At 35.8% G+C, this 144,179-nt stretch overlaps 1 pseudogene; it reads right to left on the reverse strand.

The window, feature by feature from the left end:
• Window positions 1-40,335: 40,335 nt before the first annotated feature.
• LOC143389495 (thrombospondin type-1 domain-containing protein 7B-like) lies at window positions 40,336-100,477 on the reverse strand (annotated as a pseudogene).
• Window positions 100,478-144,179: the final 43,702 nt, after the last annotated feature.

Consider the following 144,179-nt stretch of genomic DNA (forward strand, 5'->3'; position numbering starts at 1 on the left):
GTTAAGAGTAATGGAAAACCATTGAAAAGTTTTAGGCAAGCAAATTACACCCTTTGATTTCTATACTTACAGGTCATTTGGGATGCAGAACAAAAAATGGGTTGAAATGCTAGTTTAGACTGTAGTGATGGTGGTGGTGGAATGAAGACAGAAGGCAGATGTGTTAGAACCTGATGCTGGCTGGCAACAGGTTCTAAAACATCTGGTTAGAGATCCAGGATGACTCCAGACCTCTGAACATGCATTAATTTACCTCTCCACTTGCAGAAGCTACTTCCTCTACCAGACTTACCCTTGCACAATTTCTCTGGACAAGTTATGATGAATTGAAGCATGCATCTTAGTTCTTGGAGGCATACAATTAGATGTCACATAACCACCTAATCCATTGCATTGTTTACTGAAACTTTCCATACTAAGAGGATTTGTGAAGACCTGGTGCTGAGAAATAAAACCAATCAGGCATCAGAGACAGAATCCCACTTGCTGGTGTTCATTTTCAAAGGAAGAAATATGGCTACTATGCTTTCTGCTGCTGTGTTTCCTGGATTCATGGCTTAGGTTGAGAATAGAGAATTTTGTCTTTTTGATTTGTCTCCATAAAATAAGGAGATAATTAGTAGTATCCTATTTAACATGTAAATGTTTCAAAATAAATTTTGAAAGCACTCTCCATGAAATTCAATACAAATAAGCCTCGGAGTAAGGCTGTTGCTACTAGAAACTGGTGAGCATATTTGTTCACAAAGGTCTTTAATTTTGAGTAGGGAAGCTCTTATGAGGTAAAAGACATTCAGTGACAAAACAAGCAACTTTTCAGGTCGATTTTTAAAAATATGTTGCCTTTATCTAATAGATTGTACCAAGCATGTTTATCTAAGAGGAAGATGTCAACTTTCATGGAACCATGTTCCCCTTGCAAAAAAGGCAGCAGTGAAAAGGCCAATGACTTGTAAGAACCTGATTAGGAAGCAAAAATCCCCATATCAACAAGGGAGACACATGGCACGAGCTTTGTAATTCATTGTCTACATGGTGTCTTGAAAATTCATCCAGCTGAGAAAAAAAATGTTAACTTTGATTAACTGTTTTTAGAAATATCAGCATGCCTTTCACCAAAAAGATCCTGAAGAATAATCTGGAAACTCTAAAGGCCACATCTGTAGATTTTGACAGTTTTTATTTAAAATAATTAATTAACTGTATAGCTGTTGTGCTGAAAAGAAATACAGATGTGCAATGAGAAATTATAATTAAAGTCATTTTCTAACAGTTCTGATGCTGTTGCTTGAAAACATCTTTTTACTCATCTAGACTTACAGGCTGCAAAGTCAGAGCTACCTTAAAACTATGTTCTATAAATAATTGTCTCTGTTTTATTGATTTATATATGATAAGCTTGCAATAAATATTTAATGGTGGAGAAAGGAACAAAAATGTGGGGCGTAAAGGGAGTAAGCATGTTTTCATCACTGTGACCAAAAGACTTGACAGGAACAATTTTCGAGGCGGAAGGGTTTATTTGGTGCTTATGGTTTTAGAGACTTCATTCTGTAAGTGGCAAACTCCATCGATCTGGGGGCAAGGTGAGACAGAACACCATGGAACAAGGGTAGCGAGGAAGAAAGCAGCTCAGGACATGGCAATTGGGAACCAGAGAGAGAGGTCAATTCACCAGGAAAAAAATACAAACCCTAAAGGATTACCCAGTAACCCAGTGCCTCCAGTCACACCCTGCCTGCCTACAGTTACTTCCCAGGTAATCCATGTCACTGATTAGGTTAAGGGTCTCATAACTTAATCATTTCATCTTTAATCTCTCTTGCATTGTCTCACACATGAGTTTTTTGGGGGACACCTCACATCTAAACCATAACAAAGGAAGTATGAGAAAAGGGTGGAAGGCAGGGAGATGCAGAGGAGATGGGATAGAAAAAGAGAACAAAGAGGAAAGAGAAAGGAATGAATGAAAGGAAGGGAAAAAAGATATTATTAGAAAGTATACATCAGTGATTGGTTTTTAATTGAACTATATTAGAAGTAAAAATCACTGTTAGGAAGCAATTTTAGTACAAACACTTAACAAATCAAAGCTAAGCAATAATCTTGAATGAATTGGAGAATTGATATGGGCCAATGCAATTGGGCAAGATCAATAAGGTCTACAATTTTAGGCAGATCACTGAATATCCTGGCCTTGGCAGGGGCCTCACCTGGCCTGATTGCCCAACACTGTCTAACACAGGCTTGCTCTTTAAATCAGGGACTTCACCAGAAAATATGCAAATACTGCAGAAAGTACATTCAGCTTTCATATAGAGATGACAAATAACTACTCACCACTAAAGGAAGGAAGGATGACTCAGTCAAATAAAAATAAAACCATTAAATATGTGGATACATGTGTTTTCCAGGAAAGAATCAACAAGCTTAAGTGTTCCAGCATTGACCCACAAACAGATGTTAATCATTTACTATTTTTACACTTAAATATTTATCACAAAACACATTTAGGCCTGCCTGTGTGCCAGAAACTGCTTTCTTTTTTTTTTAAAGAGAGAGTGAGAGAGGAGAGAGAGAGAGAGAGAGAGAGAGAGAGAGAGAGAGAGAGAATTTTTAATATTTATTTTTTAGTTATCAGCAGATACAACATCCTTGTTTGTATGTGGTGCTGAGGATCGAACCCGGGTCACACGCATGCCAGGCGAGCGCGCTACCACTTGAGCCACATCCCCAGCCCCAACTGCTTTCTATTTTATATTTACAAAGCCTTGTGTTTACAAAGAAATAGGACACATAGAGACACACAAGCTAACAGAGTGACAAACTTCTTTTTAAACTACTGTTTTTTAACTCCATTTATCAAGGGAGGTGGTGCATTTTCCTGACATTCTTATATTGATTTGTGCTGGTATACTTGCTATTTTGTAAGGACTCAAGTCATTTTCACTTGTGTACATCCAATTTTGTCATTTCAGTGTCTTTCATTTCAGTGTCTTCTATTTATTTTGATATCTCCAAATGACTCTGCATTTGATAGGCCCCAAATCAATGCCTTGGACTAACTGATAGTTTTTCTTACTAAGAAGGACAATATGGAGGAACTGGCAGGTATAGATACAGGTAGATCTCATGATTTAAAACAACCACAAAAAAAAAAATGAGACAGTTATTTGGCTTTCTGCTTTAAGGAAATGGAATGGTCTTGTAGAGCTGCTATGAAGCTGTGTTTAGGTCAAATTTCTATTAGTTGCATGCTTATAACTTTAGAAGAATGAGACAAAGCCAAAAGGAGAAAACAATGGATGGTCAAGAAATTAATCTGCATTATGTATCAGTTACATGTCAAGCAATAGTCATATATAAGCATGTTCATATAGGTTTAATGTTATTCATTTTTCATGCATTGTTTATTTATTCTTCCCCTCCTGAAAGGAACCTAGGTTTTCCTTTGGGTATCTAGCCCTCTCTGCTACTATCATGTGCCTTAAGAGGTGCTAAGCCCCTGTTCAGTGTAAGAGAAGGCTTCACAGGTATGAGGGTGATCCCCCTTCTAATATCCATTGGGTCAAGAACTCAAGCTAATCAATTCGTTACCTGCAGTGGGATTGTGACCCAATCCAACTCAACAATAAATGAGGGAAGATTTCTGGGGGCTTCAAGGAAAACTGCTCCCTCACACTGTAGAGAGGGCACTGGTACAATGTCTCCTCTTTGGATGTTATGATAACACACGGAAGTGAATTCTGGAAGAGTGAAGGAAGACTATATGGGACAGAGTCAAGAGGATCAGAGAAAAAGTAAAGCAGAGGCTCAGTCTTGAATTCTGTGCAGTAGAACAACTTGAGGAGAGTTTTAAATTATTTTCAAATTCCCTCCAAATATATTTGATATCTCATTTTTATCCTACAAAATATGAGAAGTAGATAGTGTTGCCATTTTATAGGCATTAACTTAGCTGGCGTGTCAAGCCTCAGGCACTGAGCTAAACATTGTGTGTTGTGGTGTGTGTGTGAGAGAGACAGAGAGAGAGAGAGAGAGAGAGAGAGAGAGAGAGAGAGAGAGAGAGATCTCATTTACCTCACAGAACAACTCTCTGGGGTTATGTCATTATTCTCATCATTTTACCGAATATGAAGCTGATGGAGGATATAATCATATTCCCATGATAAGGCAAACTAATGCATGAAAGTACAAGTCTGGTGAAACACCTCTGCCTCATCTCTACTTTCTCCTCTTTTTTTTTGTTTTAATCTAGAAGGAAAACATTTTTTAAAAAGTAAAACTTTAAAAGGCAATTTTTAAAAGTCGTATCTGAAAGCAAGCCAGAATAGAGGTTAAATGGTTGCTTTCCCTTCTTGCTGCCCAGATGTGGAATTTTGGCCTATAACTGGATTTTTTAAAAAAAAGACAAAATGAGGAAGGGGGAAGAGAACTGGAATTCAGAGAGATGATTTCTTATTAACCTGAAGCCACCTGTCCAGCGGCTTCTTTCTATAGTAACAACATCTTGACAATCATACCCCTTCATGCCAATACCTATGGTAAATCCACAGGCCACATTAGAAACAAAACCATTGAATCTGAGGAAATCTGTCTTACCATATCATGAAAACTGAACAACCGGTTGGATGCAGTTAAGTATGAAATGGAGTTTGCTGACCTCTACTCAGAGAGAAGAGGCACACATTGATCAAGCTGACTCAAGGTCTGGGCTTGCTTCCTCCCAAGAGAAAGCTCCCTGGAAAAGGGTCAGTTACATGGAGTTTTTATTTTGTTCTGCCTGCTAATTTTAATTTGCAGCCTTGGTCCTTTCTTTTAACAGTTTCCCTCTTGTTTTTGTAACCTTGATTTGATTAGTATTTTCCTTGGTTTATATAAAAATAATTTTTATACCTTTTATTTCTCTATAGGCATACACTTTTCCCCCTTCATGTATCCACAGTTACCAAAGGGAGAAAAACTTTGCTGTAAGAATCAATAGGAGACAGTGGCAATCACTCTAAATGGTATGTCTGATAGTCACCATATCATTTATATCTCTGTTAACTACAGTCATTGTGAGGGTAGGAACTGTAGAGGCTTTTTGTTATCTCACAAGGGGCCCTGTAAAATTAAAAGCAATGAATAAATATATTTTAAAATGGTAGCTGTCATTAAATGAAATAAACATAATTATTTGTTGACTGAATTTTTTGTCAAGAATTCAATCAGTGTAGATATAAGCATGGCTGTATAACCCATTAGGAAAGAGATATAATATCATTTAATTTTTTTATCCATTCATCGAATACACATTCATTGAGTACCAACTGTGTGCCCACATTACACTAGTCTCCAGGGATGAATGTGATAAAAGGCTTAGTGTCTCACAATCCTAAATCTCTCTCATATCCTAAACATTAGGATACAGAGAAGTATCCTAATATGTAATATCCTAATATTACAGAGAAGTAAGCAAATATTACAAAACTGTGTGATAAGTAAAAGGAAAATTGCACTGTGCATTAACCTCATCATTAAATTTGTCACTTTCACCTCTGAAATTGTTAAATCTCCAAGAGTTTTGATAACAGGAGAAAAGGTGATCTAAGTCTATAGTGACAAAATCTCTTTCTTGGACACTCATTGCTACGAACCTCAGAGAGTGATGTATTTCCCTATTTAAAATTTACTTTCAAAATGATTATGACTTAGGGAAAACATGGAAATAAATGAAAGGTATTACTATTGACAATAATGTGGCATTTTGCTTTGCTAGAGCTGGAACATTTATTTTTGTCAAACAGAATCTCATTTATCTTCCTAAATTTTCTCATATAAAGTGATGAATATTCGTCTGTGAAATTTATGGAATTAATATCTTTCAAAATTACCAATTCGCCACAGTTTGCTGCCAGTTCGGCTTGGAGACAAATTTGTCATCAGGTTTCCAGTCAAATTCATTCACATAAGCAAGCAACTAAACGCTCACCTAGTCATTACTACTTAATCAAAATAGTCTCCCCTACTTCCTCAATAGCTAATAAATGTCAAAGAAGAGATCCAAGCCCAGAGCTGGATACAGCCAAAATTCTCTGCTTAATGCCACACTACGCCGCCACATAGCCAGTGAAGAGTAGATGTTTTAATTCATTCTTTTCATTGAAAAGAAAATTATTTATGATATCTCAATAGAGTAGGGGATAACTATAAGTCCCCCCACAACTTGGGCAATAAATGAGGAGGATTACATAGGAGTACATGAGCAGGCTTTGTACACCACTTTTGCAGAAAAGATGGGAACTAGGGTCCATGGAAGCCAGAAGGTCAGGCTCTTGGTTCCCTGGCTCCTGGATCCCTATCATGCTATCTCTATCATGCCACCTCTGCCTCTGCCTTCTTATCTGTTCGTGTCTACTCTTTCTGTCAATTATGCTGATTTTTCATTCTTCTAATTTTGTAGGTATTATTTATCCTATGGTTTCTGCTCACTTACCACAGCTCTTCTTCAACATTTCAGAAAGAACTTGATCCTTTATGACCTTTTTGACCTGCTCACACCACTTTTCTTAAGTTTCTATTATGTCATTGATCTAACCATGCACTGACTGGCGTGAGACAGTGAGATTACTGCGAAGTTGGAAATGTGCAGCCCAATAGCAAGAGAGGTAGTCTGTTGCTTCCAAGGACTTCCATTCACAAATCTGGTGGGATTGATGAAAAAGATGACAAAATACTCTCCTCCACAACTTCCCACATTAATACATACCAGGCTTCTGTGATAGAAAGGATCCAAGCTTGGAAACAAGAATGGATGAGAGCATTTTTTGAGGGCATCAATATATCCTTCCTAAATTGATCACAACCATAATTATGGCTCTAGTTGACCAATGTCTGATCAAATCTCATCCAGATTTAAATCTTCCTCATGTCAGTTTAGTCCAAGATTTTCCAACTACCATTTATGAAGTGAAGAAGAAAACAGTTAACAACACCAAGTTTGGACTCTGACTGGGCTTGAATCCTAGTTTATCCATAAGGGAAGACTTGGCTGAAGTCAATTTCTCTGACATTTGATTTGCTAATACATAAATGGGTATAATAACAATATCCACCTTATAGAATTTCGTGAGGACTAAATGCAACGATCGATATAAAGGGTTAAAACAAAGCCTAAAAAGTAACTGCCACTAGCTATTACCATTGCTATATGTCAGGTTTTCTGCTATGTGCTCTACTCCTATAATTTCATTTTAATCATCATAACATCTCTACTGGGAAACTGTTATTACCTGTCTTTGACAGAGAAGGTGGTTGATCTGGGACTGGAATTAAATTTTCACAGGAACTTCCAGTCCAATGATTTGCAACTTTATAAAAGCTTCCACTCAAATTTGAGATTAGAGCTTAAATTATGATCCTACACTGGGGAAGAAAAGGGAGTTGAGTTTTGGAATGAGCAAATGACTTTTTAAGGTTTCAAAATTATATTCCCACAGTGGTATTAACACTTGACAACCTTAATGCTCTACAACCTTAAAACCCTGCTTAATTCAACATATGAGGAGTAATGGCAGTGCAGAGGCAGCCACAATGCAGAGTCTTAGAGTGCATAAAAAGCATCTGCTTCCCCATAATGTCTCAATGAATCATTATGACAAACAAAAATAAAGCCAATGCATCTCACTGTATAGCTGATGCTGCTTTTCTGCTCACAAGGCACAGAAGTTAATTATTATGAATTATCCATGAAATCCAGCATGGACTGAAACAACACAATATGGTTGGTATATTTTTTTTTTGTGTGTGGTTGTTGAAAAGAGCACACTGCTCACTCTCCCAGAGTGTTCCCAGGAAGGCTCCTTAGGGCCCGATTTTCTACTGCCAACCACTTCACATTACATCTCAGTCCAGAAGAATCCGTTTAACACGCTGAGATGGCCACATTGTCTCATTCCTATAGTATCTGTGATTCATTGGCTCAGTTACTGATACGCCAGACAGGAAGATGGGCACATAGGTAGCTTCCTCATTTAGGGGAAATCTTCAATATCATGGTAAGGAATTCCCATCTCTTCTGGAGTAGGTGTCCAGATAAGAATATGAAAATTCATTAACCCAAACACAGCCATTCCATAACAGCTCAGAATACACGTGCATGATTCTCATATACAAAGCATATAAGGCAAGGGAAAATCATTATTAATTTATTCAATTCAGAAGACACATAATTTAGGATCATCCAGTTTAATAAATTAATTATTCACTATTCAGGTCCTGGGCATTCAAAGGCGAGTGAGAATTTCTTTATACACTGTCGAAAACTTATAAGATAAACAATGCTAAATCATATAGCATATGTTAGGTGTTAAAACAGAAATCGTGGGGCTGGGGATGTGGCTCAAGCGGTAGCGCGCTCGCCTGGCATGCGTGCGGCCCAGGTTCGATCCTCAGCACCACATACAAACAAAGATGTTGTGTCCAATGAAAACTAAAAAAATAAATAAATAAACTTTAAAATTCTCTCTCTCTGTCTCTCTCTTTAAAAAAACAAAACAAAACAGAAATCGTACTTTTTAAAAGGCTAATGAAGATAATGATGATGAAAAATTCTGTATTTCGAGGGTTAAATATTGGCCAACTTCTTTGTGCAGACCTTATACCACTAACCTCTTTTATTTTACAGATACTTCATGGCATATTATCATTACTGTTCTTACTTTTAAAGGTGAGAAACTTGAGTCTTAAAAAAAGTAAGGAAACCTGTCTAGAGAGCCCTCGTGTGATTTCAAATGCATTTTCTGATTATTCCTGGAAGCTAGAGAATGGAAAGGATAATTCTTCTGTCTTTGAATTGGGGAAGCCTTCACAGAGAAGGGCCATCTGATTAGAATGTCTAGGATGAGGGATTTTTATCAGGGAAAGAAGAAGAGAAGGGCATTCAGTGTAAAGGAATAGTTGGCCCAGAGCCAGGGGCAAAGAAAAATTAATACATTTGCTAGATTTCCTTTTAGTCTCTCATTGTACACACTTTTAGACAGATGGTGAGTTCATAGTATGGCCTGTCAACAAGAAATAGAATCAAACTTCTTCCATTTAAACGTGAAAAGTATGATCTTGGGCTTTGGGCCTTACTTTACATATTATTTTTATTTTGCACATGGCCTATATAAATGGAAATTTACTTGAAATTAATAAGGTTTTATGATAAAATATGCATCTAATATTACTTTCTTAATCAAAGTCTGATGAATCTCATTTCAAATGTGTGATTTCAAAATAGTTCTACTTTTCCAATAAACTTACATTATTCTTTTTAGAGAAAAAGGGAATTTTTTCAATATAAGTAAGACATAGTAGGCAAAAACGGTTATTGATGCCATGCTAATAAAATGTACCAATATTTGAAGTATACTTATTTAAATGTATCAACTGTGCTTTGGAGTCATGATTATGACATCATTATCCATGCGTGTAATCATTTACTTAAATGTGGGTTCTCTGACAAGAAAAATAAAAAGATAATATATATATATATATATATATATATATATATATATATATATATATATATATGTTAGGAATTATATCAGCTTCTAATAATAGAAGCCTGAGTACAGTGGCTTAAACATACTTTCTTCCAATTTTATTTCTCTTGTAAAACAAATGGTCCAAGGCTGATAGAGCATCTGTCCAGGTTCTATCATCCTGTTCTGTAATCTTTAGTGTGTGCCCATCTTCTAGGCCATAAAATGGCAGATGGGACTTTGACAGATTCATCTATGAGCCAGGCAAGAGCAAAAGGACAGCAAGCTGAGTCAGCCCCATTTAAAAACAATTTCCAGAAGCTCTACCCAATGATTCTGTGTATAACTCACCACCTCTAGCTTCAAGGAAATGTCAGAAGAAACAATTTTTTTTTAATTGGGAAGCATTTAAAAAGTCAAGTTTCTGTTATTAGGCAATAAGAAGAAAATTAAAATTGTGAAGGTTAAATAGAAAAATCCAAATTGATAAATAAATTGAGTGGATCTTATGAGAAAATAGCAGCAAGAACCATGATAGCGTCTTTGTGGTGCTTGGTACTTGATAAAGTGCTTTGGTAGTTCATGTAATATTGAACACCGAGCCAATGAAACAGCAATGGGGCTTAGAGTAAAGGGGCTTGGGTATGAATATTGTGTGACACAGAAACACCAACCCTGCACGTTTACTGAGGGATTCCTAAGAAGTAACTCTTTCCTTAAAGAGCATTTTAAACTGCTTCACTGTGGCCACAGCAGACAAAGTGGAAAAGGAACAGAGTTACATCTTTCTCCTTTAAGGGTGACAGCTGTGGGTGGCATCACAGAGCCGTGGTCATTATTATATGAAGAAAAAAGCCAGCATCCTGCAAACACACTGAAGTCAAGACTTTCCACTGAAACCTATGGCATACACCCATTCCATAAGCTTTAAATGGATTAATTGTTAGATTTAGGCTTTGCCAATGAACTTTGACTAGTTCAAGGATATGACCTTTAATCAAGGCACTAAGTCTCAGTTCCTCCACTTTTGCTGAAAACCCTTGAAAAGGAAAAGTTCTCATTATTCTATGGTTATTAAGCATGGACCAGGAAGTACTTCTTTATGCATGGACAGCCTGAGAATGTAGTCAATATTAGGTAAGCCAGGAAGAAACCTAGTCCCTGATGACATCTTCTGAGCCCCTAGAAGTCATACTTGATGCAAAATCTAGATTCTATAATTTAAATTATGTAAATATGTAAGGTACTTTTTTTGTAATTAGCCTAATTCAAGTTATATTTTCTGATTTTGTAATGAAAAATTCAGCTAATAAAGTTACATTAAGGAAGATAAAATATGATGCAACTATATGATGTAATTAATACTGACTTATTGGGAACTCAGTCAGGAATAGCTATATCTACCTCAGCACTTTTCATAGCCCATTTGTTATGAGTCCATAAAACTGCTATACTCTGGGAAGACTTGGAAATTTTTTCTGCTGGAGATAAGTGTGAATAAACATTGATCAGAATGTTCTGAGGTTCTTATGGTTTATTTGTTTTACCTTAACATTACTTGGTCCTTTAAAACAGGAGTCCAGTTACTGCATTTCAGAAGGTGCCTGTTATGTGTTAGGTAACTGCAGAAAATAGAGTTACACATACCATTCTTGAAGTTTATGAGAAATAAATTCATTATACAATATCAATAACCACCATTTGATCATCTAGCACTCATAAAGAGTACCTTATTTTAGTATCTGAAAAGATTTTATTGCTCATATAAGTCTTGGGAAAATAAAAACAGATTGAAAAACTACTATGTAGGAGATTCTAGTTTCATTACTGATAAAAATAATACTTAATCAATAGTCTACAAAGTAGAAGATAAAAAAAAATCAAGATACTAAAAAAAATTTACTTAAACATTTGGGAAAAAAATGGTCAGTTGCATTCATTTTAATACTGTGAATAAGAAAGATTTTTACTAATATTTCAATGTACGCTCTAAATGCTCAAGTTTTGCACTGGGGATTTTTCTTTTACTCTTGAAATATTCATTGTGTCAGAACCTGCCAAGGCAAAGAATTAAAAAGCCCTAAGTATCCACTGAGATTAATAAATGAATGCAATGTTAACAGCAGCCAATGATTACAAACCCTGTTTCTATTACCGACTCATTTTCCTCTTCCCATCCTCTGCCTACCCAAGTCATCAAATCACAGGATCCTCATCACTGGTACTCCAAAGAAGTTAGTCCTCATTTATATGATTAAATTGTATGAACCTAGAACTTCTTTTTTCAGTACTTTGAGAAATATACTCAAAAAAATGGGAAGTAGAATATTAACCCATCAGGGAAACTTTTGGTACAAATTTTTTTTTTGTATCAGGCATTGAACTCAGGGGCACTCAACTACTGATCCACATCCACAACCCTATTTTTTTTGTATTTTATTTAGAGACAGGGTCTCACTGAGCTTCTTAGTGCCTCACCTTTGCTGAGGCTGGCTTTGAACTCATGATCTTCCTGCCTCAGCCTGCTGGTATTACAGGTGTGCACCACCACAAATGGCCTGGGGCAAATTCTTAAATAATCTTTTTTTTTCTTTTTTGCTAAATTCAGAGGTTATTTTTATCACAAAAATCAAGTTTGTGGTATTCTTTTAAAATAAATAACTAGCCTTCACTATATCTTACAGCTTCTCAGTTTTAAGGGTTCATTTGAAGCTACCATTCATGTTCATTTTGTTTCCATTCATGCAGTAGTAAGCAAAGACTATAACTTCAAATATGTATGTGTGATAATATATACCTCTTGGCTAAAATTGTCAATATATTTCCACAAGATTTATCCTGCCATAGTAATATTTTTATGAAAGCAGACATTCTGAGATATTATGAAAAGACAATGAAATGCATGATACCCAGACTAAAAAGTTAAAATAAAAACTTAATAAATAAATTCACATTGAAGTAGAAATATATAATATTCTAAAAAATAAGTGTTCAATATGAAAATGTTGGCTCACTAAATGTTAAAATGTATTATAAAATTAGTGATGGTATAACAGGGGAATTATACTCATTTATAAATAGATTAAAAAAATAATAAGGTCCAGAAAGAGATTCTAACATGAAAAATTATGACAGCTTTTCAAATCATAGAGCAGTTGGGAATAACTAGCTATTTACTTGGAAAACAAAACACATTATCTGTACATCATTATTTTCCCTAACTATATTCAGAGGAAGAAAATATAGTAAGATATTTTTTATAATCCTGAGATAGAAAAGCTTTTCTAGTTTAATACCAAATCTAGAAACAATATAGTAAAAATTGATAGATATACTACGAGAAAGTGATTAAAATTCGTTCATTTCAAGCCCTGTTTTGTTTCCATTTTTTTTAAAGCACACAAAAATAAGTCCACAAATAAGTTTAAAACATAAATTTCAAACTGGGGTTATAGCTGAAAAACTAAAAGGTTTAATATCCAGAATATATAAAAATATCTTTCAAATTTTAAGAAAAAAGCCAGACAAATAGCTAGTTTAAAAATAGACACAATTTTAATTAGTACACTTCGATAAAGAATATGACAAAGAAATATTAACAATAAAAGAAACACAAGTACAAACACAGTTATACATACATTTTTGATTGACAAGTATTAAAAGTATTGGCTAGACCTAATAAGAGATAAAGAAGTGAATGACACTGTGTCGTTATTAATAAAGTGATACAATATTTATAGAAGTCAATTTCCTAAAACTTTTAAAGATACATACTGTCCCGCCAGCAATTGCACTAGTAGAAGTAGGTCCTAGAGTGGATATTTTCTAGTTCTGTGCCATTCCTAGTGGAGACACCACATCACACCATCCAGTGGTAAATTGGCTACTGCAATAAGGAACATCTATATGATCAGAAGCTTTCCACCAAAAATAAAATGACACTTAGAAATGTCTACAAACTATTAGGAAACTATTTACATGTGCATAAAAAGATGTTTGGAAGATTGTTCACTAAAATAAGACCAGGGGTATAACTCAGTGGTAGAATATTTGCCTAGCATGTGCACGGCTCTGGTTCAATTCCTAGCCCCACAACCAATCAATAAAGTAACTCTCTCCTTAGGCTGATGAGATTTTTTTTTAAGAGAGAGAGTGAGAGAGAGAGAGAGAATTTTTAATATTTATTTTTTAGTTTTTGGCGGACACAACATGTTTGTTTGTATGTGGTGCTGAGGATCGAACCCGGGCCGCACGCATGCCAGGCGAGCGCACTACCGCTTGAGCCACATCCCCAGCCCTAGGCTGGTGAGATTTTGGATGATTTTTACTATAATATTTTCTCACAGAATTCTGTGTAACAATGGGATTTTTTAAAAAATACACAATATTTTTATAAGTGTAAATAAATTAAATTGCTTTTAGGAAAAATTATATAAATCTTAAATACAATGTTGCTTACCTGCTACCTGAAACTTGACAACTATATGCTAATGTATGCTAACTGTATGCTACTCCTACTATTCATAATGATTTTGAATGAAGTATAAAATAGGTTTTGTTGATTATCATGTGTTAGATGTAATGGTTCTCCATCATTTATAAAGCTCCCACACAGTTTCAAAGTACAGAATAGTTTCCACCAGATCTTTTATTTATAGATGAAAGAAGTCCAAACAGAAACTAAGCTGGTCGGGATCATGATCAATAAGCTCAGAGCCAGTAAAAATCATCATACGCTCTTTGGAGATTCATGTTCTCTTATTTCTGATTCTTTCCTGCTTGGAACTCAAATAGAGCAGAGCTATTCCATCATTGCTGGGGTCAAGACATGTTTTATGTGTGTACACTGTCCAAGAGAAAGTAGAGGCTTCAGGAAGGGGTTAATTTAACACCTAGAGGAAATAATAATAGGAAACCTCAATTCTTTTTCTTACAGTGCATCATATATATATATGAGAGGGGATTACACAGATAGATTGGTAAAAGAGTCTGGATATTTGTGATGACTATCCTATTTGCATCCCTGTCTCCCAGAGAAATGAATATTCCAGTAAAGTGGTAGCAGCTAATGTGAGTAAATGCTAAGGTGTCTACTGTTGGTCAGAGAGAGTCCCCAAAGAGGGACACCCAGAATCGGCTATTGGAGTTTTCTGAGGACAAAGTAACCAAAGTCAAATAAGATAAACCCTAAATACATGCTAACCCTAGGATTTACTCTGAGAAGAATACAATTTATGCTGTGCAGTATAAATCCAATCTCTGCCTAGCAATGTCCAAACTGCATATAGAATAGAAAATGGTATTAGTGATGCATGATCTTTCCTTCTTCCCTCCTCCCTGCACTCTCCCCTTTCCTCTTTCTCATTCTTTCATTTTTCATTAAAATGTCTGTATGGTTTTTCAGGAGTGGATGCCTGATAGCAATTTTAGGAACCACATTTCACATTTGGTACTTGACAATCCCATTTCCACACTCCAATAAAAAATGCTGCAATTTATCCTAAGCATTCTATAGATTTTCTAATGTGTGTGTGTGTGTCTTCAGAGGGTAAATTAATAGCACCTTTGGATTGGAGATGAAGTGGAAATTGATATTGATCAGAGCTTCATCTTATTTCTGGGGTGTCAAGACATGTCTCTAGAAAGTTTGGTGTTTCTTGTTCTCTTTCTGCTTGTCACCACATCCTGTTCTCTCTCCAAGAGGAAGTCTGGGAGTTATTCTGACTGAAGGTGGTCTGTGATAGGTACTGAAAAGACAGCCTTTCTCAGAGCTGCTAGCAGCACCTACCTCAAAAGTATGAGAAAGTCAAAAGTCAACTTGAATTCCTTATCCATTAACATCAACTAACATAGCTGTTGTTGCTATGTTGAAAGGGCTACTGACCCCAAATAATTCTTCCTTTTTAAGGATCTGCCTATTTCCTAAATTTAATGCAAAGGATCACATTTCAAACAAGTCCTTCAATTGTAAACATCAATGAATAACCAAGATTCTGAGGATGCATTTGGAAAACCAGCAGCTTAATAGAAAATGTCCAGGAACTGAGGTACAAAATAATACAAAAAGAATTGAATGTAATCCTGCTCTTAAAAATTTAAGAGCACATTGCATCAATTTTTTAAAAAGGATGCTATTTGAATATATTATATTCCATCTACCTATTAATGTCTTATTAGTACTAGACTTACTTTGAAAAAGAGATAATTGGAAAATAAGGAAGGATTATGAGAACTAGTACTTACTTACAAAGACTAGTACTTACTTATAAACACTTGTAAAAAAAAGAATAGATATGGCTGTAAACCATATTTGAGATCTGGACAGTAAAAATATTTCCCCTTTTCAAAAGGACAAAAACAAGATAAACAATATGAAAAAGTCAACGTGTAGAGGGAAAAATTGAAGATTATCAGTCTAAAGATATCACAGAAAAAGGAATAGAAACAAAACTATAGCACTAATAAAATATAATTCTTTGACAAAATAACTTTTAAAAGTTTGCCCACTTATAGCAAAAGTTAAAATAAGAAGAAAATATTTTATTTTAATAATAAATGATATAAATGACACTGAGGATGATGGTGATGATAAACACATTGACAAATTCTTGTAAACTTTAAACTCCAGAGTGGCAGGTGAGGGGGACACTTAAAACAAAAAAAAGTCTAGAGAAAAAGGAATAAAAAAGGCACAAAAACAGTTTACCTAAAACTATATGGTGTGATGACTTTGTAATGTGCAGTGTGGCTACTCTAAAACTACATTTCCCCAAGTTCCCTGTGGTTTATATTTCAGGTTGGATTAGGTCACAGGGAGAGCCTTACAGCTTTGAAAAAGAAAGGGAGGCAGCAGCCCTTTTGTAGTTTATACACAATTTTGCTCTGACACTGGTCCCTTCACCTTCTGAATATAGCCCTCATTGCTCTATGGCTTATTTTTTTAAAAATAACATTCTTTTTTTCTCTCTTCTCCCCTTTCCCCTTCCCTAATAAGATTAGGGAGACAGTGTTCACTTTTCTTCCCCTAGTTAACTGCCCTTGAACACACCCATTTCAGGAAGGAGATGCCTGCCCAGGATCTGAGAAGTGAATGTCTCCCAAATTAACAATGAATCCTAACACACATCAGGGCACCCTGGGACCTGCTACCAGAGCACCTGTGTAATGTAACCCTTGAAGAGCTCCTTTTGATGGGCAGAGTCACAACCCTTGGGACAGAAGTCCCCTGTGTTTCTCTGTTGGTAGCAAAGCAATAGGCTTTTTTCTTTTTCTCAAAACTATGTTCTCCTTATTAAATTGGCATTAATTGGCATTGGGGACAAGAATGGAACTTTCAGTTACATTGCTCTCTGTTGAGTTACCAGTGTGGCATAAAGCAAAGTTAAAACTACAATTGCTCTGACTTCCCCTCCATCCTCCTTTAGCTTCTTGAACTCCTGGGCCAAGTTGCTTATATAACTCTTGACAGTCTTCAGCTTCTGGAGGATGCCTTCCTAACCAGTGTCAGAGATAGCAGGAACAAAGGTGAATGTCAATTCTTCCTCAGATGGTTCCAACTAGTGCTTGCGGGTTTTTAGCTTGTTACTGATAGATACAAACTGACTGCCTGAGCTGTAGACTCTAAGCCTTAGCATCAAATACAGAGACAGCAGCCTTACAAAGCCTCATTAATCAGTTTCTACAATTGTATAAGGCACATTCTTGTAATAAATTCATATCTCTTACTGGTTCTGTTTCTAGAGTTGATCCTGACTGATACAGAATGCCTCACTGGTATAAAATTTTGACCTGAACATGGGGTGAATTGTTTTAAAGCCAGAATTCTATACTCAATCAAACCGTCACTTCAGTTTGAGGGGAAAATAAAATCATTTTTGAACACTTAAGACCTCAGAACATACATCACCTCAGGACTTCTGAAAAATAACTTCAAGGAAAATTAAATATAAATCCAAGAAAAAGAAAATAAAACTACACCTAAGTTCAAGTTCTATTTTATAATCATGTAGCAGGTGTGAGAGCCTCATGATGTGTCTTCAAGAAAAGACCATTCAACAATATACAGACAATATCATCAATATCCAGGAAAAAGTTTTATGATACACAGTTGCTAAAAAATGTACCTGTCTAAACCAGGATTTGCATGATCATTGTCACTGTTGACACTGCTTAAAGAAATTGGGAATCATTATAAGTTGTGCTCATGTAGACAAACTCTCCTAAGAATAGAGGTGCTGACTTCAATTAGGCCTACTTATATTAAAAGAAAAAGTATACATCATCATGGGTTAAATAAAAACAAAAAAGGAAACTGGGAAAAGAATAAAGTAATCATTCATAGATGAAACATGCTGATTGCACTATGACATGAAGCAACAAACAGGCTAGAACAGAGTTTTCTATAGAAACAAGAATGTCCATATACCAATGACAAAACTGCAGAGGGATGGAAGACCTGCTGAGAATAGGAAGACAAGTGTGATTTCTATTCAACTTTTAATATGCAGTAAGTGCAATAATTATTCCATGCTGTATAATTTTGTCAGGTATAGAAATTTTGCCTTCAACTCAACCATTCCCTATTATTTACCAATCTAGATTTACATTTGAAAATTTCTTATTTTGAAATAAATGTAAGCATACTAAGGCAAGGGCTTCACCGACAGCAATTATTTTATCTCAAGTTCAGAGGATCATATGTACTACATAAACAGGGTTTAACAATTATTTCTTTAATTAGTTAATGTTTAAAAAAAATCAGTAAGATTTAGTATGGTATTTGGACAATAGGGGTGCATTCTGTTTTTGTTTTGTTTTGTTTTGTTTTTGTGTGTGTGTGTGTGTTTTTAATCAAATATTATTAATGAAAATAAATTGATGACCATTAACAAACACATAAGTAAATTTACAAATAAGAAAATATTTATCTCAACTTTTATTGAAACTTAAACTTTGAGAACAAAATTATTTTGTTTTTAAAAACATAATAAAGTATTTAAAGTTTCACAATTCTATCAGGTGCATTTCAATTTTCTTTTATTCTATTAAATCTATGTAAATAAAATATAGCATCTTAGAACAAAATTGTCAATAGTGGCTTTTGGTAAGCAAATTGAGGAAAAACATATATGTTCTTAATATAATGTATAAGTTTTCTTTATTTTCCAAGTTTTTTAACAGCAAGTATCAATTTCATAAATAGAAATAAATATTAAATGCAAATGAAAACAAAACAAAACACGGTGAGATGGGTGCAGTGGTTATACTTGTAATTCCAGTGGCTTGGGAGGCTGAGGCAGAAGGTTCATGACTTCAAAGTCAGTCTAAACAACATGGTAAAAAACTAAGCAACTAAATGAGACTATGTCTCAAAAAAAAAAAAAAAAAAAAAAGGAAAAAAGAAAAGGGCTGGGGATGTGGCTCATTGGTAAATGCTCCTGAGTCCAATACCTGGTGCCAGAAAAAAGAAAAAGAATGAAAATTTTCCAATTCTTTGGTATAGAAATGTATTTTATTATTGATATTAAATAAAACACAATGAATGAAATATGGTATAGACCTTAATTTTAATAGTGCTTCCTTTGGAGAGAAACACACCAGATTCCTTTCGAGGTAAATGAGTAGTGGTGATTGTGGTTGGGGAATAAAAGGAAAGGGTGAATTTACAATGTACTGTTTTTCTTTTCATTTCTTTCTTTCTTTTTAATGCCCTTAAGTTCGTTTTTAACACAAAATAGTTTCAAAAAATAAAACCTCTTGTCTTTTAGAACCTCCTTTCACCAACTCCTCCTTTTTATCCAACATGAGTTTGCGTCTCCTTGGAATCATTCCTTCTGGTTATTATTATTTTCAATATTAGAACAAAACAGTTCCTTGATTGCATCTCCCCTCTCCCACCACTGCTCTATTTCTCTACTCCCTTCACATCAAAATTGGTCCCAAGGTTGGACGGTCCTTCCTCCCTTTCTCTCTCTCTCTCTCTCTCTCTCTCTCTCTCTCTCTCTCTCTCTCTCTCTCTCTGTCTTTCTTTCTTTCTTTCTTACCAGGGATTGAACTCAGGGGCACTCAACCACTGAGCTACTTCCCCACCCCTATTTTGTAATTTTATTTAGAGACAGGGTCTCACTGAGTTGCTTAGTGCCTTGCCATTGCTGAAGCTGGCTTTGAACTCATGATTCTCCTGCCTCAGCCTCCAGAGCCTCTGGGATTATAGGCATGCACCACTGTGCCTGGCTCCAAGGTCTTTTGTTATTTCTCTCCAATTCTTTTGTGAAGCTCCTGAAATTTTGCTCCTATCAAAGCTGTTCTTATCAAGGTCAACTAGGACTTGCATGTTGTTATACCAGTTCAACAACATTTAGCAGAATTAGTTGTTCCCCTACCCTCCTTTATACATTTCCTTCTCTTGGTATTCAAGACCCCATACTCTCTGAGTTTTCTGAGGACACCACAGGTCTCTTCTTCTCAGTCCCCTTTACCAGTTGTTTCTCAATTCCCTGATCTCTTAGATCTGGTTTAGTCCTTGAACTCTTCCCTAGCTACACGTAATCACTGACAAGTGATCCATATAGTCTCATGGTTTCAATATAAACTATGCTTTGATGTTTCCCCAAATTACATCTTCAGTCATTCCAGGACAACTATTCTCTCATAATATTTGCAAATCCCATCAATCTTATTCAAAGACCATATTCAAAACCTGACCATTTCTTATTCCTATTGGTAGCACTTGGATCCAGGTCACCATCATCATTTCCCTGGATAGTTCTGGTAACCTCCTAATCGGTGTTCTTGCATGGGTCCTTCCTCTCATGGCTGATTGTCTACTCAACACCCATGTGAATCAGATCATAGCAGTCTTCTGAGTAATGCCATACAATGGCTGCCTAATCCACTCACAGCAAAAATTAAAACTCATCCAATGGTTCCATATAATGTTTTTTTCTTGCTCACTTTTCTGGCTTACTCTCTCCCTTTTCTCCTCCTGGCTTTTTGTACTCAAGCTTCACTGTCTTTTGCTATTCACTGCATGTAATAGGCTCTTTACAATTGAGAGCTTTTGTATTGCCAAGACAGTATCATTCACTACCTTCCTTCCTTCACATCTTTGCTTAATGTCACTTTTTTAGCAAGAGTCTTCCTGATCAACACAGTACAAATTGAACTGTTCATTTCACCTCCCTCCTGCCTTCCTCACTCTTCCAATTTCCATTCCTATTTCTCCATAGAACTTCTTATCAGTGATACACACCATTCATTAATTTTGTTGATAATCTCTTTCCTTTCATCATGCTAATAATTATAGGAGGTGATGAGGTTTTAATTTTATTTCTCTATTTTTAGTATCTAGAACCAGTAATAACAATCAGTAAGGGAATCGACAAACAATTGTGCTAGAAAAGAGCCAAAAGCAAGTACTAAGAGCTGACGAGGACCAGAGCCAGACCCTAGGAACCACAAAGAGAAAAGCAAGAGCAGCTGTTCAAAAAGAAGTTGAGGGCAGCTGGGTTAATGTCCATCATAAACATTAATGGACCAGCTGTGATGCAGAGCTGGGTGGCCCATTTTTTTTAAATAGTAAGTGGGACGGAGGTTTTTATATTGCTATATGAATTACAAGAAAGGTTACAGATTCCAATTGTAAAAAGATTTTTATTCTTTTTGACAGTGATTAGAATTGCAACAATGAACTTCAAACTTAACACATGCACATAATCTTTATTCTCCATCTGCACCTCCTACCCAACATAGTTTCTAGAGCTTCAATATACCTCCCACATAAGCCCTGCAGTCTCTGTCATCTTGGACCTACCCTCTCCTCAGCTCTCCTCAGTCACCCCAAGAGCTCTTTCAATCTTTCTTCCCATACATACTTGCTCAGTCACTCTCTTGCTTTTCCTAAATTTTAGTATCAAATCATCTAGTCATCTATTTATGATCACAAGCATAAGTTTATTTTTTTCACAGATGATTTCATTTATTACCCATTGCAGAACATGTCTTCTTTTATAACAATGTTATCCTCTCATGAATTCTTATTAAACTGACCATCTCTAAATTTTTCAGGCAGTATGAAGTACATACTGGGGGAACTTTTTGCTTTTGTTCCATAGACTTGGAAACTTTGAAAATAAAATTTTCCACCTGGATTTGCTATAATGCCCAATATTTGCATAGAAAACACTTGCACTTATCCTATTATTACTGGTTAAATTGTATAATTCAAAGAGAGAGAGGGAGAGAGGGATGGGGAGAGAGAGAGAGAGAGAGAGAGAGAGAGAGAGAGAGAGAGAGAGAGAGAGAGAGCGCTGCTGTGAGAGCCATGCCCTTGTAAAATGAGAGAAATATGAAAGCTCAATGAAAAGTGGTGTGAAATTGTGCAGCTCCACCCTGGGTCCACCTCCATTCTGGCCTCTGATATAGCCCTTCAATAATCAGGAATGCTTCTTAGTTTTGAGATAACCTGTATTCTCCCTTGAATATGCATCTACCTTCCTACATAAACTTCTGTCTATATTTAAAATGAGATGGCATGTTGCAAAATTATCATTCTACAAAACGAAGAAAAGAGGAAAGAGAGGGAAAAATGAATGGAGACTTCTGAGTTATGATAATTTTCTGTAAATTACAAAAAATCTTGCCAGGGTTCAGTTTTTCATTATAACTGATTAAGTGTTATTACTATAATAAGTATGGCTATTTTGCCAGAATAAATTGAATATATTAACTTTTTTCTTTCTTTTAGTTTAGAAACTTGCAGAGGGCAGGGGCAAGTAGGAATAAGAAGCAATTAAAACAGCATTAGGTTTTTAAATGCTAAGTATAATGACATTCCTATTTGATTTCCCTTAGCACATGAAATATGGAGGAATGATTCCATCCATGAAACATATTTTTGTGAAATCGTAATCAACCTTTATCTGCTCTTATTCATTCCATAAAGTAGATAAAATATTTTCATCAGGCATGTAACAGTGAAATAGCAATGCTCCTGTAAGGAAATATTGTTCAATATTTTATTGCCCAATTGAAAGAACTGATGTAAAAGATTGCATATACTATCATGTTTTATGGTTTAAAAGCAATTCCTCAAAAATATAACAAATCCATACAGAGAGAAAGTTTAAAGCTCATATCTATCATTCACTTGTACCAAATCAATGTCCTATACCAAATAGAGAAAAACCATGATACAATAACAACTATTCAATTTGAAATTATGTCTAATATTTAAATTTAACAATTAAGTCTTCATGTTTAGAATTATTTCAAACAGAATAACAGTACATTACTGTTTTTCAATGAAATATGTTTCTCAAAATTTTTCTATATCTCAATAAAAAATTGACAGTTGCATTCAAATTTTGTTATTTTGTATTCAGACCCTCTGAAATATCTTGATCTTAAAATTATGAACACAACACTTCAATAGCTCTAATAGCTCACCATATATTTATTCACTTTTAAATAAAGACTACACCATATTAGTGTTTAGTAAAGTTGTCATAGACAACAACATCTGTGCTATAGAAGAAGCCAGGCACGATGTTTTAGTCCAAGAGTAAAAGAAGAGAGATGATGGACAATACCAACATCAAGGTCACATAGAATCTAAGGCTTTTTACTTGTAATTTTTGGCTTTAAAAAATTTTTAAATCTAACCAAGCTGAACTCAGTATGTTAGCTATAAAATATTTAGAAGGTTGAATAAGGATGACTGGTCAGGGGGTCATTTCACTAGATATGTTCTGAAGTCCCTCCATCCTTCATATCTATTAGTCTTTGCAAAAGACAATAAATCTAAAAAATATGCATAAAACAAGTATTACACAATATATTTTAAAATTTCTCTGGAGACCAAGACAAAAAACTCAAAGCAATCAATGTGGGCCACACACTGGAATTGGTTACATACTAATTATAAGGAATTCATTTTGAAGATGTGGTCCTGGCTGAGAAAAGCTGAATATATTAGAATGTACCAACAAACCAGCAAGGAAGCCACAACACCCAGGGGAAGTTCCCAGCCACTGGAGCTTCCCCCCAGCGATGATCTATAAAAAGCAGACAGGGATCCAGATGGAAAGAGCTTATTCTGTATTCTGCCACTCACACTTCTGGGTCCTTGTTATCTCCAATGACAATGATATGGGAGTTGAGGACGTTCTTCAAAATATCTGTTTTATCTGACTCTACAGAGTATTTGTAGAAACTGCTACATAACATTCAATTATCACATTGGTGATAACTGTTACAAAAAATGAGTTTCATAATATTATTTAAAACCCTCTCTAGCATTATTAGTTTAGAGTTTATGGTAACTACATTGTTCTCAATCCTAGAATCACAAAAAAAAGAGGATATATAATTTCCTAGCTTTGTTAGCCTCATATTGGAGCCTCACTAACTCACATGTTAGCTCTCACACTGCAAAATACCCCTATTTCATATAAAGTTCTATGTCAGTTTAGGAAGTGAATGGCGTCACTGTAACTAAGAAAGCAAGACCAAATGATCTTTAAGAAAAAAATTAAGAAAAAAAATCTTATGTGTAATTGAGTTAAACTGATTAGAAGTAGTAAAAAATTCTAGTTGAACATAATATCAATGACTTAAATTTATAAACAACATATTCAACCAATTATTTTCATAGTCTAGGGCTTACAGGTTGGTAGAGAACATATAAAAGAAACTTGTAATATGGAATATGTGAAGCTAAAATGTCATTTTCAATCCCAATGGATTTTTTCTCCAAAGAATCTCAATCGATTTATAATACAGGGGAAAATAAAAAATTTATTTTTGGCATTCTGAGTTAACCTGTTTAATAATTATTCGATGGTAACCATAAAGCATGTACCAAAATCAAAAATTTGAAGTAACATCAGTCTTCAGTGAGTAGACTAGGTCAGGTCACAAGCATATGAATTTGTAAATACTAATCTATCCTGTCCATCAGAAGGTAAAATACTTTGGGACCTCAGATATTAGTGGAAACAGATTCGTCATCATGAACCTCAACATTTGAAGAAATATAATCAGGGGAATTCTACTAACTAAAGACTTTTAGGATATTTATTTTAAGAGGTTAGTTTACCCTATTTAAAATGAATATGTTGAACACTTTGATGGCTGGGGCATGAGAAGGGTAGCCAAGTTCAAAACTGAAGAAAATTATTCAAATAGAACAGATGCAAAGAAAAAAAAGTAGGTGCTTTTGTATATTGAATATATTTTAGAGGTAGAAACTAAAATCTGTCACTTCAAAACAAGTATAAACTAAGTAAAATAGAAAAATTAATATGCACTCAATAGCCAAGTGTCATTGTTTATTAAGAATATGTCCATAGTATTTGTTTTTGTGATACTGGTTGTGCTACCGTTTTAACTGGAACAGATTCTATTATGGTTCTATTATGATTATAATAAAAGTATGTGAAGAATATGGGGAAACTTTCTTTGCTGAACCCTAAGAAATTACATCTGAGATGTTTGAGCAATTGTTAACCATGATACTGAGGGGGTGGTGGCTAGGAAGAAAAATGAAACCTAAAAATAGTATTCTAAGAATTATTAACCACCAGTTATGGGTTCATATTTGAAAACTTTTTAGAAGTAGAAAATTGTCAACATTAGTTAACATTTTGTGACCACAAGGAAAGCTAAGCATCAACATATTAATTTTCTGGATACTTACTGAATACCTAGAATGAGTCAGACACTATATATAGTGTATACAAAAAAAAAAAAAAAAAAAAACGAATGAAACATACTTTCTGCCCACAGAAATTTTAAAAATCATTAGGATAGAGGACTAAGTTAGCCAATAATTCCAACTAACCACTATACAAGCCTGAAAGGAGGACACCATGGGAAAAGAAAGAAACTCCTACCTTGAAAGCATCATGACAATGTTAGGCAAAGCAGAGAAAACAGACCACCTGGGGAAAATGAAGTGTGAAGCTGAATTAGGCATTAGAGGGCCAGTATCAGGTAAGGTAAAAAAGAAAAATAGGAGGGGCTGGGGCTGGGGCTCAGTGGTAGAGTTCTTGCATAGCACGTGTGAGGCCCTGGGTTCAATCCTCAGCACCACATAAAAATAAATAAAATAAAGTTTTGTCTTTTTTTTTAAAGAAATGAAAATAGGAACCACATCATGAACTGCCCTACATTTTACATTTTAGAAATGTATAGTGATATGTTAAAAACATTAAACAAGTAATGAGAAATAATTACATTTAGTCATTTAAGAAATATCAGGTGTAGATTTGGAGATTCATATCATAGTCCAGTATGATGATATGGCTTATATTAAGTTGGCATCAGTAAGAAAGAAGAGATTTAGGATCTGATGTGTAGGTCTTTTACTTAATAAGATATATTTATTTAAGAACTGGAAAGAGTGCAGAGCAATTCCCCAGTTATTCCATTCTTTTGAATACAGAATATAGTAATAATGTGTTGCATATATTCAAGTTATTAAGAGTATGATATTAAGTGTTTAAAATTGTAATTGAGAGAGCCAATTCTGATTTACTTAGCAAAAAGAGAATGACAGAAAGTAGAGCTAGAGACAGAAGAGATACAGAGGAAAAGAGGAGGAGCGGGGGAGGGGCGAGGAGGAGGAGGAGGGGAGAAGAGAGGGCACAAGTTATTTCACAGAAAAGGAAGGGAAAAACAACAATCTACATGCCAAGAACAAAAACTAGGGCAGTCCTTAATTTGAATAACACAGAGATGTGATTAAATCTACACCTTGGCTCATTCAACTTGATAGTCAAATCTAGGAAACTAGAGCCTACACTGGCTGGAAAATTATGCAGCCTATCCCTTGGCAAGCAGAAGGTGAGAAGAAGGCACACTATTTGATTCATAGTTCCACTGTGTATCCCAGCAGCTTGGGAAGCTGAGGCTGGGGGATAGCAAATTCAAAGCCAGCCTCAGCAACTTAGAGAGGTCCTAAGCAACTCAGCGAGACCTTGTCTCTGAACAAAATATATAAAAGGGCCAAGAGTGTGGCTCAATGATAAAGGCGCCCATTACCACACACACACACACAAAAAAATGTGACTGGGATAATTTTCTATTGGGACTCAGAAAAGGGACAAGAGTCATTAAGTTCAAAAAATACAAATAATCAGCATCAGGGAATAAATGCCTAATATGGAAAATATATTAGTAGATACCAACCACCATGGAGACAAAATTATTTTTCTGGTAACATTAGGAAGAAAAAATACTTATTAAGTACTGACTGTGCTAACCATAGATTGGGTTGTTACAATAATACCAACACAAATCAAACTTAGCAGGTTCTAAAATACAAACACAGAATAAATAGCTCTTTATGTGGAGTGTAATTATATCATACATGTCACTCCAAAACCTTAACTTCCCAGGGAGGCCACTGATAAGATGGCACAGTACTCAAAATTTCATTCTGCACAAGTGTTTCAGAATTTAATTACGAGTTTGCAGCTTTGCAACTGTCACATTACCATTTGCTGTCCAATTGTGAATTCTGAAGTGTCTCGGATCCACACATTGAAACAAATGATTCTTTAAAGAAGTGGTTAGCACTGCTACAGATTAAAATGCATTTGTAATCAATTTACAGCTATACACACTGTTAACCAATTAGCTTGTTATTAACAATAGGCACACATTGTCAGAAATATTATTTGTATGGTAAATTATTTGAGCAATCAAGAAAATACTGACATTTTCAAATTAGATCTGTCTGACTGAGGGAAAGCAAAGCTAATATTCCAATTGGGGTTCTAAAACAGAAATCGTTAACCTCAGCACTATTGATATCCAAGGCCAAGCTAGTATCACCCTCTGCAATCCAGTTATGAACAATAAAAAATGCCTCCAGATGTCACCAAATAGCCCTTGGTGATGGTGGTGGTGAATTCATCACCAAGTGAATACAGTGGTCTAGAGAAAGAGAATCGGCATTTTTCTCCTGCTTTCTCCTATGTAAGGGACAAAGTCCTCCAAATTTCAAGGAGATTTGTGAGACACTTGATAAATTATGTAAGTTCAATTCATGATCCTGGCATTCGAACATCAAGTTGTGTGATACCATCTCAGTTTTCTTTCATTACAAATACACTTTTGAAGCAAATTGTAAAATCTGCCCAATATGGAGTTAGACTGATATAGCCTCTGCTCTCCAGGAGATTCAACTTTATAAGCACATTTCCTGTTTCCATAATTTGATTTAAGTGTTTAAAAAGCTAGTTTATAACAATAAGTTTAATGTGTTATTATTTCTGGTTTTGACTCTACAAAATAAAATCATGCATTCATTACATGTATTTCTGTTCATTATATTTTTACAAAAGTTCTTAACTTCTTCTTGATTCATACTTATTGAGCAAACATCTAATAAGTGACAGTTATTGATGCAATATAGAGGTATTTGGGGAACTGGAGATATAAAGATGAATAAAGCACAACCTAATAGGGAGCCCAGCATGGTGGCACACACCTAAATCCCAGTGAGTTGGAAGCTAAGGCAAGAGGATCACAAGTTAGAGGCCACTCTCAGCAACTTAGGCCCTAGGCAACTTACAGAGATCATGCCTCAAAATTTAAAAATAAATAAATAAATAAAAAGAGCTAGGGATGTAGCTCAATGGTAAAGTACCCTTGGGTTTAATCCCAGTACTAAAAACAAAACAAAACCTAATAAGAGAACATTCAAGTTATAATGTGACTATGATACATAAAGTACACAAAACTAGGGAGTATATGCTCAGAAGTGCTTAACTACAGCTGGAAGAATGGAATCATTTGAAGAAGGGGGTGATATCGGAGATGGAGTGGGGGACATTAGAGATCCCAATAAATAAAGGTAGGTGAAACGGTTTCCTGATATAAAAAGCCCAGAGGTGATGAGTGTTTTGTGGCCTTGGCAATGCCTGGCCAATGGATGGGGTCTTCGAGAAGTAAAACAGCACTGGGCTGAGGCGGCCCTTTGAGGCATATGACAATGGTGGTGAAGACAGAGCCACTGAAATGTCTTAAGCAGGTAACAATCAGATGAGTTCCCCTACATAGGTGATTCTGACTTCAATCTGAGATAGATTTAAAAAAAAAAAAAACATGTCAGGAAATAGGGAGAGCCATCGGGAGGTGCTGTGATACTCAGGTAGATGCAGAGGCCTTAGGAAGATGGGGCTCACAGGATGCTAAGGCTGACTCTCTTGGTTCATGGACAGCTAAAGATGCAACTCCCTGGTATTGGAAACTCAGGAAGAGAAGTCCAGTTTCTGGAGGTAGAAAAAAAGGGTTCATAATTAAAATAACACTTGTAAACCATGGTATACTGCTTGTACAGCAACTGATATTTAAGGGGCAAATCCTAAACCTGGAATTGAGAGAAATGACTTCACTGACATAAAGGCTTAGGATTATCCCTAGAGTTTTAAATCCTGGGAAGAAAGTTGGGGTGACCTGGGGAGACATGGCAGATGGAAAGAGAACTATGAAGACTGATGACATACTAAGGTTTGAGTGGAAAGGAGAAGCCAGGCTCAGAACAGGGACCAGGCTCAGTCCAGGGTAGCATGAGTTCCAGGATAAAACCCCAACACAGGAGTAGAGGTTAAGAGTCTAAGGAAGCAGACCTCTGTGGGCTGAAGAGATTACTGGATGTAAAGAAGATCATGAGTGACAACTGAGAAAGGGGTCTCTGTGAACACTGAACCATTCTTTAAAAGCTTTTATCTTTCTTCCTCAGTTCCCCAGGACCTGTGTTCTACTTCCCCCTGGACTTCAGAGCAAAAGAGAAAGGAGCTCCTTCTTTTTCAGTTCCTGAAGTCACCTCTATAGTGAATCACATCCCGACCCCATCTCCAGCACTGACTCCCTCAAGGATTTCCCCTCCTCCTGACAGTTTCAAGATCCTTCCCCGCCACTTCATTCTACTTTGTCTTTAGATGTGTACAGGGTGGTCTTGTCTTTGCTCTTCAAAACATGAGCTGTCATGCTTCTTTCCTGGTTTTCTTTGACAAATATTCTGTAATGTCATCTACTTAATATCTATTTCTTCTCAACCTTGGTCTCAAAACTATGATTTTTTTTTTAACCTACAATTACTCTGCTGAAATTAAATGCTGGATACTGAGCTATGTCCACCAACTGTCAATTTCATACTTCTGTTTTTATACAATTATTTTAGGTAATATGTTTTTATTAGTAAATTATAATTAATATTGAGATTTACTGTGATATATTCATACTTGTATAGAATTTTCTCTATTTAATTCCTTACTACTTCCCCTTTTCCTCCCTGCTCTCGTGATGCTCATCCTCAACTCTACTGGTCTCCCTTCTGCTTACCTACTTGCCTACCTACTTACCTATTTACCTATCTATTTTTTAACTGGTACAAAAACATTTGAGAATCCTACACTGATTCTTCATAAAAATTTTACCTCTGTGATTTTTATGATACTATATTTATATTTCACAATAACGTAACGATTTTAGTTGGCATTCCTTGAAAAATAGGCTATCTGCAAATGAGCTTGGAAAACTCTGTTACATAAAAAGAAGGTAATAAAAATTTCTTAATTGCAGCAATTCTAGCATATGCTAACTCTACATGGAAAATTTCCCAAAGGAAAGTCATTTGGTCACACATTACATACCCTTCAAATAACTGATGAATTTCTCTACTCATCACTAGTTACTTTTACTCAAAAAAAAATGCTTTGCGATATTTACATTTTCCCTAGCTTCTAATTATCACCATCTTCTAAGGGTTGAAAAAAACAAAGGGAATTAAGGTTTCCTTCATAAACACCATCACTGGCAAAATCACCAAGAAACCAGAATGATTATCCCATTGTAGATAGGACAGCTGAGATCCAGACAGGGTAAGTAGTTGGACCAACCTCACACAAGTACTGAGAGGCCAATCCAGGGCTTGAGTGGAGCTGCCTCTCACTGAAGCATTCACATGAATGCTCCCTGCTTTCATCACAGGAGACCGCCTCTCGGTGTTAGGCTTCTACACTTTTTATGTTCAACTGGAGGAAACAAGTGGCATCAACTACATAGGCAGAGGATATAGACAGAGGATTCCTTTAGGCAGAGGAATGACTACTCTTGAATATTTAAGAATGTCTCTCTCTCTCTCACTGTATGTGTGTATGTGCATTTTTGTATAAGTTCTGTTAGCTTTTTATGTCAATATTATCCCGTTCTCATTGGCCTAAAACCACTGAGTCCTCTCAATTCATCACTATACTTTGCTCTGAATATAAGATAGCTAGTAAGTATTGCTGTTGGCTTTTTTTCTTAAAATGCCTTTTAAAAAAAATAGCTTACATGGAAATAATACCTTTATTTTATGTATGTATGTATGTATTTATTTATTGTGGTGCTGAGGAATTGAACCCAGTGCCTCACACATGCTAGGCAAGCGCTCTACCACTGAACCACAACCCCAGCTCATTAAAATGCCTTTTATGAATATTCTTTCTAATCCTTTCAAAATATTACTATTTCAGCACAGGTTTCTAAATCCCTTCTTGCCATAATTACAAAGCCTCATGAACCCCAACCTTCCTATTTTCAGCTTCTATGATTTATATCCTACTATGAAGCAGATCACCTCATGTACTTATTGAGATTAATTGACTGTAATAGGTTTTCAATTCTTGTTCCCCATATAACCTGGATTAAGAGTGTGATTTTATTTTATTTTTTTTTGCATCTGTTAATCTTTCATAATATGGTTGGCCTAAAAATATACTGTTTAGTAACTTCTGCTTCTGTTTGGATTCACAGTAGCAGTAGAGCTATTTGAGGCTCCTATGTTAGTTTTTATAATCCCTAGTGTAACTGTGGGCTCCACATTCTCTTGCTGCTACCCAGAAGAAGGATTGGTGTTTCTGTTCTGTTTAGAGATGCAAATAAAAAATGCACTCATTTTACCTCCTCCTAATACAATCTTGAGATGGCATGTAGGTTAAACAAAAATGAACACCTTGACCTTGAGGGAAGCCAGGGGATATGCATCTATTTGAAGAGAGAGAATTTCAGTCCTGGACAAGAGACAAGTAATCCTATTACACTTACACAGTTTGCAGTAGACTTTGAAATTCATATTAGCATTCCTGAAGGGAAGATAGTCCTGAGACCCATATGGCTAAAAGAGAAATTTCTTGATCAGAGTTTTACATTCTTCTGTTGAACAATCTTTACTTGTCACCCACCCATCTTCATCCCCAACATCCATTCCATCAGGGAAATAGAGATGAGAATTGGCTAAAGGAGGGAAGAAGGCAACTCTGTACTTTGCATCATAGCTTATTATGCTAGAAATTGAGAGGTTGATGTAATACATTTCTGAATCCACAGTTAGCACAATTTTGTGACTAAAGAATTCTGCTTTTTTAAAATATTGTTTTAGTTGTAGATGGAAACAATATCTCTTTACTTCATCTGATTTTATGCGGTGCTGAGGATCGAACCCAGTACCTCACACATGTGAGGCAAGTGCTCTACCAATGAGTCACAACCCCAGCCCTAAAGCATTCTGCTTTTGATTGCCCATTTTCTAAAGTATTTATTTGAAATTTATCACCAGTTTTTTTAAATGTGCATATTTTACCTGCAGCAACCATGAAAGCCACAAAGATAATCCTACCCGGAAACATGTAAAGGAAATGAAAAATTATTCACTTACATTAAAATGCAATCTCTACTCTGAATCCAACACTTGACTCTCAAAACCCAGTGCCTAGGGTATTATAAAACCCATTCTTTTGTTACACTCTGAGGATATTTTAATTTTGAGAGTTGGCATATGCTGTCGATTTAATTTCTATATTCTAACCTGACCTTCCTTATTTTTACACTTTTAGCAATTATATTTTGCAGAGATCTCATGAAAGTTCCTTAAAATATTTATAATCCATCATTTGGTATCTGAAGCTTTTTGATAAATAATATTATGCCTTCTAATAGTGTATTCTGTTCTGGATGTCAGACTGGAAGTTAGAAGCCTCCCCAAGAGGATTCTTTAATGCAAAGAATATTGGGGTCTGATCACTTTTTCCTATGAGATTATCACATTTATTAAAGGTGATCTCACAATTAAAATGGGGCATGGCAGAACAGATCTAGGCAGGAGCTCTTGACCTCTCCATGACGCAGTGAAGAAGTAGTAAAGAATAGTTGATCAGAGAGTTGGGTGACAGAAGTCTCTAAAATTCAACATTGGACAGCTTGAGACTTGGAGAAAGTTGGAGTTTGGTTGCCAGAGTAGAAAATAAGGACAGAATTCCTTGATATAAAACCCCGATGGGAGTGGAATTTAAGGGATGCGTAGGAGGAGAGAAAAGCCTATCCAGTACTTCCTTAACAATGGCTGGAAAGAAGAGCAGATCAAGTTAAACAGAATAGGAGCAGCATGACAGTAAGGATATCATATAGCTTAGCCATAATTCGGAACTGAAAGCTGTGCTGGGCAGGGCAGTCTTTGTGTAGAGACCACAGCTGGACAGCCTCCCTAGAAGTAATTAAATCAATACCATTTCTCCTGTCCTTAATATAGTAACCAATACAACCAGAGGGAATATCTCTGAAGTGGGTTATCCTAGCAATTCACCTAGAAAGAACTTTTAGAGGAATTGTTGCTGGCTGAGAATTGTGAAGTCCCCTCCCTATCACCAGGGACAAGGGAAGTGGGGTAGAACTGATCTGAGAACTACTCCCAGGGAGTGCTAACCTGCACCCATCAAAGCACCAAGCTCAGCAGGAGCTCAATCAAAGACAGGCCAACTGACATTCTACCAGCAACCTAGTGCTAGGCAAAACTATGTTGAGCTGCACCAGTGACAGCAGAGGCTTCTGTGCCTCAGATGGCCACAAAGAGCCTGCATCCACAGGCCCCACAATTGGAGATAGTCACCAAGCACTTACAGAGCACCAGTATATAGAAGTCCCAGCAGAGGGGACTAAGCACCCAACTTTACAACCACCTACTAACAGTAGTTCAAAGGCAGGGCAACTGATGCTCTATTGCAGACAAAGGGATGGTACCCCAGTGATCTACATCAGCCAACATGGAGGCTTCTACATCACAGACCACCAACAAAAAGCCTACAGTCAAACATCTCACACATTTGACAGCTACCAAGCTCTATAGCACTTTAAAGAAAGTTACATGAAGGGAGCAGGCATATAGCATCCTACAGTAGTCATCAACAGTTCTGAGCCCTATATCTGGTGCTGCCACAACCAACGGAAAGAGTCAGCTAAAAAAGCTCAGTACCCTCCAAGAATGAAGGCTTGAAACCTTGGGCTGTCTTAACAAGAACCACTTGACAAGAAAATCATAGCAACCAGGGAAGTAGCTCCTGTACCCCAGCATCTCTAGGAGGAGCCAAAGCTATGAATCCCAGATTTGCCACTTAATTCAGTTCTCATTCATTCACATGAACCTACTGATTTAATCAGCATTTTCACCACTGTGACTAAAGGAACCAAGCAAAACAACTCTAATGGAGAAAAAGTTTATTTGGAGGCTCACAGTTTCTGAGGTCTCAGTCCACAGACAACTGGCTCCATTCCTCAGGGCTCAAAGTGAGGCAGGACATCATGGAGGAAGAACGTGGAAGAAAGAAGCAGCTCATATGATGCTTAGAAAGTGGAGAGAGAGAGGTCTCCACTTGCCAGATACAAATAGCCAAAGCCATACCCCTAATGCCCCACTTCCTCCAGCCACACCCTACCTGCCTTCAGTTACCATCCAGCTAATCCCATCAGGGATTAATTCACTGGTTGGGTCATCATTTTATAATCCAATCACTTCTCCTGTGAACCTTCTTGGATTGTCTCACACGTGAGCTTTTGGGGGACACCTCAAATCCAAACCATAACACCCACAGAAGGCAAATCCTGAGGATAATCCCAAGCATCCATATTGAACCTTACGCATACACGATGGCAGTGTAGCTCACAACAGGGCTTACAGAGGAGAATCTCACAGACACTAGTCACTGCCCAGTGTGTCCAGATACAAACCCACAGACTTGTGACCACTGCATTCCAGAGAAGGCAGTAGCCTGACAGCCCTCTCCATGGGCCACCCAGTGAAACATCAAACAGAGTGCAATACATCTACCTTACATTCCACACCCTACACACTCCAAAATATACCTAGAGCAGCCCACACTAGATTTGACAGCACTAGATATATGGGGCTTTTCTTCAGGAGGGTACATAAGCTTGCACGTCCTAACAGAAAATAATTGGGCTGCTAAGTCACAGAAAATTAGGAACTGTCTTTTCCTCTGACTCAACAGAAAGCTAGTAGGTACTTAGATATACCAAAGATACAGAGTAGTGTATAAATCCAGATAGAATTTACAAACTTTACAATTAAATTCTTCAATGAGTTAAAAGAAGTTATAATGAAGAAACTTAAAAGGAAGTGAAAGATCTTTCTAATAAAGAGCTAGAGATTTTGAAAAAGAAACAAACAGAAATCCTGGAAATTAAAGACCCAATGCATCAAATTAAAAATTCAGTTGAAAGCATCACTGATAAGTTAAACCACATAGAAGACAGATTATCAGGTCTTAAAGACAAAGTATATAATCTTGAAAATAAAGTCAAGAATAAGGAAAAGATTTTTAAAGACCATGACCAGAAGATTCATGAAATTTGGGATAACATTAAGAGACCAAATGTAGGAATCTTTGTTGCAGATGAAGGCACTGAAATACAAAGGAAAGGAATGTTCAACCATTCCAATAAAATATTATCAGAGAAAACTTGAAACTTATGAATAAGATGAAAACTCAAACACAAGAATCATTTTTAAACCCAAATAGTCAAGATCAAAAAAGTTTCTAAGACCTGGTATAATTAACATGCTTAATATACATAATGAGGATAGAATTTTAAAAGCTGCCAGAGAAAAATGGAAGGTCATTTTTAGAGGTAAGCCAACTAGAATTTCAATGAATTTGTCAGACTGAAATTTTAAAGCAGAAAGGCTTGGAATAATATACACCAAGCCATTAAAGAAAACAGGTGGCAATCAAGATTACTGTGTCTAGTAAAACTATCCTTTGGAAAGGAAGATGGAAAAAAAAAAACCTCCATGATAAATAAAAAGTAAAAGAACTAATAACCACTAAGCCTGCACTACAAAACATACTCAATGAAATATTGCATGCAGAAGAAAAGAAAAATAAATATCTGAGTCAGCATATGAACAAATATCACTCATTCATTATTGGTGGGACTGCAAGTTATAACCACTTTGGAAAGCAATATGGAGATTTCCCAAAGACTAGAAAGGGAACCACCATATGACCCTGTGACTTACTTTTGGTATATTTCTTAAAAATCTAAAATTAGCATCCTATAGTGAGTGATAGAGGTACAGCAGTGCAATTCTCAATATCTAAGTTATGGAATGAAATTAGGTGCCCTATCAACAAATTAATGTATAAATAAAATGTGGTATGTATATACCCAATGGAGTTTGACTCAACCATAAAGAAGAATGAAATGATGGCATTTGCTGGTAAAATGGATGGAACTGGAGAACATCAAGCTAAGTGAAATAAGGTAGACTCAGAAAATCCAGGGTCAAATATTCTCTCTCCTATACAAAAGTTAGAACAAACTGGGTAAAAAAAGGGCAAGGGGATCCCAAGAAAAAATAAAGAACAAAAATGGAGTAAAAAAAAAAGGGATAGAGGGGGAAGGGAAGCTGGACAGGAAAAGTGAGAAGAGCAGAATAAAATTGACCAAATTATGCTATGTACACATATGAGTATACCACAGTAAGTTTCACCATTGTGTATATCTATAAAGTCAACTAAAAAACAGACAATAACATGCCTGTAATCCCAGTGGCTCAGGAGGATCTTGAGTTCAAAGCCAGCCTCAGCAATGGCAAAACACTAAGCAACTCAGTGAGACCCTGTCTCTAAATAAAATACAAAACAGGGCTGGGGATGTGGCTCAGTGGTGGAGTGCCCAAGTTCACTCCCCAGTACCACTGCCCCCCTAAAAAACCCCACACTATAAGTAAATAGAAGAAAGATTAGAAGAGTAGATGAAAGGAAACAGGGAAAGGGAGGAGGAGGAAGGAAAGAGGAAGTGCTGGGAATTAAACTGTGGAGCATTAAAATATTGAAAACTGCCCTCACAAAAGGTACTGATAACAATATATTTGGATAATTATTTGCTTGTCATCTAAATCAGAAATTTCAGTAGGTTGTTCTGGGAAGTGGGGACAAGTTCTCCTTTCATTAAATACACAGGAAAGGTATTGCCAGATGTCTTTGCTCTTTTAAGAAAGTGACATTAGAAGAAGGGTCTATGGGGTAGATAGCAGTTGTTCCCTATTCCCTACTGGAAATTCCCATATCCCACAGCTAATGTAGGTCATTTCTATTATTAGTAATAGTATTAGGCAATGCTGAGGATAGAACTCAGGGCTTTCTGCAGGCTAAGCAAGCATTCTACCACTGAGCTACATCCCCAGTTCTAATGTAGGTCATTTCTGTCCAAGTTCTGAAGAAAATAGATGAAATGACTCCACTTTCCTCCCAAGGAGAAATTTTCCTCTCCCCTCCCATACAAAAAAAAAATGTTTCATTTTCAAATAAAAGTGGTTATGACCATCTCTCTCTGTTATTACCCAGTCACGACAAAAACTGGTATGTGTTTCCCTTTCTGAATCTACTGAAATGCCTTTTTGTTTGTGATTTATATAAATGAACATAACAGAACAAACTTACATATTTATACGTTTTTATTCTACATTTGGAGAATGAATGTCCAATAATCTAAAAGTATCTTCTTTTTCTCCTAAAAAGTACTCCTGGTATCAGATAGGAAAACATGACTAGCTGATTGCCATAGTTTGGGTCTGGAATGTTGTCCAGAGGCCCATTCCCCAGCATGTGTGTGGCACCATGGAAAGTGGGGGTACCTTCAGGATGTGGGGCCTAGGGAAAGCAAGTTAGGTTATTAGAGATGTACCTTTGAAGGGCACTCTGGCCCCTTCCTGTCTCTTTTTTTTTTTTGTTTGTTTTCTGGCTACTTTGAGTGAGCAGCCTCTTCTGCCATGTGCTCCTACTATGAAGATATGCCTCACAAGAGGCCCAGAAGTAATGGGACAACTGTGGACTGAAACCTTTAAGACTGTGAGCCAAAATAAATCTGTCCTTCCTTAAGTTGATTATCTCAGGTATTTTATCATAATTGGTAGAAAATTAGCACATTGAGGGTTTGGATATTTTATGGACAGGTTGTGATGATGAAAGACCCACCGATTCCCTGTCCAAGAAAGACGCACGAGGCACTGGCTGCAAACGCAAGAGGTTTATTCAGACACAGACGCCTGTGGGTGCTCAGCAAAACCTCAGCCGGAGCTTTGGTGAACTGGCACACCGGGCTTTGGGGTACAGGTCTTTTATAGGATAATGGGGCAGGTTTCGCGCGCACGGGAAGTGACAGGTTTCTTATTGGTTATTTTGAACCCAACATATAGATTACCTAAAGGGCAAAGTTGTTTTTCACTTTATGTTCCTGGATAAACCTCATGACAGTTACATATTAACACTCTGGTTTTTCTGTTCCTGCTTATCATTATCAGTTCCTGTTTGTTCAGGCATGCCTTGGGGTCTGCTTTTCTGTTCTTCCTCAACCATCCTGTCCCCTCACAATAGACTACCCTTAACTGATTAACAGAGAGACCTCTCTTTACGTGGGTTAGCAACACGCCCTGATGGTTTCACAATGGGGCCTGGGGTTTCTGGGCTGGGGTCTTTCAATGATACATGGGGCTTTTCAAAGTGTGAGCTTTTTGGTATATTACTTTGTTTTTTAGACAGATTTGGTTAGTAAGCTTTAACTCTCTCTTTCTATGAAGATAACAGCACTTAAAAATGATTTTCAGTCAGAAAATACAGTACTGAGACATACCGTATGAATTGTTTCCTTTGAGTTTTGTTCATATAATGCATTTAATTCTGTTTTTCAAGAATATTCAGTTACATTAAAATCTTAAAAATTACATTCTGAAAAAGATTGAAATAAAAATACCTTACTAAAATGGGAGACATAAACAAATATATATATATATATATATATATATATATATATATATATATATATATATATATATATATATAAAGCCAGATTTAAAATTAGGTAGTCAGTGTAGTTAGGTAAATCGGGTCTAATATCGAGTGAAATCTAAAATGGAGGCCATACTGAGAATGACTCAGGGAAAATGCAGGACAATTCAAGGAATGTTAATGAAGTCCTGAAAAGGCCCTAGGCCAAAGTCCACCTCAAAGAAATGTTAATGGAGCCCAGGAAACAGCCCCCAGCAAACTTGAAGGTGCTAACTCAGAAGTCCTTCCTGCACTTTGACCCACCTGTGTCCCATCCCTCAGGCTTTCCCACCTACATTCCATCACTGAAAGAACTATAAAAAGGGGAGACAACCGCACTTCCACGGATTCCACCTTTTAGGTCCCCTTCTTCCTCCGGGAGAAGTCTTTTCTGCTGTCCTTTAATAAACTTCTAATTTCTACTCTGACCTTGCCTTGCCGTGCTTCTTTGGTGTTATTCTTCAACATTGGGGAAGCAAGAACTCGGTCAACAGCGGTATCATATATATATTTATATGTATTTACATTTTTGGACACAAGATACAAATTGCTATACTATTTAGACTATCCTGTTTTTAAACCTCTTCCTGTATATTACTCCACCCTATTTGAAAGCAAAGGCATCCCAGAACTTATTTTGATACTGAACTATTTTGCTCATTTTTAAAAAAATAAAAAAATACTTTTTTTTTTTTTTTTAAGGAATAGGATTTATTCAAATATGAAACTCTCACAGGGGCAAGAGAGGACCTGAGAGCAGGTTGCCACTTAGGTGTGCTAGTCTAGGGGTTTCTTTCTTTTTTTATTTGTTCTAATTAGTTATACATGACAGTAGAATGCACTTATATACTTTGATGTTTCATGCATAGATGGGATATAATTTTTCACTTTTCTGAGTATACATATTGCAGAATCACATTGGTCATACAGTCACACAAATACATACAGTATTATAGGTTATTAGAGATGTACCTAATTTCATTCTACTATTTTCTAATCCCCACATCCTCTGAGTTCCCCTCCTTTCACTTCCTTCTACCTAAGGTCTACTTTTTTTTTTTGCACTACAATTCTTAATACACATGAATACCACACTTTTTACATTTCTGTTTGTATATAAAATATGTTGACATCCAATTCAAGTCTTCATACATGTACTTTGTATAATGATGACTATCACATTCCACCATGCTTGTTACTTCCCTACCCTCCCCTTTCCCTCCCACCCTTCTTCCCTATCTTGAATTCATGTATTCCTCCCATGCTCTCCCCCCTAATCCCACTTTGAGTCAACCTCCCTATATCAGAGAAAACATTCAATATTTGTTTTTTGGGGATTGGCTGACTTCACTTAGCATTATCTTCTCCAATGCCATCCATTTACCTGCAAATGCCATGGTTTTGTTCTGGAAAATACTTTTATTTAAAAGACATTCTTTGAATGTGAAGAAAACACACAGATTCCCTCAAAATGTTTATGTTAGATGACTTAAGTTTCTCACTGTGACAAAAACTAATTATGGAAGAACAAAAGACGTGACAGTGATTAGAGATCTACCTCATTTGGTCCACATAATATTATTCAATGAAAGTGACCTGAAAAGAATGCAGAAAGTCCAGGCTATTTCAGACAAGACACCTTTAATCTCTAGCACCTACTGTGTCTCCATTCCAGTGCCAAATGTTGAGTCTTTATGCTGATAGAGGATGCTCACAGCTGACAAATGAGATGAAAGTACTCAGAAATCTTATTAAACCAGCTTTAAAGCAGCAACTTTGGATAATTAAAAAAGAATTCATCTACAGATTAATTCACACTTCTAGGAATGCCAGCACCTTCACTTTTTTCTTCTTGTTTTAGTACCAAAATTTGACCCTTGTAAGAGCAATTTCTTTTAAGTATTAGAATATGTATGTTTCTTTTTATACTTTCCTTTTCCATAAATCGGAACAACCAGTATTTCTTTATTCAGATTAAAAGCAAGAAACTGGGCAGAAGGCCTGCCTGGTTCTCCGTAAAGGATTGGGATAACACAACTCAAGATGCCCATCTCCTTGGAGATGACAGAGACTTTTAGCCATGGCTAAAAGTCTGATTTCTTCATTTTCTTCTTCTTTTAAATAGAAGAGTAATTACACAAATGGATTCCTAACTATGCACCAAATTTAAAAGTTAGCCACATAAACAATCCTTCCAAATGAAAAAGATACAAACATTGAATAAAATACACATCTTCTAAATTTATTGCTAGGTTTGTTGGAAAGAAAAGAATCAATAAAGCCCCAAACAAAAATGAAAGGATGAGACCCTGCAAGGTAAGCAAGAAAGACAACTTTTGTTGTGAAGGTTTCTATTAAACCTCAGAGATTGGACTTTAAAATAGGGACTTTTTAAAAGGCCCCACACTAAAAATAGAGATCACAAGGTTAGTCTTCAGAGTTTAAGGGGAAACTAGATAAAAATAAACTTGCCTATCAAAAGGTCCCAATAAATCCATTTGAAATTCTAAAACTTTGCATTGGATAACAAAAGGAAAGAATGTCTCTTGAGAATTTACAACCTTAAGCTGATTTTCTTAAGACTACCTGGTCTGAGTTTATGCACTTCTACAATGGGTCCTCAAAGAGAACATTAACTTTTAGATATTTTTTTCCAGATAGATATGGACTCCATCTGACTGTACAGAAGAAATGCAGACAAACCCTTTCTAGGGGAGCTCAATAATAATCCAAACTTCAAGAAATTCCCATTGATGAGATTCTTTGCAATGATAAAATAAGAACCTCTGTGTCAAGTTAACAACAACAATAACACTGCATTGGTTTTCTATGACAGCCACGAGAACTTCTACATATTGGTAGCTGAAAACAAGAAAATATTCTTTATCACACTCTGGAGACTAAGTGTCCAAAATCAACGTACCAGCAGGACCCCAAAACCTCCAAAGTCTGCATGGGAGAATCCATTCTAGATCTTTCCAGCTTTCAGTGGAACCAGATGGTCCTTGGCTTCTGGCTACATCATTCCAATATCCCTGTCTTCTGTGTCTCACAGAGACACTTGTCATTGGATTTAAAGCGCAGGATAATCTTACCATCAGATTCTTACTTTTATTTATCATAATAGCACATCATAATTATACAAAATAATGTGTTTCACTACGGCATTTTCAGAGATGCTTATATCATTCTTTGATAGTATTAACCCTGCCTACTTTTAATTAAGATCTTTTTTTCAAAGTAAAGCCACATGCAAAGGGTATAGGGGGTGATATATGGATATATATATTTGGGACCCACAATTCAACCAACAAATAAGCGTGCAAAAAGTAGACCTCATCTGTGAGGACAACAAGAAATGAACACAGTGAAAAGCTTGCCTCATTCCTCCTCCAGCGTAATATTTTTTTTCCTGGAGTTAGATTTTCCATCTTTTGTAATGTGTTCACTTACATAACTATTTAGTACATTAAATAAATCACCATTTAAAGTATATTTTTGTCTAAGTAATACATATACATAGCTTTCAAATTTGCATAATGGAGAAAAATAATTACCCAAGTCCCTGTCTTGAGTCAATTATTTTAGACCCTTTTACAGTTTCCTTTGATGTATACTTCCTATTTATGCAAATATGCATATGTTTCCACCTATTAATTCCTCATTGTTAGACATTTTCTATTGATGTCTTCTTAGAGCTCTTCCGAAGCCCTTCCACCAAAGTGTCAATATTGTTGAAACACAATTTTTGCTAGAATACATACTTTGGTGTTTTTCCTCGACAACACCATTGGCATGGGAGCTGAAGACATGTTTTACCTCCACCTACAACTTTTTGTATTTCCTGGAGTTCTTTCACATTTTTTTTTGCATACCTTCTTTGATTCTGTGTGTTTCTGTACTTGCAAAATGTTTCTCATGCAATTTTTCAGGTTAAACATGACAAATGATCTATTCTGTTCATTTACTGAAGATTTCCATTTTGACACTGTGTAGGTCTTTTGTTCCTACCAACATTAGCTGCTTTCTAGGTGTGAATGTGAATGGACTCTCTTCTAGGTAGCAAACCCAATTTTCCTGTTTTGCTCACCTTAGTGAAGCACATCTTTTAGTTGCCCTCTGGAAACAAAATACATTGAGTAAACTTTTGGAGATTTTGCTTTCTGCAAATATTTTCACATTTCCCTGATACTTGAATGATAATCTGAGATGGAGTTACTCATTATAAGAGTAACATGATTTTAATACCATAAAGAGAAAACTATTTTAAACCACATATAAATAGAAAATCTCCTTACCTCTTGTTTGTAACCCCTTTCCGCAGGTTTCGCTGGTGCCCATTATTCCCTGTCTGACAGACTCAGGCACTAGGATACAAGGACTCCATTTCTGTGGTTTCCATCTGTGATTATAAAGAAAAAGTAAACTAGAAATTCTATAATTTTCACCATGACAAACATGCAGTAGAAATACTTGAAATAAATGGATCTGAAATCCAAAATCTGAAAAATAATTCTTCAATAAAAATGGACTTGAAACCAATGTCATAAAACCAAGCCCTGGGGAGCACTAGGGATGACAAATAGTCTCCTATTAATCATGATCCAAATTCATGATTAATGTAATAATTAATATGTTTTGGTTTTGAATGTTTTGCATAAAAACTCATACAGAAACAAACAACTGTATCTCCTATTGAAAAGTGTTTAAAAAAAGCCCTAGAAGCACAGGTCAAATGGGTGCCTTATGAACTTGAGATTGCGTACAAAAGAGAGAAATAGGATTGGGGGAAAGACCCTATGTTCTACTGGAGCATTAATTAGAGAATCTCAGTTTGAACCTCTGAAAACCTGGAGGGAAAACCCTTCAATACTCAGCCTTCTGCTTCACAATTTTTTATGTGATCCTTCCTAGGACTCAGAAGTAAGTCAAACATCTCAACAAGTTATAGAATAAAAGGTAAAGAGGGGCCCTGGGGAGCATCTTAACTGGTAGTTCATCAGAGGAAAGAGGAGGGAAGGCACCTTTGTTGAAATGTCAATATTTCTTTCCCTATGAGGAAATAGTTTTTAAGACAGTCATCTGGCTTTCCACTTTTTCCCCCCTTTCTCAGGCTAATAAAACTCCTACTTTCGTGACTCAGAGGGCAGATTATAACTTGGCTAATTTAATCCTTAAACTTGTTACTGTATAGTGTTTCAGAAAAGCCAAGCCCTAAATCTGGTCATGTATTCTATTATTTAGTGGATCTCATTTTTCAATAAGAGCAACTTTTGTTAAGAGAGCTACTTAAAAAGAAGAAATGCAAACTAAAAATATCATTGACCTTATTCAAATGGCCACCATAAAGGGAATAACTGAGGAGTTATGAGAAAAATCAGGAAACAACTAAACAAAAATATACCCTGCTTCAAGAAGACACCTTTTAATCTTAGTCACACATTTACTTCGGACATGGACAGATTTATTCAGCATAATTTGAAAACATAGACACTATCATGATAAAGGATTTTAGTTCAGCTTTTCTACCAAGATGTGTAGTTTATTCGGGTTCTCTGAGTTTCCATAGGCTTCTTAGATGAATGAAAGACCAGACATTTAATCTAGTTAAATAGTTTGCTGTACAGACTGAAAGGGAAGAAAGACATTTTCAGAACTCCCATGTGAAACTTTCAGGTTTAGGATGATAAACCTGAGGTCAGAGAGGTTAAGTGATAATTTGAGACTGCCTAAGTCAGCATGGGCCAGTTTTCAGTCCTCAGTCTCTGGATACTCAGCTACAGACCCTTGGTTGCAGCCCACTGCCAAGTCTATCTAGGAATAAGGTTCTCATGCTCGTTCCCCTTTTCTTACTAATTTAATGAGTTGAGATATGCTCTAAATTCACAGAACAAATAATTAGGCACTTCTGTTTTGATTTGGTAAGCATATATGATACATTAATAAAGTTAAAAAGAAAGATGAAGATAATGATAAACTTGTATCTTAAGATAATGTCTCTACCTTAACTTGCATCTTAAGATAATACCAATAAGGGGGAAAGTAAAATCTAAAGCGGAACCATATTGCTCAAAACTAACGAATGGCTTTCTAAGGAGAAGAAATTTATGTTAACTTGGATACAGTTTGAACTACACATCAGGAGATACAATAAAATCTCCCAGTCGACACACAGTGGAACTGATTTCGGGCGGAAATGGCAGGAGGTCAATAACAAAAACTAGTTCAAACATAAGTAGTTAAATTGAAGCGCAACCAGATAGTAAAGAGAGTGGACAATAGAATAGCCTGCTAATAGTTTCTATAATTACATCTGATTATAATAGCCCTGGGTTCATACTGATGTCTAATAATATTTGATTTGGCTAATTTTTCACTTGGCTACCTTCCTTGAGAGCTCTTTTGCAGGCCTCAGAAGTTTCAATATTTAGACATGGCAGTAAAGGATGGATATTGACAGTGTTTCCACAATGGTCCTGTGGTTACTGAAGAAAAAAATGGTACCCTGGGCCTGACTCCAGTGTTTTTTTTTTTTAACATCCCCCCCAAATTGGGAACCAGACAAAAAGCCCAGAAGTAAAGCATGATGAAATCGATAGGTATTTGGACTCCTTCAATGACCCTCTTGAACTTTATTTAAAGTGAGGACTTTATCCGAAAAGAACTTGCATTTTCCTGAACAAATTAGCCCTTGAATTTCACAGCTTTAAGATATAATTTCTCAAATAATCAGAAAAACTCTGAACATCTTTGCTAACAGTATTTTTAAGGGTGCTGATAAAACCTTATGATTGTTAAGACCGTGAGCTGTTTACAATCCAACAGTGATTGAATTTAATTCAACAATACTTTAAAGCAATGATGCAGATTAAAACATGTATTAAAAAGAGTAGGAGGTTATGACACAACACAGAAACCTGAAACATTGTTTTAGTGAATAAAAATTAGCAATTTTCCAAGAAAGAAGACAGAGTGAACATAATAGAGTTTAAAAATATATTAATTTCCTCCCCTTTTAAAAAAATGTTTTTTCCTTAGGTTAAACATTTAACTGGTTGTTTCTGAAATTGTGATAAAAATTGACAACCTATTTTTATTAAAATAATTATTAAATGACTACAATTTTTTTCTAATTCTTTATTAAAGATTTTAAGATGGAAACAATAAAGATGTTACCCTTCTCTGTTTGTGTGTGGTGTGTGGTTGGTTTGTGTGTGGGTGGGTGATGATGTGTTTCCCTCTAGTTTAATACCTTCCATCGTGAGTCTATTTGGATCATGATCCTAAATTTGACTGCAGAAGTGACATAAATCTAGTAGCTCACTTGGAGTCAAACATGTCTTGATTTTTGCATTTTAATTAGATGTTAACATCCTTTAGTCCTTTCAAATATATTTCGGGGGAAAAAACACTGAAGCATTTGAAAAATACATTACCTCGTCTTCTTTTTCACTAAGCAACTGTATATTAAATGCAAGAAAACAGTAGGATTTATACTTAGATCTAATGATAATTTGAAAAAGTAACTAATTACCGATATGTGGGGCACAAGGAGACAACTTCACACTCTCTCTCTTCATATAAGGTATCTGGGCATTCTTGGCCTCCATTGGCTGCTTCTTGGATGATAATTCTGTATCGAGACTGTTTTATTGTGGTATTTCCTGAAGTAAAGGAGAAATAAAATTATAGTGCCCTTGTATATTGATGCAGACCAAAATCCAGGTAGTAATTAGAGGGGAGAGAATAAAAGACACAAAGGTAGAGAGACAGAATTGAAGGAAGCATATGTGGAAAGACAGCCAAGGAATAAGAATTAGCAAATACTGGGAGTTAATGCCCAAGTTCGCTTCTGTGACACAGGCACACTATTAGCAACTGTAATTTTAAATATATATTATTCTAATATGTAAATATATCTTCCTACTCTTTTAATGTATTTTCAATTAATTAGAATCTACATTTCAAATGACATAAGATATACAGGGCATGATCTGAGGGGTCTCAGAAACTCTCCTGAATCTCAAACAACAGCTGACTACTCTGTGGTTTTCTTATTAATTTATTCCATCTAATAAGGTGTTTTCCTCTTTAGGCTACTTTATATAATAGAAATTCACCTAACAAATTAATATTTAGTAGCCTATGGTTTATATTACATATTAGTTTATTAGATTTCTTATTGCTCATAACCTTATAACCAATATATACTATATATATATATATATATATATATATATATATATATATACACACACACACACACACACACACACACACAACACACACATACACACACACATACATATACACACACGTGTGTGTGTGTGTGTGTGTGTGTGTATATATATATATATATGCATGTATATAGAATTGGAATTTAGGGAAGAAGTGTTGTTTACTTCAAGGTATTTCTGAGAAGTAGAACTCTTAATAAGCAGCTTACAAAGAAAACTGATTGAGCTGGGGATGTGGCTCAAGTGGAAATGCTCTCACCTGGCATGTGCGGGGCGCGGGATTCAATCCTCAGCACCACATAAAATAAAGATGTTGTGTCCACTGAAAACTAAAAAAATAAATATTAAAAAAATTCTGTCTGTCTGTCTCTCTCTCAAAAAAAAAAAAAGAAAACTGATCAACTTAATGTGTTACTTCATCACTTCACAATCTTTAGATGTTTTCGGAATCAACAACAAAAGTCAATTATCTTAATAGTGTTTAGCAATTACTTCAATTACTAAATGCAAGACAAGTGACATGTACTAGATATGCAAATGCAAATCTCTGACCCACAGAAGAAAGAGGGCAAATGTATACATAACCAGTTATAAGACTCCGCAGAATATGGGATATGGTAAGCAGTGAGATGATGTTATATGGGTACAGAAGATAGAATGATCCTTTATGACTCTGGAAATCAGAAACAGTTCATTGAGGAGTTAGATTTTATCTTGATTCTTGAAAACTGAATAGGAAAAGAAAAAAATTTATATATATAACTGGACATTGGAACCAGTTTGAGAAGAGGCACCAAGACACAGAAGTGCAAGAAATTTGCAGAGAAAGACACATAAGTACATTCAGAGGAAAGGTTTCTGTGGATTTCTTGCCTGTGTGCCAATGAAGGGCTGAGGGAGGGAAAACTCATAGTGAGAGTCATAAAGAATAAGAAAGGGGGAAGTGAAGGAGAACATGGAGTTAATTGGTAGGTTTGGGACAGGCAGTGGACCTAACCATGTTAAAACATTAATTTCTAGAAAGAAGGTAAACTAAAAATGAGCATTTATTGAAGTTATATATACATAAGTTTTTTTAGAAAATGATTAAAACAAGACTCAACAATGAAAAACAACTGACCCACAATCCAAACTCCCTTACTTGGTCTTCCTCCTCAGAGGGAACACTTTTAACTCTTTGTTTCTATATTTAGCTCTGTGGTTATCTCCAAATTTATACCTAATATACCTATGCCATTATTTCTTAATTTATGAACTTTAGAGATTATCTATTGTCTTTCTGCTACAATTGAAGAGAATTTACTTTGTACCTCCTTTCAATTTTTTTTTATAACTGCATACCTATTTTTAATGCCTCTACTGGTTATTTAAAGTCTTTAACCCATATAGTTTTTAGCCTACTCCTTGCTCCTGTCTTCCATCAGGGTGGCCACCATGAGTTTGAAGAGTCCTCCTGAGTGTACAGGCTTTCTCCTCCACTGCCATCACCTTCCTGCTAGGTTAGGTCATGGTTCCAGCTGCCATGTTATCAGTTTCTCTATTCCTCAGTCTTTATCCATCAAAGTCTAGTCTTCCTCAAGTGAGTTTAAATCTCCCATCCAGTGATGGTCCTTTCCTTTTTCTTTAAAAAGGAACTAAGGCTTTAAAATTTCTTTCTTAATAAATAATGTTTAACAAGATTTTCAGAAGAATAGGAGAATGACACACACAGGCACATTTTATGACCTCAAGGTACAAGTAAAGGTGAACAGGATCTCCACATCCCCCCTCTGTGTCCATCTTTAACCTGCTCTCTATCTAGGAAGCTAACCACAGAAGGACTGTGTTGGTGACCACTTGCCTAATGGCTCCTGTTGAGTGTGTCCAATGGGAGGATGGAACACAAAATGGAAGGAAAAAAGAGAAAAAGAGGAGAGAGAGGTCAGAGTGTTTATTCCACTAGATTTACCACCTCTATATCAGAAGCTATAGTTTCTGTGGATTGGCACTTGACTCTAGTTACTTTCTTCTGATGACACTAATTGTACTTTTCTCTATTGACTTCCAGGATCCCATCTGTCACTAGCCCAGGTACAAAAATCATCACCTGCTGTTAACTTATACTGATAATCCCCACTCCAGTGTAAATCATCTCTTCATTAAATTTTCCTCAATTGCCCAATTTGAGGGATATCCCAATATAGACAAAGGAGAGATGCTGCTATAAAAAGTGGGAGTGCTATAATTACCCCCTTTTTAAGATGCAATGAAGTCCCTGTGAGGAGTATAGAAACAGAAGTATAAAAAAAGTAAGTGAAACAATTCTGCATAATAACATAAAAAGCTATCTTCATTTGGGTAGGGAGATCTTTATAAATAATTATGCCTCTAGGAAGAAGTCTCTTCTGCTTTCCCAATTAATTCAAATTACATTGTACTTACTCTGCAAATTAACTTAGAATGTATACAGACTATGGGCTTGTGTATGTTTTTTGTCTAAATATTATTTTAGGAGACTATAAGCAAAGACTGAAGATAGTAGAAAGAATGAAAGGGTTGCCTTCACCTCATATTGGGATAGAAATCCTAAAGGGGACTAGCTGTACAGCATGGATCAATGCTTCTCCCTTTCATATGCACACTGGCACATGCCGCACACTCAACACAGGTCAAATAACAAAAGTTTGCGTAAGAGAGTTACATTGATTTTCATGCCCTACAGTTGTTCAGGTCAAGGTTGAGAAGGATGGATTCCATAGTGAAACAAATACTGACACAGAGGTAGGATTCTTCAGAGGGGAAAATGACTCACTGTAGAGAAATGAAGAAATCATCGTTCATGCCTTTGGATCTCCAGACAGGGAAACACCAAGATGTGTGAGATACCTGTTAAGCAATGTTTTTGTGTATTCCTTTTCCCTTGAACTTTGGAATGTTCATATTCAGAATTCAGTTTTGAAGAATTTTCCCTCTCCACATTTTTACAAATGCTGTAGGTTTCCATAGCAGATGCTGTGGCAATTGCAAGAGCAGGCAATGTGCACATTGGAAATGGGGCATTGGAGGTCTCTCCAGTATACTTCTACTTTGAAGCCACTGTGAGAGTGGCACTGTTGTCAAGGGAGAAGAACAAAGTCCTGGAAATCCAGGAGGTAACAATGAACAAAAGAAGCAGATGCCTAAGGCAGTCCTCAGTAACATGGTTTGAAGCCAGGCAAGAGAAAATGAGCAAATATCGAAGATACTCTCCCAAAGTGATCTTAAACAAAGCCTCACTATTCTACTGATCACATAAGAAAAGTGATTTCTTGCCGCAGTCTCTGGCTGGGCACGAATCACGAGTCTCCACACAGCTTGTAGATTCAAACAGCAATTCTTTATTCCCGTGGTCACACCAGCCGTCTACAAACACGTTCTGGGGGAATCCACGTTCTCTGCCCAAATCCACTTCTGCCCAAATCCACTACTCTGCCCAAAATCCTCTACTCCTGGGCTTCTGTCTCCCAAATATACTGTCTGACCCTAAGAACTCAAGAGGAACTCAGCAGCAGGATACGCCCTATTCTAAAGGGGGAACACCCTAATCTCCTATTATGCTAAACCACCCTATTCTAAAGGGGGAACACCCTAATCTCCTATTATGCTAAACTGCCCTATTCTAAAGGGGGAACACCCTAATCTCCTATTATGCTAAACTGCCCTAGTCCTTGAGCAAGGTCACCTTTCAGAAGTCCTTCCACTAGACAGCATGGGAGTAAGCTGGCAAGGAGATTGTCATACCTACTTGGCTGATGGCTCCCAGCAATTTCTAGAATATAGGCACAGAGAGGTGATAGTGGCTTTTTAAATATAAGAAATTGGTGTTATGTATATGTGAAAAGTCAAATAATCAAAAGCTGCCCTGTTTTATTATAACATCTTATGAGATAGCTATTGTTTTTGTTGTTATTCTCATTTCACAGAAACAAATATGGACAGAGGAAAGAGGTCAATAATTATCCAAAGTCACATTACTAGAATTAAACTGCACTAGGCAGGCATCCAGGCCCATGATCTTTCTACTAAAAAGAGACTTTATAGTCAGAAAGAGAAAAAGGGATGAGGATGTGGGGGAAAAGGTATACTCATACATTGCTGGTGGGACTGCAAATTGGTACAACCACTATGGAAAGTAGTATGGAGATTCCTCAGAAACTTGAAATGGAACCACCAATTGATCCAGCTATCCCACTCCTCAATCTATACGCAAAGGGCTTAAAGTCAGCATAGTATTCTAACGCAGCCACATCAATGTTCACAGCAGCTCAATTCACAATAGCTAAACTGTGGAAGCAACCTTGATGTCCTTCAATAGATGAATGGATAAAGAAATTGTGGTATATATACACAATAGAATATTACTCAGCATTAAAAGAGAATAAAATCATGGCATTTGCAGGTAAGTGGATGGAGTTGGAGAATATCATGCTAAGTGAAGCAAGCCAATCCCAAAAAACCAAAGGCTGAATGTTCTCTCTGATAAGTGGATGCTAATCCAAAATGGGGAGGGGAGAAGCATGGGAAAAATGGAGGAACTCTGTTGGTCAAAGGGGAGTTAGTGTGGGGAGGGTGCAGCAGGGCAGGACAGATGGTGAAATGAGATGAACATCATTACCCCAGGTATATATAAAACTGCAAGTAGGGTGTGGTGCTACATCATGTACAGCCAGAGAAATGAAAAGTTGTGCTGCAATTATGTACAATGAATCAAAATGGATTTTGCTGTCATATATACCTAATTAAAATGCATTTTAAAAAAAAGAAAGTGACATGTTAGGTGGAAGGGTTCACATCAAAACTCCTGTTATTCCAAAGAGATACTGCTTCTTTTCTAAGAAATTCTTTAATAGCACCCTGTTTGCAGAAAGCTTACATATCAATAAAAACAGAGTATTTGTAGGTTTTTGTGAATGTTGCTTCCCACCTCATTATGCTTATTAAAAAATAAATTAAAGTGATTGGTTGCAAACTGAACAACTGCACAAGAATGATTGTGACTAATAAACAACTCATTTAAATTCAGTTTTGATTTATGCATATTCAACTATCACTAAGTCATTAGGTATAATGAAACTTAAGTTATTAAATACAGTCCAAAAGAAGTAACACTGAGAAAAGATTACAATTTAAAGATCAAGAACCATATTTAACATAGAAAATATGAGTGGAGACACAAACATTAAAGGATAGCTACAGATTCTTTATGAAAGTCTATGCCAGTCTTTTCTAGAAAAACAGTGGCAAAAGTGGAAGAAATAAGTATATGAAGAGTCCCTTTGGGTGATCTGCAATGAACACACCACAGTGAATTAAAGCCAGGGTTATTTAATCAATGTTTTGGAGAATTAATTATTGTTTTGGAGACTTGGATGTAAGTGTCCAACTGACTGAATAAGTGAGCATAGGAAAAATGCTAGTACTTGGTAGAGCATCAGTGAACTAGGCACTGGCTGATAAGAGAGGCAGAGTAGGAGATGAACACATGGCAGGAGGCTCTCAGAGGCAAGCAAAGTAGATGGAGGATGCAGATGGCTACGTTTCAGCAATGCATAGCAGTTATTGTCCACCTGCAGAATAATGATCTGTAAATACCTGAATTATAACTCTAGGGCTTTTCCTTGTTTCTCAAATATCCTCATCACTAAAATACCTCAGGGATCCCTTATGCTTCATGACACTGATATTCCTCCAGGCTTATTGTCATTCCAGGTTCACGGTCTGGCTCTCTTCTTTCCTCTTCTGTTCTACATCCAGTTCATCATTCATCATTTTATTAAAAAGATGGCACTAATGATATGCTATGATTTACATTGCATAAATGTTCATGAGTTAAACACCTCTCAGTGTGAAGTTACAACACTACCTGTTGGATTCAGGCAATTCCTTTAACATAGCTAAGTCTCAGCTTCCCTGGCTCTAAAAGAATTTCTGCGTTGCTGTGACCAAAATACCTGACAAGAACAACATAGGGGAGGAAAAGTTTATTGGGAGCTCAGAGTTTCAGGGGTGTCAGTTCATAGTTGGCCAACTCCATTGTTCTGGGCTAGAGGTGAGGTAGCACGTCATGGGTGGAAGTATGTGCAGAAGTAAAGCAGGATGGGCCATGCAATCAGAAAGCAAAGAGAGAGCTCTGCTCACCAGGGACAAAATATATACCCCAAAAGTGCATCCACAGTGACCTAACTCCTCCAGCCACACACTACCTGCCTACAGTTACTGCCCAGTTAATCCCCATCAGAGGATTAATGCACTAAATAGATTAAAGCTCTCCAAACCCAATCACTTCATCTCTAAACTCCTTGCATGGTATCACAGTGTAACTTTTGGGGAACACCACTTATCAAAACATAGACCCACAAAAAGTTTGTAGTTCTTATGATTACTATAAGGATTTCATGAGATACTGAATGAAAAGCATATATACATTGATTGATTTAGGAAATTTTCTTTAGTGTAATTTGAATTTCTGAATGAAGGGAAGAAGAAAGGCAAAAAAAACATAGTAGAAAAAACATTTCAGTAAATGAGTTACCAGTGACTTAAAAAAGAAAAAAATGACAAATTAGCCTTCTATTCACAGCAGGGTCTCACCAGTGTTCTACACATCTCTGTATCTAGGAGATCATGAGAGACTAGAATTTTTTCCATATTCCTGTAAATTAAACTGCTTTTGCAAGGCCATTAGTACCTACATCTACCCTCTCATCTAATCAGGAATAGATAGGGTGATCAAACCGCTGTTTGCTCAGGGAAGTCCTGATTAATGCCTATTATCCCACCTTAAATATTAATAATGGCTTTTCCATTCACTCTTAGAGATGTCTCTGTGTGAAAAAAATCACATGACCACCCTAACAAAAACAATCATGACTCCCATCCCCATGTGAATGTAAGTAAATAGCATGTCTGTTTCTCCTTGAAATGAATAGCATTGCATTTTAAGTGTGGAAAAGGCAGACTGCACTGGTATTTTTTAAATTATTCAATCTGACCACTGGGTCTTCAGATGGCTCGCCAAGGAATTCTGTTTGAGATAGCAAGTCCTGCATTTGGAGATGACTTTGGTAACCCAAAGTAACTCTTGCTCATGAATCATAAAATTAAAACTTAAAGGGAAAGAAAAGTACAGAGCTTATCATAATATAATTGACTATAGTGACTTATATATGTGATGGTGATAGAAACATCACAACTAGAAAGAAGTGGAATTTTGTCAAAGAAGAGCATTAATATGAAGGGAGAATAACAACTTGAACTTGGCTTGTTAAGCAGTCTATTTCTGAGTCAATGCTACAGAGAGACAAAGACTGCAGTATGATGTTAGGCAGTTGAAGTTTCTTTAACATTGAATACTCCAGAAAATACATTCTCTCTACTAATTATGTGCAAGAAAACAATCCTTTTTAAATTTCTTCACAACCACTATTGACAGTCACACCAAGTTAAGTTCCTTTTTTACAAAACCAAGGATTTACCATCATTCCCGCTTAAATCTGGAGAAACAAATACTGTGACTGAATTCTCAGAGGGAAGTGTTTACCGCATACTGTGCTGTCATTATGGATAAATATTTATCAGCTGTCTGCTATATGTAGGAGATTCACCTAGGTGCTGAGTATTAGACTGAAATGTACATACATGCATTATTAAACCTCTGCAGTGCAGCAGAAGTGAAACCTCATGGATGGATAATAATGCCAAACTTCTCCATAGTCTTATAAGGATTCAAAAATGATATTAAAAACTTTGTATTAATTATCCAAAAGCCATCACCCCAGCATTTCATTCTTTGATCAAGGACAAATGAAAGCTTAGTGGTTAAAAAAAATGCAATGCCCTAGAATAACTATAGGCAGGAAGTTTTTATGTCCTTCTTGTGCATCATGGTATTCCATATAAAGAGCAGATACATCGATAGCAGCCTCTTCCCACCACTAAATTCCCTCCCAGCCTAAACCTTGCAGTACTTCAGAATGAACACTGAACTAAAGACCCTGTCTACATATGGATGAAATTAAGCACAAATTGCAATGCTTTTTTACTAAACTTTCCAGCAATGTTGAAAATAGGCTCCAGGATATCCATACACTTCTTTCATTTTGAAGTGGTGCCTGAAAAAATGTATTCTATATGCTTAAATTTTCATAATCATCATTCATTTTGCAACAGAAGCCAAATTCAATGGAATTGGCAACAGACAGGACCTCCAGGGCTCAGATTTCTAATCCCAGCTCATTACCCAATTGCTATATGACCTTGGGAAATGCACTTAACCTTTCAGAGCTTCAATTTTCTTACTTGTCCTATGTGGGTAATATTGCCTAGCCAATTCACAGGACAGCTGTTAGGAATGCCTAATTAAATGGGATTTAAAGCATCTTGTAAAAAAAAAAAGAACTTAAAATTCCTTATATGCAAGCCTTTTAAATAGATTCTGTGCTACAAACATAACATGTTTATATCTACATAAATATCCAGGATGAGAATTACAAACATTTCCTCTCCATGGTAGATGTTGTATGCTTACAAAAGTCTCCACAACAGTTCTAAACTTCCAGGGTTTCTCTCCAATTCTCTCTAATTCCTATCCTAAACCTCTGCTGCCCTCAAACATCTCCCATTTAGAGAATTAATCTTATCCAATGGTGGATAAGATCTTTGAATCTGGGCCCTCCTCTCACTCTCTACACATCACCAGGGAAATCACCCACACCTGATCTGTCTCCTCAACCCATGCGGTTCTCAATCCTGGCAGTATATCAGAATGGCAAGGAACACTTTTGTAAACTCCTAATGTCCCCTAACACAAACCAATTTATTCAGAATTTCTTGTGGATAAGGCCCAAACACTAGTATGTTTTTAAAAATCCTCAGGGCAAGAGATCCACTGATGTAGCATAATTAAAGCAGAGCCTCTTATTCACCCAATACGTAAAACAGGAAAAAGACCATGCAGTATGCTTAACCAAGCCACAGAAAACAAATGAGTACTAGCTGAATTATTACCACTCTCAACACATTTAAATAATGCCACTTGCCCTCCAGCTAAGTACATCATAATGGGCATAATTGGAAATGTGTACTATAAAGAAGGAGGGTCAACACTGCAATTTAGAATGATGAGTTGCACTTGCATTTTCTTCTTGCCAACATGTGCTGATATGACAGGGATGTATTTTGTTCCCTATCCTGACCCCCTTTTATTTCAGCAGATGCTGTGTGTCCTGACTGCCTGTTACAAGGCTTGCTAACGTGTTGTGTTTAATTAGCATTGAGATTGAAACCCCATGTTAGTCCATTTACAGACATGTTTGGGGTGAACAAATGTCAAGATGCAGTCATCATTACTGGCATGAGAACCAACAATATATTCTCTCTCTCTCTCTCTCTCTCTCTCTCTCTCTCTCTCTCTCTCTCTCTCACACACACACACACACACACACACACAAAAAAAAAACCCTCTTCAAAATAATCCATGTTGCCCTACTCCATTAGTACTATAATGGAGGGCATTAAATAATGCTCCTCATACCTAGTATCTTGCAGATAGTTGGAGGACATAGGGCTTCACCTTCCATGTCATAGCAAAATGAAGACACGCTTAAACACAGCTAGCAGCCTTGGGTCATCAGACCCTGTGTTCTCATAGATGAGTGACATGTATAACTTGGCAATCAGCTGTGTCACTTAGAGTCTTCTATGTTCTGTATCTACCACTAATCACTGTGGCTTAACCACATGAATCCTTGTTTGTAAAAATTCCTTTTAGATGCCCCTTCAAAGATGTGTATACATATAAAGGCTGGTTTACCCTAATGTAAGGTATAAAAAATCACACAGAGAGTAGACATTAGTTGTGATATTGATGTTCTTGTTCTGGGGATAATAGTTGGACAGGTTAGGGACAATAAGTCTGAGAAAGAAAACCAAATAAAACTAAGATTTTCATTTTTATCCATAAATTTTAGCACAAGGCAGACAAAGACTCTTACTGATCGTGTTTATGCAAAAAGTACATGTTATTTCCTGTCTTTCTGCCTTCACTGTGTGTGCAGTCTCAATATAAAGCCACTAGATTTTGAAATTCCTTGTCAGGCTCAGAGTTGATGTAATAATATGACTTTTTAGAGTCAGTGAATACAGAATCGTGGATCTGCAAAATTTTGAAAATTAGTTATCTTCTGGTACCTCAAAGGGAAATAATAAGAATACCCCATTCTGAGGTTTTGAAGAATAATAATCAGGTACAAGCTAAGCAATTTTAATATAAAAATCCGCAATCTGAATTGTTCTAAAATCCAAGATCTTTTTGAGGGCTGACATGCCATGGAAATTTTGTGCCATGAATCTTTGTTTCATGTAGAAAATCCTTAAAAAAGTTCATATAAAATTACCTTCAGATCATGTGTATATAAGACATACGTAAGTTACAAATGAATTTCATGGTTAGATTTTTTTGTTCCCATCTCCAAGATATATCATTATGTATATATGTAAATACTCCTCCCAAAAATCACAAATCTGAAGCACTTCTGCTCTTAAGCATTTCAGATACAGCACACTCAGCCTGTAAGAAGTGTGACGAGGTGAGTACAGGGTCTGCCATTAAGAGAGTGTGCAACAATGTTAGTTAGGGGACAGATTTCTGGGGTTTCATCAAGCATATTTCCTCTACCTGTGTCTGAATAACCCCTAAATTCTCCTGGAGACTAAGAAGAAGGTAACCTTCTTCAGTAAGTCCTTCTCAACCCACCTCACAGGCAGCCTCCTTTCCTGACCCCATGCCTCCACCAAGCACCACTGGCGTTCTCTGCCTCACTGAGCCTCTCCAGGTCTTATAGTTCTGACGAGTAGGCACATCAAAGATAATGGGTGAAGAATAATTGAAAATCATGATTGAAGGAACATGGAGCCATCTACAACATATTTTTTTTCTTGAGTGGGGAGATGAAGACATTATTTTCTTATAACATAGTAGACACGTCTCTGACACAGGACAACTAGAATGCTAAAATTTATGTGGAACACAATTTAAAATTTGCATCACTTTTATGTTGGAAATTTTATAGCTTATCACATGAACCTGTGTCCATGTCCCCCAGCTTTAATAATCATTAATACATGGCCATACTTATTTCATCAACAACTCTACCCACTCACTCACACCCAAATTAGTTCAAGAATATTCAGACATCATAGTATTTATAGACAAACATTTCAGAATAGATTTTGAAAGGGTATAGGCTCTTTTTGAACTATATCCACAGTGACACTATGGTGGTGTCAAGTTATATACATATGGAAACCAATTCTCCTAAAATACTAACACCCAAGTGCTATTTACCCTATATGTTCCTTCCCCTTTACTTTTTGTTTCCCTCATTGTTCTCTTTGAAATTTTGTTTAAGTGCATGGTTATAAAAAAATAAAAAAAAAAAACAAGAAAGTAAAAAAGCATTTCAGAGAACTAGTCCTTGGGGAAAATTTTTAGATCACTGATGATAAGAGCATGGGTTTTAATGGATGTGGTAAATCAGGAAACAGGAGGCAAAGCCTGTGACCAGAGCACAAAACAGCACCACACACAGGCAACATACACATAATACTGAAATTCTTTGTATGTAAACTAGAAAAAAATAATATGTCTAGAGAAAGAGAGAGGTTGCGCGTCCATCTTGGCCTCAAATCTAGGAGGAACAGAAGGATACCACCAAAGACTTTCAACCATATGTCTCTACTTGTTGAGTCAGAATTCACACTAGAAGAAAACCTAAGATAAAAACATTGCAGCTTCTCCGGACGGTTCTGGATGGAAAATATGAACTCCTCTAAGAAGACGAAACTGGTCCTAGAAATTGAGAATAGAACAAAAGAAGAAAAGAATTTCTATTCTCAAGGACCTTACATTCTAGGGGAGGGAGAGGAAAAAAACAGAAAATAAAAAAGTTCGAATTTAATGATGTTTCATTTGGGGACTCAATGTTCTGCAAAAAGAAAAACTGTCAGGGAATAATAGGGATTGCAAGCCTGTGCGTGTTGGGGAGGAGGGTGGTAATTTTAAGCCTGAAAAGCTTCAATATAAAGGGAATATTTGAGCCAGAGCCTGAAGGAGGTAGAGAGTCATCTATGTAATATCTAAGAAAGGAGAATTAAAAGCAGAGCCAATGGCAAATTGCAAATACCCAGAGTCTAATTTCAAGCAGAGCAAGAACAGGCAGATCAGTAAGAAGGGTGAGGGGGATGAGAGAAAATGAGGTCAGTTTCTCTACTTAGAAGAAGAGATTGGAGTCTTATCCAATACCTTGTATAGGAATTAATTAAAAACAGATGTAAACATTTCAAAGAAGAAGATAGGATACTACCTTTAGGATAGAAAAAAAAGTATCTTAAAACACAGAAATGAAAATTACTGTAAAAAACTGATAATAAATTTAGCTACTTAAAATTAAGCTTTATTTTTATTAACTAGGGATTGAACCCAGGAATGATTTACCAGTATGCTACATCCCTAGAACTTTTTTAAAAAATACATTTTGAGACAGGGTTTCACTAAAGTTGCTCGGGCTGGCCTAGAACTTATGATCCTCCTGCCTCAGCCTTACAAGTTGCTGGGATTTCAGGCATGCAACACAAGTTTTAAAAATTAAGCATTCCTGTCCACCAACTTCAGTCTGAAATGATAACTGTGTTACATGTAACCAAAAATATTTACTATGGAAATAATAACCTTCAATAAAACAATTCAAGCACTTCATATACTAGCAAGTGCTTTACATGTATCAACTTGATCCTTATAACAATCATAAAACAGTTTTTTTTTTTCTTGTCAATCCCATTTTGCAGATAAGAAAATGGAAGCATGGAGAGGTTCTATACCTTGTGCAAGGTTCCAGTAAGTGGTTCAGAGCATTTGAAACCCAAGAAGTCTGGGTCTAGAATGTGTGCTGTGATCTACTCTGCTTTGCTGCCTGTCTCAAAATTATACCTCTTGAAGTCCTATTTCCTCCAGCGCTTGGATGTTGTCAGCTGAGCACAAAAAGTGCAAGCCATTAAAAATACCTGGGTAAGGGGTCAGTCACTCGTGTGACAACTCTTTCTAGGAATCAAAATTTAAACCTCATAATGATCTCAGCTGCTAAAAAGCCAATAAGAATTGGGGCCAGCATCTTGGGTACATGACCTATGCGGATTCTTGGATGGTTTCATGCTCTGTGACAGACTTTTGAAATTTTCAACAATATTTGAACAAGGGACTCCCCATTTTCATTATGCATGACACCCTAAAAATTATTACTTTTCCTGATAAGAACAGATGGGATGTGAAAAATACTGAGATCCTATAGGTATTTGAGTCCATTTTACTTCTTGGAAGCACATACTGAGGAGAAGTAGCTAAGAAAAGTTTGCTTCTTGGGAGTTCTGACTGCTGCTTTTTCTTGTTCCTCTCTTACCATTTAAATTTCTTGATCAGGAAAGTGTCCATGTAATCACCAGTTATGTGAACTCCCCAGAATGGGTGAAAAACTCATTGTGCTCCAGATCATTAAGACACACTATTAAACAATGTTGAATTGTGGCCATTTATATGCCTACAGATGATTCACTTTTCTATTCAAGAAAATACACTTCTATTTCTTGCTTGGGTAATTGAATGGTCATCTAATTCTCCTGCTACTTTCCAATGCTGTCTCACCTCATTAATTTCTGTACTATGTTTAAAAAAACACAGATGTGACTTTATCACACCTATGTTCAATTTTAAACGGTTCCATCAAAATTTCAGATGATGTCCAAACTCCTCAGAATGAATTGAAACTTTTCATGAGCTGGCTCCCACATATCTTTCAAACCCTGTTTCCCATTACTCCCCCATATGGATCATGCATCCCAAGCATCCTGAGCTGTCTGTAATCCATTCATTTACTCTGTAGTTTCCAAACACTCACCTACTGCACACACATCCCCTTTGCTAATTTCTACCTCAACATTTCTACCCCATGTTTGCCTGGTGATTCCTGATCTGCCAGATCTCAACTTCTCTGTTATATCTTCCCATCACTTTGCTAGAGCAAGGTCTGATCATTCTGCCTCCAGAATTCCCTGTGTTCCTCCCAGTTACAGAAAACACGTATTTACATTCCTAAAGCATTTATTTTAAAAACTCTTGATTAAAGTAACCTCATTTCAGCCTTATTAATATAATTAGTAACTGGCATAAAACTTGATATACAGTAAGTTCTGAAAAAGGGCTTGCTTGATGAATTAATGATATATTCATATGTTAATATTCATTGAATAAAGATTTAGATATTGACTGTGGCAGCCACAATTCAAAATGTCTCAAGAATAATAAGAAACAGGCAGGAAAGGGAAAGTACTGGTAAATGAGATTGATCAAATCATGTGCATGTATGAATACGGTATAATCAATCCCACTATTATGTATAATTATAATGCACCAATAAAAAAGAATATAATACAGAACTTACATTCTACACATAATAATGGCAAGTGCCATGAAGAAAAGAATTCAGATGCTCTTCAATTTATGGTGGGATTATATCCTGATAAACCTATATTAAATTGAAGATATCTAAGTCAATTTGTATTTGACGCCCTTAACCTATGGAAAGGCATAGTTAGCAACATGATACACTGTACCATGTCAGTTGTTTACCCTCAGGACCATGTGGCTGATGGGGAGATGGGGCTCACCATCTTTGCCCAGTGTTGTGAGAGATTATCAAACTATATGTCACTATCCCAGGAAAAGATCAAAATTCAAAATGGCACGAAGTGCCACTTCTACTGAATGACTATCACTTTTACACCATTATAAAGTAAAAAAAAAGTCAAATTGAATGATTTTAAGTCAGGGACCATTTGTATAAAGTAATGATGAAGAAAAGAGATCACAGGGGAAAGAGACCTTTTAAATAAGGTAGTCAGGAAAAGGCTCTTTGAGGTGGTGGTATTTGAACTGAAACAAAGTCTAGATCAAAGACACCTATGCATAGTACTGGGAGAAGAGTTTTCCAGGGGAGGGAGTACAAGAAGAAGCATGAACCAGATGGAACAACTTGATCAGAAAGAAGATCAACACAGCTAGAGGGAAGAGCAGGCAGGGGCAGAGGGCAGGGTGTGGGTTCACAGATTCACAGCACCAGACAGTGAGGGTGGAGCCCTCCTGTCCCTGGATTCTTTCCACCTCTCTCACCTATGGTTCTTTTGGGAAGGCCGAGTGGCACCTGAATCATGATTTTGGAAGAAATAAATGGACCTATGGACTTGGATTTCTCTCTCCTCTTTCTTTGCTCAGAAGACGCAGGTATTCTGCTCTGTTCACAATTGTGCTTGTTCAAGGAGACTTTCGCTGTCCAGTATATGGTATGACCAGGTAGGAAAGTCTAATTCTAGGGTTGAGAATCAGCTAAAATTGTGATGTTCTTCTGTTCTCTCAGTTGTTGTGGATTCAAGCAGAAAGAAAGATTGTGGGTGAAAGACAGGACTCTTCAAAGTCAAAGATCATGTATGACCTTGTTGATCACATATCAAGTTATTTCCTATACCATGGCAAGGGAATTCAAGATACATTACTAAACTCCTAATATTATTCTGCTATAAAATGTGTTTTTCTCTCCTTACGTACAGAGGTATACACTCACATGTGCTGATGAAATTCATAATGTTTGTGATTTGAACTTTAATACTCATAAAACCTATAACTTTTTTAGGAGACATAAAATACATCATGGAAGACAAGGAGGGAATTATCATACTGATAAACTATTGCTAAAGTAGCCTCTTCACAGGGCATAAGAAAATCCTACTAAGAAGTTGGATTACAGAAATTACATTTTATATCTGTTACAAATAAGCCTACTAAATCTTGGGGAGGGTAATTAAATTCAAAACACAGCTGAGAAGTAGCCACACCAGGAGTCCACCACAAATCTGTTAGATCTAAAAGGTCACAGTCAACTTCTTCCTACTACATGAAAGCAAATTAGAAAGATGCTCAAGACAGAATATAATTAAGTGCTAAACTGAACACAGTCAATGTCAATTCAGTAGTCACTGGTCATTCAGCAATGGGAGAGGATATCATTGACTCAAGTTAGAAACATACTTCCAATAGGACTTGTCACCATGTTCACATCATCTTCATTTCCACTTTGGTTTCTATCCATAGGTGTCAAAGTAATTTGTGATAAGCACATTTTAGGAATCAGCAAATTAAATTTAAACTTGGAATATCTCAAGTGATAAGATAGTCTATCATTCCTAACATATTCAGTTTTGAATATTTTATTCCTTATCATTGAAAACATATCATCAGATATTCTATATGAACCATCTGTATGTAGCAACTGAATTAAAAAAAAAAACACTTTAAGATATTGGTAGAACAACCAGGAATAATCTACTTCATTTTGAGAATAAATTTAATATCTTCTTGATTTGAGACCATCTATAAATTGTTCATTGTTCTTATAAAATCTGGAGTTTCAAATTGACAAATCAAGATCCCAATGTATACCTCTAACTCTAATCTTTGATACTGTACTACAAATTAAGCAATTTATAAATCTGCCATTGTATAGTGACTCCACCGAGTCAAAATTCTCCAGAAATTACACTCTAATTTAGAATCATGTAAAAATGACCATAGCTGAGGAAATAAAAACAATTTATTAATTTTAATTGTACAAGATTATTTCATAAACTTAAGGTAACACCCCAGCTAAGTCAAACTCATTTATTACATGTTTTTATGGGATCTAGATTGAAAGTCTAACAATAATCTTCTAATTAAAATAGGTACCTTGGTTTCTAAAAAGCAACTAATATACCTCTATAGACACATAGGATCATATTGCAGTGTACACACAAAGAAAATTCTAGAGATGTAAAAATGAAACCAGCCTGAAATAAAAGCAGTTTGAAAAAAAAATTGGATCTAAAGGAACACAAATTTTTGCCACAGTGCTAACAATAAATCATTTTGAATATCCATGTGTGCCACAGGATTTATTTATGGTAATGCAGCTTGGCTGTTGAGTAAAGAAAATTAATAGTGCTTTAAAAACAACTATTAGATGCAAACTAAGGAGGCATAACACTGGAATTCAAGTATAAGAACAAAACTCCATGTAACAAATTTGCATTTATTTATTTTGTTTGCTTTATTTATTTGCTTTGTTCAGTATGTTGGTTTATGTTATAATACAACACTGCTCATGATAAAGCATTGATAATAATCATATTTGAAGCATTTTGTTAAGAATTAAAGTACACTCAGACTGCACATTTTGTTTGTTTGTAGTAAAATACCTGACCCAGATCATGCTAACAGTGAGGGCTTTCTCCTCCCACTTTCCAGTCCACATGAAGGTATTATTTTTACTGCATTTATAGCCTCTGGAGGTACATTTTCCTCTTCTATATTTCTACCAAATTACAATATCTCTTTTCCCAAATTAAAACTGTGAAATACAAAGAGGGTGACTTTTGCATTAGAAGCAAATGGCTCTTTAGCCTATTGAGAACAGTGCCCAGAAGAACTGGTGGGGCACAAGGAAGAGGATGGATTTCCTCCAATAAGCTGAGCTTGAATTTTTTTTAAGGCCTATAAACATTTATTAGGAACAGATGAATAATCATGACCCTCTCTGCTAGCCCATTCCTGTAGAAATGTCTATACAACTAGGAGGGAGCTCAGGATCTATTTCTCAACCAAAAATCCTCTCTCTCTGTCTCTCCCTCCCTCTCCCTCTCTCCTTTTCTCCCTCTGACCCTCTGTCTTTCTCATTTCATTTTATACTAGGGATTAAATCCAGGGTGCTTTACCAATGACCTACACCTCCAGTCGTTTCTTTTGAGACAGTGTCTTGCTAAGTTGCCTGGGATAGAGATCCTGCTGCCTCCCTGTAGTCACTGGGACAACAAATAGGTATGACTGTGCCTGGCTCCCAAAAGTGTTCTTTCTTTCTTTTTTTGTTCTAATTAGTTATACATGACAGTAAGATGCATTTTGGCACATCATATATAAATGGAGTATAACATTTTATGCCAGCCTGCATCCCTGACCACCTAAGGCCCTCACTTGGGGAATGCTCCAGCATTGGCATCTGTTGGCTTTGGGCCCCACTGTCTCCTTTCCCTTTCAGATAAGTCTCTACCTGAGGGGCCTCTCTAGCAGGCTGATAGCCATTAAAGGACCTAGCACAAAAATATGAACAAGAACACCAGATTTTCTTTCTTGGTAAATAAAGTCTGAAGGGAAGGTTCTGCTGATATTGAGTGCTTGAGTTAAGTTGTGTAGAGGAAGACTGCGTAGCCATTTTAGGGCCATTTTCCTGCTGTTTGAAACTGTAGAGCAGCACAGACCAGTGGAAGCACACAAACACAGAGAGATGAGGATAGAAGCCTGAGTTTCTGCTTGTATATCCAGTTTCTATAATGCCCAGAGGGATTTTCTTATTTTTAGATATTTGTAAGATTTCCTCCTATAACTTTTCAACAAGTCCCTTTTTACCCAATATGACTGAAAGTTCTTTGATTCTTAAAAACCCAAATATAGACTTATTACAATAATTATAGTAAGTGCTCATCATGTATTCCTTAAAATATATCTATTGTTAAATGGTAAACTCAAATGTTTCTCCAACACAGTTATTTTAAAACTTTCATGAATCTTAGAATCAACAGAAAAGTTTGTTTAACAATGCAGATTTGTGGGTTCCAGTTCTGACTCCCTTCAAAATCAGAATTTGTTGGGCTAGTAGCCAGTATCCCATGTAGATCTAGCTGAATTTTCATGGATCACACTTACAGAAACCTGTTCTAGTGATTTTTGTTTTACCCTTGGGTCAGTAAAGGCTACAGAAAGATTGCCCATGACCATAACTTTGCATTTTAATCTTGTAGCCTTGAATTTTTATCACAACATCCATTAAACTTTGGATTAAATTTTCTTTAGTCATACTGTGGACAATGGTGATCTCTACCTCAGTTGGCAACCTGTTGAAATGTGAAATTCAATGAAATTCAATTCAATAGGCTTTGCTTCCATGAGATAGTCCTACAAGTTCCCTATAAATAATAAGATAATGGACAAATGAACAAGAAAAAATAAATAAAAAGAATTGAATTTTTTTTCCTTTTAACTGTGTTTTCCAGGAAAACAGACATAAATCAGTTAAGTCTCCTATATTTGTGCATCATGACACTTGTTCCTGCAAAGAATTATCAGAGAAACTTAGTCATAAAGGTAGACCAAATTCTATTTTAGTGGTTTATTAGGGTTTTTTCCTACTGACATCTCTGTATTTATCATAGATTTATTGAGTTCCATTTTGAATAAATTTACTACTAAGGAAGTTTGGGGAATAAAACCTGAAAAGGGCAAGATTTCAGATCTCAAGGAGATTATTCTTCGCAGGAGTATGAAACACCTTTCCCAACAGCTAGAATGTAAGCGATTCAGACAGATTACAAGACTTAAAAGGGGAAGTGATTATTTTTAGAAGAAGCATCAAGACAAGTTCTATGAAGGAGACAAGAGCGTACAGCTTGGTAACATTTGGGCAAGCAGGAGAGATGATGAAAAAGATATTCAGAACAAAGAGGAAATCAGGTTTTCCTTATCATCTTCTGCCATAACCCTCTAATCTTCTGCATAGCACATGCCACATGTTCATTTAGGGAGTTATATATTCAATGCCTTTATCTTCCCTCACTCAATTGAACTTTCCATAATGCAGGAACTGTATCTGTTTTACTCCCCACTCTTTGAATATATATGGAACACCTGGAACCCAGGTGCATGGTACCTGGAACCCACTGATGGTTCAGCAAATGGTTACGAGTTTAGGATTGCACATGGTTTGACATTCCTTAGCTTTGCAATTGTGGGCTTTATCTTTAAGCCTGTACTTCCTCATGTGTAAAATGGGGTAGTAATAGTCTTTCTATATAAAGTAAAGGTAAGAATTAAATAGTGTACTACTCTTTTAACAATTTTGAAATATACAATATATTATTTTTAACTAGATTTAGGTGAGATAATCAATTAGCTTGATTTAAACATTCCATAACTTATACATCTATCAAAACATTACATTGTACTCTGTAAATATATTAATTTTTATTTGTTCATGAAAATATAATAAAATATAAAAGTAAAAATAAAGATGATATTAATAAAGTTCAGCTATTATAAATTTAATAAGAAAAGGCAGTGAGGTAAAGTAAAATCTGTTGTTTCATGATACCAAATTTTAGTGGTAAAAGTTGAATTTTCTATAAAAAAGTTTTCTCTTATATAAGCATTTAGAGACACCAGGCAAGACAATGTAGCAAGTTTGAACACTGGGTTTCTTGACTTTGCTCCTTTTGAACTCTGTGTTCACAATGCTCACCTTGAGGAGTCAGTTGTTTTAGCTACGGAGTAGGACTAACAAAATAGCCTTTCCTTTGTCATAGTCCAGACTGTCTATGAAATGGTGTGTGTAAAAGTAGTGTGTGACTTGTAAGATGCAAAGTCTGCATCACAGGTACCAGACTTCAAATTCTTGATGTGCTAACAGACAAGCAAGCCAGGTTTGTGCCTCTCAATGTAGGAAATGACTGGTCATGGGAGCAAAACAGGCTTCAGAATCAAGGAAACCTGGACTCTCAACCTGCTCTGATGAGAAGATGCTGAGTAACCTCAGAACAGTTGTTTCATCTTTCTGAGCTTGCAGTTTCTCACCTGTTAGTCATATAAGCTTGTGTTTATCTCCTTGGGCCATTGTAGGAGGTAAAGAAAAATCCAGTTGATAATTCTGTGCACTCCAGATGTTTATAAACATACATCAAACTCTGATCCAGAAGCAACACAAGGGGAATGGGTAGGAGGAAGGAGTTTGAACTGAGAATGCTTCCATTATAAGGTATTACTGGGTTTATCTGAGGAAGTATAAGCCACACCAACTAAGAGTTCTGAGCTCTGAGCAGCAGTTCTTGTTCTAACCCAATGTTCCTACTTGTCAGAATATGATAGTCCTGGACGCTGAGCAAATCTTCTTAAAAACATTTTTTCCCCAAATGATGATATGTTATACTATGTTTTAAAAGAGACAATTAGAAATGTCATAATTTAAGGAAAAAATAAAAGGGAGGACAAAAAGAAAAAGAAATTTTAATCAAGAGCATTTTATCACCCCTCTATGAATTGAGAGAAGGCATCTTTTATGAATTTTATCTGCAGAATTCCATAGTTTGGCAGAAGTATGATTGAGAACTGTAATCTCTATAGCTTCAAGTGTTTGTCATTCCTCCTCCTAAATTATCAGGAATATTTATTGAGTACTAGGACCACATAGTGATCTATGAGCTTTAAATTACAGACTAAAAAGACCAATGCACACCCAGTGGCACAATAAAGACAAAGGCACCTGTACTCTTGTATCAGGACTAAGTGTGAAGACATATATAAGCTATATATCAATAAGATTTATAGCTTATAAATTATACTATATTATATTTAATATATTATATTAATTAATTTCTCAAACAAATTTGAAAAAGAAACCATTATCCAGAATTTTCAGAGGAGTAACAGATTTAATTGTAGCCACTTTACTAAGGAAGAAAAGGTGTTGGATTACTTCCAACATTATTTTGGGGCCAATGTTCCAAGTTCAATGTCTTAATAACACAAACAACAGTTTCTTTATTATTTGGGAATAAATTAGCATTCCATTGTCTATTTCCAAGGTGGACAAAAGTAGGCCCAGAGAAATGAAAGAAGATCACAAGTACTTAAAAGAGGAAAGTAAAGAGAAAGGGTGGTTCTTTTATGCAACGAATGGAAGAGATTTGAAAGTCCAATCTATGTCCTTGTGGCTCTTTGACATTTGGAATGACCAATTCCTAACTGGCCTGGATTTGATGAGTAATCTGTTAATGCTATAGTTTCCTCTAAATGAGAACAAAATTTTAAGAATTAGAAATGATCAGGGAAAAGATGAAGAATTCATTTGCTTATATTCAACAACAATTACCTAATGCCCATCATTTTCTAGACTCTGTTTAAATGAAAATTCTTATTCTCTAGAGTTACAGCCTGTTCAGAAAAAAATGCAGACTTGGAAACAAGTGTCACAATTCCTACATGTGGTGGGCCTAATACTATAGGAGAGCCACACGATACTAGTTTCCATCATTATTCAATGATAATAATGACAGTACATGTCTGTGTACCTGGCATAGTTCCACCTGTTCTTCTTATAACAGCTGTATGAAGTAAGCAGTAATATTTTCTCACTGGGAATTGAAATTAAAACAGCATGTATCAAGTGATTTGCATGGCAAAGATGGGACTTGAACTTAGGATTCTAATTTAAGAATCCATGCTCCCTTGGCTGGGGTTGTGGCTCAGTGGTGGAGCACTTGCCTAGCATGTTCAAAGTCCTGGCTTTGATCCGCAGCACAACATTAAAAAAAATAAAAATAAGAATCCATGCTCTTAACCATTAAGATAAGTGTTTTTTTTTAAGTGTGTGTGTGTGTGTATATACTTATAAACACACACACACACATACACACACACACACACACACACACACACACATCACTGACTGTCTTTGATACTGGAGCCTCAAGGCCTAACTCCTTGAGGGTTGACATGGGAGGAAATGGATACCACCAAAGGAGATTTCCTAGAGTGCTGCTGGCCTTCCTGTTACCATGACACTGCTGTGGAGCTCATCCCTAGAGATGAGAGTTAAAAGAGCCCTATCATTCTCTAATTATTGAGACTGATTAATAATTAACTATTAGCTCCATGGTTTCTAGGAATTTATAGGACGATCTATTTTGAATATGTTTCACTTTATTTTCTAGTCTATTAACTTTATCTCTTCTACATTCTTCCTTTCCATAAAGTAGAGAACAACACAGCTGGGAATTATTTCAATTAGTCCTCTGGGGGTACAGGGTAAAAACCAGTAATATAGACAAAATAAGAATGCCCATGCTTTGATAATTGTTTTGTACAATCGTCACTGCACAGAGGACATAATAATTTTCAATACATTTAGCCAGGCACCCTGGCACATGTCTGCAATCCCAGTGGCTTGGGAGGTTGAGAAAGGAGGATTATGAGATCAAAGCCAGCTTCAGCAACAGCGAGGCGCTGAGCAACTCAATGAGACCCTGTCTCTAAATAAAATACAAAATAGGGCTGAAGATGTGGCTCAGGGGTTGAGTGTCCTTGAGTTCAATCCCCAGGACCCACCCTCTCAAAATTATCAACACTTTTTATTTAACATTGTATTAATTTATGTATACATTGGAAATTTCATGTAGTAATTAAATGTATAAACTAGGCCTCTTGAGAGATAGCCTGGTAAGAATCTTAGAAAACACTATTGATTTGAGACCTTAAAATATTAAAAGCAAAAAAGAGGAAGTATGATAGTGATGAGAGCAGTGGCTATGATAATTACTTTGTGATACTGCCCAAGCATACAATTAGTAGTGATCTCCTACATAAGGTTATAATGTACATTAAGCCATATTGTATAATACTAAGGGCCAAAAGAGTGCCTTATCCTCCACCAATGAAGTCACCTATAAAGAGGTGTTGTTTTTTTTGGCATACATATTTACTGAGATCTTTACTAAAACTCTAACTACATTTGTTTTACAGAAATGGACAAACTGGTCCTAAAATTCATATGCAATTGCAAGAAACTATGAATGATCAAGAACAAATAATTTGGAGAACTGATACTTCTAAATGTTAAAGCTTACAATGCTATGGTAATTAAACGTGTGATAATAACATAAAGGTAAAGATCAAGGATACAGAATTGAGAATCAAAGACATAAATCCATATATCTCTCATATATTGCTTTTCATACAGTTGCTGTGATCAATAAAGTGAAATATGCAGATATCCTTTCAATCTGAAGAGATTCAGCCTGAGGTGGGCTGGGATGCTTCTCAGACATCTGTGCATTGAGGGAAAAAAATCCATGGGGCTGAGAAACACTGCAATTCCCAAGCTGTTGCTATTGTTAAGGAAAGGACATTGGATCCTTCAGGCAGCCATTTGCTTTATGGGCTGAAGAAAGAATAGGAGAAAATAGCAAGAAAAGTACCAAGACATTGTTCTTAATCATTTAATTAATTTATTACAGGGACTTTGAAATTGGGCCACAACAGAGTTTGAGATTGATGGACCTTTGGTTTGCTTAAAAGAATAGGGGACTCTCACTAATCCTTTAAGGAGAAACTCAGATAAGGAAGAATGAAAGAAAAGCAGCATGGTTGGCTACAAGCCACAGATTATTCAAGGCTTGAAAATCCCTTTAAGTCTCAAGGATTTAGCTCCTAAACCAAGTCAGGACAAAATAAAACCCGACACAGCTCCTCCATGGCTAAGACACAAATCAGTGCTGACACACCTGGCCCTCTGGAACCACCTTGGCTCTCCAAGAAGTTTAGCATGGATTTGGTCTGAGTCACATAATCAAGTGATTTCCCAGTCACATCATGAACCTACTAAATCAGAGCAGCTGAGAGTAGGCATGGGCATCAGTATTTTTTAGAGATTTGCCAGGTGATTTTATCATACAGCCAAGTCTGAGGACCATGAATGTAACCTCTTCTCAACTTTGATGACCCACCCTAAAACCAAAGCTGCAAAAAAGTTACTCTGTCCTCATTAGTTGAGGTTACAACTTACTCAGGGTCATCCTTCTCCTAGGACACCTTTTCTCATTTCTCAGAGTCAAATTATTTTTCTCCACCCAACCATGACCTCACCATGACCTCACCTGTGTGTCCCAGATTCATGCTTCTCACTTTTCAACTTTGACAGTGACATTTCCTTGCTTAGAAATTTCTAATGAACACCACTCCACCTAGAGCTTTATACTCAAGGGAATCACAGGGGAGTTTATATAAGGACACATTTCCAGGCCCATCTGGGTCTACTGAACTGGAATCTGCATTTTTCCAAATCCTCAAGGGATGTGTATGCACATGTAAGTTTGAGTAATACTGTCTTAGAGCATCAGTCTCCAAAGTATCCTGGAAGAAAATGCTCAAGGATAGAAAACCCACTGCTATATTCAAATTTTCTATCTTCTTACAGGACATCTGTACACTTTAAACATATCTATTAATTGACAACTATATACCCATACTGCGCTGGGTTTAAAGGATTAAGTGGTGAAGACACCAAAAGTGGACCCTACATTCCATTCGTGGATTTACAATCCAGCAGGGATTAACGGGGAAAGATAAGTATGGTGAGCTCAGGAAGGAGATGTGTAGGATGCTGTGAGATGATTTACTTAGGCTGATAGGGAAGGGCCAGGGTTATCTGGGAGATGAAAGCAATATTCTTGGGGAAAGGCAGGTCAGAGTGGATGCACTTGTTGAGGGCCCAGGAAGGCAGCTGAGGAGTTTGCCAGCCTCACACACAGCAGGTGCAAGGGCTCCAAACACCTATAGAAACACCTGCCTCATGCCTACTCTGTGCCAGGCAGAGGTCTCAATGCTTTCCTTGTAGGCAGGTATGATTAGTGACCCTGTTTTACAAATAAGTAAAGTGAGGCAGAGAGCAAGCAAAGTTTCTGTGACAGAGAAAATCTGGGAATCCAACTCCAGCCATCTGCCTCCAGTATTTCTGCTTTCAGATTCCAACCTACAGCCTCTTGACCTGGGAAAAAACATGACATATTCAAGAAGCTAAAAAAAAAAAAGGGACTTAGGCCCTGAGGTGGAGCATATTCTTAGAACTATGAGCATTTTTCCTTACAATGGGGTGGTGAAATCACCATTCAGAGGCTTTGCTTTCTTACAACTGCAGATTCTGGCACTGATCCCACAGTTATTGGAGGAGAATTTCTAAACAAAGACCTGCTAATCTGCATTTTAACAGTGTTTGCAGGTGATTCAGAAGCACTGATGTTTGAGAACCATTGATTTAGAAGTACTATTTCCTGCAAAATTCCTCCATTCTCATAGTATCCTCTAATTAACTCATGGTTATTTAATAATATCTCAGTCCCAAGGTATGAACTAAACATGAGGGTAAATAAGAATGAAGTGGAAAAATGGAAGAAATCTGAAAATTGAATCTTTACTCTTCTAGTCCCTGGCTGCCAAGCTGTGTAAAGAGTTACCTAGGCTTGAAAGTTGGGAAGCAAAAGGAGATGCCACAGAGACTTAGAACTATTTTCATTACAATGCCAGTCATTAGACTAATTGAAACTCCGAAAATTGGAGTAAAATTTAAAGTTGCTTCAATATACAAACTCTCTCTCTCTCTCTCTCTCTCTCTCTCTCTCTCTCTCTCTATATATATATATATATATATATATATATATATATATATATAATTTTTAATGTATAGTTATTTGTATACTATATATTTACATGTAGATATGTGTGTGTGTGTGTGTGTGTGTATGTATATATAAAGAAAAAAAAAGATTTTAGAAGATAGAAAGACTTCCCATGTTCTTGGATAGGAAGAATCAATATTGTCAAAATGGCCATACCACCCACAAGCAATATACACATCCAATGCAATTCATATATATATATATATATATATATATATATGTGTGTGTGTGTGTGTGTATTTATATATATAGTGTGTATATTAAATAAGAAGCAGCTTTGACAAAAACTTTACATGTCTATGATTCCTCCACTCTCAGTTATAGTTAGAAGACTCTCAGGCAGCATAAAAAATTTTCTTGAATGTTGAATACATGGAATAGCAGTGGCAGAAGTAATCTCTAATCACCAGGGTGCATTGGCTCAACAAAATTAATTGTCCCACCTAAGAATGCATCAGGGGACTTTGATAGCCCCAACACCAAGTTTAAGCTGTCAGTAGGATATTGTTTTTAATTTAGTCTTTTCCTTTCTTATAACCATGTAGCCTAGGAATTATGCTAATCTTCCACAAGTAAGAAACTAAGGAAAAAAAACTGACCCTCAATAAAACTCCAATATCATAAATTATATAATTCCTCTGCATTTTTCCAATATTTATCTTTAAGAGCCTGAAATATTTTGGGGAACATTACCATTAAAATTTCCAAAGTTGGCTTCTTAAATGCTGCCTTTTGAATGGATCAGGTTAGAGATGGTGGCTTTTCTATATCACTCTGTCTGGAAATGACATTTCCCTGGCTGTTCAACAAAACCTGTTCAATCAGTTCACACACTTTGGATCTTCATTTAAAAAAAAATTGGGAGATTTTCTGGAAGAGATTGTTATTTTCACTCCTCAAATGATTAGAAATCAATAGTTTTCCTATACTCCAATAGTAATTTAGCCAAATAAGAAATCAGGAAAACCATCCCATTCGAAATAACCTAATAAACCTTAAAAAGAAAAAAAAAAACTGTAGAATTAATCCAACCAAGAGGCAAAAGAGCTCTAAAATGAAAATTATAGAATACTAAAAAAAAAAAACAAAACAAAACAAACAAACAAACAAACAAAAAACAAATATCTTAGAATATAGAAAGACTTCCCATGTTCTTGGAGAGGAAGAATCAATATTGTCAAAATGGCCATACCACCCACAAGCAATATACACATCCAATGCAATTCCCATTGAAATACCAATGATGATATTAACAGAATTAGAAAAAAAATCTTAAATTTATTAGGAAGAATAAGAGACCAGAATAGCCAAAACAATACTAAAAAAATGCAAGAGGTATCATAATATTTGGACTTGCATTATCCTGTAACACTTTTATAACAAAACCAGTATTGGCATCAAAATAGACATAAAGTCCAATGACCAATGGAACAGAATAAAATACATAGCTACAAATCCACTTAAATACAGCTGTCTAATATTTGACAAAGACACCAAAAATATATTTTGGCAAAAAGACTTTTTAACAAATGGTGCTGGGACAACTGGGTAGCTATATGTAGAAAAATTACATTAGCACTCTATCTCTCACCCTGCACAAAACTCAAATTGAAACGGATCAAAGACTTAGGAATTAGACGAGGGACCTAGTAACTGCTAGAAGAAAAAATAGGGTCAATACACATCATGCAGGGGCTTGTGCAAACTTCCTTAACAACACCCTCCCCCACAAAAAAAAAAAAAAAACCAAACCAAGAAGCAATAAGTGGGATGCCATAAAACTGAAAATCTTCAGCAAAGCAAAGGAAACAAGAGTGTGAAGAGAGAGCCTACAGAGTGGGAGAAAATCGTGACCAACTACTTCTCTGATAGGAAATTAACACCAGAATGTACAAAGAACTTAAAAAACTCATCACCAAAATAAAAATAACCCAATCAATATATGGGGAAAAGAACTAAACAGAAATTTTTCAAGAAATGCAACTAGTCAACCAATATATGGAAAAAAGTTCAATATTTCTAGAAATCCAAGAAATACAAATCAAGTAAGATTCCATCTCATTCCAGTAAGAATGACAATGATAAAAAAAATATGAACAATAATGAATGCTGGCAAGGTTGTAGGGAAAAGTGTTCCATTGTTGGTGGGATTGTAGCCTAGTACAACCACTCTGGAAAGCAGTATGGATATTCCTCAACAATATAGGGATGGAACCAGCATATGACCCAGCCATTATGCTCCTTGGTGTTTTCCCAAAAGATCTAAAATTGGCACACTACAGTGATACAGGCACCTCAATGTTATAGCAGTACAATTCACAATAGCTACATAATGGAATCAACCCAGATGCCAGTCAATAGAAGAATGGATGAAGAAATTGTTATTGATGTATACATATGCGTGTGTGTGTGTGTGTGTGTGTGTGTGTGTGTAGTTCTAATTCAACTATAAAAATGAATTAAATTATGGCATTTGCTGGTAAACTGGCGGAAATGGAGAATATCATGCTAAGTGCAATAAGTCAGAAACTCAAAGGTCAAAGGCTTTCTCTCATATGTGAAAGCTAGAGTAAAATAAAAAAAAGCGGAGGGAAGGATAGGATAACATAAGTGAAGGTCAGCAATGTAGAAGAAGGAGATCAAGAGGCAGAGCAGAGGAATAGGTAAGGGTGACAATGCAGAATGAATTCTTAAAAAGTAATGTTATGTGAAGACATAAATAGATCACGGGGAACTTCACCTTTATGCATACGGATAAAGGACCAAATATAAATTAATAGATGAGCAAAGGAAGTCTGCTAGAGTAGAGGAAGGAGAATGGGAAAGAGGGAGGGAGTATGAGAGTTTAATGGATAGATCATGAACTGAAATTGAATTCCATGCATGTATGCATTTGTCAGGATGAACCCAACTGCTAACAAATAAAACTCTAATTAAAGAAAAGATCATAAACACAATAAACTGTGGTTTCAAAGTTCCTCTTCACTTAATACACACATTTTAACATATATTTATATCTATACATATATATTTGTGTGTTTATAGAAAGAAATAGTGTATGTGTACGTATATACATATGTGTGTGTGTGTGTGTGTGTGTGTGTGTAGTATTTATGTGTGTTGCTTAGAACCCAGGGCCCCTCACAGATGCTAGGAAAGTGTTCTATCACTGAGCTACATCCTCAAACTCACATTAATATAATTATTTCTGATTCTGTTGGTAAGCAAAATTCATTGGATGCTTCTTCATTATTTCTGGCGCAAAGTAATAAGATGATGAATGGCAGAAATAAAAAACTTTGTGCAGGTACCCCACCATTGCGATACAAGACACAAATAATGACAGTCTTCAAAAGCTGTCACTATCCCTTTGCCAAATACTTACAGGTAGTCTGAAGGGCCATTATATCTGTGCTGATGTTGGTCATATTTTAATGTCACTCTCATGAATTGACGCTATAGATGTATGAATAGAAAAACATTTGGGAGATTCTAGAGGCACAGGGCTGAGATTTTCTAAGAAAAAGTGCTAATGCTTTAAATCTCTGACAGGTCCTCCCTGTGTATTTCCCTATTTCTTCTGGCAGCAGCTGCACAGCAAGAGTGTAAAAGCCATGCCTGCTTGAAAGCACCTGAGCACTAAGGAAAGGCTAGATACCAGTGGAGGAGATCCACTTAACTCACTCAGCACTAGCATTAATATTCTTTCTTGGATTTGCCTTTTCATGCTGTGGCAATGGGTAAAAGCCCATGAACAAAGGCCATGGGTATGAGACTAGGGGAAAAGAACCAAATTTTCAACTCCAAAAATGAAGCTTCCGGATTACGAGTACTTGTATTTCCACATGGACTAGCCCATCAGGGCACTGCAATAAGCTTTGGGAAAAGAACTATTTCAAGATAGAGGGTCACTTCACTAAAACACCCCTCTGTATTCAGATAGGACCTGGGTACCAAATGCCCTGGGCCAGAACCCTCCAAATATACCCAGGTGTGAGATGCATCACCACTAAAAAGGGAGAAATATATAAAATTTATAAGGCCAGTGTTTGTATTTTGTTCAATACTTTAATATCTTCTCTCTTGTTCTCCCACGTAGGTATACTGATGAGTGATATAAGCATAGTACTTAAACACTATATCTCAGTAAAGGTGCTTGGAACTGTGCTCCAAGCACACAGGGCCACACAGAAACTGTGACAGTGATGGTGATTTAGAAGGAAGCACATTGGATTAAATGGTCAAAATGCCACAACAGTTTTAGTAGAAGATGAATACTCCTGAAATGTGGACCAGTGGAATTATGGTGTGTGATAACTAAATAGGTTTTCCTTTCCAAGTTCTGATAAATCTGGAAATGCAGACTACATTTACACTCTTTTATCAACCTTGTTCTCAAGAAGACAGGCAAATGGAAGATAAAGGACATGCACATTCCACACCCTTCCACCCATGTAGCAGTGAGAAAGCAATCAGATGGGTGGGAGGGAGAGCAGCAGGAAAGCCGTGTCAGCATACCTGGTTGACACAACCTTGGGCAGGGCGTCCACTCGCTGAAAGCAGTCACAGTGCAGTCTTTCTTGCATGAGAGGAAGCAGGGTCGCACAGTTTCCGGTCAAGTCGAGTCTGGACATCTGTCAACATGAAGAGACTATGTCATTGCCTCTGGGGGACTGTAAGTGATTTAACAGAATTGTAGCATTTCAAATACTGAGGATACTGAGGCCCTCTTGTTCCTTTTATAGATGAGGGAAGAAGGACCCAGGGATGTAATGCTACACGCTCAGGTACTCACAGCCAGAGGCAGAGCCCAAAGCACACTCGGCTCCCTTAACCCAGACCCAAAACACTTTTCTCTAAACCAGGAATACAACATTCCCTGACACCAAAGAAAGTCAAATGCCAAATAAGTGTCTTGTCATCAGCATCAATTCAAATAGGATTTGATTTCTTTTTCAGAACAAATGAATTTTTTTTGAAAAGTATATTATTCAGGGTGACACAGCAAATGTGTGATGATATCCCACAAAAGGAAGAGAAAAATTCAAAGCCATATATGGATATACTGAGACAAAAATCATCAAACATCATTTAAAAATATTGTGCATCTTTGCTCATTAATAAAAGAATAATCGATACATTTTTCTATAGAACATATAGGTTGATGAAGAAAGGGATATGATAGTCTGAAAATAATATACTGGCTAGCATTAACAAGAGAAACATCAATTTTGTTATTATGTGGATAATTAATTAAATGTACATATGTGGAAGAAAATTAATACATATAGTCAATGGACTCATAGGCACTTAGAAGAAATGAAGTTCAGAAAATAGCAAAATAGTTTTTGTTTGCTTGTTTGCCTCATTGTTTCCATGGGCACAGAGGGCTAAAAAATTAGCTTTACCTACAACTGTGATACTCCATGAAGGAATCATGGAAGCACTTTGCAACAACATGTATTTGGGTTTCCAATGCTGTTTCCCTGGGCTTCCTATGAAGCAGAGCACAGTATGCATAGAACTTAACACATGAACTGAGCAGAGGCTGCCTGGCGCACAGATTATAAGTACTTCACCTATGTTATGATTTATATATGAGGTGTCCCCAGAAGCTCATGTGTGAGACAATGTAAGAAATTTTGGAGGTGAAATGTTTGGGTTATGAGAACTTTAACCTAATCAGTGCATTAATTCAATGATATGGATTAACTTGGTGGTACCTGCAGGCAAGTAGGGTAGAGATGGAGGTGGTCACTGGGGGTGTGCCTTTGGGGTTTGTGTTTTGTCCCTTGCGAACAGAGCTCTCTGCTTCCTCATTGCCATATTCTGAGCTGCCTTCCTCCATCACCTTTCCACCACAATGTTCTGCCTCACCTCTGGACCAAAACTGTGGTGTTGGTCAATGGAGACCTCTGAAACTATGAACTAGAAATAAATTTTTCCTCTTCAACATTGTTCCTTTCAGGTCTTTCATCACAGCAATGCAAAATCTGACTAAAACAGCCTACATTTTTTTTTCCATTTTCTCCTAACAGAAGTGTAAATCTTAATTTTCATATGATAAACTGATACGCTGAAATAAGTAGTGGGCCCAAGGGCACATGAAGACAATGCACTTGCACAGAATTCTGATGGAAAGATCATCCATCTATCAACTTTAACCTGATAATCAATAGACTTTCAGTGGGAGAAAACAGAGAAAATGGAGGTGATAATTCTAACAAGGAAATAATAGGCTACAATGTCACACACCCAGATGAAAATTCAGAGTGAAAGATCCACCAAGTGTATACAGAATATTCAACATGAAAACACTAGTGTTAGGGATCAGACAGATGAGGATGGTGGGAAAAAGAGGTTAAGAGAATAATTCTAGCTGGCCCCCACATTCTTTCTTTTCTTTTTTTTAAAGAGAGAGTGAGAGAGGGAGAGAGAGAATTTTAATATTTATTTTTTAGTTATCGGCGGACACAACATCTTTGTATGTGATGCTGAGGATCGAACCTCTGCCGCACGCATGCCAGGCGAGCACTACCGCTTGAGCCACATCCTCAGCCCACATTCTTTCTTTTCTAACAAGCAATTTACCTGCAGCTCTGCCTGGCCTCAATGGACAGGAAATGTCACATTCCTCAGTAAACTACCTGTTTTCTGCAGGTGAAATTCAGGTCCAAAATAATGTTGATAAGAGGAACCCAAGTTACCCTTAAAGAGGAGACTTTTGTAACCAGATCCTGAAACTCTGGGAGATAAGGATAATTCTAATTGTAAGAACATATGGTTAAGAATCCAATTAAAACCAATCAACATGGGCCAAGGTGACCTAGAATTGCCATGACACTGGAGACTAGAAAGTCTGATGTCACCCTGCTGTCAGTCAAAATTAAGACTGAGAGGACCCACTCTCTACCTTGAGAGTATCCCTTTTCCTTTTTCCTATTCCATCAATAAACTCATTCCTGTTACTTTGAGGGGCATATCTTAAATCTCTCTGACTTTTTCACAAGAATTGGAGTTTAAAGAGAGGGTCTTCATGTAGCCTCAATATCTCAGAAGGCCCCATATCTATAATACAAGGACTGTTCAAATTTTAAACACAGAATATGAGAAGAATTAATCATGGTTGATGCAAGAAGAAAAATAGATTACTTAAGGGAGAAGAATCTGTCTGACAACAGACTATAACTGGCATCGCTATCAAAATGAAAGCATTTGCACAGTTTTAAAATTTTAGGAACACTATAAAGTATGGGAGATTGAATTTTGCTTTGGAAAGGAATGTTCCAAAACATCATTGTTGCCACAGTAAGATAAAAATGCAGTGGTTGAAAGATAAAGATAGAAGGGGTAGGAGAGGGTGGAAGTTAGGGTGTTCTTGTCCAACAAAGCAGGTATTGAGAGACTTCATTTGAGTATAAGTGAAGTGAGAAAGCAAGGTTGTTAGGGTTGCAATGTCTGCATCCCCAAAATTCACCTGTTGAAATCCTAAGCCTCCATGTAATGGTATTGGAAGCTGGGGCCTTTAGGAGGTGACTAGTTCAGGAAGATAGAGCTCTCATGAATGGGACTAGTACCCTTACAAGGACAGAAACAAGAAAACTTGCTCCCTCCCTCTGCTCTGTGCAGACATAACAAGGCCAATGGCAAACCTGGAAGAGGCAGGAACCTGAATTAGAACGGACCAGACTGTCAACCTAGAGATTTCCCTCCTCTAAAACTATGAGAAATATTGTTGTTTAGGCCACTTGGTCTACGACATTTTTGGTATAGCCATCCAAACTAAGACAGATGCCCTTAAGAATATTAATCAGAAGTACTAATGTAACCAACAAACAGAATGCCACATGATTGATGGAGTTAGCAGAAAGGAGCTAAGGCTCATTACTTTTATGGGCACTAATCAAAGGATGACCATTTAAAATTGATAAACAAAGAGGTGATGTGAAAAAATTAATATAAACATAAAAAACATCATTAGAAGTTAGGAGGTCAGCAACAGAAAAGAAGAATAGGGAAGAGTGTATATCAGTGTTCGCCATTTAGACATAAGACACAGCACAAATAGATAAGGATCTAACACAGTGGTACTGGGCAGGACCGAAGGAGGGAAGGGTGGATGGCAGCAGGGGTGGCACCAGGCTTCTCACTGTTCACCTTTATAGACTTATGATTGGTGAACTAACTGGGTACTCACTAAACCAAAAGAGAGAAAAAGCAACATTGTCCAAAAAAAAATGGGTTTTGTTTGGGGAGTGGGATAGAAAGTGAAATAGGCAGATGGTTGGAAATCTATTGCTTTCGATCATCGATCCCTTTGTATTATTTTATTCTATTCTGGAGCATAGAATGCATCACAAAAAACAAAAGTGAAAAATGTATATATCCACAAAAATATCACTCAATAAATTACTATTAGTGGCATTATTATTAACCATTCTTAACACACACACAAATACACACTCAGTTCAATCAAATGCATCCATTCCATGAGCAAAACAATAGAAAGAAGAGTATGAGAGTTGAAGGATATAGTGTCACTTAAACAAGCCACTCTGGTAAGGGAAATTTATATCATACCTTAGTAAAGATAGCAAAACCCACTAAAATCATTCCTAAATCCATTGTTCATACCCTGAGATCTACTAAAAATAAATTGAACTGCCATTTATTCTAACGCCTCTGCAACCTCTCCTGGTATACCGTTGCAAGTGATGAAGTGCCACTTGAGTAATGCCTATTCTTGTATGAACTGAGGGTCACAGGGTAGGGGACCCACTTCCTCCGAAACTTTCCCATCAAACACTCCTTCAAAAGCTCACCCAACAGCCCAGAAAGATGAGTGCCACGAGTGAAGCTTTCTACAGAGGGTTGCTCATACTGAAGGACTTCCTTCACTGCAATTAGGAGTAGGTGTTAAAGTCTTTGGGGGGAACTGATATTGCCTTCTTCATTGACTATTTACTAGCAGCACTCACAATAAAGGTTCACCAGAAATAACGTCCACTCTCCATAAGGGAGAGAGTGAACAGAAACAGCCTCATTGTCTCAGTGGCAAAGGTCAGGCCTGGGCTTACAGTGTTTTTATAGAAGCAATGAACTGAGGGCTTTCCTGGACGTGCAAGTGATTCCCGGTCTGAGAAGGGCCAAATTTTCTCTTGCCTGTGAAGTTGTCTTTTTGTTCATTTTTTTCTGTTAGTAAGGTTTACCTTTGCCTCATGGGTTCAACTTCCTCTTCCTATTTATCTACATGTTTCTATCCCTTCAGCATCAACACATTTTAATTTCTTGTCAGTGTTCAAAAAAATCATCGACTATTAGTAACTTAAGTGTCTTTGATTTCCAAAACAATAAAAAGTTTATTTTCTGTATTATTTTGGTCACTGACCAAAACATGGCTTTTGACATCTTCCATGCTGTTTGAAGTATGTGTGTGCTATACACAAGACAGGCGCTGTGCATACACTAATTTTGAATGTCTTGAGGGTGTAATTCCATCTTACACCATATCTTTAAAATGCCAGATCTTTCCTTGGTATAATCAGAAACAGTAAATAAATAATTAAATACTATTTTATACTACTGAAGCCAAAAGACAAATCCCTGGGGAATATGTGGGAAACTTTTTCAGCTATTTCTAAAATAAGAATTGCATGCTTAAAAACCAGGAAAACGTAAGGATTCACTTTTTGGTCAGTAATCAAATTAATGCTCTGCACCTTTTGTGATAATTTATGCATCCTACTTTCAGGAAAACATGTTGGTCCTGGATTGGCACTACTCTTGATAAAATGTGAATTTATTCATTTCAGTACATTTATTTTCCTGAACTTGCACTAGGATGGTCTGTTGTATTGTCTCTTGGTTATGCTGTAGGCCCCACTTTTTATAAGCACTGTGCAGAAATGCATCAAGCTGAGCTACCTAGCCTGCTATTCTTCATGATGCCTCTATCAACAAGATGCACACACAACGCTCCATCTCCCTGATCACTCGTCAGAACCAGGACAGAGTGTATTCATCTCCCTCAGCTAGATGGGGCAAATCTGCCAACTTTTTATACATTAAGTGTTTAAATGGATCTATTTATTACTATGTCTCACACAAATGCCAGGTGTTTTCACACTGAAGGCGGAAAGTGCCTTATCCGGAACTTTCAAAGACTTTGAATTGTGTGTTTGAATCTTTGTTATTATGATTTTTTTGGACATTGTAAGTGCAAAAAAAATAGTGAAACAAAACCAAATAATACTCCAAAAATATCCCAACAAGCTCTCTCTTCTGGTTCAGTTGGGTCCTAGCTAGTTCTCATTTTCTGATATGATCAGTTCTATTACACATACAATGGTAACTTTCTCACCCACACAATTACATGGAAACCGAAGCACCAACTCAGGGAGGCAAGAACTTGCAAGAAACTCTGGGCTTCACAGTACAGTGAATTTACAGATAAAAACACATTATTTTAGCCCATTTATTCCATGGAGACAGACTTCCTTTTCTCTACTCTGAAATATTCTTTAGGAAACTTTCTTCTTCCTGCCTGTTTCTATTCCCATATTCCCACCCTCAGGAGTTCACAAGTTACTAGGGGTCTACTTCCATTGTAATGGCTTTCATGTGAAAAAGAATAAAATACATATTTTTGAAAGAATAGATCAATGAATACTTTCTATTGCTGATAATCTCACTAGATGCTTCACTGGACATTATGTATTATTTTCTTAGCTCAATTAATTTCATTAACCTGAAGAATTTTAATTAAGTAAATTGATGGAAGTCAAGGAATGCTGCTCATTTTAAGCAGGATTATTTAGAGACATACAGTAAGAATCAAAATTAGGTTGTGAAGTCTCCAGTCTCATTGACAGTGCAAAGAGTTACTAGCATTAGCAATGCCTTTCAGGACACACACACACACACACACACACACACACACACACACGTATACGTGTGGGAGGAGATTGGGGAAAGATTTGTGTGAATGATTTTTCTGCGTTGATAAGCTGTAGCAAACTATAAGTTATTCACTGTAATAATATTTCAGTCTCACATATGTGAATTTTCAAACAAATACATTTAGTTTATGAATTATTCTTTAAAATGTAAACCTCCAGTAATCACACATCATTTTTAAAATGTATTTATTGGTGCATGTTAATTATGCAGAATGGGAGGTTTCACTGTGGCCCAGTCATGCTTCACGCATCTTTAAGTTAACAAATGAGTAAACTGTGCTCAGAAACCTTTTTAAAAATTGCTATTCAAAGTAATTATTAGATACAAAAGGAAATTGAGGACTATTTTGAACATATAACTCAGCTTTTCCTGTCCAAATAGCCCTTTAAAATGTGATGATTTATTCAGTAGATGTCAGTCTCAATTCTAATGCCCCTTTGCTAAGAAATGAACAAATTATATTCACGTCAAGTAGATTTTAACTGCTGTTCAGAGCTGAAAAGTTTGATGGAAGAGAGATCAAACTTCAGGAATACTAAATTTTCTTATCACTATAAAGAATAATAGCTTACTGCATTCTGTGTGGGGTTTATTCCTATACCTAAGCCATACTTATTTTTATGTCCATCATAATGTTTCCAACATCTTTTTTAAAAAAGTTGAAAATCTGGGTCATAAAACTAAACATTATCAAGGCTGCAGTCCTTCTCAGATAAAGGAGTCCCCAACTCTGCATAATGCCATCAAAAGTCTTTCAGGATTTCAGCATTTCCGTTTAGCCTCCTGAATTAGATTATCACCTGAATCAGGTGACATAAAACGTTTTAGTCCATGTTTGTCCATAACCCTATTGATTAATCAATTGCATTCGATCTATGTGGCACTATGACTAAAAGGCAAGTTGAAAAATATAAGTGAAAAAGATTGATATTCCCCCAAACATCATAAATCTTGTACAGCTTTATGCTAGGGCAGAAATAATATTTATGGGTCAATAAGAGTACATCAAGTGTATGACCACTCATTGCTCTTCATGATAGCCCCCTTTGCCCAAATTTAGCTATGGTAAATATATATTTTCTTTGTTTATTGAAGCAAATGATAAACATTTAGCTTCTCTTGATTCCCTGTTCTTCATATCCAATCCTTGTCAAACCCTATTGCTCCCCTACCCAGAGGTGTGGTTCACTCATGAATTCCAGAAATGCTTACAGGACATTAACTACATGCCAAATGCTACTAAAGATTATTTATTGTTGCAACAATAAAAAACAATCAAGGGGCTGGGATTGTAGAGTGCATGCCTCACACATATGAAGTACTGGGTTCTATCCTCAACACCACATAAAAATAAATTTTTAAAAAAGGTATGCATATATGTGTAACATATATGTGATTATATATATATATATATATATATATATATATATATATATGAAAAAAAACACATTAAAAACACTCAATCCCAGCTCTCTGAATGCCATATTTAGGAGGAAGGACTGGTGAGGTCTTCCTGGCCATGCTTAGCTTCAAGTTATGCTTACCTTTGCATGTATTTGCAGAACTACCCGTTACTTGGCTGCTGGGGCACAAGCAGTGGGCAAAATCTCATCAGTCTTCACTATTTCTTCTATGAGCATCTCCTTTTCTTTAACTGAGCTTCTAGGACTTTCCTTACACATGGCCAAAGTACACAAAATTATGAATAAGGTCCAGGGCCCTTCACCTCAGGGCTACAGATGAAATTATTCTGCTGTTTGAGTTTGCCAATGACAGGGACCCAAATTAGACCACAATAGGTAGAGGAGCAAAAGGGCCTATCTATGTTGCCACAAAGGGCCGGGGTGGAGGAAGGAGGGATGGGACCAGAGTTTGATGCTGTCAGAATTTTTTCTGCCTACATTTCTGCTTCTTTCTGAGCATCAGCATATTCTCTCCTGCCTTTTCCACTACTCCTGATCATGGCTGTCACAGTTTCTAGTTCAAAGGCTTAGAATACCAGGTATAGAAAGAAAGAAGACTTAGATTTTCCCAATTTGAAAATTCCTGGAGAAAGAGACTAAGTAGTTGATCTTTTCATATCAGACCAAAGATTCCACCAGCCCATCTTGGTGACCTGCAACTCCTGTGGCTGGGATGGAGTCTCCAAATTCAGCCACTGGATAATATCTGTGGTTATGCCAGTCATCACTTTGAACAGAGCATAGGTCCCTATATTTTCTTCTTTACCAGTCTTCCCTTGAAAAAGAAATATATAGAGAAGAAATTTCCACAGCTGAGTTCTGCAGTCAATTACTTTTTACCTCCCATCACTTACAATTCTCTTTGACCCTTTTTGAAATCTATATTCTAGTTGCCATGTTCATATTTCTTCCTGCTTTAAAAAAATTAGTATCTCCAAGTTCAGAAAGTATAAAAAGCATGCAATTATATTTTCCTTTAGGGTATGAATTAGCCCAATCAAAATAGCTGTCTGGATTTATCTGCTCACTTCTGGAAAGGTCAGAGTGAAACACAACCCTATAATTCAAAGCTTAATGCCTTTTTGTTCACTGAATCTATGTGATTTGAGAAGAGTCAATAATAATAATAAGATCAGTACTAGAATGCTTGCTTGATTATTCAAATACTTTCGGTGTTTTTGGACATTGCTTACTTTTACATATTGAATAATACACATAACATAAACAAAACTAGTTGTACCTATTATAAGTGTGTTCCTCTTTAAAGCGTATCTTTAGGTCTTCAAGGGTCAAACAACAATAATAACAATAAAATGCCTCTTACACCACCACTGACCCAAGCATATCAGTTGTTTGATAAATGTTTTCAATTAAAAATATGCAAGCATGCAATAATGATATGCACTTTCACTAATAGGCTAATATACCTTTTGGTCATCACTTGTCCCACGTGACTTTTGACACAGAAGACCCTCCATGTCTGAATGCCCACACCACATGTAGCTTCTCCATTCCAGCCAACAGTTGCATTAAGTTCAGTTACCAATGTGTTTTCAGAGCAGGGGCCCCAAGGCGATGTTTCCCAATAGAGTTGCATACAGGGGTGGTCGTTGCATACACGATATTCTTGAAGAGCCTGACTAGGAGGACATGGCTTTCCACCTGCAGAAAATTAAAATATAGCATCATACATAACTGTTGGTTTTGCTGTTATTGCTGTTCTTATGATTTTAGATGTTTTAATGATCCAAAGACCTGAGCCACTGAACCCTTTGTTCCACTCTAAGATCAAGGATTTCGGTCTTGACATCAACCTCAGGATAATATATTATAGGCATTTGTCCACACCAAATAGATTATAAAATTAATGGACTAGCCTCTCCTCCTCTGGAGCATGCACCTCTGAGATAAACTCGCAAAGAAAACAGATTTTCTTTTACTATTATTATGCCTACATGAATTAGTCAGACAGAACAGTCCTTGACCTTGAAATAATATTACATGAGACATGAGTGATATACACATGTGTGTCTATACATAGATTCCCTTTCCTAAGAAAGGCATTATTTTTATCAGAGATCCATTTTTAATACACCCATTCTCCATCAAGCAGTGCATTTTATTGCACTTGAGAAATCCAGAAGTATCTGTTGCAGTCTGGGGGTAGAGGGCTCAACCTAGAGCTCTGAAATTATATCTGACAGTGCAATTCACTGGGAGGGAGACCAGACAGATGTACATCCTTACACTCAGATAATCAAATCAGATAATCAAATATCATTACTGTCTTTTTGTTCACATTTTACTATTAATGTAAAAAGTGGTATTTATCTGAAGTATTGATCTTTTCCTACTCTTCTGCACTATAATGTTTTATTCAGTAGGCTAAATGCACAAGATTTGTAATTCTGGTTCTATTATTCTCATTATTGTTTTTTTATCCAATTAAATACTACTGACTTTTTTGTTTTCTTTTTCCAAAAATACAGGACAAGAGAGGTACAGAGCTATACTTTAAGAATTCGGAAATTTTCCTTTATCTTGACACTGGCCCCATTTTGGGGGCTCACAGAGCAAAATCTTGGTTAAGAAGGAATTCCTCATAGCCATGGCCTCACTATCCTGTCGCTCTAGTGGAGCTGAAGTCAGAGTCAACAGAAATCATAAAAGCAATGAAGTGTGTATCTGGGGACAGAGATCATTGTTATGAATGATAAGAGCAGCTGCTCCTCTAATTTGTTCTGAAGTCACTGGTCAAATTTCCACCACACTTTTACCATCTTCAAAACCATCTCCACAGCCTCCATACACTCTCTCTGCCCTTGGCAGGCCAAGTATGACAGAACAGGAAGCCAGGGGACCTGGATAAGGTAGCCTATTGATGTCACTAGCAGCTCTTGATCAAGGAACCAGGTCTCCTGATTCCTAATTTGGAACTCTTCTTACAGGCATGTTCAATATGTCCCAGTTACCTAATCTGAAACTGGAAGAATTTCAACTGGAAGAGTTTCAACTTAAAGAAAAACAATATCCAATTCTTTGAGGTGAGCCATGTATGGATGGTCTAAAGTAATTTATATAACTAAGTGACCACAGCTTAGATCAACTAGAAGACTAAGAATAAAGAAAAAGACAGGATGCATGGAAATGAAACTGTTAATGTGGAGTCAGGGAATAGAGATAACACCCAGGTGTAGCAGCATACATGTACCTGTCTATTGGAAAAAAATTAAGAATCCAGCCAGTGAATCCGGAGTTGAAACCTTTTCTGTTGCTCACCTTCTCCAGCCAATGCCAGGATAGATCTTGATCTGGTCTGTTTCCCATCTGAGTTTTTATTTGAACAGGACTGGGAACAGGATGTCCATACTGTCCACTCGCTCACCACACAATCCATTCTGCAGGGAATTTCACAGGCCATCCGCTCTGGAGGAGGAGGTATGGGGCAGAGACTCCCTGCTACATCTTCACCTGTGATCAACCAGATTGAGACAGATGCTGATTAATTCACAATCAAGGACAGTCCAAGGAACATTTAGATTCATTGTTTCCCCTATTATTTCAATTTCGCTCAGAGGATTCATACAGTGTCTAAATCTATAATGCAACAAAAATTATGTTTTCTTCAGCTATTCATGTTTGCATCAAGAGAAACTACCAAGAGATAATTTGGAATTTAGGAAGGCAGATACCACAGCAAAATTCCATTTGTCATTATTCATAGGGACACAGATGATTTCTTCCAGAAAAAAATGTAGATACAGATGATCAGAAATAACCATGATTCACATGTTATTGACAAGTATACAAGTATACACTTTTCTTCAAAATGGAGGTCAGAGTAGCCTAAAAACTGAAATTATGCTGAACATTATAGTCTACCCTAAAAAGAATTTTATTATTCTAATTCTCCTTTGGGTGCTTTCACCTCTAAAAACATAATCTTTTCATTTGATGACTTTGTCATCTTGGTACACAGTGGTAAATAATCTGAAGCTCTAGAATGTGCCAGTAGCTGAAATTATATAATGCATTGACCCAAAAGTTGAAAGTCAGTCTGAAGTTATCCCTGGTAAATTTACAATTTCCCTTTTGAATAATCTAATGATTGCTAAGCCAAAAACATAACTCAAATTTTTTAAAAAAAAGCAAAAAACACATCAGATATCAAGAATTACCAATTTTGCTATTGATATTGATATTTGTTATTTGTCTTTTTATAAATACTACCTAACGATCCTCCGATATATCATAGTACAAGATTTTTCAGAAACTTTAAAATAATGAAGCATTTTCCAGGTTTGGTGGCACAAGCCTGTAATCCCAGTGAACTGGAAAGCTAAAGCAGGAGGATTTCAAGTTCAAGGCCAGCACCAGCAACTTAGTGAGATTCTGTTTCAAAATAAAAAAAGTAAAAGGACTGTGGTCTGGGTATGTGTCTTAGTGATAGAGCCACTGTCTAGCATATGTGGGACCCTGGGTTTGATTCCCAACATGGAAAGAAAAAAAAGAAAGAAGGAAAGAAAAAAAAAGAAAAAAGAAAAACTACTGAAGCACTAGGAATCTAGAGATGCAGCTTAGTGGCAAAGCACCCCCAAACTGGGTTCAGTTCTCACTACCAATATATATACATACAGACATTTTAAATAAAATAATGAAGGATATTTTTTAATAATGAACAGATATTAAGACTAACAGGATGGTTTCTAATTTGCTTTTCTGTATCTCAAAAGATTACAAAGATTTATAAAAAAAAATTCTCTTTCAGGTTCTTTATTCACTATTACAAATCTTTAGAGATAATGATTTGATTCTTATTATTCCCCCATCCACAGTCTCCTCATAAAAACAAAGGACAGAAAGAATAGCGACACCATTTATTGTTTGAAATAACAACATAAAATGTGGAATGGCAACCATAGGAGACAGGCAGTTTTATCCGAGTGATTTTATAGTTTTGGAATTCTCTTGTCATGAATTGTCTGATGCAAAAAATAATTGCAAAGGGGACAAGTATTTATTGAGGACCTCCTTGGTGTAAGTCTCTGTGTTTTGCACATATTTTTCAGGCTTACGATGTGTCATTGACTCCTCATTAGAAGCTCTGATAGGCAGGAGTAATCCATCTCATCTCACCAGTGACAAGTCAGAAGCTCAGAGGGGTAAATTGGCTCAGGTCACAGGCCTGAGCTGGGAATTACATCCAAACCCCCTGACTTTAGAACTCTGGTTTTCCTATTAACTGTGCTGTGTCTAATTCCAAGGAGATGGATATTCCTTTTTCTGAGGAAGTAAATGAAACAAGCTGACACTTGCAAGACTGCCTGAAGGAGAAGATCCTGCACAGCTCATATCTGCATTCATATTTGTAAATGAGGCCAGGCTCAGTGCCCTTGAGGTACAAATAAATCTTTTCAAGCATATTATGAGAAGTAATAGAGATTCCAGCAGAAAATCAAGCTGAAAGACCAGTTTCAATCATTCTCTTTTCAGTAACAATCTTAATTTCAGGTTGAGTCCACATTGTGTGCACACCCTGCCCCTACCCCACCCCACCCCCATGCCAATACAGCTAAGGGGCAGCACTTTCTCAAGTACAGAAGCAGGCAGGCCAAAGAGAAGCCTAATAATAATTAATTAATAATAAGAATTAGAATCATTTATGCAGCACACATATTAAGGTATCTAACATATGGCAGGTTTTCAATAGTTAGAAACATTTAAAACGTTGTTTGCAAAGATACCTAGCACAAAAAACTAAGAGCCTTGAACTGAAAAATCTGGAGATTTACATCATGACCATAGAAAGCACTAGCTCCATCATTCATATTGGATACAAACAACTACCACCAGCTCCACAGACAGGCTCTTATAAAGCATAAAGAATATTTATAATTATCCAGATCATTTCATTGATATGGTTGGCTAATGAAAACTATTTAAGGGCCCAGATAAAGTACCTAGGTCTGAAAAACCTCATCTGCTCACCTATGTTGTTATAATTATGTTCCCATCACACATAGAGAACCCATTGAAAAAGGAGCATTTATGCTTTTCTGTTTTCATGTTCTTGGATGAGTCAATGAGACCAACTGAAACCTCAGGCAAGCATGAAAAATAAAGTATCACACAGGACAGAAGCTTAGTCATTATGTGGTTATTCACTAGCTCTGATAATCTAATGTCATAATGAAACAGAATATATTTAAGAAAGAAATTGAAGGCATCTTTCAAGATGACTCTATATAATTACTGTCAGCCCTTACCAGACTATCTGGGATCAATAATGACAGACTGTGTTTTTTCCTCATGGAGGGGATTTCTTTAAACCAGTTGTGATTATGGGACTATGGGAAAAAATAATTTAACTGGGGAAATTCATAAGATAATGTTAATCACTGGGGCCTGGTAGCTCATCCCTATAATACCAGTGACTCTGGAGGCTGAAGCAGGAGGATCACAAGTTTGAGGACAGCTTCATCAATTTAGCAAGACCCTGTCTCAAAATTAAAAAGGGAAGAGGGTATAGCTCAGCGGCAAAGCATCTCTGGGTTCAATCCCCAGTACCTCCCCTGACACCAAAACACTAAAGGTATCCATCATAAATTAAACATTTCAACAGCCTTTAGAATATTCACAGTGGTGGAGAAATCAGCTTTATCACATTGTAAAATATTTTTTTCACTCCAAAGCAAAGTCTTGTACCTGATAAGCAGTTTCTCCCTCTTACTGCTTCCCTTCAGGCTCTGGAAACCACAAACTTAATTCGGTATTTATGGATTTATCTATTTTGTATATTTCATATACATTTAATTTGTGACCTTTTGACTCTGGTTTCTACAGTATTTTTGGAGGCTTATCCCCATTGTGGCATGTTTCAGTACTTAGTTCCATTTTACAACTGAATAACATTCCATTGTACGTAGATACCAGAATTTATGAATTTATCTCTTGATGGACAATTGGGCTATTTTCATTTCTGGATTATTATAAATAGTGCTACCTATTATGAATGTGCATGTGTGTGAACTTGCGATTTTGTTTTCAGTTCTTTGGGGTTTGTACCTATGAGTGAAAATCTGGGATCATACTCATCACTCCATGTTGTCTGCTTGTGATTCTGGGGATTGTGCCCCAAATAGCCAGTGACTGGGTCCTGTCTTCAGTTCATACTGCTATTCTAATGCCAGCCCATTTCCAACTAAAATACAAAATACTTAGATAAGGAAAAGATTCCTGCACATATATAAATATACTCAAGCTTCATTATGAATGTTTCTTTATCCAGTTCAAATATCTATCTATCTATATAAATACACACACACACACACACACACACACACACACACACACATATATATATATATATATAGATAGATAGATAGATAGATAGATAGATAGATATAGGTATATATCAGTTAAAGTATACATCATTCATGGCAGGATTGAGCATCTGTTTCCAATTTAACAATAACATAATTATCAGAGGTTGGGCTTTCTGCATTGAACTAATATTTAAGCCACATATATGCTACAGACTACATCCAGTGGCAATCTTTGTTTTGTGACTTCTAAGAAACTATAAATTAATATTACAAGCTACCAACTCTTTTATATAACAATGAACAAACAGTACAGTCTATAATTCTTATTTTCTGACCCTAGTCTCAAATGTCCAAAATGATTTTAAAAAAAGGGATATAGACAAAATAGGAAGATAAGCCCAGACATCTTCAAATGATTTAAAAAGAAGACCATTCCTTTGTTATCAAACTTCAGACAACCTTACTCTTCTAAACTTAATACACATTGGATATTTTATTGATATTTCCTCTTATATGCTGTTACACTTTCTATGGAAATAATGAAACAGTTATCAAACACACTCTACATGCCATAAGATTTTACGTCCTATTTAAATCTCAGAGAAGAATGCCAATATATGTTGATTAAATGCTTGCCGATAGTGGAGTAAGCTATCAACAGATAGTACAGAGCAGATTTAGTAGAATTTATATGCATTTAGTTCCATTTTTTTAAATCTAAGTGTTACTTTCTCAAAAGCAAGTAGCCTCTGGCCACTTATGGGCTAAGATCCTAATCAATTAAGAAAATGTTTATATTTCAATCCAATAGAACATGCAACAAAAAAGCTAAGGGCAAAACAGAAGCTATTTGCAACATCTTAATATTGCCAGCAATGAGATTAAAGTTTCTGCTTGCTTATTTCTGAATTTAAAGCTTATTTGTCTACCTAGTTTACTTAGTTTAATATATATATATATATATATATATATATATATATATATATAGAGAGAGAGAGAGAGAGAGAGAGAGAGAGAGAAAGAGAGAGAGAGACAGAGAGAGAGACAGAGAGAGAGAGAGAGAGAGGTACATCAGTATGGCCAAAAAAAAGAAACTTCACTTCACAGTATCATAATATTAATAACAATAAAAATAACGTCAACTGAATTAAGATAACAATAGCAAATGGTATTTAGAGAGCTTAGAGTTAGCTAGATGCTAATCAATCACATTACATGTAAAGTTTTATTGAATGTCCATATTAACATCATTAGTTTGGCACTATTTTAACCCATGAAGCATGGATAAGTTACATAACTGCTCCGGGTATTTTATTTATATATCTATTAAGTTTCTGTCCTGGGCCTGGAAAACAGATCTGTAAGACGTTGCAAGCTACTTTCCTATCCATTATGCTATAGTGCCCACTGGTTCATATCTTACGTATGTCTTTTACTTTAAATTATTTTAGCCAATATCAAGCCAAGTTAGGTCACCAGAGGGAGTAAGCCCAAAGGAATAGGTACCTTCATTACCTGGGGATAGTATCATGGGATGGAAATAGCAAGACAGTGCTTTTCAAAAATAGAAAACATAAAGCAAGTGAAAATAATACAGAGAGAAAAAGAGAGAGAGAGAGAAAGGACAAAAAGAAAAATAGTGAAGTAGAAACATTCAGCAAAAATAGTACAATGTATGACAAGAAAAGGATACAGACATGCAAAAAAATATAATAATGATATTAAGTGAAAAATTATAAAGCTCCAGTGGGGGGGGAGGGAGGGAGGGGGAGAGAGAGAAGAGAGAGAGAGAGAGAGAGAGAGAGAGAGAGAGAGAGAGAGAGAGAGAGAGAGAATGAATGAGAATGAATGAATCAGAGAAAAGGTTATAATGAACCTGGGAAAGATAGTCTAAGACAAATGCCAAAACAGAAATAATAACAGCTAAAAAAGGAAAACAATATTTCCACAATAAAGATGTTTACAAAGGCCAAGAGTTCACCGTAACAAGTGGGCTGTTCTTTTCAGAAGCCCTTCTAACTGAACAGCTACTCAGGTTCTGCAGCACACAATTCCATGATTGGAGGAGCTAACACTCTGATCACTTAGAAGTTATCCAGCACAATGCTGTAATATCCCACAGGCATCAACCTAGTCCTCACAACATTAATAACAATGAGCGCATCCATGATACTGACAGATGTCTGCTCCAGATGACTTGCATATATCAATTCATTTAAACTTCACAAAAGTCTAGCTAGGTGGGAACTGCCATTATGCTCATTTTATAGATAAATACCCTGAGATTTGGATAAATTAAATAACTTATGAAAGGGAAATAAGTTAAATAACTTATGCAAAATTTATCTATAACTCATTTTATAGATAAATACCCTGAGATTTGGATAAATTAAATAACTTATGAAAGGGAAATAAGTTAAATAACTTATGCAAGTATGATGGTGGAGCTTGGATTTGAACATGGGCAACTAAGCCCCAAAGCTCATTTTTTAATCATGATGTTTTATTGATACTCCTGTCTTCTATTCTTTCTCAGGAAAAACTATGCACCTTCATATGGAAGGATCCATCTGGTAGAAAATCAGTCAATTACAAGCACTATCATATGTTAATCAGTTTTTCACCGGTATGGCCAAAATACTGGTCATGAACAACTTTAGAAACGGAAAGATTTATTTGAGGTCATGATTTCAGAGGTTTCAATCCATGATCGGCTGGTTCCATTGCTTTGGGCAGAACATCATGATGGGAGGCAAAGGTAGAGAAACGTTGCTCAGCTTATGGCATTTGGAAGTCAGAAGAAGAGTTAAGAAAAGTGCTGGGGCAAAACACAGGACTCAAAAATACATCCCCAAAACCAAGTCACCCCCTTGGACGAGGTCCCATCTCCTACATTTGCCACCACTTCCCAATAGTCCATTCAAGTTTTGGATCCTCAATAAATTAATCCATGGATGAGATCAGGGCTCTCAAGGTACAATTACTTCCCTAAATTCCCACCTCTGAACACTGCTGCATTGAGGACCAAGCTCCAACACATGAAACTCTGAGGGGCATTTCAAATTAAAACTATAACACAAAACCTTAGTCCATGAATACTGCAGTAAATGTCAAGGTGAGATTAGATGCCATAGTGAAAAGACAGAAGCCAGGACTGAGAGGCAAACTATGATTGCTCAAAAAAGAAAGAATCACATAAAATCAAACCAAGTGTCATAGGACTGATAGGTAGGTCACATTTCTTTCAGTCCAGTCACACACTCCAGGGAGAAGCAACCATAATTGTCTATGTGTGTACGTGTGTGTGTAAAAAGTTTGAAATCATGCACTATGACTTAAGTGTAGGGAAAACAAACAAACAAAAAACAAACAAACAAACAAACAGCAAACCCTTTTCCCCTGAAAAATGACATCAAGTTGCTTAAAAGCCTGGATGGAGTGGATGAGAGGGGAATAAGCAGGTATCCATTTAAAGTAACTTCGTACCATATAAAACTAAATCTTTTCTAAGTTAATTCAGGCTCCTTTTTAAAATGCTTCTTTCTCCTCTCTTTATTCTTTTCTTTCCAAGTGTCAGAGAAATGTGTATCATTATTGCATACTCTCTTGGAAATTTTCCTGGTTCTCTGAATTATTTCCATCAAATCAAACTGATCTTTGATTGTACACCTGCATCCACTGCTAATCTGTAGGGTCATTTCCTGATTTTTCTGGTCTAACGACTTTGCACTCACCTAGTACTGACTCCAGGCAAGTTCCAGTTTCTCTGACAGGCAGCATTTTCACATTCTACAGAAACATACAAGGATTTGGGGATCACTCCCACATCATAACAGACTTAGGAAGGGGGAGCACCAACCAGCTCAAGCCCACTCTGTGCTAAACACATGCATCACTTTCTCTGCCTCTCCCTTCCATTTTGTCTATATGAAATTTCCATGCATATATTTCCTCTGCACAATATTCCATCTATAGAATGGGGCAGAGGCTGGAGACCCTCATGAATCTACTCTCTTCTATACATCTTCCACAAGACCCTTACTGACCAATGTGGCATCCTGGCTTATGCTAACATTGCATTCTGAGACATAAGGCCCTCCTTCTTGATATATGAAGGAAGCCATTTGGATTTTTTTAAAATACTTTCTCCCATAAGCCTGGCTTCTGTATATGAAAGTCTGTTTTTCAGGTTTATTGTCCCTGAAATGAGATTCAAGATTCCATTCTGTGGCACTGACTTTCTGTTTATATTCAAAGTTTAATAATCCTAACTTTTCTAGACATAGTGGATGCCTCAGAAATCAACAGAGGAGGGGGGTCTTGCCCAAAAAGCACAGAAGAGAAAAAAACACCCATATATCTCAAAATATGGTCTGATGGCATCTACTTAATGTGGAAATCTGGATTCCCTTGAGAGTTTTATAGACAAACTGTAAAATCTTAAAAAGATGAATCCAGAATAATAATGAGTAAACAAGTACCCTTTTAATATAGTAAGTGCTCTTTAAAGGGGACATCTTGGAATAAAATATTGCAATGTAATGTACAGGGTGTCTGATGAGGAACAGGGTCATCAGGATTTGCATAGCATTTGACACCTACCAGACCATGGCCTTGGGAAATTGTTAAGCTTCTTCAGGCTTTAAATGTGTGCAAAAGGTACTGTCATTTCTGATTATATCATTGGGTCCGGGGACAGATCAAAGAAGTTAATGTTAACTAATATTTATGGAATCACAAAGCAACATTTATCCATAATGCAGTTTTTTATAATTAGTGAGAATTAGTATAAAGGATGTTCCAAATAGAAAGATGATTTGTACCAAAGATAATACTCCCTTCTCCATCCCAGTTTTGTCTGAAATAGAAAAGTACCAAAGGAAATGAAATGATTGTAAAGTTAGGTATGCACTTCATCTGTCTATCTACCTGGTCAACGAGGGGTGCAGAAAGGGATTTGGACCAACCTGCATATGAGGTATATATGCGTATGAGGTGTATTTCAAGTAGTCTAGAAGGTTTTTTTTTAAATATTTGAAAAATCAATATTTTAAAATTAGACTGAGTTAAGTCAGCAGAGTAAAGTGATAAGACATCAGTAAAGAATAATCATTTGTCTCTGTGATTAACCTTCAGAAACATAATTTAAATGCCTGTAAATGGAAAAGGAATTATAATTTATTTAAATACATCACTATAATAGCAAAATTAAGAGGTTTTCAATTTCTCTATGATAAATAACGATGCAAAGATCATCCATAACCATATCGATTATTTTCCTAAGAATATATTTCCAGAAGTGGAAAACCAAAGTCAAGATATAAGGACTCCATGAAGATTCTTACAAGAAATAAGGGTGCCAATTTCTTCTCCCACCCCCATTACTTATCATCACCCATAGCTTTGAATTTACTTAGAGTAAAATTCACTTTTCAGGTTGTGTAGTTCTATAGATTTGAGCAAATGCAGTCTTACACTTAACAAATCATGACAGAGTTAATCTATCACCACAAAATGCCCCAAGCACTGTTCCTTTGGAGTCAATTCCTTCCACAGTACTAACTCTTGGCAACCATTGATCTGTTTTCTGTCCTGAAAATTTTGTTTTTCTCAGAGATCATTATATAAATAAAACTATAAGTTTGTATTCCTTTAGATATCACTTCTTTCACTTAGCAAAGTGCATAGGGGTTCATCCATATTGGTGTGTCAATCAAGAATTCATTCTTGTTTTACTGCTGAGTAGTATCACATTGTGTGAATGTAGTACATTTTTTGATCTGTTCCTCTGATTAAGGACATTTGGTTTGTTTCCAAATTCTGGTAGTCATGAATAAATAAATCTTCTAAACAGGTTTTTCTGTGAATAGAATTTTTCATTTCTCTTGGGTATATATATAATTATGAGTGAAATTTCTCATTCATATGAAAAATGCAGATTTTTGTTTTCCAAAGTGGCTGTACCATTTTGCCTTCCCATGGGCAAATGCATGAGTGTTCTAGTTGTTCTGCACCCATAGCAGCACTTGGTACGAACATTACTTTTTGTTCTGTTTAATTTCATCACTCTTACAGGTGCATAATGATATTATACTGTAATTTAAAATTTCATTTTCCTAATGACTAATGATGTTAAGAATGCTTTAATGCATTTATTTGCCACTTGAATATCTTCTTTGGTGAAAAATGTTTTCCAAATCTCACTTTTTTTTTTAATTGGGATGCTTGCTTTCTTATTATTGAGTTTGAAAAGTTCTTTATATATTCTATATAGAAATTCTCTGTTAGATATGTGATTTGCAAATGTATTTTCATGGTATTGGGCTTTCCATTTTCTTAACAATGCCTTGTGCAAAATAAAAAGCTTTAATTTTACAAAAGTACAATTTATCAACTTTTTCCTTTATTGATTACACTTTGGCATTTTATGAGAATGCTTTAAAAAGACAAATTTTTCATATATAGTAGAATGAATTTGAACCCCTATCTCTCACCCTGCACAAAACTCAGCTCAAAGGAGATTAAGAACCAAGGCATTGGAACAGAAAACCTGAACTTACTAGAAGAAAAAGTAGGCCTAACTCTCCATCATATCAGTTTAGAAACCAAGTCTTATTAAGACTCCTAAAGTGCAAGAAGTAAAATCAAGAATCAGCAAATGCGATGGTATCAAACTAAAAAGCTTCTTCACTTCAAAGGAAATAATCAAGAACTTGAAGAGAGATCCTATAGAATAGGAGAGAATCTTTACCACATGCACCTCGGATAGAGCATTAATCTCCAGTATATATAAAGAACTGAAAAATATTAACATAAAAAAGTCTAAATAACCCAATCAATAAATGGGCAAAGAAAATGGACAAACATTTCACAGAAACCAAAAAGGGATGCTCAAAAAATAAATAAAAAATGTTCAACATCTCGACAATTAGATAAATGCAAGTTAAAACAAAACAGAGATTTCATCTCTAGTCAGTGACAATAAATGTTGGTAAGGATATGGGGAAAAAGGTACACTCATACATTGTGGGAACAAGTGTATGGAGTACCGCATACATGGCATATTTTAAGGGTGTCTGAGTGACAGGCCACTCCCCTCATGCTAGGCAGCAAATCCCTTAGCCCATAGGCGGCACAGCCCTGGGCATGAGGTGACGTGTTGCAGTCCCTGTGCTTGCTCTGTGGCCCGCTCCTTGATTGGTCACTGCAAGGACAGTTGGCAAGAAATTGTATTGTTGATTGCCTGTAATTTGCTTAGCTACTGCCTGAGTATATATACATGGTAACTGAGCAATAAATTTAGACCTGCTTCCTGCTTGGTCTCTGCAGGTCTTGATTAGTGATTCCGCAGCCACACATACCTCTACACTGTTCCGTGGACCTCATCGCTGGACAAGAGAACGCCCATGCAATACATTGCTGGTGGGACTACACTGATGCAAACACTCTGGAAAGCAGTATGGAGATTCCTGGGAAAATTTGGAATGGAACCACCATTTGATTCAGTTTTCACACTCTTGCGTTTATACCCAAAGGACTTAAAATCAGCATACTAAGTGACCCAGCCACATATGTTTATAGCAACTCAATTCACAATAGCTAAGCTATGGAACTAACCTAGGTGTCCTTCAACAGATGAATGGATAAATGAACTGTGGTATATATACACAATCGAATACTATTCAGCCATAAAGAATAATGAAATAATGGCATTTGCTGATAAATGGATGGAGCTGCAGAATATCATGCTTAGTAAAATAAGCCAATTCCAAAAAACCAAAGGCCAAAATTTTCTCTGATGTATGGATGTTAATCCACAACAAGGGAGGGCAGGGAGAAGAAGTATAGAAGTACACTGGATTGAAGGAAAGGAAGTGGGGAAGGGAAAATTAAAAAAAAAAACAAACAGTAGAATCAATTGGACATAACCTTCCTATCCTTGTCTATGAATACACAACCTGGCTAACTCCACATCATATACAACCATAAGAATAGGATCCTGGTTAGAATAAGTTATACTCCATATATGCATGTTATGTCAAAATACACACTACTGTAATGTATACCTAAAAGGAACAAATAATAATAAAGAAAGAGAGAGGTACACCACATTTATATAAGTTTCACTAGAGTATATTATTATATTATTCTATTTTATTATTAGTTTTTATTGTTAATACTGTACTGTGTCTAGTTTCTAAATTAAGCTTTATTGCATGTATGTGTAGGAAAAAATAGCACTCTAAAGGGTTTGGTACTAACAGTTTATAGCATTTGTAGAATGTCTTGGAACAAATCAGTGGATACAAGAGAACAACTGTACTAATTTGTCACATTGCAGTTCAATATGCATAATTATACTTCTGTACAGTAAAGACTATATAATTTTAAGAAAAAAGACAAATTTTCAGGAAAGAATGAAATACATGTTTCTTACTGGAAAAAAATGGAGAGCTGAAACTTACATATTAGATCTAGAATTTCATAGTGTTGTTGGAGTAAATTCTGCAACTAGTGTGTCCTAGTACATAAAACCAACACTATTTTTTTCATATATGTTACTAAAGCACAATTTTTCCATGGTGAGTAATTATTGATGTGACAACTGAGATTCTAGCACCATAACATCCTGACAATGAGTTCCATGCAATGTAAATTGCCTTCTGGTCACAATGATGTTTGTGTGGTATTCATATAATACAGTGCATAATCTATTAAGACAGGATTTGAGTTTTGTCTTATAATATTGCATCAAACATCTGGAACAATGCCATAGTGGGTCTCAATGAATTATGGCTGAGGTTATAAAAAAGGAGTAGGAGAAAAGATGTTAGTTTATGTATGATATATACTATACATCCATAATTCTGTATTCATCCCAAAGATCAGACTTCTAACCCCAACATTAACTGGAAGGCAGTATAGCTAGCATGTGTTCTGGAGTCAGATTGCCCTGAGTAAAAATTCTGTATTCACCACTTACTTACTAATACTACTTAACTTCACTGTGCCTCGTGTCCTCATCTTACGATGAAGACTTCTATTTCATAGAATGACCATAATAACAAGAGGACTTATTTCATTGCACCCTTATTCTGCTTTGTTATTTTAGTAATTCAATCAGTTGATAGATATAAAACCCTAAGAAGGGAGCCTGCTACAACATGATAATTAACATAACAATGTTTAAAATACAATTGTGGTAGCAACATACCAAAAGTCACAAACTATTTTTGTTCTAATAAATGTGTAAGCCCAAGCCTCTGCAAAGCTTGTCTTTGAAAAAAGTAAAAGGAAAGATAGGCTGCTTCGTTGATAAGTACATATTCTTTTCCTGAATCATAAGTTTGCTATTATAGCAAGTATGATATTGTCATAAAAATGTGCATGATTTCTTTCTTTAGATCCCACACATTTCAGGATCCATGAAGAACATGTGCAGTTCACCAACATATAAGAATACTTGTACTGTTTACAAAAACAGAATATGTTAAAGCAGGTACATTTGCTTGACTATATAATTCTAAGGGATAACTGCAGAGTTTTATGCTTCCCTTTAAAAACCTTGTTGAAGTTTTTCCCATGCCTGATCCCCAGGATATTATACTGCTTCTATTTCATTTTGCTGCAAATGACTAATTTTGTCCTACATTGAAGAAGTTAAATAAATAAAATGACAAACCACCCAACTACACTGATGGATTGCAGTTATGAAATAAGGTAGAATCAACCAATATAATTTTCTGATTAAAATGTTGCAAATTAATTAAGACTCTAAAATAATGATTCCATACCATTTTCCAATATGCTTCACAAACTTACTTCAGATATGAGATTACAAAACTGTAGATCAGACAGCATAGGAACTAATGCTCAGGAAATGTGTCATTATCCATCAGAATTTGAGAACCAAACAGAAAAAGCTGAGTTAAGTCATTAGTGAAATCAGACAAATGAAAGAATAAAATCACAAAATGAAAATTAGGCTAATAGCAATCAGAAATGTGGAATAAAAAAGCATAAACACTGAAGGCATAAATTTAAAGCATATATTCAAGACAAACTGATGTTAGCTGGAAATTGCAGACATTGTAAATAAAATGTTTTCACATAAATCAATTACATGGATGATCTGAGGTCGCATAATATATAGATTTCAACTGTAATATTTTTTGCATAGTATACTGCAAGAGTATTACCTTAAGACTAATAGTGATGTCTTTTTGTATGGAATGAATTTGAAAGTACAATAAGCTCTATCTTCCCCAAATGGATCTATTAGTCATTATAATAATTCAATTTGGTGCTGTCATTTCTCTAGCCCATCTCAAATAACTTTAAAAACTCAAAACTTTAATTTAAGAAAAGTTTAAAATATGCACAAAATGTATGCTGAGAAGTTTCAAACATACAAGGAGCAATGTTTTAAAAAATCTAAACATCCCTTTATATCATGGACAAATTTTCTTCAACTCTTCATAACCCAAATGGTGACATTCAATTCAAGCTGTATGCTCAAAGGAATAAAAGATGAACAATATGGATGTTTCAAATCTGGTTTATTCCTTTGTCTTCTGCATTGAGACCAAAAGGAAACATGCTATTATTTCATGAACTAAATATTATTTTACTGGATACTGTCTTTACTTAAGAGGTCAAATCCATAATTACATCATTAATAATTATGTTGACATTTATTGCCTGCAAGGCATGGTATCTTTAGAAGCAATTTCAGAACATTAGACATCTCTGATCATTCATCTTATTCTAACTGGCCCACTGGTTAAAAACAATAAGATTGTAATCCTTTTAGGCAGCTAAACTAGCATTTATTAGTTTACTTTTACTCAGACACTTACTGAGACATAAGAAATAGTCAAAAATACCTGCTCAATAAATTTAAGGTTACATAATATCTTTTAAAGTTTTAACCCATTATATCATTTGCTTGGTCAGAGAAAACAACACATTTTGTTTATTTCTGAATCCTTAAGGCCTAGAACAGTACCTTCTTTGCTCATAGCTAGTGTTGAATAAATGCTAACTGAACTGAACTGAACATAACAGGGATGAACACATTCTTAGCATCTGAGAGATTTTTGACTTGCATACAGCAAATACAAACTGAGGGAATTTTGAATTCCCTTGTAGGTACCAGCATCAATATATCTGATCAACATCCAACTACTATGAGTGTTGGTAAAAACAGTTTTTAAGTGGACAGATCTGTGTTTGAATTCCAGCTTACCCTTACTAAGTATGTGTCTCTGGGAAAGTTATTTCATTTCTTTCAATGTTAGGTTCCTCATTTTAAATATGTGCATGATTTCTGCCAGTAGAGCACAGGAGCCATGTGATGATTCGATGAAATAAGATTAAAAGAACAGGCACCAAGTAAGTGTTTGATATAGGTTGGTGATAATGATGATGCTGAGGAGGATAACAAAGTACATAATGCCAACCTTCATTAATGCCTTTATATTTTGCATAAGTTCACTGTATAATACAGTCAAGTCTATGAAACACTATTCTAAAGCAAGAAGGAACAAAAGGATGAATGTAAAAAATGATTGATATACCAAAAAGCATTCCTGTAATGCTTTGAGTGGCACCATCTGATTTGTCAGTGTGCTTACTTGGACAGTTGAATTTGCCTGTCCAGCCTACTAATTTTTCTTTGGGTAACATCCTATTAGTATAGGTTTCCTCAGGGATAAATGCTGAAGAAGAATACTGGATGGCAGGAGGGCCCTGTCAAAAGGAAAATTTTGCAACAGGGTCTCTCATTTAAGTAATCAAAAATGACTCAAAGTACCAAGACAGAAGATAGTAGAATTTTCACAAGAGTTAAATTCCCATTATATAGTCTTCTTGGAGGACAGGAGTGAACTTGCCCTAAGGCAATCAAAGGAGATAACATAGACAGTGCTATCTGAGTATCTGTAAAAATGTGAACACTGGAATTGGCAGCCTGAGCATCTCATACATCATTCTGCTTCCAGACCTGGCCTGAGATGACTTTCCTCTTCTAGTCTGTGGCTATCAGCCAAGCTTAGGAAACCATATTTTCCTTTCCTGTGAAATTTCACAAACTCTGAAAGCTTAATCACCAACCCATTCTCTACATGCAGCCAGAGCTAAGTTATGAGATCTTTGCTGTAGATGCCAAGCCCATCTTTGGACACCTGGGTACCACAGGGCACTTGTTTTTAACTCAGAAGTAATTGTGCAGTGTTTACTGCCAAGCTGTGAGAGAACTGTCTGTAATTTCGTATATATGAATTTCCAACAAAGTGGAAAGGGAAATCTGTTCAATTTCCCTCGTCCATTGCTTTACCTAAAAATCTCAAGCCTGTCAAGAATAATTTTGGTCTACTCTCCCAAACTGGTATGCAGAAATGAAAGAAGACTAGGTGTGATAAATCTTTTCAAAATACAAAAAGCCCCAGAGTTAGAGAAAGCAATATTGTTTCTCTAACTTAAGAAATATTCTTCAATCCTTACTATTCGGTTGTTATAATGGAAGAGAATTTCCTGACAACTGCTTTTGGCAGAGTTTCTTATGCTTATATGTATGAAGGAATCAGTGTGTAAACAGATAAAAATATTAAAACTTTCAGTGTTAATCCATATTTTAAAACCCAAGCATATCTTGACAAACTTTCTAATACAGAATGCATGAAGTTCATAAAATATATATGAGTGTGATTGCATTACTGTTTCTAATTTATTTTTCCCCTCAACAAAATTCTACCTTCCAATTCTTATTTATTATGCCTTTTATTCAATTGAGTACCCAGGCAGAAAATACAATAAAGCTTTGCTAATTTCATAAAATATTGAAACACTGACACTGCAAATAGAATTTCACTATCTTTATGTACTTCTGGGTCTATCTCCTAGTTTAATCTAAAAACCTATTTAAGGAATGCATAATTTCCTGGGTTCTTCTTTGTATAAATTACTTTCAGTATCATATGGAAAAAAATACTTAAAATTCAGAAATACTGTATCCATTTGTACAAAAGTAGTCAAAAGAATTTAATTCCTGAGAATTAACTGATTAAAAAAAGACAATATGGTTGATGTCTTGACACAATCCTTTCTGCCCTCCTTAAAGTTTTAGAAAAGAGTCCAAGGAGTCTTCCAAGGAAAAGAAGCATGCTTCTAGATAGGCATCTTTATTTGATCAGCATTTTGAAGCATACTGCAATGTTCTAACTTCCTGATGAACAGGTCCTTTTCCACTGTTGAAGGCCTTGGAGCTCTCTAGGCCAGCATGCTGCTCTCTTCCAACCTTTATAATGCCTTTTAGATTTTGTGTAAGTTCACTTTAAAAACAATCCAGTCTGTGAAAGACTATCCTAACACAGGAGAGAAGGGACATGTGTACCAAGTGATGGACAGAACAACAGATATTTTTGCAGATCTTTGGGCAGTACCAACTCATCTGTCAGTGTGCCTGCGTTGGCAGTTTGATTTGCCCACCCAGGACTGCACTTTCTTTGGGAAAATATTCCATTAGGCAAACCCTTTATTCTGAGTGACTCATCCCCATAAGGGCTTGATTATGTCTGTTGCAGAATTCATACAACCTGTTTTCCTGTCTTGGAATCTGCAGCTTTTGTAGAAGTGGATGAGAAAAGTTTCTATTAACATGCTTTCACTTTTTAAAAAAACCTGGAAATTAAATCCAAGCTCTACCACTGTTATATTTCCAGCCCTTTTTATTTTTTTATTTTGAGAATGGCCTTACCATCCTCCTGGCTTAGCTTTCAGGGTATCTGAAATTACGGGCATGTGACATTCAACCTGGGCTCAAAGGTATGACTTCTATGATTCACATATTTATTATATACCAGTGAAGATGTTCATCTTATTTAAGTGTCTGTTTCCATTTGTTTTCTGAGACCTGATACCAACAAACTTAAGATTCAAACAAGGAGAAGATGGTAAACCCAAGGAAAATCCAGATAAAAGTACATAAATAGGCATACAAACAGTATTAAGTGCTCATTGTTCCTCCAAAAGAACAACTTAACACAACTTAGCACATGTGAAGAAATTATATTATCCTACCATGAGCACTCAAAAATCTATGGGATATAGTTATTAGTTAGAATCAAAGTCTTCAACTTATTAGTGTCTTTTCCTTCCCTTTAAACATTCTGACATGCAAATTTTATTTCAGAACAAAATACTATTGTTATTATTAATTACTTGAGCCAGAAACAATAAATGTAAATTCCACTCTGTGAAACTAAGTACCAAAGATGGGGACATGCAGTGGTCTGTCCCAGAGCAGGAGTACTTTTTGTGACAAATTCATTCAGAATTGTAGGCACATGGTGATACCTTTGTTTTTTCACATTTTATTTTGAGATAATTATATATTCACAGGAAGTTATCAAAAAGTTATAAGGTGCATGAAGTTTCCAGATACTTTAAACCAAGTTTCCTTCATGTTAAGATCCTTTATAATCACAGCATGATATTGAGAGGAAGTTGACATTGGGACAATCGACATACTCATTCAGATTTCACCAGTTTCGTGTGCATTCTTGTCTATATGTTTCTATGCAGTGTTATCACTTGTGCAGATTTGTGTAGCTGGCACCAAGATCTCTATACAGAACTGCCCTATCACCACAAGGCTCTCATGTGTTACCACACCCAAACCCTCCCTTCACTAACCCCCAGAAACCTCTAATCTATTGACCTCTACTTTTTTTATTGATTTTATTTCTGTTTGTGAATTCTCTAAAATGTTCTCTTTATTGTCTGCTTCTGAGCTTATTATTCATATTGTTCACTAGTGGGTTGCAACAAAGCTCAGAGAAGTCAGGCATCCCATCTCACTCATGAAATCTCAAACCCCTGTCTGGCTAACACATCTCTGCCTTCTCTGACCCTGGCCCTGGCTGACTCCAAGATTCACCTCCCACCCTTCTCCCTTGGCTCACACTCCTCCATGTGAGAAGCTCTGTGCTGCCTTGGGGAACACTCGAAGCACCCTGGTATCTGGTGCCAACGGACTTTCTTTGCACTTGATTTTTCTCTGCTTGGAACACTTTTCCCAGAGAGCAACACTTTCCTACTTTACTTAAATCTCCAGTCAAATATCACCACAGAGGGAAGAACTTTTCCAACTTTCATCTTAAAAGTGGCACACTCTCACTCAACTCTTTCTTATTATTTTCTCTTTTCTCTGAAACTGTTTTATTTTTCTTCCAGACAATTATCAGCCCTTGATATCTAGTTTGTCCTTAATTATCCATTTTTTCCTCTCTGTTTTCATCAAAATTTTGTACTACAAAAATGAGTTTGATTGCTTTGTTGTTATATTCTAGGAGCCTAAAATAGTTTTTTTTTTTTTTTTTTTTTTACCATAGAGTGTGTCTCAATAAATATTTATTGGATAAATTAACTACCAAAAAAGACATTGGAAATAAACTATAAATAGTGCAAGACTCCAATTTTCTTTTTTAATCAGTGGGTATTTTTTTTTAGTTAAAATATTTAGCACAGGCAAGAAAGTGAAGAAACTGCCATGCCTTGTCACTGTTAAAGAAACTTAAATGGCGCAACATTAAAAAAAAAATTTGGAAATGTCTTCCTTAAATTTGAAGTGCTCATATCCAACAAGTTCATGCCAAGGGATTGTATTACAATATTGATTTTTGAAACATGGAGTAGAAAGATGTTCTCTTCAATATTATTTGAGAATAGCTAGATGCCCTACAACACGCTATTTGTTATAAGGAAAAAAAATCCTAAAGAGCCTTCTAAATGGAAATGATCAAATCAATTAATATCATCCATACATGGACATTAAGCAACTGCTATAATGAGGTATGTACATACTAAGTTACATGGGGGGGGGTGGGACAAGTGACAACTTGATTTTTGATAAACTGACCTCGTGGGTATCCTGTAGGACCCCCCACCCCAATCAAAATCCATGGGCGTTCAAGACCTTTATATAAAATGGTGCAATATTTGCATATGACCTGTGTGATTCTCTCATACATCTTAAATCATATCTAGACTATTATTATACTTAATACATTGTAGTGCTATGTAACTAATTATTATACTATATTGCTAAGAAATAACGGCAAGAAAAAACTGAACATGTTTAATAATGCAATCGAATCTTTTTAAAGTATTTTTGATTTGTGTGAATATACAGATGTAAAACCTGAAGATATGGAGGACTATACTATATGCATAGTTAGATATGTATGTGTGTGTGTGTGTGTGTGTGTGTGTGTGTGTGTGTGTGAGAGAGAGAGAGAGAGTAGGAGGGAGGGAGAGAGATGCAAAACCAGACCAGGAAGTATTTATGCCAATTCATTTACAATAAGTATTCTTGATATTATTGGGCAGACTTGAAAGGAACGTTTAAACTTTATATACTATATATTCTCTATGTAAAATTTTATAACAATACATTTCTTTTATAAATAAAATCCAACAGGAAAAAATAAAATTAAATAGAATGTAGTCTCATTGAACTAGTTCAAATTTAAGTATCCTTGACACATAACGCCATAAGGTATTTGACATACTATATTATCTGTTCACTGGAGATACTTGCTTTTAAAGGCAGTTTCTCTTAAATCAAAGGAAGAAATTGCCAGTGGGGCATCTCAGCAAGAGCCCTGTAGGGCAAAAGGCTTCCTATAGCATCTTAATAGATCTCTGAGGCCAATGCAATATCTGCATCAATCAAAGCGCAGTCCGGGGGAGCCTCAACTCTTCACCACCTACTAACTGCAGCTCATTGGATGGCAAACTGCTCAAGGGCTTGATGTGGGGAGTTGGAGATTCTATAACTAGCATTCAAAGGACTAAAAATACCAGATGCCTGCTTTAATTAGATACCCTCCTCAGACGATTGCAGCATATTACCTGTGGTCCCAGTGAGTAGACTCACATTTATGTCACACTGGCTCTGCACACAATCCAAACTGCCTCATAATTACATTCATTTAGAGCCACAATAGCAGATCCTCCCATTATTTATTCATTTTTTTTTCTTTTTTAAGACATGAAATTTATCAGCAAAGGTGTTTCTCACACGATCTGCTAGGAAAATAGTGTTAACTAATTGGAACTGAACTAGCATGACTTGAAATAATTCCTTGATCATATGTTACTGACCTTTAACCAATAACATGACAATTTGATAGAAGTTGCACATTAACTCAGCACTTAACACCCAACAAATAATTATAGACTATACTTTAAGCTTAAAAGGAAAGGAAAGGAAAGAAACAACAATATGCAACATGCACTAGATGGAGAAAATGACGTTGAATGACGGGACAAAAAGAAGCAATACTGAAGATCTGCTAGGTAATATATAGGATCAAATACTTGGAAACAGTATGGGCAATAATATCACCTGAAACATCCAAAAGAAGTGAGGTAGGATGCTATAAATAGTAGAAAAAATGTATGGGACTGAGGACCACAACTAAAGCATTCAATTATTTTCAAACGAAGCCAGTTTGATATTAAAAAGGACACAGGAACCTACTTCAAAGTTGTAGAAGTTTCAAAATACATTGGCTTCCCCTACTTACATATTCTCATTAATGTCACAGCCCTGTGCACCTTTGTGGGACTCAAGGACTCTAAACATGGGAAAGCACAAAAATACAGATGGATCTAGAGAGCTTAGTAAAGCCACTCAAAGTGCTGGAGGACATGAACAGTACATTTCTATCCCAGGAAGAAAGTCCATCACCCCTTCACAATGGGCTTGGGGTCCATATTTAGGGAAGAAGATCTACAACAAACACAGGAAAAAGCCCTTAACGTCATTAGTCGCTGGGGAAATACAAACTAAAACCACGAGGAGGTAACCCCCACTAACACCTGCCAACAAACACCAAGATAGTCAGAACAAAATAAAAAAAAAAACAAAAAACAAAAAAAAAATTGAAAACACTGAATGTTGATAAGAGTATTAAGCAAAAAGACCTCATATTTACACATAGCCAGCAATTGGGAAATGGTGTAATCTATTGGGAGATTTTTATAAACTGTTATCTACCCTATGACCTAGCGATTTTATCCTCGGTTATATAACCAAAGAAATGAAAGTTGATTTGTTTTTCCCAAGAAAATCCTAAAACAAGAATGTTCATAGTGGCACTATAAATAATAGTAGAAAGGTTATCAACCACCAAACCCTGATGTTCATGAGCAGATTGGGCAAATAAAATGTGCCATGTTCATACAATGGAATTATTCAGCCATAGAAGACCAAAACTCTGACATTATCCTGAGTGACAACACAAAAGGCACATATGATACCATTTAAAGAAAATATTAGAGAAGGATAAAGTAACTTGTGATGGAAAGATGAATGGCTGCCTCTAGTGAGGGTTGGGAGAGGAAGTGGAAAGAAACAAATGAAAGCGGCAGAGAAAATATCCATGATGATGCAAATATTTGTGTTTTAATAAACATCTGTCAAAACACACACTTATAATCCAAACATTTTATTGCATTTATATTACATTGCAATAAAAAAGTCACAGAGGTATATTATAAGTGAGGATTTCAGCTGTGCAAATATTTTTCCAGAAATTTCATTCAAATAAAAGCTAAATATCTACCTGGAAAATCCTACTAATGGTGCATTCATATTTGAAATTGTTAAGAAAGCAGGGGAAGAAGTTGCTCTTCCAAGACAAAGTCTTACAAATATGACATTATTTTTCATTAGTTCAGAAATGGTGAGCATTGGCAGAAAGCAATTTTTTCTAACCCTTAGACTTTTGATTTGCTAAACATAGTATGGCTAACATGAAAAGAAATGAATTATCTCTGAGTAAAATTAGAAAGTGTTGTGTTTAAGAAGAAAAGTCTATAAAGATGACACAGAAAAATGGAGAATGACAATAAAAAAAATGAGTCTAATGGCCTAATGATGTAAGATATGACTCTTCACTTCCTTCTTCCCTCAAATCTTTAGAAAAATATCCATTTCTCATTAAACCATTGGGAACATCTATTTCTCATTAAATCATCGTATCACTGGAGCTATATCTGGAGACTATATTCTAAGAATAAGTCTTGTCCCCAGGTAGACGCAGGTCAAAAGTGGGCGAAACTCGTAGAGATTCAGGTATTGTCAGGTTTTTCAAGTTCCTTTAAGGTTTGTGACAGACAAAGAGAGCTGAGCTAAACTTGAACCTCAACATCAGAAAGGTAAGTTCCCAAAGGGTCAGAGAAAAGAGATGGACGATATTTCTTGAGAAGAGATTGTTGAACTGGTATGAAATATAAGCAAAGTTTGTGGTTATTAAAAATATTAAATGTTATGAGTACAATTTGAATGACTGAGTCATACAAAGTAATGTCTTAGTCTGCCAGCCTCTGCCCAGATGATTCAGAAATAAAATTATGAGCACAAACATTTTAAAAAAGGATTTTAAGATGTATACTCCTCCAAAAAAGGAATTCTGAACCTCAAATTGCAGGAACCTCAAAGTGGATTTGAGAGAAGGAAGTTTCTAAGAACTCATGGAGCTATACGGGGAGTTTTCTTAGGACTACATGTTTTAAGGACTTGAAAAAATTCAGACAGAAGCTTAACAAAAACTAAGGGAATCATTAGTGATTTGACTTCAAAATGACATTAGAATATTAGAAGGGCTAAACCTTGATAGACTAGGCTTGTAAAAAATTGGAAGAAATCCCCCAAATGTGGAAGGGGTACTTTAAAAATTGTTGGTAAGAAAAGTAAGTGAAAGGATCATATGACTTCTGTTTCAGCAGAGAGAATAGTGAGATTACAAGGGTAAGAAGGGCAACAATAATTTAAAAGTCTAATATTTATTGAATATTTTTTCAATGTTACTGAGATACAAACTGTATATTACTATTTTACACGATGCTTACAACAGCCCTGTGAGGCCAGTACTGTTATCAATCTTTCCTTTATGCTCAGAAGACACTGAGGTTCCTAATGTAAGTGCTTTTGTCTCTGCAGCAAAGCCTGCAGGGAAACAGCCAGAGTCACTGCATTCTGAGTGCAGAACCTGTCCTTGTAAGCACCATGCAGTCATTTACCTTTCAAACTCTCATTGTTGCTATTATTACTGAAATCCTGGGCTACACCTGAAAAGGTAGAAACTTGGAAAGCAGGAATCAAACTCTAAAGCAGGCAAGGAGATCATGTATAATAATCTGAGCCTCTTATTCTGGATCAATTATAGCTCAGAATACAAAGGGAATGTGTATAACCAAAGATTTACGTGCTGCTGAGACAAGAGAGGAGAGCACAAGAGTTGGCTTTATCCCACATTCAAGCCCTTGCCCCATGACGCTATGGAAACCTGGTCCTATGGTGAGGACTTTGAGGATCCCCCAGAGTGCCATAGCTCAGCCAAGGTACCTCCAAAACTTCTCCAGGGTTCCACTCTGTCTGACCCAGATGCCTCTGTTTCTTTGGGACTCTATGGCACATTGGAACACAGCATTCCTCACCTTCCCCACTAACCTTCACTGTAATTCCTGAAGGCACTGCCAAAAAGAGGACACTGGTTTAAGGTTGCCATAAAAAGGCTACATCACCTAAAAAGAAATTTGATACTTAGTGTCAGATCTTAGTGGTTTCTTCCCCTCACAGGGGATTACCATTCCTGGCCACTGGGAGGGATGAGGACTGCCTTCCCTCAGAGTGCTCTGCTCTGGATTAATTGCAGAGGATTAAGTGCTCTGGATTAAGTGGTTAAGTGCATGCCCTCTAGAATCATAGATCTAAATCCTGGTCTGTCATTGCACCTTTATGCAAATTACTGCCACCTTGCTTTCTTGCTGAGTATGAAAGGGATGATGTTGTAGCTCACCCTACAGGGATGTTGCAACAATCTTCTGAGATGACTCATCTGAAGCAGCAATAAGGCATTTACATTTCACAGCAGTGCATTCCACAGAGTAAGCACTCAACAAATACTAGTTATCTGTGTTATTTCCAAGTTCTGAGAAATAGTTCTGCACTATCCAGTATGGTGACTGGTAGTCACATAACCACATATGGCTATTCAGCATTTGAAATGTGGCTAAACCACTAAGAGATGTGCTGCCAGTATAAAATATATACAAATATCAGTTCAAATAAATTTAAAATAATTTTAAAGGGAAATTAAAATATCATTGATCATTTACTGATTTTATGTTGAAGTGACAGTGAGTTGGATATATTATGTTAAATGAAGTATACTGTTAAATTATTTTTTAATGTGACTGTTAGGAAACTTAATATTACCTATGTGGTTCACATTTGTGACATCTTCAAAAGGAAGGTGTTGCTCCAAGTGATCTGCAGATTAACATCACAAGTACCTCCTGGGAGCTTATTAGAAATTCTTGTGAGAATGTGCTTCAGACCTAGTGACTCATAATCTTCATTTTTAAAGATTCCCAGGTAATTTATATTGTACTTAGAATATGAAAAACATGATTTTAGAGGAATTATCAGTTAATTTCACAATGCTTTGCAGAAATGGGGCTTTCTTTGGAATTCATTACATAGAGTTTAGGTTCCATTGCCCAAACTCTTTCTTTTACAGACTGAACAACCTGAAAGACTATTAAAACCCCACTCTCCACCATCCCTCAAGGGAACTCTGTCCTTTCATTCTTTCAGGATGCTTTAAAGTAGAGTATGTGGGGCCTTACTACAATGAGGAAATGGGGTGAGGAAGTAGAAGGTCTAGACAAACCAATAGTGAACTTTTATTTTAAAAGGAAAAGAGGTAGATACCACAGTGCATTCAGCATGATAGTAACTGAAAGCAAAATGTTATTTTTAAATAGATAGTAACCACACAGAAAGGAAATCATACTTCGTTAAGAGATAATTAGAATTAATTAGGCATCCATTGTGATGAAAGAATATAAAAATATGACTAATGAAGCCAAAGTTGAAGAAGGGTGTTTGGTATTAAGAAAACATGAAGTACAGAATGGTTGTCTCTACATTTTTGAAGGAATTTATATAAAAAAATAGATTATTTTTTTATGTAGCTTGTAAGCTCCAAATTGGAAGAAATGGATAAAAATGAGGCAACTTCATACAAGGGGAATTTCTGTGGAATAATTTAAACTTTGTAATGAATTCTTATCACTAGCATGCTGTTAGAGTCTGTAAACAAGTCAGGATGGCGCCTGGCATTTTGCCAGAGAAATGTTAAGAGTCTGTAAACAAGTCTGGATGGCGCCTGACAAAATGCCAGAGGGAGTGGTTTGTGAAGTAACTCCAGCGGGCCATTAAGTGTGGAGATTCCTTATTGGTTGACTGCTGTATCAAGTTTATGCTAATTAAGATAAGCTGTGTGGAATGTGTAAATATCGCTCCTACTCCTGCTGTATCAATCTATACAAGTTGTTCGTCACCCCCAGGTTAGTTTGCTGCAGCCGGACTACAGCAGCATGCCACCTGAAACCATGCCCTGGGTCACTTCAAGGAGGAATTCACTATGTATAGGAGACATCTGCACCAATCAATCCCCTTTCAAATTGTAAACATTAGGATCCCACCAAGGAATGGTCATTATAAGATTAATGTTATATCATACCATAACTTCTAGCCTTTACCAACATAAAAAAAGGTAGGTTTGGAATTGATAATCCCTTAATATTGGGCACAAGTAATAAAAAATTTGACAGTATGCAGTATGAACACAAGCAAGAAAGTTTCTCTACCCTGCCAATAGAAATGTTTTATTCCATTATTCTATGTTAAAAAAAAAAAATGTTACCAAAGACTGACACTCACTCCTCACTCTCTCTCTCACACATACATATTCTCTCTCTCTCTCTCTCTCTCTCTCTCTCTCTCTCTATATATATATATATATATATATATATATATATATATATATATATATATATATGCTTTATGCTTTTCCTTACAAAAAGAGTTAGTTTTGGGAAGCAATTGGCATTATAGAATTATGGAGATTGAAATTATAATATAATTCAGCCCTTTGAACAAGGTACTTGGGTTACTTTATCTATTAATACGTAGCAATGAGTTAACCATATACTATTTCTCTTTTCAGTGATTGCCCCATTCCAGATCCTTTATACCAACCTCACCTCCTCATACCCAATATTACTTATGTAATGTCACCTATCTGCCAGTTCTCTGCCCCTGCCTCTTGTTCCTCCTTTCCCTTGCTCCTCAAGACAAACCCCTCCCAACCTAGCTCCTTTGTTGACTTCTGAAGGACTTCTTGTTTTCCTGGCTGTGACAATCAAAAATCTCAGATATATTCTGCCATCTGTCATCTAATGCCACATATCAAGTATACTTTAATACAAATCTCTTTTAGTTCCTTCATCTCTGCTCAGAATGTTTACCCATATACTTGTTTGGAAACAAAGTACTCAGAAATAAAATTATCTTAGAAGTTTGAATCCAACCACCCCATAATACAAATGGCTAAAATTCAGGTAATGAATACTTAGAATGAATGATAAATGATATAAGGAAATCTCTGGGTAAAGCTGAGCTTAAAGTATGACACGAAGTTCAAAATAAGACTCAAAAGAAAAGAAAGTTCCTTTAAGATGTCAAACATCTGACAAGAAAAGAAGATCTAAATGTGTTGATCTGCAACAGGACCTAAATTATACTACACAGTTTCCCCCTCTAAGAAGGATAAAAGAGAAGTCAGCAACAAAGATTTAATACATGGAACTACAGAGTTCCAAAAGTAAGCTGATTGATGCATGGTATTTAGCTGCCACGTCTTTTAGGCTTTGATTCCACCTGGAATGACTTGGAAATAGGATATAAAATAATTATCTTTGTTTGTATAAAAGGTTACAGATTTTCAAGAATCTTTGACATAGAATTATCACAATCGGAGTTTTCTGCAGGGTCATAAAGAAAAAAGTCATGTGGATTATATAAGATATAAGGATCAACTAGGAAACAGAAATCCAGCAAGTCTTAGCTAAAAAGTAATTAGAGTTAGCAAGTCATTAAAAGCTTTGATGCTAAAGCCACAAACTCAACACTGAGCCCTCCCACCTAAAGTGATTTTCACTGGAAATACATTCTCATGGGAGCTCTGTGACTCCTGGGGCCACCTTCCAAGCTGTGAAACTTGAATAGTTGCTGAATTTATGAGAAGAAATTCCACAGTTTAGCTATTTACCAGAGTAAATTAGTGTGGGGGAAATATTAGTATAAATTAATAGAAAAAGTACATATTTCACAGGCATTCGACTTTTAGGTCGTGGGTAATGGTGGAAAAGTGGACAAGGGTAAGAATTTTAAGGCATGGGTCTAAGGTCTGCAATGGATCCATTTTGAGAACTTATGCAGGTTTCAACTTCTGCAGGTCTCAATTTGCACATCTTAGGATAAAAGCATTAAATTGTATCAATTTTTCTAACATTCTCTATTGTATTATGTAAAATTTAACATTTTCAGGCTCAGTCTAGACTCAGAGGACAAGAATCTCAAGAAGAGCTCAGGAAGCAATGTGTTTGGTGAGTATCATAGGGTTATTTATTTCAACAGGTGTTGATAATTCCTGCTTATGATGAGAACATTATCAACCACTAAACATTCTTAATGAACATGGTGATAATATTTTGTGTGCTCTAGTTTGAAACAGTAAAGTATAAAAGATTCCTAACATAAATAAGCTAAGTGACTGAAAATGTCAGTTCTCTGAATTCTCTGGTGATTAACACAGCAGCAGGCCCAAGTAGGTATTGAGCAAACATCACCTCAAAGACATGTCCCTCTGTTTCAACTGGCAAAGGGAGCACATAATCAAGGCAGGTTCTCATTCTCCATTCTTTCCTGGGCACCACCTCTGGTGTGAATACTCAACCAAAAATCCCATCAACTAATCTCCAGAATTTTCTCAAGAAGAATAAATCCATCTAGAAAATCTAAAATTGAGTTCAGTGCCTCAAAAAGATGTCAAGGAGAACCAGGCTGGTTGTTTAACAAGCAAATCAATGGGGTATGTGTGTGTGCAAGGGGCCCAGAGAAATCTATCAGCATGAGTCTGCACAGACAGAATTTTTGTAAAGAATTTCAAGCCTTCCCATAATTAGGATCAATTCATACATACCAGAAACAGGAAGCATGAATTAAAAGAGCCTATCTATTCAGTGCCAGACCAGAGCATAGAAGGGATTTTTAACAAATTGGCTTTTCTGTATAGTGATATCACAGTCAATCTATGTAATACTTGTCAGCCATCAAACTTTTGCCTTGAGATTTTCTTAAGGGTTTTACTCTGCTCACTGTCACCATTTAATAATGCTGTCTCCTATTCAATTTTGAACTTTAAATTATCATCTAAGAGATAGAACAGCCATTTTCACATGAAAACAGCTGCCTCCCTGTTGGGTGGTAGAAGTTGCTGGCGGGTCATCTACGGTGTCACTTCTGAGAAAGATGTCTGCAGTTGACGTTTTATCAATATTCGTGTGTGTTAGTCACAGTGGCTCCAGTTACACTGGAGTTCTCTGGTTAAACACAAGGGATCTTGAATCACAGCTGTCCCAGAATCAGGTTGTGTCTCAGACCTGTGACATGAAGCTTTTAAAACATTACAGTCCTGTGCCACTTGTCTTTATCCTGTCTAGTAAACAAAGCTGTCTCAACCTTTCAGGTGTTAAAATACATTTCTCCTCCCCCTTGGTTGAGACATAGGGTCTCATGCTTTAGATGTTAATCAGGACACAGGAAAGAACCAAGTGCAAGGCATCTAACACACTGAATTTTTCTCAGTGTTTGGGGACAGAGGACAATGCCCAGTAATCACAAAGAACCACAGAAAGAGTGAAAGTGGAGAGTGACAAGTGACTCTCTCATATCCATTCCCCATCTCCAATGTACTCTGTGAGTGTTAAGTGTTATGTTGTAGATGGGGTAGGGGAGCATAAAATCACCAGTCAACTGTGTAATGCTGGAGGAAGAAGTTTCCGGGGTCTGTGAGTTTTGGTCAAAACCCATACCTTTGAAACAAACTTAAGGCTACCCAGTGCTAACTCACATGTCATTTTAAATCTTTGGTATCAGCATAACATAGATGGGTCTCTGTGTCCTTTCAAGTTTGGTCATTTGTTCCAAGGCAATGTCAACTGGTTCCAGAGAGTAGTTCTATGATGGACTCCTCTTGGTTACATTCCTTGATAATCATGCCTCAGGGACTGACATGCAGGATTCATAGTTAAAATGCTGGTTAAGAGAGCCCGGCTGATGAGACTGTCCCAAAGAGCTAAGCAACTGAAGAATAATAATAGGTAGGGACTAAAGAACTTCTCTACTATACCTTGGAATGTTTTCCCTTCATCAGCTGAGTAGCTAATTTACTCACTGCTTTTAAATACCAATCCCCTCCTCAAACCCTGTTTGTTCAAATGAGGCTTCTCTAATGGCCCTGTGTAATTCTATAACCTGTGCTGACTCTCATCACAGCATTCCAGAAGCTTTTACTTTTACCTTGCTCTAGTATTTTATATTTTTCCATAACGTATACATCAAGTGTATAATTTACTCATTTTCTTCATTAAGTTTCACAAGGTGAGGGAAATTAGTCTATGGTATTCTCTGAAATACCCCAAACACTTAACATAGTACTTGGCATAAAGCAAGAGCTCAATGTGTATTTGTTGAATGAATGAACAACACATCTTCAACTGCAGACATGACAGAGGGTAAAAGCCAAAGAACATTCTGAGACATTTGAAAAAATAATATGAAGACTCAAGAGAAATGTACATTTACCTGCTGGGGAGAAATGGAGTGAATTAATTGTTTGATGCATAAGAATTGCTCATGAATTCTGGGAAAGGATAATGGGTATTTCCGTTCCCTAATAGATTTCTGTTTCCATTTGCCTTGTTCACAATGAATTTCAATCACTGATGTCAAACTAAAAGCAGAAGTTAATGCACACCTTTATTCTGTGTGGTATATCTTTCTTGTGGTAGAGGCCACAGCTCAGGTTTCAGACAAATAAGAATGTCAACTGATGTTAATTTTGTTGCTGTTATTTATTCATTCTTCTTCCGACAACCAAGTAAAATCAGTAGTTTACACATCATTCTCAACAGAAAATGCAGGGGTTGATATTTCAGTGAATTCTCCAAGACAACTACTTCCTAAAGATTCATCATGTGAAAAAGTTTTTTGTTTTGTTTTTACTAAATTCCAAAATCAGCAACATTTCCAAAAAATAGAATTAGGGGGCCAGGTTCATCACCAGTGAAATTTGCCAGTCTCAACTTTCAGACATTAAGGATCAATCAAATGAAGATCATTATGACTAAAAATAAATAAATAAAAATAAAAAATATAAAAACAAAATCAAATTTAAAAAATGAAGATCAATGAAGAAATTCATCTTGCATACATATCAAATTATAATAATTCCAAACTTTTTGGAGTAAAAGATGGTGAATTTAATTATGCACATATATATGTATGTATATATAATATATATCCTTTTCTTCTATATAAGATATAAATATAAGATCTATATTCCAAATAAATACATATCCTAATATATAACTGCATATATATATTGTGTGTGTGTGTATGTATGTGTATATATATACATACATACATACACACACACACACTAATAGGTAGGGAATAAAGAACATCTCTACTATACCTTGGAATGTTTTCCCCTCATCACCTGAGTGTGTATATACATATATACATACACATATGCATATACATATACATATGCATATATATATATATATATATCTCCTCTTCTTATCTTGGTTATTTTGGTGCAGTCTTCACTGAGCCTATATGAGAATCAGTGTGATGTACTGGGAAGAACACTGACTTAAGAGCCAAAAGGACTTCAGCTGAAATCTTTTTTTTTTTTTTCTCAGAGACACAGATTTATTTAGGAATGTAGATACACATTCAAGGGAGATTGCAAAGTATCTCAAGGGAGAGATGTGTTTTGGGGTAAAGGAGGAAAAATCCATTCAAGGGAGAATGCAGTCCATCTCAACAGAGACAGCTTGAACCGAATCTTAATAATGTTGGTTTATACATCTTTCACTCACAAAATTTCCCCATTTGGATTATAAACTGTCATTACTCTAAATAGTCTTTATATTTAGTTAATTTCTAAATCTGTTATAATTATTGGTCCACTATAAATACTCAATGAAAGATAGGCATAGTTTAACAAATATAAATGCAACCCAACTTTCTTAGCATCATCAGGAAAGTTTTACTCTGACTTCAACAGAATAATAATAGTCATTGAGAAAAAAATGCGATAAGTCTACTGATAAAGTATTGAAATGGCAGGAAGTAGGCACTTGCCATTCCATGAAAAGAATAAGGTACATAGGCACAAATATAATGCTATTTAACCCAGATTCCATCCCTGCCTGCCAATCATTAAGAAAACTTCTGAATTACACTTGCATAGGGAAAAAATGATTTTCAAATTACCCAGAAGAAATAAGTTTCTATCTCATAAAATGAATATAGCATGTAGTCCAAGGAAAGGAGGGGTTCTCTTTATTGAGGGAAAAAAAGTGCACCTGCAAATACCAACAATAATGATCACCCCTTTAGTACTGACCCTGTATGCCAAGCACTGGGCCTGGTATGTTATGTATCTGGTCTCATTTTTCAACCCTGTACCACAAACAATATTTTTAGACACATTCTACCGAAAAGTGAAATGTCTTAGAGATATTGTAGAGCTTCTTTAAGTTCACACAGCTAGTAAGTCATGAAGATGCAATTTTAATTCAAGTATATCCACTTTCAAAAGGGACAGAGACCCCAAAGACAAGCTGTTTCCAAGTCTTTGTTTGCTCAAAAATTAGTATTTGGAAAGGTGAATATATAATGAACAGAATGAGAAGAATTCTGTGAGACTGTGGGTTAGTGTGTGAATGATCACAAACTTCATTCACCTCCTCTTCATGTAAAGTAAGAAGTCTTTTTGGGAAAAAAAATCAACTTCAATCAATCAATACTGACTCCATTTGTGAAGTGAAGGATGGAGTGACCAAAAATCTCAGAACAAAAACTTGCCTTTCTAACCCTTACCTCAAAACACATTATTTCAGGGTTAAGGAATAGCCAGGTTCAGCCCATCAAGCACACCTTTTAGGTTTATAACTCACCTGCCCTTCCCATGACTCCAAATAATTAATTTATCCCGGAAACTACTTTTGCCTTGTTTTTGCTTTTGTTTGATGGCATGATTCTTAAATATTATTAAGGCCATAAAATATGAAAAATATTGATTTTAAATAGATAAGAGTTTAAAAAATAAAGTTCAGGGGCTGGAGTTGTAGCTCAATGGCAGAGCACTTGCCTATCACATATGAGGCCCTGGGTTCGATCCTCAGTACCATATAAAAATAAATAAATAAAATAAAGGTATCATGTCCATCTATAACTTAATTTTTTTTTAAGTTGAGGGCAGGTGTCCAGCAGAAATTACCACAAATCCAACCTTAACAGACTTATGAACAGCCAGCTTAAATCAACATCTGGGGGCTGGGGTTGTGGCTAAGTGGTAGAGCGCTTGCCTAGCATGTGGGAGGCACTAGGTTCAAGTCTCAGATATAAGCAAATAAAACCACATAAAAGCAAATAAATAAATAAAGGTACATTAATAACTGACAAAAATATGTAAAAAAAAAAAGATCTACTAGTATCAGACCCACTTGGCCTCCATAAGCCAACAATCTAAAGGAGGATATGCAGGAGGCCTTTATTTGGTGAAATATAACCTGGCAAACTATAACTGATACCAACATGTTGAAATATAGTTATTAATAGATAACCCTTTTTCCCCTCTAGCTCCCTAAGGATTCTGGAATAGAAATCATGCCACAGAATGGCAGTAAGATTTGCAGTCAAAAATGCACTATAACCAGAGTGCTGTCACTCATTAAGAATGCAACCTCAGAAATTATTTAAACTCTATGACCATTAATGGACTCATTCAAAATTAGTATGAAGATTTCAGAGGTTTTTATTAGAGTTAGGTGTGCCTTGTCAGATAACAAGAACTAATAATTACTAAGCATTTACTATGTGCCAAGTACTAGGTGAAGTAAGAACTGCTTGTAGATGAGTAAAGCAAGGCACTAGAATTAAGTAATTTAAATCCATATAATTAGAAAGCCACAGAAACAGGACTTGAACACAAGGAGTCAACATCAAAACCTATGCTCTTAACCCACCACTCTATAATGACAAGTATGGAACTTCTATACCAAGGAAAGACTCAATACGTGAGTCTTAGCTAATTATATTATTGTCAACATCCCTACCACCACTTCAAATGAAGTCATAAAATAAAATAAAAATGTTCGTACCAAAGAATGCACACTACCTGGGACATGGTTGCAGAGGTCTCCTTCAACAATGCAGGCCTCTTTCTCTAGAAGTTCTGGACACTCCTTTCCACCCCCAATGGCAATGTGCTTCACCTTCCGGCTCCTGCTCCTAAATCCTGGCGATAGATTCCCTGAACTGCATGTCTTGGAACAGGGGCTCCAGGAGGTCCACTGGGAGGTTTCACAGTCTTTTGGCATGAGGCAGGACTGAACAGTCAGCGGGAAGGAGTCCTGCATACAATGGCTAAAGGACAATAGCAGAAAACATGAGGACAGGATGAAATGAATGCAATCAACATAATATTAAGTTCTGACCATGAGAAGAAAAAAATTTAAATTTAGCGTAAGCTTTAAAGAAGAAGATATTTACTTCTTAACAGTACATCAATGATAGCATAATAGAGGACATCACTTTTAAGAATGTGTACTCTAGGCAGGTTTGGTGGTACATGCCTGTAATCCCAGTGACTAAGAAGGTTAAAGCATGAAGATCACAAGTTTAAAGCCAGCCTCAATATAGAAAAAGCCTATCTCAAAAAAAAAAAAAAATTAAAAAGGGCTGGGGTGTGGCTCCTTGGTTAAGTATCCCTGGAACTTAAAAAAAAAAAAAAAACACCAAGATTGTGTACTCTATTTTACTGGAACCAATGAAGCTCTTTTACTTCAGCAAAATACATATGGAAGGTGGGTACACCTTATCCCTGTTCAGAGCATTATCAGAAACAACAGAAGTCCTTAATAGGGTGTTTCACTGAAGATGCAGCCCACTATTACCATTTATTGACTGGTTCCCAACTGTGTTGCACTTCACAGGCCACAACAATTATATGAACTTAGATTTTATTATCTTCATTTTGCAGATTAGAAAATTTAAGTCCAGAAAGGCTATATAATCTGTTCTTCTCCAAACAGGTAAGGGAAGCTTTAGAGTCATCTATCTATTCCTATAAATATTTAGAAATTTTTAAAATAGGGCATTGGTTGTTTCCTCACACTGTTAGACTCTGAGCATCAATTTCCTCATCTGCAAAAATTGAGTGAAATCAAGTAGACTGAGACTTTAATTGTAAAATATAAATAAAGGGATGAGATAATGTGACATGGTGATGAAGCCAACATAAAAGCATTTACGAGGAAGAGCACCAGCACTGGTAAAGTGGAGATGAACCCAGGGGCAGACAGGGAGTGCTTAGGGAGAAGGATATCTGAGCTGCAATTTTAAAGATAAATGAAGCTTCTTAGGCACAAAGAGAACACTATTATAAGTCAAGGGGCAGCATATGCAAGCCTTGAAATCACACATCATGAAAACGAAAATACTGGAGCTGGCTACACATCTCCCAAGAGCCAACTGTTTAACTTTTAGGAATTTTGCAAGACACTTGACTACATTTATGTAACCTGAAATTGGCCAAGGTGGGAATATTTACACTACAGAAACTGGCAACTGCTATAAATCAAATCCTCTCTTCCTAACCCCTGAGGATGAATTGTTAAACCTTTACAAGGTCTCTTGGGAAACACTAAAAGCTAATTTGGTTTGCTAAAACTAAGAAATCAGATAGATATTATGAGAGTTCTTCAAAAGCCGGCCTAGAAAGGTTTCATGTCATGGCCTAAGAAACGTGGATTTGACTGTATGTGCAATAAAATCAAACTCATAGCAAATATAATATTTCAAACATTAATTGGCATTCTTTTCATCACTTCATTGTTAGCCTTTCATTATTTACTCAAAGGCATCCATTAATGCCGCAGTCTCTGGCTGGGCACAAATCACAAGTCTCCACACAGCTTGTAGATTCAAACAGCAATTCTTTATTCCCGAACTCACACTGGCCGTCTACAAACACGTTCTGGGGGAATCCACGTTCTCTGCCTAAATCCACTCTCTGCCCAAATCCACTACTCTGCCCAAATCCACACTCTGCCTAAATCCACTCCGCATGGGCTTCTGTCTCCCAAAATATACTGTCTGACCCTAAGAACTCAAGAGGAACTCAGCAGCAGGATACGCCCTATTCTAAAGGGGGAACACCCTAATCTCCTATTATGCTAAACCGCCCTATTCTAAAGGGGGAACACCCTAATCTCCTATTATGCTAAACCGCCCTATTCTAAAGGGGGAACACCCTAAACACGGATCCTGCCCTGGTCCTTGAGCAAGGTCACCTTACAGAAGTCCTTCCACTAGACAGCATGGGAGTAAGCTGGCAAGGAGATTGTCATACCTACTTGGCTGATGGCTCCCAGCACATTACTTTGGGAGAAAAAAGTATGGTTTTCATAGAAATGTACAATAAAGAAAAGTCAATATTCTAATGCTGACTTCCAAAATTGAGCCTGTGAACTCTGGTAGAATAAGGGGCTACAGACGATTTAATAATGACCCCTCCATATGAGCCCAGAGAGAGAAGTCTTAAATTGCTTCCCGGTTCCTAACATGGAAAAACACACGTATAAAGGAGCTACTATTTATAAAAGACAGTAATCAGAAGGGAGTAAAACAAGTTCATACTTGTCCACATTGATGAATAAATTATAGTGAGATTTCCATACTGGCATCCATCAGTAAGCCATTGAGAGTTAATAGGTCATTCCAATAGAAAAAGAGAAAAATGACATAAACCAAATTTTGGTCCAATATTTACTTTTGTACAATCTATTTAGATCATATAAGTAATTCTAAAATGAAAATAGTAGTATACATTTCATTGCCATTCAAATGTGGTGTTTGGAGGACCTGGAGTAAAATTGCACTAGGAAGAATGTCTCCTTCAAAACTATACCCAACGAATGTATTGTCACTTTTTTGGGTATTGTGGAGTGGAGTAAGGGAGCCACCTCATTCTTTAGTGTGACACAATAGAAAACCGTCAATCAACAAGAAGTTTCTAGGTTTTGACTTTTCTGAAACCATTATAAACTAAGTTCTAACCCTCAGCAACTCAAAATGCAACCTCAATTTTGGAGATAGGGTCTTTGAAGAGGTGGCTGATTAAAAATGAGGTATTAAGGTGGATCTAATGCAAAATGACTGGTGTCCTATGAGAAGATATTAGGACACAGGGACACAGGAGAAAAATTAAGAAAAGTCATAGAGAAGACAGCCACAAATTGAAAGAGAGAGGTCTAAGAAAGAAGCACTGCTAACATCTCCATTTTGTACTGCCAGATTCCAAAAAAATGGAAAACATATTTTGGTTGATTATCCATTCAGTTTGTGCCATTTATTATGGCAGCCTGAGCAAACTAATGAATAAACTTAATAAAGCTTTTCAATGTGTACATGTTTTTAGAAAAGAGTTTCAATTTACAAGATGGACTTTCTTCTTCCTATAAAGTCCAGCAGGATTTAGTTCTCTGTGGTAGAAGTGGTGGCTTGGTTCTTCCCACTTACCAGATTTTACTCCCATCTCTCTCACATGGACTGGACTGTTCCCACTGGAATCACTAGTCTCCAACAACAAAAGTAAGTGCATGGAATTACACTAAGTGAGGCTTTTGCATTTTTAGAAAGGGATCTTCTTTTGTTTTGAAGAATTTTTTTTTGTCAAGATAAATCATATGTCCCATTGATTACAGATTTACTTATTTTAATGTTAGCTACAATAATCCATCCCCTTGGTTGAAATGATGAAAACATCAGGCCCCTTCTAATTTGATTAGTAAGATTCCATTTAACTGGAATAGAGGAAGGAACAATAGGTGGTAAATCACAAATACCTGGATCCTAGATTCTGTATCGCATAGTAGTAGTATGATTTTAATTTCTTGACTACCTCAGTAGTATAGTAGTATGATTTTAATTTCTTGACTACCTAAGTTTTGTAATCTGCACAAGAATAAAATACTAATACAATGTGATTTGCTCACCCCCAAGAGTTGTGGTAACCTTTAGTGTAAGTAGAATCACCTTAAAAACTATAGTCCACAAAGAAAACTGTCCAGAGACAGAAATGGGAATCAATTATTTCATAGAAGGCAGGTGTGTCTTTTTAATGAAACAGACACTCAGACACTGTTGATTTTTCTTTTAAACAGGAGATGCTATGGTAATTATACCTCCTTGACATTTACAGAGCATGCTGTCATCTGTAAATTACTTCGCAAGTATTCAACTGTAAAGAGAATCTTTGAAACCTAAAAATTACTATAGGTTTTTTTTTTTTCTGGAAATATAAGGAAATCTCTCAACTTACAAATAAGGTCAGAAACACTTCCAAAATAAAAAAAACAGTAGTGAAGTATCCCTCATTCATTAGCACTTCAGTTACCAGCACTTCAAAACAATATTAAATATTTCAAATACACAGAAAATAGATTAATAAAACAAATACTCTGATATCTTTCAAGTAAATACTAAAATTTGGCACAAAATTTTCTCATACAAATTTTTTAAAAATTACAAATCCAGGAAAATTCACATTATCTTTGCAATTGTAGTTCCATTTCTGTTTTCCATTTTATGACCACTATTCTCAAATTGTTTTGTTGTTTTGTTTTGTTTTTGTTTCAGGGCCAGGGCCTTGCATGTGCTAGGCAAGTGCTCTGCCACTGAGGTAATCCCCAACTCCTCAAATTGATTTGCATTATTTTAGATTATATATTACACTTTAAATAAATATACATACATTCATAAGTAGCAAATAGCATTGCCACAAGTTTCTTAAAACTTGAATCAATTTTATTTTGTTACACCACTTGTCCTAGAAAATATTTTCCTTGTGGAATAATGTGACTTCTAGATCTACGTGTTAATAAATATGGATAGAGTTCACTTATTTTTATTGCTGACTTATATTCTAGTATGTAGCAATTCATTTATTCATTCCCCAATTAGGGGCTCTTTGGTTGTGCTCAATGTCTTGCAATTCCACAGGTAATGTTTTGAACCTGCTTGTACATGCAAGAGATACTATTATTGCCTAGAGTTGAGTCATGAATACTTGCATTCTCAAATGTACTAGATATGATCTTATTTCTCCTTTCCTACCTGTTCTCAGTTCTTGGTATTCTTGAACTTACTTTTCAAAAACATTGAGAAAATTCATTTCTTTTCCAGATTACCATTGAGCTTCATATTCTCTTCATCCCTTTAGTGATGACTCAGATTTTCTAATCTGTGAATCTGCCCACAGTGCCTGCATATTGGGGCATGCAGAATAATGCCCCCACTCCCTCACCACCCAAGATGTTCACAAGTACTGGCTGGAATCTGTGAATATGTAACCTTATGTGGCAAAAAGGGTTTTGCAGATGTGATTAAGTTAAGGAGATGGTTTGATAATTCCAGAGTATCCAGGTGAGCCCAAAGCTATCATAGAGTTCTTGTAGAATGAGAAAAAAGGGTCAGAGAGTCAAAGAAGGAGATGTGAAGATAGAAGCAAAGGTTGAAGCAAGGCAGGTCTCTGAACTGAGGAATGCAGACAGCTTCCAGATGCAGGAAAAGGCTAGAAAATGGCTTCTCCCCAGGGCCTCCAGAAAGACGATGCATTGCTTACCTCCATTTAAGATATTTTTTTTATCTGTTATGTTTCTACCTCTATTTATTTTCTTACTGAATTTAAGAAGTGTATTCACCCACATATATACATATATAGATACTGACATAACAAATATATAGATAGATACATACTTATCTATTCTAAACAGTAACTTGTTGGCTTTACATAATACAAATATATATTTCCCACAATTAGATTTTTGATTTTGCATGTGATATGTTATTGCGGCAAAAATGTTAATTCCTTGTTCAGCCTTTCCTCTTGTAGCTTGTGCTTTTCATGCCATACTTTGGAACTTTCCCCTATCCCAGTACCATAATGTCCTACTCTCATAATTTTTCTTCCAGAAAATTTTATACCTTCCTTCTTCATTATTTAAATCATCAATTTGATATTCATCTTCATGTATGTTTTATAGGTTCTCCATTTTTTAAACCATTATCAGGCAGATGTTTAACCTATGTAATTTTTATGTCTTTGCCCTACTTTCCATGTTTTTTTTCTTTCCAAATGACTTTGCCAAAATTATTTACTGATTTTAAGCATATTTTATAATTAGATTTTAATGTTCATGATTTCTTTATTTTAAATTATTCTTTTAAAATATCATCCTATCTGTATTTCATGACTACCATATTTCATCTTGTATCTTTCACAATATTAAAATGAGTTTTAAAACTATTTCTTGCTCCTTACATTATCTCATTCTGATTTCTGTTTATTTTGGTCTGTTTCACATTGGACTCAAATACCTGGTGATCCTTTGTGATAGGGACTGGGATAAGAAATGCAAACTGGAAGCCTTCTGATTATAGGTAGGGCTTATCAAATGATAGATATTACCATCAGCTAACAATGCAAAGGTCAGGCCATTTTACTGGAGCAATTTAAATATTGGTCTCCATCAGGCTTTACTTTTAGCTTGCTTCTTTCCCAAGATAAAAATCTCCTGTCATTTGCTTCACCTGTGTAGATCTGGATGTTAGATTTTTGGTAGCTGACTAGAGAAAGGAAGCATGCTTAAAAAGTATGTATGGATTTTTAGAGAACATGTGTGATCATCGATAATGTTTTATACTTATGTGATCTTTTGCAGGTAAGAGGTTAATGTTTAGAACCATTAAACATGCTCATCCTTGGTCATTTAGCATCTATAATGTCTAGTACTTCCAAGAATCTTGTATTAAAGTTGGAACAAAATAAGCTACAGTACTGTAACAAACTGGAATTTCAACACTTTATCAAAATCAATATCTTATAATTTTCCTATATGAATACACCATAATGAATCTTACCATCATGTACAGCCTTAAGAATGGGGGGTGTGAGCTAGATTAATAGATATACCATGTTTATATAATTATGTCAAAATGAATTCTACTGTCAAGTATAACTAAAAAGAACCAATAAAAATGTCTTTAAAAAAGTGTCTTCCTTTATTTTTATTTTCATTATTTATTCCATTTTGGTATCTTCATAAAATTTGTTGTAGGTTATCCAGCTTTCTGCATTCATTCCTCTAACTTAAGCCTTAAGGATTCAGCTTGTGTCTACCTTAGAGATTCACCATCTGGAATATGTGGCTTCCAAGTTCACCTTTAAAAAGGGAGGGGCGAGCAGGAAGATGGCTCAGGGCGACTCATGACTTTTGACTGGAAGTGGCTTCTCTCACTTCTGCCACTGACCAGAACTCAGACAAATGGCTCTAATATAACTACAAAAAAGACAGTGAGATAAATTTCCATGCACGATAGAAGAGGCAAACATGATAAATCAATGGATGTGTATCTAATGCAATTATGCTATGTAAATTGTGTCACTTCTAACACATTTTCAACTGAAGGAGGGCTTTCTATTTTCTCCATGCTGCTGCATGATTTACCACTCATCTGGTTTTCAGCTCCCTAAATTTGCTGATCTTTCTTTTCAGTGGACATATATTTGGCCATCACATTTGTGCTTAAGAGTTTGTGTCTTTTTATTCATTACTGTCATTTAAAAAGGCTTCCAGAAAAGAGCAGAAATACATGTTTGTGTTCATTTTCTAATTTATGGCCAGAAACAGAAAAGTTATGTGACACAAAGCTTTGCTAAAGCCATATATTAATCCCATCTATAAATCAATGTATTCCTAGAGAGTTAAATTTACCTTACACAGGGAGAAAGTACTGATTAGAGTAATTAAAAATGTATGAGTTAAGAGTCTAATTGTGAAAGTATTTCCATTTCTTTTACTTTTGTTCTAAATTAAATAAAATCAGTATATCTCATTGAATATTTACAAAATAGACTTCATAGTTAAAAAGCAATTCTTTGTAAACGTGAAATTGCAACTAAGAAAGCACTTTAGAAACCCTTAATAAAACAGTGGGCCATACAAAAGCATTGTTTTGCAATTATTTAGCAAAAACACTACTATCCATATGGCAGCCCCATACCCAAATCAGAGCATAACAACAAGGGAACAGTTGCTCCTGAAGCTTACAGATTCTAACTTAGGGAATGTTTGCAAGATCACATCATGAAAATAACACCAAGGAATAAAAATGTGAGTGGAAAAAAAAATGAAGACAAATGAGCCAGAACTGAGACCAGCTTAAAGGAGCCTAGATCTGGGAAATCAGATAGGATGTATGGTATTACTTTTAATGATTCTGACTTCAAACTGGTAGCATTTTTCTGCCACAAGTCCAGCTAATAGGAATGTATGAAAAAAATGACAAATATGATAACTGGAATAAGGAAAATATGCATATGCCAAGGCTTACGTAAATCCCCAACTGCTTGAGAAAACAGAACCCAAAATGAGCCTTGCCACCTACTACAACATGAGATTCAGCAAATAAAGATATTTCAATAAACAGAGTTTTATAAATAGAGACTTGTAGATAATTTTGAAAATGTTAATTTACCAAGAATGTTAACCTACCAAGAAAAATCATTGAGGATTACTGAGAAACCTTAGCTGGAAGAGTGCATGAACTTTCTTTTTTTCTATGGCCTCCTTTCTTAGTCAAATTAACCTGGTACTTATGACTTATTTATCTAAGGTTAGTATTTACAGCTAACAGGGGCACAAATTGGGACATACAGCCTGTTTTTTTTTTTGTTTGTTTGTTTATTTTACTTCTCAGATAAAACTGTATGATCAAAACCTCTCTTAATTTCTTATCTCCATTTATACAGTTTTAAACTTTTCAATAGGTAATAAACCTAAAATCACATAGTAAATCTAAAGTAGCAATATGAAATTAGGTTTTAAATATGCTGTTCAGTTTCTTCTGTGGAACACAAAGATTGTTCTATAGATATAGACATAAGCATACAGATATATGGAGACATTAAATTTTTGAAAAGGAATATCCTTGAGTGTGATGTTATATCAAAATAGAATGTGTTCAGTATCATGATCATTTCCCATCACTGGAAAACATTATTCAGCAGATTTAAAATGCAGTGCAAGTTTCAGAATATAACAGATTTAATCTTCACCAAATTTCTTGGACACAGCACTAAGTATGATATGTTGGTTCGTATTTGTGGGTGTGCATGTAACCAGTTAGAGATGAAAGCTGTATCAGCAATCATCTGAAGGTTATGGCCACTACTTTCATTTTATAGAGATGGAAACTGAGGCTCCCCAAAAGAGAAGCAATTTTCTAATGAATAAACAGCAAAACTATAGAATGACCAAGGCTAAAACTGAATTACTGTGCCTTTTAGTTCAAAACCATGTTGACATGGGAGAACTGTGCTTGTTTACAGACTCAAATTTATAAGATCCTAAAGTTGCATTAAAAAGAAAAAGCCTACTTGGCCTCCAGGTTTGGAAAACATTGGCAGTTACCTAACTTGGGAATTCCTCTATCAAAACAACCCTCATGACAAAAAAAAGAGAACAAATAAAACCACACATTACCTTTGCATTCCCCATTACTAGCAACATAAAATATATGCGCACACACAAACACACACACCTCCAAATTATATGTAAGTGAAAAATAAATCTATTCTAACAGATTATACATGATAGAGCCAACACAGTGGATATGAAAAGAAGAGGTGAGTCCCAAGATATTACATGAAAAGGGCAACAGAGGTATAAATGACTTAGATAAAACATAGAAAAAGATCACTTTCAAAATAGAAAAGTTCACCACTGACTTCAAAACACAGAATACAGGTCAGAACTTGGCAGTTCTGAATCACAACACAGATACAGAGAAAAGCTGTGAAGTGTATGGGAATGAAAAGGCAGTCCTGGAGAAGCATTCCTTTGAGGGATAATAACATAAAGAGAGAAGGGCTGGTACTTAATCCTTAGAGATGAGACAGAAAAAAAGAAAAAAGGGAAATTGGGAGGGAATTAAGGAGAAATGAGACATGGTACCCCTTCCTCAATAACACTACCAGAAGCAATATCCATAAATGAAACTTCACAAATGAAGGCAGAAATGACAAAAGAATTGCTTTTGAAACAGAATCCCTATTAATAAAATGGACACAAATTTAACCAAAATATATTCCAAAGTCAATACAATATTAGAAAATGTAAAAGACTTTCTACTAATAAAATATCTCCTCCTTAGCAAGCGTAACTTTGAGAAAATGGTATAATACAACACAATACACCGAGGAAAATATCCTCAGATATTTGGGGTGGGGGGGCTTGAGTTGATTGTTCTAAGAAAATAAAAGAAAAATTCATTTCAAAAGTGAATTTTGAACTAAAAGATGCACAAGGAAGACACATCCAAATGAAATGGACCATATTAAGGGAAAGAGAACTTTAAAAAGTAAAGAAAAAAAGAAATGAGGAAGAAGTAAAATAGATGAGATAAATGGATTAAGAAATTGTGATACAAACAGAGAGACACAATGGAGTTCTAATCACCCATAAAAAAGAATGAAATTATGGTGTTTGCCAGCAAATGGATGGAAATAGAGAGCATCATCGTGCTAACTAAAACAGGACAAAGTTAGAAACTTAAAGGGTCGAATATTTTCTCTCATATGCAGGAGCTACAGTAAGATAAAGGAAAGGGGGGATGAAGGATAATTATAAAGAACCAATCGAATATAAATTAGTAGACAAGTGAAAGGAAGTCAAGTAGAGTAGAAGGAGAATGAGAAAGGGGAGGGAGGATGGGAGGTAAAAGGGAAAAGGGAAAAAGGGGGGTCATGAACTGAAATCAATTTCCATGCATGTATGCGTTGGTCAGAATGACTCCAACCACCATGTATAATTATAAGGCTCTTTTTTTTTTTAAGTGGAAGAATAAAAAGAGAAAGTAAATGATATGGAAAATAAGTAGAGTGGTCTAACTTATATATATTTCATGTCCTTGATAAAGAAAATCAAAACAGCATAACAAATGGCTATTTAAAATCATTATAGTCCCTAAAATTAAAATAAATAAAATATCTGAATCTATACATTGAAAGTATATGCCATGTACCTAATAGAAATATGATCCAGAATAATCAACCCTTAGACATACACTAGTAAAACTGTTAAACCTTAAAAAATAAAGGGGGGGGGTCAAGTTTTTAGGAAAAAAAAAGATGAAATAACTTTAAAATGCATAAAAATTTAAACCAGCAGAAAAGTTCTCAGAAACAAACAAAACAAAATAAAACCCATACACGTCAAGGCTGTAGTGGAATAGAATTTTCAATAAAAGTAATGAGAAAGTGTGAAGTAAGAATATTATATCCAACTAAATGATTCTTCAGTTTTGAATTTAACATACTAAGGAAATATTATACATTGTGAATTTCCTGAAGAATCTATGAGAATTTGAGACTTATCCAAGCAAAGATAACTTGGTGTTATGGTTTAGATATTAGGTGTTCCCCAAAAGCTCACCTGTAAGACAACATAAAGTTTGGAGGAGGAGTGATTGAATCCCCTGATGAGATTAAGTGAGAAGTAACTGAAGGTGGGAATGGTGTAACTGGAGGAGGTAGGTCAATGTAGGTGTGCCTTGGGGGGATAGATTTGGTGAGCCGAGCTTAGTCTTTCTCTGCTTCCTGAATATATTGTCAGCTACTTCCCTGGGTCACGTATTTCCACCACAGTGTTTTCCTTATCTCAGGTCCAGCTGTCTATGGACTGAGATCTCTGAAACTGTGAGCTCCCAAATAAATTTTTCCTCCTCTAAAATTGTTCTTATCAGGTCTTTTAGTCACAGCAATGAAAAAGCTGACTAAAGCACTTTGAAATCCTTAGTAAAATGACTGAAGTTAAGCATTTCAAATACATAACTGCACAGCAAAGGTAACAATTAGGCAAGTAATGGGCAGAATAATAATATGTAAATATCACACTCTCTAACAAAGTAAAATGGATAACATGGAAAGACGAGGATAAAAAAATGGGGAGCGAAAAATAAAATTATAGGTAGTAAGTGCTAATCATTTAAAACAAATTTAGTAGGTATTAACGCATTAGGGTAGAAAATGTGACAGAATTAAGGGCACTACAACAAGTGTTAAATATATAGGTAACCCCTAAAATGCAAAGTCTATCATTCCTAAATAGCAAAAAAAAAAAAAAAAAAATTACATTTAAAAATCAAAAAGTATTCCCCAAAGAAACAAGTAAACATAAGTTATACATAAAATTATATATATATATTATAACTACAAAATAAAATGACAGAATTGAGAATAGATAAGAGTCATTAATAAATGTAAAGTTAATTATTTATTAAAATAATTTTAGTGTTTGTACTGACTCATAAAGACAAGCCCAAATCATGCTGCTGCTGAATAAGAAACAAACCTAAAAAGTATGATTAAAAAAAAAAAAAAAAAACAGAAAATAAGGAGATGGACAAAGATTTGTAAGAGAGATTTAAACACACAAAAATGTATATTTTTGCAATCCTAATTACAGACAAAGTAACGTTCAAAGAAAGAGGATTAGAAGGGACAAATAAAGATACTTAAAATATTAAAATTATTATTTCACAATGAAAACAGCACTTTTGAGTATGAGCCAAATAACAGAAGAACAAAGTATAGGGAACATATAGAAATTTCCAGAGAAATAGATATAAACAAATAATCAGAGACTCTAACAACTATTTTCAGTATAAAACAGACCGAGTAGAGTGTTATGGTTTAGATATGAGGTGTTCCCAAAATGTTCCTTTGTTAATGCAGGAATATTCAGAGACAGATGATTAGAGTTTTAACTGCTTTTTAAAAATTTGTTTTTTATAATTATACATGACAGTAGAGTATATTTTGACGTATTTTTGCAAACATGAAGTAAATCTTATTCTAATTAGAATCCCAGCCTTGTGGTTGTGGTACATGATGTAAAGATTCACTGTGATTTTAGGTAAATTTGTTCTATTTCCTGACATCTTTTGGGGAAAAAAAAATAGGGATCAGGCAGGAAAATTAATGCACAGAAGGACAAATTGGGCTAATATTTCTTATAGAAAAGACATTTAATTTCCCTTAATGTGCCTAACTTTGGTGTTGTCTCTCCTTGTCTTTGAGTCAATTATGTTGTAACAACCAAGACCAGCATGTACACTAGGAGACAAATTCAAGATGGCCACTGGAAATGCTGTGGTTAGGCTTGCTTCCAGGACACCAAGAGGAGTGTTCCTGATTATAAATGATCTAGGGTATTTGTTAGGAATGAAATTTTTACTGTTTGAGATCATAATCAAAAGTTATCAGTTTATACATTATTCCACTGCCTAGAATGTCATCTGCTTACCTGGTGACCATGAGAGATCACAGAACGAGGACTCAACATTTTGAAGGACTCAACATTCTTTTCATTACTGAACTGCTAAGCAGGATTCTTTAAAGCATAGGAAAAAAAGCCAGTGTTATTTTTGAAAAATGGGTGATACACTGTAGAGATCAGTGGAAAAACAAATAGAAGACTTTTCTCACTTATATTGGTAGCTATACAAAGTATTGCCTTCCTGGAAAAATCAAGTCAAAATTGCATCAGAATAGAATATATTATTGACATTTTATAGTCATTTGCACAGCAGTATCTATCTAAGTAATCATTCTGGAAATTGCAAAAAAAATTGATTATGGAATTTCATATATGATAATGCCGAATTCTCAAATAAGCATAAAACATATGATGCTTTACGTAAGTGATTCTGGAATAGCTATAGTGTCATTATAGAGTCATATGGAGAAGGTTAAAATTGGATCTGCTCCTCAAATATCAGGATAGATATTTCAAGTGGAATTAGATTTAAACATAAAAATAAAGATAGAAAAGTTAAAAACAAAAACCTTGGTGACTCACTCATAGATAAGTTGGGAGTCTATGATATTATTAAACTCTTATGTGTTTAATGAGAAAATAGTGACAAATTTGATCATATACATTCATGTTAAAAATCATCACATTGGATTAAAAATACAAACCACATATAGAGGAAAGCACGCACTAAACACTTAACAGAACTTTTTTTATGCTAAGAATGTGCTGTACCACTGAGATATCCCCACATCCCAAATAAGATCTTTTTAAATATAGAATAAAAGATCAACAGAAAGAAAATGTGCATAAGCTATGGGCAAACACTGCATAGAAAAATATATTGCAAATAATATGTTTATATGTGTAGCATTTGCACTCAAAATACAAGTTTTAAAAATTTAAATTCTAAAAGAAGAGTGCAAATAATTTTATTTTCTGAAAAAAAAAAGAATTTTAGAGTTTTGAACACTAACCACAATGGGTACAAGTGATCATAGAATTCAGAAATTTTTAATATCTTTAAAATTTCTACAAAAGCAATTTCAATTATCTTCCCATCAATGAAATTAAATAGAAAATGAATTAATTTTAGATAAACATGTCCATATAATGAACATTTCAGTGAAAAAGTATTGGAGATATTTAAGAATGCATTTTAAAATTTTTTGCTATCATAAAATTTAAAATGAAATATTGGCAATAATATTATTTCTAATTTAAAAATAATCTAAGAAATGACCACATTTATGATGAATATAGTTATTATTAAAACAATATTCATATAAAATAAGATATATGTTTATTAGAAAGAGAAGTAGGGCCTTACCTCTTTTACTTTGATTTCTATTTCAATTTTTATTTTATTGTCAAGAAGGGTTTTAAAAAATAATTGCATGCTGAGCTGGGGTCATGGCTCAGTGGTAGTAGTCTCCTCAATATTAAATAGAGTTTGATGTTATATTGAGGAGACTACTACCTTAATATTCATTCTCCTCCTCAAAACTTTATACTTATTTAGTGATATTTCATGCAAAGTACAACATGTGAAATCACAAAACATTTGAGAAGCTACCATTGTCACAACCAGCAAGACAATTCATTCAGGGGTAACCAAACCTGTTGATGAAGGAATGGAGAAAAGACAGACATAGAGAAAAAATCTGGGGCTTGGTGGTTCAGCCAGACTCTGATGGAGAAAGCCTGACCATGAGGAAGCTCAGTACATTTATTATATAAGTTTTACATTAAAAGGCTTATTGTGGGAAAGTTAATTCAAAGCAAGCTAAAGCATTAAGGTCATGAGTTTGAGCAACCCGGTTATGAGTGTCAGATTACACACATAACTTTTTACCCCTGAGCAGCTGTCATCTGAAACTCAAGGTTAAGAACTAAATAGCTCTGTGCTGGGCACAGAACCCCCATTGATCAGGGCATCACCATAACAACTGGGCTATTTTTTCCTTCACCTTCGCCCCAAAAGTTCCCCAGGGGGGCATGGCCTCTGTCACAGGACAGTTCAATACCCACAGTTCAGTCACTGCTCCTAACATACCATAGTATTTATGATAATAGGAGTCAACTGTCCATTGAGCACACATCCTGGGAATGTTTTTGTTACTTGGAAATAAAGCAAATAGCACAGCCCACATCAAAATAAAAGTGTTAAGAGTGAGAACTCTTGCTCTATTTTTTTTTTCAATTTTAACTACAAATGATTAATTCATACCTATAATGTTCTTATATTTTTTTAATTTATTCAAACCTATACTGTTCTAACAATTTTTCTTTATTCTAAAATGGCAAATGTGAATCTTCCTTCTTTTATCTATTGGTATATATTTAAATACATATTAAACCAATATCCTAATAAAAGTCAGTGGTCTAATCAAAGATCCACTCTCATTTTCTTTTGTGAAACACAAGGATATTCAAATAGGCCAAATGCTGAAAACATATTGTATGCTAATAAGGAGATTTCAGCACTGACTCAGGAACAAACAAGTACACCAATGGAAAATAATACAATACTTAAAGCATCTACTAATATATAAGGTATTTCTGTCTGGCAATATGTGTTTTATTGCTTTTCCCATATGAAGAAGAAATTTTAAATGTGACTGCATTCTTACTCCATCTATTCCAGGAGATTAAAATTTGAATGCAAAACTTAAAAACAATGTAACACTTATCAATAATTTAGAAAAAATATGCATACATTATACAGATAAGATGTTTTATAAGCAAACCAGAAAATTCAAATTTATAATAATATAGTCACATTAGAGACCACAAAAATTACATATTCCATAGTCCAGTGTTATCTATTAGAATTTTTTTGAGTCAAGGAAATATTCTACATCTGAGATTTCAATATAATAACCAGGAGTCACATGTTAAGCCCTTGAGTTGACAGTCTGACTGAAATACCAAATCTGGAAAATGGCTTTTTTTTTGGAAAATGCCCTTATATGCATGATACCAGTGTGTTAACTTTTAGAAAAATGGCATGTTATTCATCTAGAATCAATAATTGCTCATTTAAATTGGTAACTGATTTTACAACAAAATATTAAAAATAAAAATCATTCAAAAACACATTTGACATCCAAGCATGGTGGCACACACCTGTAATTCCAGTGCTCAGAAGGCTGAGGCAGAAGGACCTCAAGTTCAAAGCCAGTTTCAGCAGGTTAGCAAGATGCTGACCAATGTAGTGAGACCCTGTCTCAAAATAAAAAGAAAAAGGGATGGGAACTTGGCTCAGCAGTTAAGAACCCCTGGCTTCAATTTCAGATACAAAAAATAAAGCATTCATAGAAGAGCACACCTATCTTAAAAGTAAATGGGTAAATGCAGGGAGCATCAACCTTCATAGGATTCAAAAATATCAATGTGAAGTACTTATTAATTTCTCATTCATCAAACTGAGGAAACAATACAATAAAATTCATGTTAATATACAACCAGTAGGGATTAGAAGGAGAGATGTATTGGCAGTCATTTATTTCCTACACAATATTCATTACAACTTAAAAGCAATGTGTTATTAGGTGTTAACATGAACTTGAAGGTAACCTTGATTCAGAAAGTGCAACAATCCCACTTCCAAAAATTCATCTCAAAAAGAAAAGCACAACTTATAGTGGCAAATATGCAAAGCTATCTCCAGTACTAAGAAATAAAATAAAAGTAAAATAACATTTGAAAGAGTGAATATTTATTATTACCAAATCTACTGAATTAATTGTAGGGACATTGATGTAATTTAAATCTGAGATTAATTGCTTGCACATTGAACAGGGAGAATTTGCATTAAGGAATGAGTTGAAGAAATAAGTAATGGTCAGGAAATTATATTTACTCCTTTGCTATTTTTATGAAACAATGACAAAAATTGCTGCCTGTGGCTATTTATAATCTAGCTTCCACTGAAATATTTAAAAGTAAATCTTACTCCCAGAGATTGATTTGCTTCTGGCAGAACTGACTCTCTCTCTCTCAACCATCCCCTGCTCAAAGCTCCTCCTTCACCATTACTATATTCTGAGTGGCCATTTTTGAAATAAGCTTAATCATCAGATATTTTTTTCTAAAAAGCCACCAGAAAATATCTCATTATGCCCTAAACATTCTTGCTTCCCTCAATCACTGAAGAATTTTTAGCTCTCACAGTACAACACATTTAATTTGGAACCTCTTCATCAAATTTATTTGCATATCTCTTATCCCTTCCCTAAAGCTCCATACTCAGGATTGCCCTTGATCTCTTAAATTCAAGGTCTATAATTGGAGAAAGCCACCTATTCCAAACTCTTCCTTTAAAACTGTCTATACTTTCTTGCTATAAATGTTGCTATTAAATGTTTTCTTAAGTGGTGTCTGTTGTATGTGTGTGTGCACACACATAAGTTATGCACACACGTAACTTGATACATCCACATGCCACTAAATCTGGAGTTGGTATAAACATTTTTAACCTATTTATTTATTTATTTATTCTAACTTGTTACACATGACAGTGGAATGCACTGTGACCATGATATATAAATGGAGTATAACTACTCATCCCTCTGGTTGTACATGATATAGAATCGCACCCATCATGTAATCATATATGTAGTTAATAGTGTCTGATTCATTCCACTATCCCTCATACCCCCATTCCCACTCTCTCCCTTCACTCTCCTCTGCCTAAAGTGCCTCTATTATTCACTATCCCTCCCCACCCCTACTGTAACTATGAATTGCATCCACATATCACAGAAAGCATTTGGCCTTTGTTCTTTTTTTGGGGGGGATTGGCTTATTTCACTTAGCATATTCTCTAGTTTAATCCATTTACCTGCAAATGCCATAATTTAATTTTTCTTTAAGGCTGAGTAATATTCCATTGTTTATATATACCACATTTTCTTTATCCATTCATCTGTTAAAGGGCATCATAATTTAGCTATTGTGAGTTGAGCTGCTATAAAAATTGAGTTTGCTCTGTCATTGTAGTATACTGATTTTAATACTTTTGGGTACAAACCCAGGAGTGGGATAACACAGTCAAATGATGTTTCCTCTTCAAGTTTTCTGTGAAATCTCTAAACAGCTTTCCATAAGATTTGGACAAATTTGAGTCTCATCAGGAATGTATGAGTGGATTTTCCCCCACATCCTTGCCAACACTTATTATTGCTTGTATTTTGGTAATTGCCATTCTGACTGTAGTGAGATGAAAACTTAGAGTAGTTTTGATTTGCATTTCTCTAATCACTAGAGATGATGAACATTTTTTTTTAATATATTTGTTGATAGATTTTACTTCTTTTTCTATGAAGTGACTGCTCAGTTTCTAACCCCATTTATTGTTTGGGTTGCGTGTTTGTTTGTTTTGCTGTTATGTTTTTAAGTTTTTATATATCCTGGACATCAGTGCTCTAGCTGAGGTGCATATGGTAAAGGCTTTTTACCATTCTGTAAGGATCTCTCTTCACATTATGATTGTTTTCTTTGCTGAGAAAAAGCTTGTTAGTTTGAATCCATCCCATTTATTGATTCTTGATTTTACATCATGTGCTTTAGGAGTCTTTTAAGGAAGTCAGATCATAGGCCAACATGGGTGTTGATTTAATGTCCTGCTCCTTCCTGGATTCATTTATTATTTCTAGAAGTTTTCTGGTGGAATTTTTTGAAACTTCTAAATATAGAACCATGTCATAAGCAAAGAGTGATAGTTTGAGTTGTTCTTTTCCTGTTCATATCCCTTTAATTTCTTTCTCCTGTCTAACTGTTCTGGCTAGAGTTTAAAGAACCATTTTCAATAGTAGTGGTAAAAGAGGGCATACTTGTCTTGTTTCAGTTCATTGAGGAAATACTTTCAATTTTTCTCCATTTAGAATTATGTTGGCCTCAGGTTGAGCATAGACAGCTTTTAAAATATTGATGTATGTTCCTACTATGCCTAGTTTTTTCTAGTGTTTTTGAAAATGGGGGGGGGTTCCTGAATTTGGTCTAATTTTTTTTCCTGCCTCTATTGAGATGTTCATATGATTTTTAAAATTATTTTAGTCTATTTATGTGATGAATTATGTTTATTGATTTCCGTATATTCATCCAAACTTGCATCCCTGGGATGAATCATGGTGCATTATCTTTTTAATATGATTTTGCAGGTGATTTGTTAGAATTTTGTTGAGAATTTTTGCAGGTATGTTCATGAGGGATATTGGTCTGAAGTTTTTTTTCTTTGATGTGTCTTTTTCTGATTTTTGGTATCAGGGGGATATTAACTTCATAGAATGAGTTTGGAAGGTCTTCCTCCTTTTCTATTTTATGGAATAAATGGAGTAGCATTGGTGTTAATTCTTCTTGTTTCTTTTAGAAAGTCTTTAGAAATTGACTGAGAATATGTCTGGCTTTTCTTGGTTGGTGGGCTTTTGATTGTGTCTTATTTCATTGCTTGAAATGTATCTGTTTAAATCTTGTATGTCCCCATGATTCAGTTTGGGTAGTTTATATGTCTCTAGAAATTTCTCAATGTCTTTCTATTTTATTGGAGTATAAATTTTCAAAATTATTTGTGATAATTATTATATTTTGTAATTATTATTTCTAATTATTATCTTCTGTATTTCAATGGTGTCCATTTTGAACAAATAGGGGTTTCCATCCTCATATCAGATAAAGTGGACTTCAAACCAAAGTTAATTAAAATGGAAAAAGAAGGGCATTTCATAGTGATTAATGGAACCATTCATCAATAAGACATAGCAATTATAACTATATATGCCCCAAGCAATGGAGCATCTATGTACATCAAGCAAACCTTTCTCAAATTGAAGAATCCAATAGACCACCACACAATAATACTCAGTGACTTTAATACATCTCTCTCACTACTGGATAGATCTTTCAGACAAAAATTAAATAAAGAAACTATAGAACTGAATAATACATTCAATTATTTAGACATAAGAGACATATATGTTTATATAATACTTCATTCATCAACAAGCAAATACACTTTATTCTCAGCAGCACATGGATCTTTCTCTAAAATAGACCATATTTTATGTCATAAAGCAACTCTTACTAAATACAAAAAAATGGAAATAATGCCTTGCATTCTATCAGATCCTAATGTAATGAAATTAGAAATCAATGATAAAATGAAAAATAGAAGCTATATAACACCTTGAGACTAAATAATAAACTATTTAATGATGAATAAATAGGAGAAGAAATCAAGAATAAATTAAAAAAAATACTTAGAGGTAAATGAGACTACTCATATAACAGATCTAAATATCTGGGACACTATGAAAGTTAATTGCATTTAGCTCATTCATTAAATGAATAAAAAGTCAATGAGCAAATGACCTAACATTTCATCTCAAAGCCTTGGAAGAAGGAACTAAACAATACAAAACAATAGAAA

Source organism: Callospermophilus lateralis, unplaced genomic scaffold, assembly GCF_048772815.1.
Source record: "Callospermophilus lateralis isolate mCalLat2 unplaced genomic scaffold, mCalLat2.hap1 Scaffold_63, whole genome shotgun sequence".
NCBI classification, from domain to species: domain Eukaryota; kingdom Metazoa; phylum Chordata; class Mammalia; order Rodentia; family Sciuridae; genus Callospermophilus; species Callospermophilus lateralis.